Source organism: Eleutherodactylus coqui, chromosome 3 (assembly GCF_035609145.1).
Source record: "Eleutherodactylus coqui strain aEleCoq1 chromosome 3, aEleCoq1.hap1, whole genome shotgun sequence".
Classification (NCBI taxonomy): Eukaryota; Metazoa; Chordata; class Amphibia; order Anura; family Eleutherodactylidae; genus Eleutherodactylus; species Eleutherodactylus coqui.
The window spans coordinates 81,691,980-81,836,158 of NC_089839.1; the positions used below are offsets into that span (position 1 = coordinate 81,691,980).

A 144,179-nucleotide genomic window follows, 5' to 3' on the forward strand; every position below is an offset into this window, starting at 1 on the left:
TTTTTTTTCTTGGAGACGGTGACTAAAAAAGTGCATTTCTGTCATTCTTTTTTTTTTTTTCTGACGACATTCACCATGCTGGGTAAATAATGGGTTACTTTGATAGATCGGACTTTTATGGACGCAATATATATATAGATTCTGTTCACTGCGTATTGCGCACGCAGACATTTAATGCTTATTGCGTATCTGCACTCCTGTGAATGAGTCCCAACACTTTTATCTGCAGGTCATTTTTTGGGTCTTTGTTTTTTTTATCCTTGCGTTCCAAGATCTAATTTTTATTTACTTTTTTCCTTTGACATAACCATATGTTTCACAGTGGGGATGTGTATGGAAACACTGCCCATCCGCAGTGTATTACGTACGGACTGCATATCATACACAGCCCATACAAATGTATAGGACTCGCACTGCGTGGTACACAGAGAAATAGAGCATGCTTCAATTTATTTCTTTTGCATATCGATACGCAGTGTCTACACACCGTTGTGCAAGGAAGGATGAAAGTCCCGTGACTTGCATTGCCTCCACTCCCTGCGTATCATGGGTGCGTGCAATGCTCAAGTGATACGCAGTGGAAACACGGCCGTGGACATGAGCCCTACAAGGAGTTATCCAGGCAGCGCTTGCTGGGTAATACTAGGATCAGACCAGAAACGCTACTCTCACCACTATATAGTGTCCGGCACTTGTAATTGCAGGCGCAGCTCTCATTGATTTTTGTTTATTTGTGTGGCGAACTATAGTTTTTATTGGTACCATTTTTGGGGACATATAATGTATTGTAAAATTTATATGTATTTTTTTTGGAGGGCAGGGAGAGAAAACACACCAATTCTGCCATTGTTTTTTTTTTACAGCGTTAGGCCTCCAGCAGACAGCCAGGTCGGATTGCGCTGCAAGAATTCTCACAGCGGGATCCGAGCCGTGCCTCTGCAGTAAGCATTGTGGCTCACCTCCTCCCGGCGTCTTCCCGCTCTGCTATGTGCCGGCTGCCGCAGTGATCAGGGGCAGAGCATGTAACTCACTGACTTGGGATGACTTACACACAGAGGGAAGGTAGAGTCTCCTCAGTATATACACACAGTGGCAAGGTAGATTCTCCTCAGTATATACACACAGGGGTTAGGTAGATTCTCCTCAGTATATACACACAGAGGCTAGGTAGATTCTCCTCAGTATGTACACACACACAGAGGTAAGGTAGATTCTCTTCAGTATATACACACAGAGGGCAAGGTAGATTCTCCTCAGTATATACACACAGAGGTAAGGTAGATTCTCCTCAGTATATACACACAGAGGGCAAGGTAGATTCTCCTCAGTATATACACACTGAGGTAAGGTAGATTCTCTTCAGTATATACACACTGAGGTAAGGTAGATTCTTCTCAGTATATACACATAGAGGTGAGGTAGATTCTCCTCAGTATATACACATAGAGGTGAGGTAGATTCTCCTCAGTATATACACATAGAGGTGAGGTAGATTCTCCTCAGTATATACACATAGAGGTGAGGTAGATTCTCCTCAGTATATACACATAGAGGTGAGGTAGATTCTCCTCAGTATATACACATATATATGCACGTAGAGGTGAGGTAGATTCTCCTCAGTATATACACACAGAGGCAAGGAAGATTCTCCTCAGTATATACACATATATATATACACATAGAGGTGAGGTAGATTCTCCTCAGTATATACACATAGAGGCAAGGTAGATTCTCCTCAGTATCTACACATATATATGCACGTAGAGGTGAGGTAGATTCTCCTCAGTATATACACATATATATATACACATAGAGGTGAGGTAGATTCTCCTCACTATATACACATAGAGGTGAGGTAGATTCTCTTCAGTATATACACATAGAGGTGAGGTAAATTCTCCTCGGTATATACACATAGAGGTGAGGTAGATTCATTTCAGTATATACACATAGAGGTGAGGTAGATTCTCCTTAGTATATACATATAGAGGTGAGGTAGATTCTCCTCAGTATATACACATAGAGGTGAGGTAGATTCTCCTTAGTGTATACACATAGAGGTGAGGTAGATTCTCCTTAGTATATACACATAGAGGTGAGGTAGATTCTCCTCAGTATATACACATAGAGGTGAGGTAGATTCATTTCAGTATATACACACAGAGGTGAGGTGGATAATCAAGTTGCAACTCCTTTACTTTTCCTATATGCATACCGAATTTTCAAGATTCACGTTTTGATCGTGAATTATCACAGTTGGACAATGATTTCCTCAAAAAGGACTGCTTGGTGCGCCTTCCCGACCTGAAGGCAGTGTGTGTACAGAAAATACCTTCCCTAGACTTTATGGTTTCTGAGAAAAGAACTATCTCGTGTATCACATTTTTTGCATGTTTCTGCACTTAGAAGTGAATAATCAAGTTGCGCCCCCTTTATTTTTCCTATTTAGGTTATAGGAATGGTCGTGCCAAATTTTAATTCTATATGACTCCAGCAAGTTAGAGAATTAGTGACGAGTCAGACGATGCGTGAGTGAGTGAGGGGTTTTGCATTTATGTATACAGATGGGGAAACTTAAAAATTTTCAAGTGGAGTGTAATGAAAAAAAAAAAGCAAATGCACCCTTTTTCAGGGAGGGGGGTGGGGGTTGCTTCTGCAGCATCAATGGTTTGATTAAAATCACAATGTAAATTAAAGGGGTATTCCTTGCTGCATACGCTGTCAGTGCTGGGCTACTTGGATCGGAGAGGAAGCTTTTGCTACATTCTCTGTGTAGTCGCCGGCTGCTCGTATTTGCAGGCATAGCTCTCATTGAAATCAATGGGACCCCAGCCTGCAATTACAAGTGAATCTTCCATTGATTTCAATAAAAGCTGCACCTGCAATTACAAGCTCCGGCCACAAACAGGATCGGAGCAGCAGCCTCCATCCCCAGTGTAGCCTGGCACTGCCTGGAAAACACCTCTAATTCTATGAATCAGTACCATTATGATAATACTATGTTTATAGATTTTTTTTTATTGTTTTGCTACTTTAAAAAAAAATAAAAACCCTTTGATTAAAAATACAAATGTTTTTTGTAGTCATTCTTTCTCCGCTGATGGGGGTGTGTGAGGACTTGTATTTTTCGGGGTGAGCTGTAGTTTTTAGGTGCCCACAACTCTTTAATCACTTTTTATTCATTTTTTGAGCGACAGGATGACAAAAAACCTACAATTCTGGCGTTATGCCATTCAAGTATAAGATGGATGGGTTAAAGGAATAGTTGTTCATTTTGAGATAGTCGAGTCAAAAAGAGTTATTTGCACCCCTCAACTTCGGCACACGAGAGCAGAAGAACCAATGATGTTACATACCTCCCCTGCGCATATATGTATATTAAACCCCAGCTTGGCACTATCCGGCAATTCCAGCAACCTCATTGGTTGTGATTCAGAATTCCAGCAATCTCATTGGTTGTTTGGCTTGTGTGATTCAACCTCATTGGTTGTTTGGGTTCCCTGATTCACTCTGAGTGGTTGTTAGTGCCTAACTGAGGTTTAATATAGATATATGCCTCCCCTGCTGATATTGCGCAGCTTGTCAACTCTATCTTATAGCCTTTACGGGCAGGTATATTGGTATAGCACAAGTCCCTCATTAACAAAAAAACTTATCCAACAATAATGATAGTTACACAGCGAGCCATAGGCAGTATAGATCCGGACCAGAAGATCCAGTGTTTCAAAACCAAATAATCACTTTCTTTTGACTCGCCAGAATTGGGGTAAGAATAAGTTATACAATGTAGAAAAAATGACCCAACCATTATAACATGGTTTAATGGAATGCAGCTGACAGACGAGCTAGGGGGAGCTCTATGTAATAAAAGTTTGCTTTCTCGGAACAGCACCACCCCTGTCCACAGGCTATGTCCAGCACCACAGCTCAGCCTCAATTCTGCAATACCAGACACAGCCCATGAACAAGAGGGGCACTGCTTCTATTCCCAGACAACTCTTCATAAGAGTTTAACTGCTTTCTTACAGACACCCCATTCTAGGTTCCTTCTGCAGGTATGTGTAAATACTAGAGGACTTTTAATCAAAACAGCACAGATGTCTATTGATTTAAATAGGTGCCACCTTGTACTTTGTTATAGAAGCTGGAAACACACGATCCAACACAGAGTTTTCATCAGAAAGAGAGTGATGAAGCTCCCAGCTTCTTATAGTCAATGCAGTATAGGGTCAGTACAGTTCACACTGCATATTGGTGGTATTTTGAAGTAAATACTGTAAATTGATAGAAGAAAAGGCTCCACTGCAGCTTTAGACATAAGAACCATCTGTGCACCAAAGAATGTAATGGGTGAAATGGGCTTCATATTTTTAAAGGGGTTTTCAGAGATACATATATATTTTTTTTTACAAACGGGCCCCCATGGCACAACATAACAAACAGGGTGGACTGTTCCAACAAATTTGTCACATTCTGGAGTATCATCCAGGAAGATTTTTCTTTCCTTGTTAAGCATTCATTGAATCTCTTGCTACATTTCAGTTCTATGATCTGTGGACCTTAAAAGAACTCCCTCTTCTCTTTCCTTCTGAAAGATGGTTGAATTTGGTCTTGAGATAGGCAAATTCTCTGCTATTTTTATCTATTGCCTTGCTGAATTATTTCATCAGACCCAATATGTAATGGAGGAAGCAGGATTTTGTTACATCCGTGCAGGCAATGGGGAAAAGGCCTACAGGGATGCAACCCAAACAAGGACTGGAAGGAAAGGATTGGGTCAGGAGAATGTGCATACATGCTGAACACCATAACAAACTGAACTGCAAGCGGTACTTGCGATCAGACATGCAACAACAACAAACAAACACTTACATAGAATACCAACATGCATAAGCAGATGGAATAGCTAAAGTATGTAAGAGATAATGGTTTGTATTTTGGCCAAAATACTTGATCTCAAGAGCCCACAACAAGGGTCCTCGTCTCGTGAGCCCATACTTTAAGACGACAACTTAACCCCAGAAGTCCAGCCTACGAGCGGGGCGATCGTTCCACACTGGAACCTAGGGGCCTGGCTCACTCTAGATGGTGTACAACATATACACTGAACAGGACACAGTTCACACACACAAACAGACAAGGAACATACACCTTGAAAACAGAGCTTATCACAGCAAGTATCTGTTCACCTACATACTAAGGGGAGGGGGGTGCTATGTGGCCAGAAGGAGTGGCTTAGTGACTAGGTGAAAGAAGATCTAAGGAATGGATGGGGCCAAGTAATGTGAAAGCAGAATAATGAGGTAATGCCTCATGTCCACGGGGAAAATCAGGCCCGCCATGGATTCTTCATGTAGAATCCGTAGCAGGTCCCTCCTGCCCCGCGGACATGAGGCCTAAAAAGAAGAATAAACTCACCGTCTCGGACGATGCAGTTGTTCCATTCTTCGTGGCCGGATCTTCTTTCTTCGGCCCGGCACATCCGCTGGGCGGAAGAAAGAAGATCCGTCCACGAAGAAGGGAAGAACCGCATCGTCTGGAGCAGGTGAGTTTTAATTCTGGTACGGGTCTCCCACGGATCCGGACGGCTTCTTTTTGGAAAGTTGGACCAACATAAATCAAAGAAAGTAGCTGTGTAACCTTATATTAGCATGCGTTTATGAGGCGTAACTCCTGTCAATCCAATTTGATCAGCTTCTTTGAGGAGGTAAGTTCTAGATTTGACCAGGGAGAGTGATTGGATCTTGTGTATCTGGGCTTTTCCAAAGCGTTTGAAGCTATGATGCATAAAAGGTTGGTATATAAAATGAGAATTCTTGGTCTGGGTGAGAATGTGTTTAAGTGGGTAAGGAACTGGTCAGTGATAGAAAGCAGAGGAGGATTATTAATGGTATATACCATGATTGGGTCCCCGTTACTAGTGGGGTACCACAAGGGGCAGTATTGGGCCCTATGCTTTTCAATATATTTATGAATGACCTGGTAGAAGGATTGTACAGTAAAATATCAATATTTGCAGATGATGCTAAACTATTTAAAGTCATTAACACAAGAGAGAAGAGAATGTGGTTGCAAGATGATATTGATAAGTTGGGGGTTTGGGCAGAAAAGTGGAAATGAGATTTAACACTGATAAATGTAAGGTTATGCACATGGGCAGAGGAAATACATGTCACAATTACACACTAAATGGGAAACCACTGGGTAATACGGACATGGAAAAGGAGATTTTAGTTAACTATAAGCTTAACTGGAGCAACTAATGTCAGGCAGCTGCTGCCAAAGTAAATAGGATCATGGGGTGCATCAAAAGAGGTCTGGGGCACATGACGAGAATATTGTTCTTCCTCTTTACAAGTCACTGGTCAGACCACAGATGGAATATTGTGGACAGCTTTGGGCATAGGTACTCAAGAAGGACATATCAGAGCTTGAGATGCTCAAAGACAGTGAAGTAAATTAATTAATGGAATAGGTGGACTACAATACCCAGAGAAGTTATCAAAATTGGGATTATTCCTTTTAGAAAAATGACGGCTGAGGGGCTACCCAATAACTATGTATAAATATATCAGGGGCCAAAACAGAAATCTCTCACACAATCTAGACAGTAACAAACGGGCGTCCTCTATGTCTACAGGAAAGAAGGTTTCCACACCTCGGGATAATAGTCTCGGGAGGTGGAAACTAGAAAAGTGGAGAAGACTGTTCTTATCAATAAGGTTCCAGTGTAGATAAAAGTTAACTGCTCATTGATTACCTCTACCGAAACATCCAAAAAGATGGCTCTAAAAGGATCAGCTGATGGATGGATATGTGGAGTTCAGTGAATGATGAGAGGATTTCATACTAGACGTTGCCCTGCCAAATGAGAATACCATCATCAATGTAACTCAAATAGAGGCATCATTGGTTAACTAATAACGAAGATGGGTATACAAAGTTGTCCTCAAAAGTGTTCATAAATTGCATAAGTAGGTGCAATATTACTGTCCATTGTGGTCCCAGACACCTGGAAATAAAAATATCTTGGAATAGAAAGTAATTCCTGGTGAGAATAAAAATTAGCAAGTCAATGATAAACGTATTCTGAGGTGGTGAATATTCCTGGGGGCAGAGTGAAACAGATCTTACCGCCGTAATCCCTCCATCATGTGGGATACTAGTGTAGAGACTTCGAATGTCCATCATGACTAATAAGCAATCACTCAAATTATCTGTCAAAGGTTTGAAATCTATTGATAAAGTCCATTGTACAAGTATGAATGACCTTTACCTGCAAATACAATGCAACAAAGTGGAAAGGAACCCAGTGCTTCTTTGTAATATGGATAATACAATCTAGATCTATTGATGGAGATGATTTCCTTCATAGAGGACCCCCATACTCACACAGGAGTCCTCTAAATCCAGGTACGCCCTTAGTGATCCAGACAATGTCCTGGAAGGTATCAGTTTAAACTGGTTTATTAAGAAACAAATAAGTAGACATAGATGAGGTAGAGCCAATGGGGTGCAACGTGTTTCAGAGCAACAAGCTCCTTTTGAAAGCTAAGGTCTGGTGGTAGTAGTGCAACGCGTTTCGGGGCAAGAAGCTCCTTTTTCATGCACACATCTGGTGGTAGTGGCTGGTGGCCATAATAGGTTATCTGGAAGATATCCAGAGGGTTGGAATAGAGAATCTTTGTCAGAGACAATAGTTCAACCCAGAGGAGATCTTAATGTGATTCATGTATTTTGGGTAAGGTATCTAATACTAGGATGTGAGGGGAGCTTGGAAGTAGATACTCCGCAACCATAAATAATGTTACGGTCATAGGCCTGTTGTATAATGACTGAGAGCTCCTTATAAAATATGGAAGTAGAATTCCCTGGCAGGACTCAGTATGTGGCAGTGTCAATGAATTGTGATAGAACCTCCTTAATATAGGCATCCTTGTTCAGGATGACAATGCCAGATCCTTTGTCTGCAGATTTAATTATTATAGAGCCATGACTGCGCAAGGAGTCCATGGCACTATGTTTGTCCTTAGAAAAGTTGTAATAACAATAGGAAAAACTCAAGGACAGGGAGCTAAATAATAATAATTTTTTTACAGGCCAATGATTTGTATGTCTCCACTAGACTGTTCATGGCTGGCGGGTGGAAAGTGTTGGGGGGGGGGACACACTACTTAATTTTATTACTGAAAGAAGAAGGTTCAATAGTTTCGGGATCTGACCATATAAGCTTATCTAAGTCATTGTGTGCTTTAAGGCACAGATGCCCATAGAACTTCTCTATGCCCTTATCCAAGGAACATAAATCAGTTCTAGGTATGAGGTAAAATGATAATCCATTATTCAAAAGGCTTACCCTATTGGTATATAGATCAAGAGAAGATAGATTAATGGTTAAACCCAGCACCTCTGCGATCTCATTACCATACAATCCCAGAAGGGTGGTGAGAGACCACCTCTGGTGCCTTCTCCTATATTGTTGGCCCCGGCTTTTCATCTTTCTCTGTGCCTAAAAAAGATCCTGAGGATGAATCGCTAGTAGAGCCTGAAGGTTCTTGTGGTTTGAAGTGATAAACTCCTGAAGATAGTCTCCTATAATGCCACCTGACCTATGGCAATCTGTAAATTTGACCTGTCTCATAGTTGTTGGCATCTCTACTAAATTCGGTTCTTTTCTTCCATGCTAGTTTGAAAATTGCTGAGTCGTGTAAAGTCGTTGATTGTAGTGTCCCTGGTCACAGTTGGGAAACTACTGATCACTTGTAGTTCCAATGTCTCTGTTTCGGATTTCAATTACAGCAATTCATTCTGGGCTCTCACAATGGTAAGAATAGTTAAATTGACGGATGCCTTATTTAGTATGCTCTTGAACTGGGTGCAGAATTCAGCGTCTTCACTAAATAAGATTGGTTGTACATGGGATCAAAGACCCTGTGTGATTCTATTATTCTGGAAGTATTCGGTAGGCATAATGTAATGTAATTCCAAGGCTATTCTTTATTTAAGTCTCTCAGGTAAGGGTAAATCAACCTGGCGACGATTTATGGATAAAGCGCTGTGGAATAAGTTGGCGTCACTTGCGATTGCGTTTTTTGTTAACGTGATTGTCAATGGGACTTTCTATTGTAAAAAAAACGCAATGCACGCAACTGCGTTTTTGGTTGCGTTGCGCATTGACAATCGCGTTTACAAAAAACGCAATCGTAAGTGTGTGGGAGCCCTCATACAAATAAAGATTATTATTATAAATAAAATCTGTGGAACCGCTAACTCCGATAGTAATCCTGTGGGCGTCTTCTTCAGAAAAAGAGAACACTCCAATTAGATGGTCAGAGGAAGCATCTGTGGGTAGCCAAATCTTGAAATAGACACTGGGGGTGTACAGCAGACAACAAAACAATCCAAAAATATAATAAATGGTAGCACTGCCCCAGGAATAATACGTGTGTAGTGCTCAGCCAAAGCCACATTGTCAATGGCTTTATGTCAGACCATGCAATAGAAAAAGTGAAATGTGATTGTTCTCAGCAAGAGAAACGACGTAATCTTGTAGATATGATACCTTTTAATGGCTAACAAAAATACATGATGTAATAATAGCGAGCTTTCGTACCAACGCAGGGTACTTCTTCCGGCTTAAATGGATTGGATCTGAAGAGGCATGCATATTTATACACACTTATAACATACATACTTATGACAAGGCACAGATATGGATGTGATTGGTTCGCACTTAAAAGGAATTCTGCAAACCAGAAAACAAACTTTTTTTGTCTAGGCACTGATAGCGGAGTGAAAGTTTTATGGTCCCTAAATTACTGTTGGAGGGGGGGGGAAAGGTCAACAGGCTCGAATTGTTATAAGAGATACACAAACATTTTTAGCTAAATACTGATAAGGGAGTGAAAGTTTATGGGACATTCACATGTTCCTCGTCCAATGTGGTGTACCTAATCATGTGCAGTAAATGTCCTGTTGGGGGTCTTTATGTTGGAGAAACAGGACAGAAACTCAAAGCCAGGATGAGATCTCATCGCCACACGATTGAACACAGAAGAAGAGAATTACCTGTGGCCGAACACTTCTCTAACCATGGACATGACATAGGAGATATGAGAGTTTTGATATTGAAGGGTGGTTTCAAGTCACAAAACCACAGAAGAATTTGGGAATATAAATTGATAACAACCTTTGACACGCTGAATACTGGGTTAAATTATTCCCCAGGATTTATGCGTGAATGGGAAGTGTGAGACTTGATTGCACAGATAAGACCCCCATCAACAGTAATTCAGGGACCATAAACTTTCACTCCCTTATCAGTATTTAGCTAAAAATGTTTGTGTATCTCTTATAACAATTCGAGCCTGTTGACCTTTCCCCCCCCCTCCAACAGTAATTTAGGGACCATAAAACTTTCACTCCGCTATCAGTGCCTAGACAAAAAAAGTTTGTTTTCTGGTTTGCAGAATTCCTTTTAAGTGCGAACCAATCACATCCATATCTGTGCCTTGTCATAAGTATGTATGTTATAAGTGTGTATAAATATGCATGCCTCTTCAGATCCAATCCATTTAAGCCGGAAGAAGTACCCTGCGTTGGTACGAAAGCTCGCTATTATTACATCATGTATTTTTGTTAGCCATTAAAAGGTATCATATCTACAAGATTACGTCGTTTCTCTTGCTGAGAACAATCACATTTTGCTCTACTGGCTAACACGGTACCAGATCTTTGTTTTCATTATAGAAAAAGTGAGCACACACAAGCAATAGGATGCCAAAAAAAGTGAGGTACAACTGCAGAAAATAGTATCAAAGCATTAGTAGCACAGAAATGCTTATAAGCATAATAAGGCCTCCATTTTTGGCATCTTATTTTTTGTGCACTTGCTTCTTTTGTTGGTTGGTCTAACAATATCTGAAGTGTATTCGTATATAACAAAAAAGAAAAGAAATGCCTGCGCTCTTTTTGGACCTAAAAACCAGGGACGGGCTGCAGGCACCACTTGCTTCAAACTTTTATTCTTAGTATCCTCTGTGCTATCCTCTGTGCAACGCGTTTCGTCGTCCTTACACAACGACTTTCTCAAGCACAATAATGACAGCTTAACATATGCACTATATATATATAGTAAACTCACTTTTGGATGGCAGCGTCCCATTTGTTACACGTGTACCAGATGTCGGCGTCCTCAGCGTCTGTCAGATGCAGGGTGCCATGTCAGGAAGTAGTAACGGCACGATACTTCCGGGTTAGATGACGTGTACCTGATAGAACTATGTGCCCGGGGCGTTCCATCTACGTGCTAATTGGTCCCTGAAGATGTCAATCAACCTGTTAATGGTGTATGCGTAATGTGCGTTAGCTACGTTAGAATAGTGTGTAAGTACCGCATGTCTCTCCTGCCGCTGGCCGTATTATTGTATATATGCGTCTCCTAGGCGACCGGAGAGCATGTCTCCGGCCGTTTATTTTAAAGCGGCTATTAGATTTGGAGCGTTATTGCGGTCTGGTTACACCTAGATGGCCCAAGTGGAGCAAAATAATCCGGAGGGGAGGGAATATGTGTATTTTGAAACGGGGTGCTGCCATTTACAAAAAGTGAATAAGTACATCATACATATAACAGGTGAAAATAATAAAATAATCAATACATTTTTAAATGAATACATGTCACATCTTACATAAAATTATGGAACTAAAATAGCTAACTAAATTGTAATCTTGAAGAATATATAATATATATATGGTAAAAACAATAACCATGAGCAATAAATAAATAAATAACTAATGATATTAAACAGTATTATCCTAAATTTATAACACCCATATGTATATATATATATATATATATATATATATATATATGACTATGCATATACATTAGACATTATGTATGGATATGTGTAGAAGTAATTACTAATAAAAATCATTATAGAAACTTTATACGCTTAAAATATAAAATATAACATATGCTAATTTGAAATATTTGATTTACTAATGTATATATGTATATGACTTGTATGGAAGATATATAAAAAAGATATTTGTTATATATAATATAATATAATATAGATATATTTATATAAAAATATGTATATAAAAAAGTTTTTTGGATTATATTTTTTAATTTTTTAAAATTTTTTAAAAATTTAAAAAAAAAATTTTTACATTTTTTTATTTTTTGAATTTGTTGATATTTTGGCAACAACAACAATAATAAAAGTATTGGATACAAAAATAATAATAATAAAAGTATTGAATACAATGTGGTGTCTCGGATTTGTTTCAAATTTTTTCAAGTACCTCGTTTAAGCCATTTGGTGTGAGTGTATTGAGTCTAAAAATCCAGTACATTTCTTTTTGCCTGAGTTCTTGTACTGATTTAGAATTTATATGTTCTAGTGGAGTGATTCTCAAAGCGGTATAATCTCTATTGTGTTCATTTAGAAAGTGTCTCGAGACGCTGTGTTTCAGGAAACCGTTTTTGATGTTACTGCGATGTTTGCTCATACGGTCTCTTAGTATATTAATCGTTCTCCCTATGTATCTAAGATGACAGGGACATTCCAGCATGTACACTACTGCTTCTGTTTTACACGTTAGTCGTTGATTAATCTCTATGGATCCTCCTTCTCTAACTTCAACCTCTGTTCTTCCATCAGAAATATTATCACAGCATTTAAATTTTTTGTCACCGCACTTGTGGACTCCTTTCGGTCCCCTCTGTATTTTCTCCTGCTTCTGTCTCTTTTTCCTTTCCTTTTTTGGACATGAGGGTGCTAGTATATTTTTGAGGGTTTTATTCCTCCTGAAGGTACATAGTGGCCTTTCTGGTATTATCTTTTGTAAGAACGGATCTTCTTGTAATAATGACCAGTTGTTTCTCATGATTTTCTTTATATTACCAAATTGATTACTGTATTTTGTTGTGAAAGTTATTCCAAATCTATTCCTGGATTCGTCTTCTCTTTTTGTACCCCTCTTTGATTTTTCCATGTTCTGTTCGTGGTTAATCTTATGTTCTTCAGTCACCTTCTTATAGGCCGAATCAATTACGGTGACCGGGTATCCTTTATCACGGAATCTATTTTTAATTAATTTCGCTTGATCTTCAAAATCATCTTGGTTGGTACAGTTTCTTCTAACCCTTTTCAATTGTCCATATGGGACGTTAATTTTCCATTGTTTGTAGTGACAGCTATGGAAATCCAGATAGCTATTGGTATCCACAGCCTTGAAGTAAGTGCGGGTGACGATATGCTGTTCTTTTGCTAATAACTCCAGATCTAAATATACAATTTTTTCAGAATCTATAGTGTATGTAAAGCTGAAACCAAACTCGTTTTCCATTAAATTTTTGATAAATATTTTGAGCTCTTGTTCTTCACCGTCCCAGATTATTAGCAGGTCATCTATGTATCTTTTGTAAAGAATGATCCTGTTATCCAAGAAGCGACTTTTTTCGAAGACTCCCATGACACAATTTGCGTAACTTGGGGCACAAATCGTGCCCATTGCAGTCCCCCTTATCTGCCTATAAAAACTCCCGTTATACGTAAAAAAATTATTATTTAGTATAAATGAAATAGCTTGTAATAGAAATTCTCTCTGGTTTTCTGGCATTAGAGGATCACCTTTCAGTGTTTCATTTATGGCTGTACTTACACACTATTCTAACGTAGCTAACGCACATTACGCATACACCCTTAACAGGTTGATTGACATCTTCAGGGACCAATTAGCACGTAGATGGAACGCCCCGGGCACATAGTTCTATCAGGTACACGTCATCTAACCCGGAAGTATCGTGCCGTTACTACTTCCTGACATGGCACCCTGCATCTGACAGACGCTGAGGACGCCGACATCTGGTACACGTGTAACAAATGGGACGCTGCCATCCAAAAGTGAGTTTACTATATATATATAGTGCATATGTTAAGCTGTCATTATTGTGCTTGAGAAAGTCGTTGTGTAAGGACGACGAAACGCGTTGCACAGAGGATAGCACAGAGGATACTAAGAATAAAAGTTTGAAGCAAGTGGTGCCTGCAGCCCGTCCCTGGTTTTTAGGTCCAAAAAGAGCGCGGGCATTTCTTTTCTTTTTTGTTATATACGAATACACTTCGAGTGGGTCCTGCCTGCCAGCAGGACACAGAAGCCCAGCAGCCAAACGGACACACCAGAGGATTTATAAGCCAACGAGGATGTGGAGGTGCTGGTGAGACCTCTTTCTAGGGGTGCTCGCCAGACACCGGGTGAGTTCTATTTTGATTTATTTCTCACGTATTCTAACTCATTTTTAGAGTTAGCATACAGATAGCTTAAAGCTCCAAGCCAGCACAGTTAGCGCCTCCCTGACGTATCTTTTCTAACAATATCTGAAGGACATGGATCATAGAAAATTGCCATATAAAGTGGCCCCCCAATTTACAACGTTTCAAGCATTCACATAATGCACTGGTAATATACTTAGATATATTTTAGAATCATTTTTAGGTAGATATGACACTTTGTTTCTATGTAGACCACATGCACAAATACCAACCCCCCCCCCCCCATAGCAACAGCGAAAGTGTCTCCATTAACAGGGCTATCAGAGTAACCCCACTCGTAATGTAGTTTTCCCTGTTATCCCTGTACTCTGCTTGCATTTACAACACTTCCACATAAAATAGTCCCGACACAGTGCTTTCTTTCCCACAGCTACATAGTGGTGCTAATATGGTACATATATGCCTGGTTATTATCACAGTGTGTCAGCTTGTACTCCTGGTTATTCTGGTGTTATGCACTGACAGGAGCACAACTCTGCAGGTGTAAATTGCCTTAGCTGGCTGTGGGGTGGATTAGCCCAGTCAGCCAATCACTATGGGTCTGTGCACATTGTGGGGATTAGCGTTTAGGGTCAGTAGCAGCGCGGGCATCCGCGGCCAGAGACAGTGACACCGGGCAACAAAAGGTCCTTTAGTCCAGGCTTCGCCTGGGTTTATTGCAGCATACAACACAAATAAAACAGGCCTTGACTTCAGGCCAACAGAGCGCTTACTACACAGAGTCCGGCCCTGACTACTCACTTCAAAACGTCACATAGCCAGTCCGTTCCTCAGACCTGTGGAGGTCTCACCACACCCTCCTGGGTGTTGAGGTTAGGGGCGTCACCTTTGGGCGTCACCTTTGGCTCTCTCAGCCCACATGCTGGGCTAGCCGGGCTCCTTGCCCCACAGAGCCCTCTCTCTGGCTCTCAGCCAGACGCTCTCTCTCTCTCTCTCTCTCTCTCTCTCTAACCTGCAGGCCCCGGCTTTATAAGACCTGGTACCAGCCTCACCTGGTACGTGGGAGGGGCCATCCCACCCTTCGCTTTGACCACTCCAGGAAAAGCCGGCCCGGACTATGCGGCTTGGAGCCATTTACAAAACTACGTGTCAGTAACATAGCGTTACTGACACAGAAATGCTGGCTTCATCCACCGAGCCCAGGCCGCTCGGTGGCACGTATCCACCCTCCAGCACTTTGTCAGTCACTGTCTCACATACCCTCCCCCTCTGTTCGAGCCCGTGGGTTCGGACACTTAGCTGATCTGAAATGTGTCCTTGACGAGGCCTGGGTGTTAGGCTTCGGTCCCATGCTCAAAGTCTCTCTGTCTACAGTGGGCTCCACGATAAACTTTTGCAAAGTCAGAAAGAGGAAGAGCTCCATGCGAGCCAGGCCTTCTCCCATACACACACGTTTGCCTTTTCTTCTTGGCCCTCCAGGGTCAAAGCTCCAAGCTCGGGGGTCTCTTTCTAGTTTAGGTACAGTCTTTTCACCACCCTCCTTGGAGCTAACACAGTCCTCCATTTCAGTGCGGGACGGCCTGTGGAGACTTTCTAACTGGGCCTCCAATTTGAAGGTCTCTTCTAGCGCAGGAACCTTGTCTCTGTATTCTTCCAGTTCCTCTTGTAGCTCATGCTCCAGCATGGCCTTGCTATGGATTACAGTCTCCACTTCATTTTGCAGTTCACTGATGAGTTGGTCCTTGGAGCCAGCATCCCTGCGATAGGCTTCTATCACTTGGACAAACTGTTTCTACACTCTCGAGGTTTGCTTTTTTACGTCATTATTCTTTTGCTGCAGTTCTTCCAAGACTTCTGCGTCCACTTATGAGACCTTCGGAGCCTCAGTAGTCTCCTTTTGTAAACATAAGTTGGTATTCTTTGCTACTTGTAACTCTTTTAGATTCTTTAACAAGATCACCTTTTTCTGTTTCTGTCTGAACGAGGTCTTAGACATCTCAGGTCTCTGAACCCTTCTTTCAGCCGCTTGGCTATCTGATTTGGGTGTTGAGGTTAGAGGTGTCACCCTGTCAAACTCACCATTGGCTCTCTCAGCCCACACGCTGGGCTAGCCGGGCTCCTTGCTCCACAGAGCCCTCTCTCTGGCTCTCAGCCAGATGCTCTCTCTCTCTGACCTGCAGGCCCAGGCTTTATAAGGCCTGGTACCAGCCTCACCTGGTACGTGGGAGTGGCCATCCCACCCTTCGCTTTGACCACTCCAGGAAAAGCTGGCCCGGACTATGCAGCTTGGAGCCACTTACAAAACTACAATGTGTCAGTAACATAACGTTACTGACACAGAAATGCTGGCTTCCTCCGCCGAGCCCAGTCCGCTCGGTGGCACGTATCCACCCTCCAGCACTTTGTCAGTCACTGTCTCACAACATATATTCTGGCCCCTCCTTCCAGAGGGCACTGGTCATTCTTCTTATATAATTCTGGTTTTAGCATGCATGGCAGATCTCTGTCTTTTATCTTTAGATTTGAGTCATGTCTGTTGAATATCTGCTTTGTGCTGTGTCTGAACGTGAGATGCTTTACTGCTTGAGTCTGTATCCAATTAGATGGGTGATATCTGTCTGTTTGTGTCTGAGTCTAATGTCTGAATTCAGTCAGATGGGTGTTGTCTGCGTCCAGTCTCTAAGTCCAGTCATAGGAGTGATGCCTGTCTGCTATGCCTGTATCCAGTCAGGTGGGTGATATCTAAAAGCTTGTGTTTAAACCATGTCCTGTCTGTTCCCTCCATCTGATGAGTTGTCAGACGCCTGAACCCTGTCCTGTCGGAAGGCTGCACATTGAGTTGTCGGATACCTGAACTCTATTGTTTGTTAGCTCCATCCTATGAATTGTTGGACACCTGAATCTTGCCTATCTGCTATCTGACTTCTTGTCTAAACTCTGGTGTATTGCGCTATGTAGACTCTTAGGCCTAATGCCCATGGACAGATTATCACTGCAGACTTCACGGCCAGATGCCCGCCACGAATTCCGCAGCAATGTCCGTCCATAGACATGCAATGTTAAAAGATTCTCCCCTGCCCACGAGTGGAAATCAACTGCGATTTTCTGCTTGCGGGGAAGAATCGCAGCATGTTCTATTCTGTGCGGAAAATCACACGAACGGCTTCCATCACAGTCAATGGAAGCTGTCCATCCTACGACGAGTCGCCGCGAATCCACATCACCACGGCCACAACTGCAGCGTCATGCCCTGCACTGCACATGCGCACCGACGCGCTGGCCAAGACACTTTCTGCAGATCCAGACAGGTGAGTATAGGGTCTTTGGCTGGCACCAGGTCTGATTCTGCTGCGAGATTTCGGAGTCGGAATCCAACCCAGCCATGGGCATGAGGCCTTACCTTATGGTGTTAGAGGTATTGTTAGCTTCACCTGTTCTGTCCTGATTATTTGCCTATGTAAGTTTGTTTGTAAACTACTATAAGCTGGAATATTCTAACTAGTTCCCTGTACTTTGTGGTTTTAAAATGTATAACATCTGTGGCACTGCCACCTAGGGAGAGACAGGGTTGCCCTAGGTTTCTGCTGTGGGGTTGTTCCTATCAGGGAGGTTACTCCATTTGTAGGCAGCTGTCTCCTTTTCTGTTAGATCAGGGTCAGATACCTTGTTATTGTTCACATTATGCTATGTTCCATTATCCTTGTTTATAGTAATAAAATGTTAATGTGCTGGCATACCTGTGTTAGTTATGTTTCCATGTTTGGTTATTTACTGCCCTCATTAAGATGAGCGCCCATGCAGGCCGGGTATAATTAACCCCTGCATGGTTGTAATAATTGGTCTTTTTAGGACATTTTGTTTTGCTATAGTAGGCATGCACTAATAAGCGCTGCACGCATATAACAATTATATTCTCTTTGGCTTTCGAGCACACAATGTTGATGTTTTCCCACAGGTCCTCTCTTAGAAAGAATGACTGGAGGGTCTGTCTATGTGCCACAAATTATACCACTTCGTGTTCCTATTCCTGGTAGAGGGAAGTATGAAGTAGACACAAATACTCTGATTGAAATCAAATCAGTTATTCTAAAAAAAATAACTGGTATTTTGCTATTTCATGTTTTCCTTCTATTATTTTAGTTGTACTTAATTACCTATTAAATAGCAGCATTAGATTTAAGCAAAAAATGTTGTTTTTTTTTTTAAAAAAAAGCGTTTTCATGCATTGCTGTTTGTCCGGTGATCAGTGCTTGACATAACAGACCTGACGCCGGTAGCCCATCTTTTTATATCCCTTTTTCAGTTTTGTTCTAGGGGCATTGTACATCAATGTCCACATATACCCAAACAACTGTGACTGTTCACACCGGTTAGTATATTAGTATATGAAGAGTGATCTGGACTATGTGGGCATTTAATTTGGACCCACATAGTGTCCCCGTTATAAAACAAAAATTTGCCAAACTCAGCACTAGAGATGAGCGAGCACGCTCGGTAAGGTCAATTACTCAAGCATCTCCCTGCTCTCTCCTGCCGCCCCCCCCCCCCCCCCCCGAGCACACTCGGAGGCGAAGGCAGTTCCTTGAGATGAGCGAGGCTCGCTCGAGTAACTGATCTTACCGAGCGTGCTCGCTCATCTCTACTCGGCACATGAAATAATGCTAAAAGTACAAAAAGGTTGATTTACTGCAGGTTCTGAGGCTATAACATCATGGAATCATAACATGAGCAATGAACGAGTATTTTACATTACTGTTCTGGTAGTTCTCCATTAAGGTTGTCTAGGCAGACTTCCTGTTCTATTAGTGATCCTGTTTTTAATGTATTGGCCAGGTTACCATATACAGTTGTGGTCAACATTATTGGCGCCCTTGATTGATTATTATAAAAAGCTAACATCTTCATAAATAAGTAGACACATACTAATTTAAAAAAAGAAACAAAGAATTGATAAAATATTACATGACACATACAGGATTAAAGGTGCTTTCCTCATCGCTTGGTTGCACAGCCTTCAGCAACAATGATGTCTCCAAATGTCTTTGCAGCTCTCTGTGAGCCTCTTGCACCCGTCTGCTGGCTGTTTCTTCTACAGCAATTCTCTCCAGCTCTTGAGTGTTTCCAGGTTCTTTTTCCCAATAGCAGATTTCAGCCCTCTAAGTTTTTCAATTGGACGGAGATCAGGACTCATTTCTGGCAAGATTAAAACAGTGCATTTTTCCTTCTTAACCCTGGGGTCGGAGCCAGAAGTGTAATAGGAGGCTTCGGTCCTATTGTAATCAATGGGAGCTATACCTTCTATTGCATTTCCAGCTCTGACGCCAATGTGGAAGGAGCTGTCAACATCTGGCCTGTTGCAGTGAGTGCGAGGGCTGAGATCAGCTGATCGCAATGGGTCCCCAAGCGGCAGGCCTCTGCTGATAAACTATTGATGACCTAGGAGTTAAGTACCGGAAAACCTCTTTAAACTTTATTTTAATGCTGTTTTAGTAAATGATGAGCTGTAGGATAAGGCACAGCCCATTGTAGTGTGATGAATAAATCCCCCTATGTAATATATTCAGAATTGTTGCTGGGACCCGCACCTATTCCTCTTCTGGCCTTCCATTGCTGCGCTGGACAGAGGTGAGCAAGGAAATAGTAAGCTATAGTGAGCTATGCTATGCTGTTTCGGTAACTCCCAGTCACTTCAATAGGAGTTAGGCCGTATTTACATGGGTGAATTTCCTCACACAAGTTCCGTCTGATTGCAGTATCGATGGATCTTGAAAGAGAAAATAACCTATTCTTTTCTAGTTGTTTATACACATGGGTGATTGTTCTCTCAGACCAGCTGTGGCCTCGTTGACGTTATCGCTGCCTATATTTTTTCGCACTTGCCTCTGTTTGCTCTTCTTAGGCCCCCGGTCCACGGGCGTCGCGGTATCCCGCAGTAAATCTCAGCCTCGGGAGCCGCTGCCCAAGAGCAGGAGGCGGCAGACTATTCTCTGCAGGTCAGCCTATCTGACAGATAGGCTGACCGTGGAGAATCGGGGCAATTCGCTGCATGCTACGAATTGCCGGCTGTGAGCAGAGAATCGCAATGATTCTCTGCTCGTGGACACGGGGCTGGCACTTTCCATAGCAACGCTATGGATAACTTCAGCCGGCGGGATTCGTCGGCGATTAACTGCCGGCGAAATCACTGCCGTGGACAGGGGACCTTAGTCTAGTTTTCTGCATTGTATACCTGTCAAGTGGGTGGTCCCAACTGCTTATTGTCATTGAGTGGCATCAAACCTGATTAATGTCATGCTATCCCACTGGACTTCTTACACATACCTGCTACAGGTTCACTCCACCTTTCTCTTTTGAACATTACTCAGGGAACCTCTCAACCCGCTGATCCTTACATACCTGATGAAGGGTTTTCAACCCGAAACATTGCATGAAAAGTCTGTGCGCTAGCATTTTTATTTGGATATAATGTAATTATTTGAAGCATATCTTATATACCAAATGACTATACAAAATACAAGCTGTCCTCTGAACACTGGTGCCCGGGGCTGATCCTTTTCTACACAGAGAATGATTCTATATTATACATTTTCTATGAGTTCTTGGTTCTGTTCTCTCATTTTCAATAGCAGATTGTAGATTGTGGGTGATAAAAAATTGCAAATCTCTGATGGAAAAGGCCCAGGAATATCAGAAGGAAGTGTATATATGCTTTATTGATTACAGCAATGCCTTTGATTGCATTGAACATGACAAGCTGTGGCAATTCCTAAGACAAAGGGGAATCCTAAGACATCTGGGGCAATTTATATAGTCGTTATATGCGAACCAAGAGGCTACAGTCAGGATCTCCAACGATAACACGGAATGGTTCAAAGACAACAAAATGCCGGATAGGCAACACAATCATCTTCCCAATCACAGTTTACAGCTGCGAAAGTTGGACACTGAAGAAAACGGACTGGAGGAAGATTGATGCCTTCGAACTTTGGTGCTTGTAGAAACTTTTACAAATTCCTTGAATTATTGTTAAGATCATGAACAAAACAGTCCTAGACCGCATCAAACCAAAGTTTTTATTGGTGGCCAAAATTCCAAAACAGAGACTTTCTTGCTTCGGCCACTTAATGCGCGCTAATTTATTAGAACCATTAAAAATGCTTGGAGTGGTCAGTATCAAAAGAAGACCTGACTGCAAAAGAACGTACTGGCATCATACTATCAAAGCTGACACCAGCATGCAAGTGATGGAACTGAAAGAAGCTGCACAAAACCAAACCACTTGGAGAGGGCCGATCCATAAAGTGTCTGAGAGTTGGCCCCGACTAAATGGATAAGGATAGACATATATTAAAGTTACCTTCCTGACCAGTTACTGGTCCATTGCTGTATTAGAATATGGTAGAGTGAAACAATTCAGCTCTTACATAATATAATAATTAAATAGTGGACGTTTTTGGACACACTAATTATAGTATACATGAAGTAGATGTTAAGTAGAGACGTTTTTAGGAATATACACCAGATGGCGCACATGTACTATTCTACAATAACAATAAATGGGTCACATACGTGCAGAGTCTAGAGCTGGAGCTGGAGGAAAGGTGTAGTGCATTGTAAGGGTTTATTCACATGTTGTGGTCATGTCACATTTTGTGCCTAGGTTTTCTGAAATTGCAACAAAACGTTTAGTTTTCAGTGAATTTGGAAAATTTCAGCAAAAACAACAGCCTATGTATTAAACCTAATGCTGGTGTCACACGGGCATAAGCACACTGGGCGTTACATATTAGCACATGCATGTGCATGTTTTACTGTGCTCTTTGCATACACAATTTGTGTGCATTTACACGTGCAACCATGCTCCCATTCATTGAAATGGGCAATTAAGTTAATTAATATGTGCTATTTTCCTGGGCAGGAAAATAGTGCAAGCTGTGTATTTCTCTTGTGCAAATGAAATGCTTATGTGAATGAACCCATTGGGTTCTATTCACTCTGTATTGACGATCATAATTTGGTCCTTTACAAAGTCACTCTAATATCAACTTCAAGACTAAGGCCCGTCCACGGGCGGATCGGATTCCTCATGTGGAAGCCCGCAGCGGAATCCGACCCTGCCGGCCGCTGATGACACTGCGGGACTTCTACTTACCCATCCGAGTCTTCTGCGGGTCTTCTCTTTTCTTCACTGTGGATGTGTGCGGAAGCGTCAGCCGGCGTGCCAGCACAAATGCGCAGTGGAGTTTTTTTCTTTTAAACTACTGCTTTGACGCTGAATCCGCAGCCTGTCGCATGCTGCAATTTTTTCCAGAGCAAATGGCCCACAAATCAAATCTGCATGCTTTATCTCACTTGCGGACGCCCATATATCTCTATGGGCTGCTTGATTCGCGGTCACCTGTGTGGGTTCCGCAAATCAGATCCGCCTGTGGACATTGGGCCTTATTTTTCACTTTCTGCCTAATACAGGGGGGTCAAATGAATGGAGTCAGTGAAAGTATATACATTGTGTGCAGTACATGCATGACAAAGAGCGCAACATGTTCTATCGCACCGCGTATTACACGCATACGGCCCTATTGTTCACTATGGGTTGTGTATTCAATGCTGTCCATACGCAATACACAACGCTGCTATAAGACAGGGTGGGTAATTTTTAAAAAGACATTTCACAGCGCATGACAGCATGTATGCAGCAATTGTCGACTCACCGCCGGCTCCCACAGCGGTAAAACACTGCATGATCCTTGTAGCGTTTTACACATACAGCCATGGGAATGAGCCCTTATGGTTGCCTTCAAAGGACTGTTTGTAATTGTGAGACTGTATTTTAAAAGATAAAAAGATAACTGTTAGGGATCGATAATTTCCCATTGGAATGCAGAACAATTATCTGCCATATACTACACGCAACCCGTCTTACAATCGCACGCAACTGGAAAGGCTCTGAAGTTCCTACCATAAAAGAAATTGAATCTATAGTCTCGTCCAACTGCACCAATGAAAAAATGCTAGCATCTATGTCACGGTAGCTGTATTCTAAAGCAACAAATATGTCAACTTTCTGAATTATTGAAAAGAAAAGATATATTAAAAAAGGATGAAGGGGGACAGAAGGGCCAAAGCAAGGTTCCAGTCCAGAAAAATTGGGGCACAAGTCCTTCAACACAAATGCTTAGCTCTAAAGTGCCAGGTAGTCTGACAAAAAGAAAAATTATGGGAGTTACCCAAACCTAGTGAAACGTTTACCCAAAATCCCTAAAAGCAGAGTCGTTACTCACTGGGTTAAGCAGCAGCATAACACAACCTCCTCTCTGAGGACCAGCCAGGATTTACAAGCCGCCTCATGGTTTGAGCACCAGCAAGCAGCACTGCTCATGTCCACAGGCGGGTCGGATTCCGAACTCCTGCTTTCCTGCAGAATCTGCGACCCTTCCGCAATGTCAATTGGACAGCTTCCATTGACTTCAATGGAAGCCGTGCATGTGGAAACCGCAGCAAAATGGAGCATGCTGCGATTTCTTATCCACGATGGAAACCGCAATTGGTTTCCACTCATGAACATGAAGGAGCTTTTTACCATAGCATGCTATGGAGGCCTGTTGCTGTGGAATCCGGAGCAGAACACTTAAATGGACATTGGGCCTAAGGCAGGATAAACCTAGCAGGAGAAGTAGACAGGGGAGTGAACACCAAAGTCTCGAGAAGGGGCAGGGGGTTTGCAGTAACAGCCATGACCCATCACTATGCACCCGACATCATAGTGTAGGACCAAGATGGCCCTATGATCCCGATACCCAGTGGCAGGCCACAGACGAGTCCACATTGCACCAGAAAATATTCCTTGCACAGCTCAGGACTAGAGATGAGCGAGTATACTCGCTAAGGCACATTACTCGAGCGAGTAGTGCCTTAGCCAAGTATCTCCCCGCTCGTCTCTAAAGATTCGGGGGCTGGCGCGGGTGACAGGTGAGTTGCGGCAGGGAGCGGGGAGGAGAGAGGGAGAGAGAGATCTCCCCTCCGTTCCTCCCCGCTCTCCCCCGCCGCTCCCCGACCCCCGCTCTCCCCCGCCGCATAAAATGACGTGGCGGGCCTTGAATTTGCCGCATGTCGCCTAATATATCCCATCGCTTGACGAGAGCCATTGTCACTAGATTAACCCTTTCCAATCCACTGTCTGACGTCTAAAGACATTCTGATTGAAGGCTGTACAGCTCCGATCTCGGAAGATGTCCGGCAGGGTATTCTTACTGTACATTACTGGCTGCTCTGTTGTCGGGGGCCTTTCCAGCATGTCCCATAGCTCAGTACTGGCTCTAGCCAGCAGATGGTGTCATTGTATAATGGCAGAAAGAGAAAACTCCCTAGGAAACCCTGAATTCAAAATCGGATTGCAAAGGGTTAACAATGCTATTTACTTCACCTCTCAGTGGTTTTAATGTTACGGCTGATCGATATACAATATAAGTGCAGTAACATCCAAATACAGGGTGTGTTTGCTTCACATAAATTGCATGGAACTGTATTTTATTTCCCTTTTGCTATCGTCACACTATGTTTGGTGTATATTTCCAGTGTATGTGTTGAGGAGTTCTCCCAGATATGTTCATATGGACCAGTAGTGACCTGTATAGTCATTTACTGCATAGGAAATCCATGTCTTTTACAGCAAATTGCCTCAGTTTTGCAAAGCATTTCATTAAGACTAAAAATCTGTTTCTTGCATTTGAATGTGGTGGTTTTGTTGGCGAATACATAGAAATCTGATGAATTGGACAGTTGAAAAAGATTCTGCAACAAAACTGTGAATATACCCTTCAGCATCAGACATTTAGTTTGGTTTGTTCTTCTGCTGAATTGGATGGTATCACTATTAGAGATGAGCGAGTATACTCGCTAAGGCACATTACTCGAGCGAGTAGTGCCTTAGCCGAGTATCTCCCCGCTCATCTCTAAAGATTCGGGGGCTGGCACGGGTGACAGGTGAGTCGCGGCAGCGAGCGGGGAGGAGAGAGGGAGAGAGAGATCTCCCCTCCGTTCCTCCCCGCTCTCCCCCGCCGCTCCCCGCCCCCCACCGGCCCCCGAATCTTTAGAGACGAGCGGAGAGATACTCGGCTAAGGCACTACTCGCTTAGCCTTAGTGAGTATACTCGCTCATCTCTAACCACTATGCCTAGATAAAAGAGTTCCAGTAACAATATCTGGAAGACTATTTAAAAAGTTTCCCAAACTATCCTTAGATGCCAAAAAAGGCTTATGATTGAATATCCTGGTCTTTCCTATCACTAACTTGTGCTTTTGGGTCAACAGAGGTGAACGTTCTTCAGACCAGGCATGAAGATCTTTAGCATCTAGTATGCATCTTACTGTGCAAGCACCTACTGCTACCAAACTTTGCTGCAGGTTTTTTGCAATCACTCAAGGGTTTTTGACCACGTGCCCCCTCAGGAATGTGGTAGCAGCAGGTGATAGCTTCCTCTTTCTGACATGTCCAAGTAGTGTAATAGTGTTTCTTTAACCCTTTCCAATCCACTGTCTGACCTCTGAAGACATTATGATTTAAGGCTGTACAGCTCCGATGTTGGAAGACATCTGTTGGGGTTCTCTTACTGTAGATTGCCAGCCTCTCTGCTGTCGAAGTCTTTCCAATGTACCACCTCATGCAGTACTGGCTTTAGCCAGCAGATAGCGCCGTTGTATAATGGCAGAAAAAGATTAAGCCCCCTAGGAAAACCAGGATACAAATTGGATTGGAAAGGGTTAACTTTGAACTTGTGAACTATGATTCTAACTGTATCTCTAAGAACATTTAGTGCCATTGCTACCTTATTGTATCCTTTTCCTTCTTTCTGCAAGGCAATAATCTTTTCACCTAATTTTTTGAACCACTCTCCTGACCTAGCCATACTTCTATGCAATCAAACGACAGTCAGCAAAGCCTTAGCCAGTCCAGGTATTTGATGTGCTTTATCTCAAGCCACCTGATGTAACTAATCAAGGCTTTGTTGTGCTTGAGACACGACCTGATTTGTAAATCTGTGCTCTTATGAGAGATTATATTCAAGGGGTTGAATATTTCTGACACTGTAGTAGTCACTAAGACTGGGTTCACATGGGGGCGGATTCCCGGCGGGATTCTTGCGGTTTGGTCGCATCGAAAAACCGCAAGAATTCTGCAAGGGAGATGCAGCTTCAAAACCTGTGGCATTTCTCTTCCCATAAAGAGGAGTGGGGCCGCAATGGAATAAAAAAAGAATTGATATGCTGCGGCTGTCAATTCCGCACTGCAGCGCCGGATCCGCCTGGCTTTGTCGCGACAGATTAACCGCCCCGCGTGGACTAGATTTTTTACAAATCTCGTCCACATGGCTGGCTAATAGCGGGATTAGTGGATGCAGGTGGATTTGCCACGGCAAAATTCTGCATGGAAATTCCACGGCAAATCCACCCCGTGTGAACCCAGCCTTAGGGCTTATTCAAACATGCTTATATCGGCTGGGTTTTCATGCCCGGACAATATACACTGTCCCTCCCACTCACCGGCTCTCTGCTTCTCCCCTCTGAACGGTTTGCAATGGGTGTGGTCGGGATGGGGCGGAGCTAAGCTCTCGCCCTACCCCTTGTCAATAGCCAGCAATGGGAGTGGGCAGGACAGAACGGAGCTTAGCTCCACCCCTCCCATTGCAAACGCAGGAGTGGAGGAGAGAAGCAGAGAGCCGGTGAGGGGGAGGGAAGGGGGGGACTGATATACACTCATGGGAATAAGCCCTTAAAGTGACCTGTTGTGTTGAATTTAGAGAAACCACTTTATATAATAATAATAATAATAATAATCTTTATTTGTATAGGGCCAATTTATTTTGCAGCTATATGTATTACTATTCTCCCTCCCAGAGCTAACCCTCTGATATTGCAGAGCATTCATTTAGTCTGCTGCAAGATTATATATATATACACACACACACGCACACATAAACACATATATTTCAAATACATGCTCAGAAGGTTAGCTCTGAGAAGTGCAATATATATATTACACTTGCATCCAAAACACAGTAAAGCAGGAATATCTATTCTGTGAAACAATCCTTGGATGACAGCTTCTCTCCATTCCTTGCATGCTTATTCATACTTTCCATCTAACATCCCACCAGCTCTCTGGCTCCGGGCTCCGAGGCATTCAGTCTATTAATAGGGGCACAGAACTTTCTAAATAAGCATTTCAAGACTTGAAAATCTAATAATTTTTCCTTGAGTTTATGCTTTTATAAAGCTTGAAGTCGACAAAGGTGTGGTATACGTCAAAGCCTATGGATCTCATAACTACATAACATCCATTACATAAGGAAGGGTTTATAACTAAAGGGATTTTAGGTAAATAAAACTTATAAAGCTTTCTAGTAAACTTTTTGTGTCAATTTCCTAACATTTTAAAATCTCTGTTGTCAATGAATGAGAACATCTTACACCCAGAAGCAGAAGCTCAAAACCACTCAGACCCAAATAGTTTTCACGGCTGACAGTTTGCTACAATTGTATGTGCATGTCACTCCATAATAAAAAACAATTAAAATGATCCTCCAGGGAAAATTCTGTCCCAAAACCAGAGGGGAAGGAGGGTGTATTAACTGCAGTTGTTCTACTCTTCCATCCCTCCGCGCTGATGGTTCCGGTTCCTGTATTCAGTCATCCAAGATGGCCAATGCAATCTTCAGACTACCTAATTCCAACAGTGTTAGAACTACCAATGGACTATACCTGCTCTCTGATTGGCTAGAGCTGCTCATGTAATCAGTGCTGGCCAATCAGAGTGTACAGTGTGTACAGAATGTAGTGTACAGAGAAAATTGTTGCAGCCATCTTAGACAGCTAAAATAAGGGCCCGAAACCAGCAAATTAAAGGGGCAGCAAAAAAGAACAACTGCAGGTAATATACCCCCTGCCCCTCCTATCTTGGGACATAGTTTTGTCCTGCAACTGGAGAGTCACTTTAATGCTATTGTGTGATAATACATTGAATACTTTTAGTCTGACTTCACTCAGAGGCATGCATTCACAGTAATTAGTCTAATAAAGGCTGTAAATGGTTTTTATGATTAATGCTATTTATGATTTCCACAGATTAGGGAGAGAAAACAGTTAAGACGTCGATGCACCTTCAAAGGCTATTGGCCAAATGCTTGTTTGGCTAACAACTGTTCCTCCTGGCTTCCCCTCATGCACGTGCATGCTTGGCTGAGCATGCATGTGTAAGACCCCATTTACTCTGAAAGATGATCGCTCAAAAATTTTGAGCGATCATCTTTGCATAGTCTTTAGTAGCTAATTAGCTACTAAAGGGTTATGCAGGCAGAGCGGAACATAAGCAAACAGCTGCATTGTTCTCCATGCTTACAGCTCACGTCCCACTGTGAACTACCAGCGTGACACAAGTTTAAAGAATGTTATCAGCGCTGACAACTGTGATAACAGCCTGCACCGCTGATAAGAGTTCATTGCTCAATTCTAGTTTTCTAGAATTGAGCGAGGAACGAATCGTGCACAAAAACTGCACGATGTCTATGCAGTTAGACGTAATGGTTATCGCTCAAAAGACGGCCTTGGGCAAATTTTGAGTGAGAATTGTGTCTAAATGGGCCTTTATGAATGGAGAGAGGGGGTTAAGTTGCTGCTAGACACCTCTGGCAGTGGCTTATCTCCCCTGAGAACAAAAGCATCAAGCATTGAAATTTTATATGCCCAATCCTTTACCCTGACATCTGCTATCTGTATCAGGGGAGAGTCATGAGGACCCCATACACATAAGGGGTCAAAACTAGTGCAAGGAATGAGTGGAGGAATCAAAACTAGTGGCTCATTCCTTGCACATAATATTTTTCCAAAGAAGCTCAATATGATTTTTTAACTTCTTTATTTTCCTTTTCAAAGAAGAAACAAAAAAGTACAGGAAAAACAATGCATCAAGTAAAGAAATACGAATTTTGGATTTCACAGTACCCAATTTAAAGAAATATTTTTCGGTTGGAGAAAGACAGGGTAGGAGAGACAAGAGATGAGAGCAAACATACAAAGACATAATAAAAGAAGAATTCTGTAAAACAGAGTCATCATTTCAATCAACTTTTCTCTAGGTCTGAAAAAACATAAAAGCGATTGAAAACTTTAAAACATTTAAAAATGGATAATGGATGCATTGTATAGAGAAGGGAGAAGTCACAGGCCATATAATCCACACATCAGCAGAACATATTCTTTATACAGGCCAAAAAACTTTTGCTTAAGCAAAACAGCCTTGCCATTAGGACTGTATCATCTCACATTGTGGAATCTTGTCCTCTAAGATGGCTATGTTTTCATCAAAATATTTTAGGCGTACAGTACCTAACTTTTTGAAATAAGCAGCAGTGTGTACACAGGTCTAATACGATATATGGCTTTTATATGACTTATATCCTGCATTTAGCACCATTTTTCCTCTATGCAGACTGCATATCTGATTTTCAGTTCTCTCTAAACTGGTTGGCAAGCTGCTTTGCTGTCTTCTATACATTGCATATGGACAACACAGCAGAATCTGCTCTCAAACTCTGTGTAACACACAGAAATAGAATCTACATGATCTGCATGCAGGACACCAGAGACGTACTGAGCAGTGTAGATGTGAATAATTAATAGTAAATGACCCACCATTGACTCTATCAGCTCATCTGTATGAGACTCTGCTTTTCTCGTACTGCTTCCTCCCCTTCCCCTCTCTATAGACTTCTATAGGCAGCTCCTTCACTGCCTGTTCTCTGTATTGTTATCTCTGTTAGAGACTGGCATCTTTTGACAACAGGCAGTGGACAGCAAATTAATAGGAAGGAAGACTCCTAATGGCTAGCACTTTAGAGGGATGTTTCAGCAAAAATATGTCATTTTAGGTAATTAAAGGTAATTACAGTTTTGCTAGTTAGCATACTGGCTATCATATTAGCACAAGTTGCATGAAACCCCAGACTAAGTGAGTCTTAAAAGGACTTTTCAAAATGAAATTGAACGAGATTTCCAACTAATTGTAATAATTCATGTCGTGGAGAAAAGAAAATGTGCTGATAATTTATGTTGATTTTTTAAAGATGTCCAGGATAGAAACATTGAGGAATGCTGGCCATAAAGATAGGTTGATGCAAAGGTTTGTCTTGGCCTGAATCAACCTTTTGACTCATTTCTAGTGTGTTTTTAGCAACTGAGCATGTCCATAAAATATACAAATGTACCCACTTCTCCTCCTCCCTCAACATGGTTTTATTACCTTTCATCACTTCCTAAAAGTATGAAGATAGCTTAAAATCAAAAACATAGAAAATAGAGATGAGCGAGCATACTCGCTAAGGGTAATTGCTCGAGCGAGTACCTGCCTGCTCGAGAGAAAAGGTTCGGCTGCCGGCGCGGGGGAGCGTTGAGTTGCGGCAGTCAGCAGGGGGGAGCGGGGAGGGGGAGAGAGGGAGAGAGAGATCTCCCCTCCGTTCTTCCCCACTCTCCCCCACAGCTCCCTGCCCGCCGCCGGCACCCGAACCTTTTCTCTCGAGCGGGCAGGTACGCACTAAGGGCAATGCTCGCTCGAACAATTGCCCATAGCGAGTATGCTCGCTCATCACTAATAGGAAACGTTAAATACAGGTTATTAGAGATGAGCTAGCATACTCGGTAAGGCGATATACTCGAGAGAGCATCGCCTTTTTCGAGTACCTGCTGGCTCGTCCCTGAAGATTCGGGGGGGGGGGGGGGAGTGGGGGTAAGCAGGGGGTTGCAGAGGGGATCGGGAGGAAGAGAGAGAGGGATCTCTCTCACTCTCCTCCCCGCTGCCCCGCGCTGCCCCCGACCCCCGTGGCCCCCCTGAATCTTCAGGAATGAGCCAGCAGGTACTCGAAAAAGGCGATGCTCTCTCGGTATATCGCCTTACCGAGTATGCTCGCTCATCTCTACAGGTTAGCGAAACATTTATTTTAACTTAACTTTTTGACCTGTTTAACCGATATAAACCCACAATTGTGCTAAAGCAGCAAAAACATATTTTTAACATTCAAATAAAAATACTAAAACTTATCATTTCTCTTTTAAAACCTGATGTAAAATGAGATGCACTTCTCTAATACAACATTAGATATATTCGCCTCTATGACTTGGACCCTTCTACACAACCACATCTCATCTTCATCCAACAAATGAGTTTAGTCTCATTGAATCTCATCTTTTACCTTAAAAGTGTTGCAGTTTGTACCTTGTATTTGCAATTCGGCAAGAATAAATTCAAGATTGTGTTTTCACATTGAAATTCTTGTAAAGTGCATCTTCTTTTAGGGTATACATTGCTGCTATTATGAACTGGCATTAAAGAAATTTTCATCCGAAATGTAAAATTACCCATATTCATCAAATCAGAAGTTACAGCATTAGACACTGTTCGGTAGATATTTTTGCAAAAGAAACAGGAAGTGCGGCCATATTGGTTGTCACTTTTCATTTAAAGGGATTTTCCAGCACTAAACTATTGGTGTCCTTTCATTAGAATAGGTCATCGATAGCTGATCCACAGGGTCTTCTGCTCGGGTTCCCCGATGATCAGCTGCCTGGTTTGGTAGTAGTGCTCACTTCAGTCCATATCCAGCTCAATGCCGTGTATTGTATAGTGGCTGTGCCTGATATTGCAGCTCAATCCGATTCACTTGAATGGGACTGAGCTGCTGATCAACTACTGATAACGTATCCTCGGGATAGGTCAGCAATAGTTTAGTCACCTTTAGTTTCTCAAAAACTGATAGGAAAAAATAGTGTGCAGATTAACAACTAATATGACAGAATATCTTGTTGTCACTTAGCTGCTGCAACAAAATAGAAAAACTTTGGATCGTTCTGCAAGCTCCAATGTCCACAGGTGGGTTTGATTTGCGGAATGCCCCGCACAGAAGATCCACAAATAAAGCCGCCCATAGGGAAACATGGGTGTCCACAAATTAAATAGAGCATGTGGATTTGATTGGCGGACCTTGTGGTCCAGTAGAAAAAAATCGTAGCATGCTCCACTTCCAATGCAAATTCCACATGGACGACTTCTATTGTAGTCAATGGAAGCCATTCAATTCGTGGCCCCTCCGCAATTCCATGGATTCTGCGGGAAAGCTGGAGTTTAAAAAAAACCCTCCACATTGGCCGGCGCTTCTGCACACATCCGCAGTGAAGAAGATAGAAGAGCCGAATGGGTAAGTAGAAGACCCGCAGTGTCCTTGGCCGCGAGCAGGGTCGCATTCCGCTGCGGGCTCCCCCATGCAGAATCCTATCTGCCCGTAGACACGAGGCCTAAGTGATCAAACTTTAAAAAATTACTCTAAATCCTGAATTTCTATTATATCTTATACTTTGGCTTTAAATCCCCATTGAGAGTTACCAGGAAAATGGTAGCAAAAGACACCCCTAATTATAGAGAGAGAATTACCAACAATTTACAGACTACTTTCAACATGAGATTCACATGTACCTTGTGAAACAATGAAATCTTACGAGATTTCATGCACTTCACATTTTAAGCATAGATGATGTATTCTTTAAATATTATACAACCTTTCCATGGATCTTTGATTTATGTACTCTTTCCCAAATTCAGTGAAGACAATTAAGTAACATGTTTTCCATTTAAGGCCAAATTGGTAGATGCATGTGTCTAATGGGAGTCCTATGGACAGTAACACCTGGTGCCAGGGGCTTTGCTATAGTCCACATAGTAGTTTTTGGTGCAGTAGTTTGTTACTGTGATGTAGCTCTATATTCATAGTAGAATGCATAGTTGTTCTGCACTTGGCTATCTCTGATAAAAGTTTGAATATCTAGACTACTAGCCAGGGGTAGACATTAAAAAAAAAGCTGTAACAATAGCAAAATAAGGCCCCTTTATGCTGTTGGTTGACGTCTTCAAGCCACCAATGTAGTCAGCTGTTTATTGACGTGTCTATTCATCTCTTGCAGAACAAAAGGAAGCACTGCACACGTTGACACTACCCATTGAGCAGAAGGATGGGACTATATGATATGGGCCTTCTTCTGTCATGGCCTTCACTGGTTGCCATTTTCTCTCTCTCTCTATGGTATGTATGTACACCATTACTACCAGACCTCTCTGGCTTAGTGTCTTACCAGAGATCATTTTATGCCTATAGGCTCCTGTGATGGAAACTCTGTACAGCCTGCAATATGGTAAGTAGGACAGTGCCAGCTTAATGAATCTCAAATGTAGCTGGTGATAACTATACATTGGATTAAATGATGCATTTGATATTGCCAATTAGGCATATTATAACGTTAACCTTTTTTTGTTTCTATGTATAGAGACATCAATTTGGCACATCACATTTTTCTAAATAAATGAAAACTCTGTAAGTGGTCCTATCGGTAATGATCTATTTCACAGATGAAAAGTCTGTGTTAACAGAAGGGCTATTTCTGATGTATGATCTATTTGTTCTCTGGAAGGAGATTTAATCTATGTCCCTATTGTTTACGCTATATCGAATGTTAACAGTTATCAAGTCATTGATTGGCTGCCTCTTCAGTCTTGTACTTCTTATATGCCTCCAGTATTTCTGTAATGGTGCCTGGGTCCTCCAGTGTGGTTATATCGCCAAGATCTTCTGTATGGCCTGATGCAATTTTCCTAAGCACGCGCCTCATTATTTTTCCCGAACGTGTTTTTGGAAGTCGTTTCACCATCTGACAAAGAAAGAATGCAAAGTTACATATAATTACTAGTCTATGATTCTTCATGCAAAGATAAAAATGACCTTTCTTGACTATGGAAATATTCAGTATTTTTTTTTCTTAGAAAATATAAATGTATAAAAATGGTCATATATTACGTTGTTACACTTCCCATGCAATGACATCAGAGGCGTAGTTATAGCGGGAGCAGAGGTGCAGGATCAGTTGCATCTGTACCCAAGTGAATGAGGTGATATATATATATAAGAAGACACCAGTATCATAAATAGCATGTGTTTGGAGGTGAGCCCTGTTACAGATTTTACATTAGAGTTAGGCTGCATTGGAACCTCCAGTTGGGGATTCCATTGCAGAGGCGGCGCAAAATACAAGAATAAATAGTGCTCCTTCTGGTAAAATGCTAGTCAGATGTGCGGAAACCGAATAGACCCCCTTATAGGGTCAATAGTCAATAGGGTCCATTCAGTGCTGTTCGGTTCCGTCATAAGATGGACTCATTTGGTCAGGGAATACCTCTTTCCTGCTCCCCGAATGAAGCAGAAAATTGGAGCCCCCATCACAGATGTGAAGTTAGCCTTAGGCGAGTTTCACATGGCCAAAGGAGATTTCGGGCTGAAAACCACGGCCCAATATTGCACTTTCCACAATGTGAAAGCCCCGTGGATGCGAGGCGTTTTCATATGAAAACAGCCTCGCGTCACTACAGGGAATTTCTTTATCCGCCAGGCATAAAAAGGATTCCCCCGGCTGCTGCAGTTACAGCCACGGCAAAGGATCGCAGACTTCTCCCATTGCTTTCAATGGGGCCGGCACTGCTACCCCTGGCCCCATTGAAGACAATGGGTGATATAGCAAGAAGATAGAACATGCTGCGATAGGTTTCCCGCATAGCATCTCATCGTAGTGCTAGGCAGAAAACCGTTCGCTCATGTGTTCATACTTGTGCGAGATTTTCTCAGCCGTGTGAAACCCCTTACACCTACATGAAAACTGTTCATAACAAAGGTCTTTTCAGAGGAGGAAATGTAAAACCAGACCAGGAAAAAAAGTGTAGTTTGAGCTTTACGGGAAGAAGTTGAACAAGACATTAGGAACTAAAGTGTGGCGATTTTGTATAGTATTTATGTTATTGTAGTTACGTTGAAGGGGTTGAAGGAATTATAAAAAATATGTCTTTCTCCCTTTAATAGTGCCATACCGCTATATGAGTTGTGTGTTTAATTGAATAGGGCTAAACTGCCGTGCCACAAACACCATACAACGGAGACCATATTTATCTAATCTCATGAGGTTCATAAAGATTACAATGTAACCTCCTTTGTTGAATATGACTTACCAGGATATGATCAGGTACGGCGTACTTTGCTATTTTTGTGGCTACTATGGTTTTCAGATCTTCTTTTATAGCTTTTTCAGTGTTTGCAATACCATCTTTTAATACAACGAATGCAAATGCAGCTGGAAGAAGAAAAGACAAAAGGCAATGTAGTGATTTATTATGGCAAAAATGTACATGATTGGGAATACATGGTATTATCTACAATTAGGTTTATAGCATTTCCTTCTGCAATACAGTGATAAAGTTCTATTACTGTTCTACATTTTTTTTAAGAAACTTTGTACACGGCATTCCAGAATACCACCCAGTGCTCCAAAAAGTTTGTGTTGGTGGTCTATTCCAAGCAAAGGTCCTTTTACACAGGCTAGTGATCGTGAGCAAACGAATGTCTGAATGTTCATTCACCAGATCAAGCAAACCCTTGTTTATTGGTTGTTCAGATCACATCAATGTAGGCAGAGCATCTTCCCGTGTAGACAAGGGATGTGCTGCTGACAAAGATGAAAATGCATAGTAGATGAACAATTATATGAAATGTCGTTCATCCTCCATAAAGTCTGAATCAACCAATGTGAAGGACATTAAAATTCAAGCCTATCTCATCGATTTGTGCTTGTCATCTGGCTTAGATTGAGCAATTAAAGGGGTTGTCCCGCGCCGAAACGGGGTTTTTTTTTTTCAACCCCCCCCCCCCCCCCCCGTTCGCCGCGAGACAACCCCGATGCAGGGGTTAAAAAAGAACACCGCACAGCGCTTACCTGAATCCCCGCGCTCCGGTGACTTCTTACTTACCGGTTGAAGATGGCCACCGGGATCTTCTACCTCCGTGGACCGCAGCTCTTCTGTGCGGTCCATTGCCGATTCCAGCCTCCTGATTGGCTGGAATCGGCACGTGACGGGGCGGAGCTACACGGAGCTACACCGAGCCCCATTGAGAAGAGAAGAAGACCCGGACTGCGCAAGCGCGTCTAATTTGGCCGTTAGACGGCGAAAATTAGACGGCAACCATGGAGACGAGGACGCCAGCAACGGAACAGGTAAGTGAAAAACTTTTGATAACTTCTGTATGGCTCATAATTAATGCACAATGTACATTACAAAGTGCATTAATATGGCCATACAGAAGTGTATAGACCCACTTGCTGCCGCGGGACAACCCCTTTAAAGGGCCATGTACACAGGACGACTGCCAAGCAAACGATGCCCGACACTCGTCCCTGTGTTTCCTCGCTCCCGTGCTCCTACGTGGGAGCCAGCAGAGCTGGCTGGTTCACGGAGTGGCCAGCAGGGGGGCGGGGCAGTGCAGGAGATTTCTCTCCTCTCGCTCCTCCGCCCCCCTCCATTGAGATAACACAGCAGCCGTTCACTACTGAACGGCCGCTATTTAAACTGAGCGATGAGCTCAATAGTTTTCAATGGTAGAAACTGCACTCACATGCAGAGCAATTTTTTTTAAAGATCTTCATATGTTTCAGATCTCAGGATAGGTTATTGATAGCTGTTCTATGGGAGTCCACCACCTGGGACCCTGGCAACTAAGCTGTTTTTGGTTTGCCGTCAGGGTGTAAATGGCAGGAGCAGATAGCTCTGTACATTGTTTATTAGTATGGCGTGGGATCCCCCTCACTTCAACCCATTGAAGTGAATGGAAGCTGTTCCTGCAATACCATGCTGGGCCACTGCACAATGTACAGAGCTGTCTGCTTCCTGCTGTGTACATCATGACAGTGGCCCACAAACAAATGACCGGCCAGGGTCCCGGGACGTAGGACTCAGCTATTCATGACCAATCCTAAGGATAGGTCATCAATCTTTAAGAGTTGGAAAATCCCTTTAATGTATTATGGCATACGAAATGTCAGAATTCCTGTAAAGCTGGGGCTATAAGGAAACATTATGTATCAAACTTCTGTAACTATTCAGGATAATACTTTGAGCTCATGCATGCGACTCTAACTTATTTCCACAGATGAACATGGAGTCTCTACTGCACCTCCATATGTCTCCAATTTCACAAGCAGCCTTAGCAAGGTTTTTTTTCTATCAGATTCTGTAGGAATGTGACAAAAAAAAGAGTGGCTTCATTCATTGGCTGCCGTATGTACAGAGGTATTTTCTTCCACCATGCATATATTTGCACATATGACACACAGAGGCTGTACGGCTCTATGCTAGGGAGCTTTACAGTCTGCTTGCCCCTATGCCGTTACATGCAATGTGGAGCAGTGGAGTGCAATTGTCACTCAATAGTTAAAATGATAAAGTTGTACTACAAAAAGTCTCGCTGAGCACCAGCCTAAGTGTCTTGTATGATCACAATTTTATTGCTACAGTCGCTTTGGGTAGATTTTCTAATCACACAATTAAAAGGCGATTGTGAGGCACTGCCTGCCAAGTTCAACGGACTCTCTGCAATTCTGATTACTACATGGCCGCTCTCCAAGAGACAGATTAAGATAGGCTAAGAAAACGTAATCAAACTGAAGTTGGAAGGGGATCAAACTGATAACCATTTTATTGAAAATGTGCTGTCATTCTCTTTGGAAATGAATAACCTGTACAAGACTTTGGCCGGAGACGACACTTCTCCGCTGCTCTAACTACATCATTTATTTAGCGCAGGAAGTTATAAATTCCAGCATTCAGAAGAACTGGGCACATTTATTAATATACAAACTTTCTAGGTCATGGACAACTGGGAATACTGCCAATCATCCACGCCTTGGCTTCCATTATATCACTCTCTCAAAGATTAACCACTTGTAGACTGCCCGTAGACTTCAAACAACCATGCAGTCTGCAACTAAGGCTCATTCACATGAGTGCAGCGAGTTTACGCCGGCAACATCGCAGCTGAAAATCACATCACTGAAGAATGACCACGATCGAGTCCCGTGATTAAGTAGCGTTTTTTGCATCTATACAGATGGGCTTATTGCAGGAAAAAAAAAACGCTGCAGCACAGAATTCCGTTGGTCGGCAGAAATCCTTGTAATGACTTCTAGAGCCAGCTGTCTTCTTTCCTGAGTGCAGGACGCAAGTTAACTGCCTCCCCTCCCTTTTTTTCAGCTCCCATAGGAGCCCCCGGCGTGCAAAATCGGTGACTGAAAACGGTTGCCAATTTGACGTTTTGCCGATGGGCACAAAAATTACAATAGTACACACAAATGCATGTGCAAATATGCAACACCTATTGTGCACGTAAATGCGCCTATGCCCGTGTGACACCGGCCTACGGTCTATGGTTGTCAGAAAGAATAAAAGCTCTAGTGACGTGGTTGGTTGTGAAAACTATTTATGGCAGTCATTCTGTGGAAGAGAGTTGGATTACATTACATAGGTACTTTTATGATAGTTACTCATTAGCTTAGATAGTCTTTAATGAAGAGCCTCCGTGTAGATCATTAGTACCCGAGTGATTCTATATATGAGCGGCAAAAAACCCATAGGACTAATGACGAATATTTGCGATGAATATTTATCCAACGCGATTCATTCCACATACAAAAAACTTATATCCAAGGTGTAATTGATGTCAGCAGATTAACGCAACCACCGCAGTATCGACACATGGATGTTTGTACTGTAGTAACTTTCATGAAGTGCAGCCACTAGAGATGAGCGAGCGTACTCGGCCACACCCCTTTTTTGCCCGAGCACCGCAATTTTCGAGTACCTCCGTACTCGGGCGAAAAGATTCGGGGGGCTCTGTGGGTGAGTGGGGGGTTGCAGCGGGGAGAGGGGGGGAGAGGGAGAGAGAGAGGGCTCCCCACTGTTCCCCGCTGCTACCCCCCTCGCCGCCACGCCGCCCCCCGATGCCCCCCGAATCTTTGCACCCGAGTACTGAAGTACTCGAAAATCGCGGTGCTCGATCGAGTAAATACTCGAAACAAGTAGATTCGCTCATCTCTAGCAGCCACCTGTCTGATCCTTATCAGGCAACACCTTGATGTTGAGGTATTTGCATTCACTTTGATATCAATTCTATGATGCGTTAGCACAGCATTACATGAGCAGCTAGAGACTGTATGCTGCAGGGAAAACAGTGTCATTACATTCTGTATTCACATAAATAAGCTACAGACAAGTCAGGAGAATGATCTCCTCTATTATAACTGTGTTACAGGAGCTGTATGGTCAACAGTAACTGTGATAGGAGTATCTGTGTGTCCCTCTCTGAGCAGTTTTTATATGGTACACTCCATGTTACAGCATCACAGACTGAGAAACTGACTAGAAATTGAACACATAACCCCAAGTAAATCTCAGCTGGTTAAAATTGACATCACATGATCATTGGAGGAGAAGGAGTTTCAGATAGAAAGAAATAACTGACCAAAGTAACACTAGCCAACTTATATAAACTGGGGGACTATCTACATAAACAATGAAAAATAAATTTCACTGGAGTGGCCCTTTAAGCTAACTAAGATATTGAAGATTTCATATTTATCGTCAACTGCAGATTTTTCTTGTACATTTTCTTACAAATACTTAGCTGGACTTTTGGTAAAAAACAATAAGACATTGGTGCAAAAGTTTTGAATTCTACTTATTACTGTAATTTATTGTACCAGCTCCCTCCGCTTATAGGAAGAGCTCTATCAATCACAAGAAGCAGGGTTGAGGATAACGGAAGGGAGCCACCCATCGGAAATACATCACCCTGAGCCTGGTACATAACGTTGGCCACCAACTATTGGATAACATAACATTTCTCTTGATGGTGGCCACATTGATAAAACCTAGCTGCCTGTGCTAATGATAGGGCAGCAAAAAGAGAATCAAAATGCTGGGGCATTTATTGTGGTATCTCAGGATAAGAAAGTTATGCTGACAACTTAGGCAGAAGAACTTATGAATGAATCCTTGACTTAGGTCCTTAAAAGGAGCATTTGTGGCTTACAAAAACTGCTGTAGGGAAAGTAGTGATTGGCACATGCTTTTAAGGGTTTATCTAGTTGAGTAATTAGTGATGGCTGGTCAGGTATGTGCCCCTGGTTCTGGGTGCCAGGAAAGCACAAACAAGCCACTCTCTGCCTTGGTCAAGATATTTGTATACAGGGCTACGGGATTAATTTGAATCTTGTGCTCTGGGTGAAAGAAAGCCTATCTATGGCTCAAGGTGAATCCATAACCTATAATTGGAACTCAATGTTATAGGACATGACTGGCTCATAGGCGGAATACGCTGTTATGTGGCATCTGTGGCTTACTTTTAGGCATTTTGGGACAAGTAAAAGGGAGTCATCTGAAAATATTGTCGTTCATCTGTTATTTTTCTTAAAGTGGTTTTCCAGGGAGAATACTACTGATGACCTATCCTCAGGATAGGTCATCAATAGTTGATCCGCTGGGGTCCGTCGCTCGGGACCGTGACTGATCAGCTGAGTGGGCACATGCTGTCAGTGCTGCATATACACAGAGGTCGAAGCGGAAGCAGCAGAAGTCTCTGCGCCGACCTCTTTGCGGTGGCCGGCCCTTGTAACTGCAGGCATGGCTCTCATTGAAATCGACGCGAGCTGCAATGTGTTTAATGACCAATTAACAATTTATTTATATATTTCCAGGAGATATAACGGAGGAATGGCACACAATGCAGAGTTCCAGGAAAAGATGATCTGGAATGGTTGCTTTCTGGGGAGTACAAGTATTTACTAAAACAGACATGTCTGGAGAGCCGAGTATTCTTTAATATTCAACCCATGATGACATCAAGCACAATCAAGCCTAGTAAAAAGTCATTTGGCACTTAGACTAAAGTTGGTCTTGTGCTCCTGCACAAAAAGACAGAGTCTTTCTTCTAAGTTACCTATTAAACTATATTAACATTTATAATTAACTAAGTCTGGACTTTCCAAGAACAAAACCAAATTAACTCTGCTTACTGCATTTACACACTCTCGTTCATTTAAATTTTATTACACTTCTTCTTGTGAATTATTGACCCATTAGATTAGACTTAATGGGGCATATTTAATTAGACCGGCATTTCAAGATGTGGTCTAAGTCAAGTGTGCGCCTGGATAAGAGCAAAAATGTATGAAGAGGTACAAGCCTCTTAAAGGGGTTGTCTAGTTGTAAACTATTTATTACCTATCCTTAGGACAGTCCATCGATTGTAGATCAGCAAGGGCCTTCTACCATGAACCCCCTCTGATCAGCTGTGCACCACGTTTGTTCACCTGCTGAGCTCATTTCTTCTGGACGCAGACAGCTTCATTTTCAGACTTGGTATTACAGGCAAAGTTCCCATTTGCTCCAGTGGAAACTTTGTAATATGAAGCCTGGCCACTGCACTGGGAATGGAGCTGCCTGCTTTATGCAAAAGTCAGCTCAGTGTGCAAGCCCACTTGCCTGCTGAACAGCTGATGAGCGGAGTTCTTAAGCAACAGACCCCTTCTGGTCTACTATTGATGGACTGTCCTGCAGATAAGCCATCAACAGTTTACAACTGGACAACCCCTTTAATATATGTGTTGCATCTGGGGGCACCACTGTGCAACAGATAGAAACCCACACCGGCTACTAGTTGGAGTAGATTTCTGCTATAATGTGAACTAGTTTCTGGCATACATTATAGTAAATGTGATACAGCGTGTGTTTCTGCAGCCCTAAGACTTGGCCCTGCCCACTTTTTGAAAAAGTGTGAGGCCCAGTGTAAGTCTAAAAAAGTCACACAAATTTAGAAAACTTTTGTATGCTAAAATAAAAAGCTGCAAAATACTAATAAAAATTATTATATAAGTGCCTCAATTCTGTACCTCAATTTACAGTGTAATAATAAAGAATAATGAGGAACAACCATATTACATATTACACAGCAACTTATTATCTTTTTATTGACCCTAAAAAGTGAATAATCGGCTAATTTTACCTTCTCCTTTGATGTCATGGGGGAAGCCAATGACAGCAGTTTCTGGAACATCTGGATGTTCATCCTAAAAAGTGGAATAAATAAAACCCCATCAGTGATGCTTATGTCATATTGGGGTAAGTACATGGATATTTCCTATATGGTTTATTTCATGTCTTTTGTATTGAATTGTCAGCAGGTTATCTAATTTTAGCACTATCCCATTATAGAAACATCATTGTCATGCTGAAGACATACAGAAGTTCTTGGATGCAACTGCCAAGGTAGCAGGCATAGCAGCTGCTATGGTGGACAGCAACTAAAAGGCTCACCTCCCCATTCAGAGATGTGAAGTAGTTAAAGGGGTTGTTCAAAAATTCAAAGAATTGCTCATTGTCCATTCAGCCAGTGAGTAAAGCATCCTACCAGGGATTGACTGCATCTCTAGTATGGAGGGGAAAGCAGTGGGGCCACAGAAGATGAGCGGATCCTAACGCCACACTGTTTGGCCCTATTTGGCAGGAACAAACAGTATGGTGTTAACTTCCCCCCAACATGCCTCTTTCCTCCTCTGGTGTACAGATACTTTCAGCCCGTCTTAGAACAGGCTGCATTCCCCAAAACCTTTTTAATAAAGACAATGGATGATGGAGGTCAAAAATTAGGAGATAATTAGGAGACCAAAAAAATTCTAAGCTTTTCATGTCCTAAACATGCTGGCTGCTGATGGGGATTGTGGTGAACTGGGGCCAAATAATGCAAAAGGCACAAAGGGTGAAAAACAAGTGGACTTCAGAGTACGATTTGTCAATATAGTTCTCATAAGAACTGTATTCTGCTCTGTCGCTATAAAATGTCTCATGGCATGATTACTCAATAGGAGTGTATATTATCCTGGACTAGCTTTATAGATATAATAATATGTTGTTCATTATGTAACATATTCATTGTTCTATCAATCAAGCCACAGGTGTCATGTCCTGTGGAATGCTTTGCATAGCAGGAAAATGAATCATAGAATGATAGAGTTGGAAGAGACCACCAGGTCATCAGGTCCAACCCCCTGCTCAGTGCAGAATTCACTAAATCCTCCCAGACAGATATTTGTCCAGCCTTTGTTTGAACACTTCCATTGAAGGAGAACTCACCACTTCCCGTGGCAACCTGTTCCACTCATTGATGACACTCGCTGTCTAATATCTAATATGTGTCTCCTCCCTTTCAGTTTCATCCCATTGCTTTTAGTCTTTCCTTATACAAAAAAGGATAGAGCTGATCCCTCTGCACTGTGACAGCCCTTCAGATATTTGTAGGGAGCTACTAATTCTCCCCTCAGCCTTCTGTTTTGCAAGCTAAACATTTCCAGATCCTTTAACCGTTCCTCATAGGACATGATTTGCAGACAGCTCAACATCATGGTGGCTTTTCTTTGAACTTGCTCCAGTTTGTCAATGTGTTTTTAAAGTTGTGGTAACTGCCCAGAAGCAGGCACAGTATTCCAGATGAGCTCTGACCAAGGAAGAGTAGAGAGGAATAATTACTTCACATGATCTTCACATTATCAGAGTCCTGTGTGGCACAGAGTGCTAAGGCAGCAGAAATGCAGTCCTAAACTCTCACTCATGACCTGAAGGTTGTGAGTTCAATCGTCCTATGGTTCAGGTAGCCGACTCAAAGTTGGTTCTGAGGTTGGTAAAATCAGTACTCAGCTTGATGTGGGGTAATAAATAAATTACCTGCAAGTTCTGCAGAATTAGTTGGCGCTATAAAAACAAGATATTTTTATTATATTATTTGATCTAGACTATATGCTTCTAATAATTGTGTTTGCCTTTTTTCACTGCTGCATCACACTGTTGACTCATGTTCACTCTTTTTCACAAGTACTGCTTAGCCCAATGCCTCCCATTCTGTATGTGCTTTTTTTTCATTTTTCTTGCCTAGATGTAGGACTTTGCATTTCTCGCTGCTGAATACCATTTTCTGACTTTAATATGAATTGCATTTTTCCAAATGTTCTCATTTCCAATTTACCTAACGATACACTACTCTTTTACTGTATGTGCATCTTTGGTAACCTAGTAAAAAAAAATTTTTAGAAAAAGTTTTCTCATTAGGAAAATATACTTACCAATGCATCTTCAATCTCTGCAGTTCCAAGTCTGTGTCCACTAATGTTTATGACGTCATCCATTCGACCTGTTATCTGGTAGTGGCCTTCATGTGACCTACAAGCTCCATCACCAGTAAAATAATAGCCTGGAACAGGTGGAAAAAATGTTATGTAAAGTGCATGAAGATAATGAATTGTTTCCTTTTTGCATATGGACTGTGTCACGACTTTTTATCAGGCCTAAATTTGAGGTTAAGTGCCTAGTTATTTCTGATGGTGTATAAATAAGTAATGAAATAAGCAGATGATGTTCCTCAAATTTTTAACTCATCTTTCTGGTAATTTAGACCCTGAGAGTAAGTGCATAGAGCTGCAAGTATGTCCACCCTTCCCATGGAAATACTAGATGCACCCTGGTATAATCTCTAAAGCCACAGTCCCCGAAATCTATTTTTAAAGGACCAAAAAACAGCAGAAGATTCAGGGGCTCATTTTGATGATTTTTGGTAATATGAAATAACAGACCAGGAAGCCCCAAAGTCTTAGCCATGGAATACAATGTATTTGAATGCCTACATGACTACATTGACTCCGGAGGCATTATGGTTGGCATTGGTAAAGGAGCAGTAACGGTGGTCTCAGACGCCGTTTTTCCCTTAAAAAGCTGCAGTTTTATATGCAGTTTTTTAAAACTGAAGCCAGAAGTGATCAAGAAAGGAAAAGTATACATCCATCCTTTATATTTCCCCTATCTTTTAAATCCATTTCTGGCTTAGGCTCAAAAAACATACATCAAAAGTGCACCAAAAAAAAACGTGTGAGAAACTTTCTTGAGACTGATACTTAGGACACTGTGATTAGCATTGTTACAAGCACATTGTGGGAAGAAGTCCCCAATTACATTTCCCTCCGTGGCCTTAGAGATGCATATATCTACATTTTATTATACTTACACATTTGCATTTTGAAGACTGCAATATTACAATAGCAAGAAATGAGGATCTAATATACAGTTTATGCCTTAGCATATACTGGGTCGGTTTGTAATTTGAATACTGGATGACCACATGACACCCTAAGGCATTCATATATGTAGACTAATAAAGGGGGCATTTGACTGTAATTGTTTACACTGTAGAGGGCATTGTGGCCCGCACTCACCAGCTGGGGGGTGGAGGCTGAGGGAGAACAACACTGCGACACCCAGTCACCAGTGTAGCGGAGAGCGGCTCCTAATACACTTACAGTTAGCGCCCATACCGAAGTGCTGTACAGGGAGGTTGAAGGTAGGAAGCCATGTTATCCAAACTCACTACCCTGTGCTCAGTAGTGTAGCGGAGAGCGGCTTCCAATACACTAACCTGCACATTTGGCTCAGCTACTTCGGCTTCACCAACTTGTTGCTGGCCACAAGTGTACAGTGTAATGTGGGCAGTACCAAGCCAGGGGGCAGTGCTCGCTAGCTTCTATGCCTAGTGGTTTCTGCTGCATTTAGCGCCCACATCAAAGCATTGTTCATGCAGTTATATCCATGCTTAGTGGCTCTTGTGCCAAGAGGTTCCTGCTACCCAAGAACGGTGCAACATGCAAAGCGACCTCCACATTGGTTTGTCCTGGATATTATGTGTATTCAAAATAGCTGATGCCTTTGCATTACAACTATTATCTCTAATTCCACTACGTCGTTTTCATGGATATTTATATATATAGATTGCAGTTATTGCCCTGGGACAAGAACTCCATTCTTAAGTGGAAACATTTTCTATTACAGTGACCATTCTGGGACAGGCTGTATACTGGTATGTTAATCATTAGAGATGAGCGAGCACCAAAATGCTTGATTGCTCGTTACTCGAGTCGAACTTTCAGTGATGCTCGAGAGTTCGTTTCGAGTAACGAACCCCATTGAAGTCAATGGGCGACTCGAGCATTTTTGTATATGACTGGTGCTCTGCTAAGGTTTTCATTTGTGAAAATCTTAGCAAATCACCAAAGTCATGTAAAAAACACAGAAATGGATAGGGCAGGCGAGGAGCAACATGCAGGGCTGCATTTCGGGCTCCGAGGTCTCACTAATAAGCCACAATAGTGGCAAGAGTGAGACCCCCCCCCCCCCCCGCACTGTCAGCATAAAGATCGTTCTCCTCTGCCACAGCTGTAGAGCAGAACGATGTTAGCCCATTGAATTCAATGGAGCCAGCAATACAGCCGGCTCCCTTGAAAGCAATGGGCTGCCGGCGAGCGCGGGATAAATTTTCGGGAAGGGCTTAAAAATATAAGCCCTTCCCTGAAATTCATCCAGAAATGCGTAAGAACAAAAAAAAAATATATACTCACCCGATCCCGGCAGACAGAGTTCAGTCGCGGCCGACGGCAGTTCTCCTGAACTGCTCTGAGTAGTATTCAGCAGCCGGGGATTTAAAATCCCCGCCTGCTGAATGAGCTGCCTCTGATTGGTCACAGCCTGAGCCAATCAGAGGCAGCACTCACTCACCCATTCATGAATTCATGAATGGGTGTGAGTGAGAGCTGCCTCTGATTGGTATTGCCGGCTCCATTGAATTCAATGGTCAGTGCTTGTTTAATCGAGACGAGTACCGCGTGGTGCTCGTCTCGAGTAACGAGCATCTCGAGCATCCTAATACTCAAACGAGCATCAAGCTCAGACGAGTATGCTTGCTCATCTCTATTAATCATCTAACACGCAAAATTATGGTGCAGATGGTTGGGCCCCCTAACTACTTGGCATGTGGGTGAAGGAGATTGTAAACTGGCAGGATCTACTTGTTTGTTATTAGCCACACAACAGTACCAGCCTTTAGATATGACTAGAGATGAGCGAACGTGCTCATTTAGGACAATTACTTGATCGAGCATCGCTTTTTTCGAGTAACTGCCTACTCGGGTGAAAAGATTCGGGAGGCGACGGGGTGGAGCGGGGGGGGGGGGGGGGTATCAGGGGGGAACAGGGGGGAGCTCTCTCTTTCCCCCCACTCCCCACCACAACCCCCCACTCACCCCCGGCGCACCCCGAATCTTTTCGCCCGATTAGGCAGTTACTTGAAAAAAGCGATGCTCGATCAAGTAATTGTCCTAAACTAGCACGTTCGCTCATCTCTAGATGTGACCCCCAAGTGTGTGTATCAAAGTGCTGCAACTGGTATTAACAGTATGCATGTACAGGGCTGGTGTTATATGCACAATTATTTGTGAAAGTAGCTAAGATAGTAATGGTTTATAGACACAAACATTGTATCGTTTTAAAGACACAAACATGGAGGCGTTATTATTTGAATGGCTCTCTGTTAGTGATTTGTGACTTACATTCTTAACAATCATGACTGTGCTATTCTTATAAATAGCAGGGCAACTAATAATGTAAAGTTTGATACAGATTCAGCATATTGATCCTTACAGCGTGCCTAACTTTTCAGACAACTTATGATCATTTAGTAGTCTGTGTGCTGTGGCTGAAGCAGCATCATTCTTATTGGATTGAACTTTATCAGCTGCCTTGTAGGTCTTGTTTGTTTAAATGGTGTGAGGTACTGAGGGGCGTAGTGGTGGACGGTCGCTACGTCGCCCCTAGGTTCCAGTACTATGCATAAGGGGACTGGAGGAAGGTCATGTCCCGCTCTCGGAGACGTAAGAAACCAGGAGCGTAATGTGGTCTCCAGCAAGCAGTTGCTGGAGATCTGTTCTTTAAAAATATCTGGGCCTGGTTTTTTTGGAATGGATGGCAGGTTGGTAGTGGGGCTATCCATTCCACCTCCTCCACTCCAGGTTGTGGGCGAGCTCAATCAGCCCAGGTGCTGAGGCTGAGCCAGATCAAGGGTGCACATAAATTATAGGTGCACGGACACAGGGTAGCTAAGATGCCTGCTGGACCCTGGCAGCCTGTGTGACCAGCTGGAGATACAAGCCCTGCTGTGCGCTGCACCTGCTAAGTGCAACCTGATCAGGCCGGGACGGCCTGATAGTTGTATTGTGGACTATTATTTTGTTTGCCGGAAGCTAAGGTTGGACTTTTATGTTGCTGTTATAAAAATAAACGCAGGTCACGCCTGCTTTTGGACTGCATCCGCTGGTGTTCCGTCTCTGAATATCGCAAAAGCCGCACGCTACCGAGCTATCCTCCCACAATGGTCACAGTATATATAGAGTAGACGTAGAAATCTCTATATATGATGTGTCGATGCAAACACAAAAGATGTAATAAAGTAGCTAATAAAGATGAATCCAATAAGAATTATGTTTCTTTGCCCACAGTAAACTGGAGACATATAATGCCTACAACATAAATATAAGTAAACATATCAGGAGAGCTAAAGATTGTGTACACACTAACTGCAGATCTGAGAGCTGTATGAGTGCAGGGAAGATGAGCCTGTGAAGACTGCCCCTCCCGAATAGCTAATAAATGACCTAATGTCCCAGTTGCTAAAGAAGCTGAGTGCCTAAGAACAAGCAGTGAATTGCAGGGGGGCTGTGCCATGTCCGTTCAGGGTAAAACCATGATGCTTTTATGGGCATCCCCAAACAAGGCAAAGGCAAACTAAACAAACACAGAACTGGAAAATCTTTCTCCAACCGAAATGTGACTTGATAGGCCCCTGCCTCAAAGCAGGGCAATTGTTCTTGACAAGGACAGCCTCAGGTCCCATACTTATAGGGCCTAGTCTATCCCTAGATGACAGATGGGACAACTAGAGACACAGGTAGAAATCAGACAGGGAACACTGCCACACCAAACACACTAAACAGAACATAAGACAGGTATCTGCACACCTACAAACAGATGGAATTCAGGTATCCAAAAGCAATACATATGGAAGAGAGACAGGACAAAGCCCTGGCATCCACTTACAAACAGGCAGAGGGGAACAAACAGAATAAGGCTTCGTAGCCCGTCCACCAACAGACGGGTAGGACAAACAGAACAAGAATCAAGCATCTGACAACCATTAAGACAGGTTGATCAGGTATTGATGAACAAATGAACTGGAGAGCAGACAGATGAACTTACACATAGACTGACTAAGCAACAAGTCTCAGTATAGTATGCATGCGACAACAATATAACAAACAGAACAGGTTCCAAACAGACAGAGCTCTGGACACAATGGACTGAACAGGAACCAGACAAAACTTTGAAAGACATGTACACATACAGTAGAATGACCAGCGCCCATGACTGGGTGTGGCTGGATTATGTAGCATCATGGTATTGGCCGACCAAAGGAACCGCCTCCCTGACAACCAATCAGAACACGCACTACGGCGGATGATGCAGCATGGAAGAGAAGAGGAAAACCTTCTCCATCAGCCAACACAAGGAACGTTTGCAGTGACATGACTTCTGAGGTATTCCCAACGGTAGGAACCTCTAAGGTGACAGGACATGGATTCTGATTTTAGCCAACATGCTACAACACTTCTTATCTTCTTCATCCTCAATATTCACTGGTACTCAGATTGAATGGCAATTGGCTGGCAGGACTAAAACCAAACATAGACAAAACAGACAGACAGAAAGTCCAGACTACCAGCCAAGTGACACAGTGACTGTCTGCAATTCTGCCCCTTGATTTACAGTGGTAAAACAGCATTTTTTTTTTTTTATGAAAGCATATTACATTGATTGATTGAATGATTAAATGAGCATAAATTGTCTGAAAAGTTAGGTACGCTTTAACCAGCACAGTAATCTAATGTTACATATGTTCAATGATACATACATATGTATCAATGGTATATTATATGGACACATATAATACGTACTGTATATGCTAAATGTCTACTTTGTTTTGCAATAGCTTCCTTTTCACACCAAATAAAGTCCATCAAGACTTAGGAATTACAACATATACATAATATATTTTATAATGCAACACCTATTACCTGGATATGTCTTGAAATACGCATCAATAAATCTCTGATGGTCTCCATAAATGGTTCTGGCCATACCAGGCCAAGGTTGGGCAATACAGAGTGCACCAGAAACATCGCCACCTTCAATAACCTTGCCCTGGTAACAGAAATACAATGTTATATCTGGAGCACCTTGTTATGAATGGTTTCACAACTTTTCAACCTCTGTGGTTGCATCTCCTCTACCTAAAATGTCCAACTATGATCAAAGTTTATTGTAATGTTAAAGTACCAAAATAAATGAATAACATACAGTACAGAAATCTATGTCTGGACAAGCATTTATTTTCATCCTGATACTAACATGATGCTCAAAAATGTAACTTGGGTGATATGGCCCAGTCTACAATGCAATGCACCATGTATGTGAGCATGACTCACTATGGCATGATGGAGACTGGTAGTCCATAGCATCTGCTTGAAGGCCAGTCTGAAATATTAAGGACTAGGAACACAGTTGGAGGAAGTGGGGTGGGGGACACATAATAAAACAACCCAAAAAAGCTAGACAGTATTTGTCACAGTCTTGAAGCCCATCACTTACACTTTCATTCAGGAGTGTAGGTCTTATCCCAAAGAAAGGTCTCATGGCCATCGCTGGAATGATCTCAGCATTATGCTCTGAAGGACGAGGTGAAATGCAGATTCCACCAGTTTCTGTAAAACATTATGACCCATTAGGTATCCATTCTTAATACAGGACAGCAGAGATCCAAAGAGCAATATCATAGCAGAATACACCTGAATGTTGACATCCAAACAGTAGCAGAATACACCAACATCAAATTAAATCTTGATTTCTGAGATATCTTCAGAAATACTTCTTATACTGTATACTCTAAGCCAAATGTGTCAAACTCAAGTCCCGCAGGCCAAATCCAGAAGAAACTTCATCAGTCACATCATGCTGCTGCCTGCCCAACTCCTCTCCGTTTCCTGCTTTCTCTGGCACTTTAGAGCTGCATAAAGAAGTGGAGCGTGTGGGCTGGAGTAGCCCAAGGGCTCCTTTACTTGATGGCAGTACAGAGGGTACTACATTACTTGCTGGGTGCACTGCGTGGACTACATTACTTGCTGGGTGCACTGGGTGGACTACATTACTTGGTGGGGACATAGAGTGAACTAAATTACATGGTAAGGGGCCACAAAGGGGGCACTATCACTTTGTGGGAGTACCGAGGGGGCACTATAAAACTTTGTGATGACTCAGTGGGCATTATTACTTTGGAGGCACAATTGAAGTATTATTACTGAGTGCACTAAGTGGACTTCATTATTTAGTGGGGATACAGAGTGAGCCCCATTACATGGTATAAAATCACAGAGGTGAGAGAAAAAAAACAAGGACATTATTTACTAAAAATGTGGTATGGGCCACTATAAAACTTTATGAGGACACAGTGAGGCATAATTACTTTGGAGGCACAAAGAGGGTATTATTACTGGGTGCAATGAGTGGACTCCATTATTTGGTGGGGACACACAGTGAGCTCCATTACATTATAGGGAGCACAGAAGGGGTACTATCAGTGGTGGTGTACCAAGGGGGTATTATAAAACTTTGTAAGGACACAGTGGGGCATGATTACTTTGGTGATGCAAAGGGGCTATTATTACTTTTCTAAAACATGAAGTGTGCATTGGAAGAGTAAAAAAAAATTGCACAGATTACCATCTATGGCTAGCTCATATGTATGACGCCTTGGAAATAAAATGTGTTTTTCTAAATGGTGTATTTCTGCTCTGGAGAAAGAGACATTAATGTCATTTAGTATAAAGTGATATTACGGAATGGGCGTTATAGTATCAATCTATATTAAATCTATAAAAATAACCTACACTACCGTTCAAAAGTTTGGGGTCACATTGAAATGTCCTTATTTTTGAAGGAAAAGCACTGTACTTTTCAATGAAGATAACTTTAAACTAGTCCTAACTTTAAACAAATGCACTCTATACATTGCTAATGTGGTAAATGACTATTCTAGCTGCAAATGCCTGGTTTTTTGTGCAAAATCTACAAAGGTGAATAGAGGCCCATTTCCAGCAACTATCACTCCAGTGTTCAAATGGTACAATGTGTTTGCTCATTGGCTCAGAAGGCTAATTGATGATTAGAAAACCCTTGTGCAATCATGTTCACACATCAGAAAACAGTCTAGCTCGTTACAGAAGCTACAAAACTGACCTTCCTGTGAGCAGATTGAGTTTCTGGAGCATCACATTTGTGGGGTCAATTAAACGCTCAAAATGGCCAGAAAAAGAGAACTTTCATCTGAAACTCGACAGTCTATTCTTGTTCTTAGAAATGAAGGCTATTCCATGCGAGAAATTGCTAAGAAATTGAAGATTTCCTACAACGGTGTGTACTACTCCCTTCAGAGGACAGCACAAACAGGCTCTAACCAGAGTAGAAAAAGAAGTGGGAGGCCGCGTTGCACAACTAAGCAAGAAGATAAGCACATTAGAGTCTCTAGTTTGAGAAACAGACGCCTCACAGGTACCCAACTGGCATCTTCATTAAGTAGTACCCGCAAAACACCAGTGTCAACATCTACAGTGAAGAGGCGGCTGCGGGATTTTGGGCTTCAGGGCAGAGTGGCAAAGAAAAAGCCATATCTGAGACTGGCCAATAAAAGAAAAAGATTAAGATGGGCAAAAGAACACAGACATTGGACAGAGGAAGACTGGAAAAAAGTGTTGTGGATGGATGAATCCAAGTTTGAGGTGTTTGGATCACAAAGAAGAACGTTTGTGAGACGCAGAACAAATGAAAAGATGCTGGAAGAATGCCTAACGCCATCTGTTAAGCATGGTGGAGGTAATGTGATGGTCTGGGGTTGCTTTGGTGCTGGTAAGGTGGGAGATTTGTACAGGGTAAAAGGGATTCTGAATAAGGAAGGCTATCACTCCATTTTGCAATGCCATGCCATACCCAGTGGACAGCGCTTGATTGGAACCAATTTCATCCTACAACAGGACAATGACCCTAAACACACCTCCAAATTGTGCAAGAACTATTTACAGCAGAAGCAGGCAGCTGGTATTCTATCGGTAATGGAGTGGCCAGCACAGTCACCAGATCTGAACCCCATTTAGCTGTTGTGGGAGCAGCTTGACCGTATGGTACGCCAGAAGTGCCCATCCAACCAATCCAACTTGTGGGAGATGCTTCTAGAAGCGTGGGGTGCTATTTCACAAGCTTACCTCAACAAATTAACAGCTAGAATGTCAAAGGTGTGCAATGCTGTAATTGCTGCAAAAGGAGGATTCTTTGACGAAAGCAAAGTTTGATGTAAAAACAATGTTATTTCAAATGCAAATCATTATTTCTAACCTTGTCAATGTCTTGACTCTATTTTCTATTCATTTCACAACGCATGGTGGTGAATAAGTGTGACTTTTCATGGAAAACACAAAATTGTTTGGGTGACCCCAAACTTTTGAACGGTAGTGTATATGTAATTATTACTAACTGGTTGATATTCTTCTGTAGTATATTCTGTGTTGCGGGGCTTTAAGTGATACATTCAGGGCTTTGTCTTAGTAACAAATGAAACCACAAATCTCTGAGCCCTTTCATTAAGACAAAAGTAAAAGAAAATTGCACTGTTACATGGTAAGCAGCCATTTTTAACAATTAACTAAGCCTCGGCAAAGTGAACTCATTTATCCAGAGAAAGAATTATCCTCTGCCTTATCATATAAGAAGTAAAGTGAATATATAAAGAGCTTTAGGGCACCAAATTACTTTTATTACTCAGTATTAGGCTATGCTGCCCATTATCTGCGTCCTGAGATTATACTGCTGTACCACCACAAATCTTAATCATTCTCATTCTGGGTAGATCCGAATTAGAAACATTCAGAGATTTCCTTCTGCCGGATCTAACTTAATTGGACCCTTAAAAATTTACGTTTGGCCAAGTAGCCAATAGGACTATGCGAAATATAAAATAACGTAAGAGGTTATAGGCAGGAAATGTAATGTTTACAAACAAAAATTCATCTGGGATCCCCGAGGACCACTTAACAAATTAAAAAGATATTACCCAAATCTCTACAAATTAATTTGACTAAGTACATGCAAATGAGACCCCACTAATTACCGTAACTTAATCGCTTCAAATCTCCTTAAATGAAGCTCAACTGTAATTGGTACAGTAGGTCCCTTGGAAGGCAGCGATGCTTAATACACATGATGCTTATCCCTCTGCAATGACAATTAACCCCTTCTGGACAAATGGGGGTGACATTGCATTAAGGGAGCTAAAAGATATTATCATTCGTAAAATCTGTGTCCTATAGTGATTTCACTAGCAGTATAATATTGCTGAGAGAATTGGTATAGGTTACTTTGTTGATTTATTTTTCTCCGGAATTTTTTTTAACCCCATTAGTGGCATGGCCTATTTTGGCCATAAGGATTTTTTTTACAGCATTGCATTCAAAGTCACTTAACTTTTTTACTTTTTCATGGACGGATCTCTGTGGGGGCTTGTTTTTTGCATGACGAGCTGTAGTTTTTTGTGGTACATGCAGCTTTTTGGATCCTTTTTGGGTTTTTTGGGAAGCAAAATAAACACATTGCCTTCATTTTTTAGGGGTTGTTTCTACAGTGCTTGTCATGCAGGCTAAATACTGTGCTCAATCTATTGTACAGGTCGCTACGGATACGATGATATGTGGATTTTTAAAAATTCACTATTATTTTAATACAAACAGCGGAAAATGTGCAAAATCGGGGGGGGGGGGGGTATTTTTAAACACTATGGGTTTTTTTTACATTTTTTCACGTCCCTGTAGGGAGCTTAAACCATAAAGGCTCTGATCGCTATGATGATGCACTGCACTACTTCTAAAGTACTTGTAATGCTTTATCACTCACAATAGCAATCATAGGCCATGGTAGGCCCGGACATCGGTGTCTGGTGTCCGGTTGCAATAACAACCCATCAGCCCGCTGCACACCCTCTGTGAATCCTTTATATGCTGCAATGTACATTAATCGCAGTATGTAAGGAGTTAAGAGCAGGGATCGATATTCTCCCTGATCCCCGCTGTTGCAGCAGGAGGTCAGCTCTCAGTCACAGGACGTAAATTTATGTCCTGTTGTGTTAAGTGAACCCCCAGCCAGGAAGCACATTTACTCCCTGTAGCGTTAGGGGTTTAGACCTGCTTGGGAACTCGATTTAGATGAAGCTAAAAGTAAAACACGCATCTGAATGCTGGGGTTTTTGAATTTTCTGCTGTATACTTTATGTAAAATCTTAATAGAGCTTTATGTCTTCCTAATGTACAGTATCATAAAAGATATTGCATTATATTAACTATATGGAATTAACACTCTATAGTGGAAATTGCCACTACTGGATGAGGCATGCGAATGTTACAGACCGGCAATAAAGTATTCTCTATTAGGCTTGCGCATATTATCTACATAGCGGTACTATACTATTAAATCAAGGGGGGACATGTACAGCACAGAGCCTCTGTGTAACAAAAGTACAAGGGCCCTTTGTTGTCTTACAGCTAATTTTCCGAGACCGAAGTTGAACTCTTCTCTAGCAAACACTTCACCAATGTGACGATTTCTCTCGAGGATTGTAACCCTAGATAAGCCTGATCTGTGGGAATCAATCCCTTGTATGCAGTCTAGTAGATAGTGAAACAAGTCGGATGCAGAGTTGTTTTTCTACCTAGTGGTGGCCACTTGACTACAATGCCCTACCTTATAGGCCCTGCACATATGATATGTCCGTTTATGAATTAAGATAAATTGCACACAGTATATATGGAGGATTTACTGTAACAACCTATTTTTTTCTTGGATGAACTACTCGAATACAAACTTAAGCTATTTCAACTTAAGACAATTATGGGGAAGGAGGGTCAAAGTTGACGGCTGTAGTTGAGGAGCTGGTGTCTGGTGGAGCAGTCATTTTTCTCATGCAACACAATTTTATGTTTTTTAGGCCTGCTAATTGATACTGCATCTATTCTTTCAGGAGAAACAACTCACAAAGAAATGTGAATGCTTCCAAGACCAACTACAAGTGCCAAATATATGCCCAGAAATTACCTAGCTATTAGCCAAATGCTCATTTTGGGGAATGCTCAGCTCCAAAGAAAACAAAAGGATCAGTGTTGAAATTCAATGCACCTGACCACTCATTACCAAGAATTATCTATTGGGCAGAAAGTCAGGAGGCTGCCATACACATTTGACACTTGGCCGGTCCTGTCAAAATTGGCAGGTTTGGAGAAATGTTATCTAATGTGTATTGAGGCAAATGTCCCATTAATAGGACTCTGTTAGAGAAGTATTACATAGGTATTCCATATGCGTTCACAGTCTTCATGTAAGTGCGGTAGATAGCATTACTTATCAGAATCATTTACCTGTTTGCCACCATGTGTCCACAAGATCGCACCGTCCTTCCCCGACCACATTGTAAAACCATTCCCAAGCTTCATGGTTTATTGGTTCACCCACTAAAATAGAAGAACAAGATCAATGAAGCCGCGGCTACTTATCACACGGTTGGGATTATTGGCACTGACCTAACAGAGCTGTGCAAGGAGAAACAAGGGCAACTTTTTCCAAAGCATGTGACAAAATCACAAGACTCAACTGGGGCCACAGTCATGTGTTTGTTGTTCTTTGCTGTTTTGATAATGACAGAAGGAATTTTTATTCCTTGTTAAGTGTGATATATAATGCTACAGACCGCTAGACTCGTTTAACCTGTATGTGAATTCCTGATGTTCTGCTGTCTCGTGAAGGTGGCAATATTTAACCAGCTGTTTATTTTCTGTCAAGAAAAAAATCCATTGCTCTTTACAACCTTCAGAATTAAAACTAAGAGACATATATTACACTTTACTGTCACTCATAAAGAATAATACTTGTTATTACACCCTTGGCCCATGTTCTTTCATCAATGCTACAGAAACCAAAGGATCTTATTGAGATAAACCGTCATAGGACAACAATTCTCTTTAGTCTGTCTTTCCATGTCATGGGGAAAGGGGCATAAGTTTTGGTTCTGAGGTGTACATAGACTCATGTGCCCTGAAAGAGCAGCCAATGACACTACCAAAAGGACTCCAAACACTATTTCCAACCAGCATCAATGATAGAAACTAATGTTTCTATATCATGGGAGATCAGGAGCTGAACCTGTGTGGTCCACAACTTTGTTGACTAGTTAGAACACTAGAAAGATTCAGAAGGCACATATATATGCCCAAGGTTGGATAAAGTTGGATAGAGGCTCTCGGGCAAAAATAACAAGAAGCTCCCCTTTTCTGTAAGTGTCATATAATTCATTAATGATTTAAGCATGACTTACATGTTAGCAGATCCCACTGATATCAACGGAATCTGCCAGCAATCTAATATCTTGAGCATGTTTGCTTTATTTTCTGAGAAAAAGCAGCAGTAGAGGTGTCTGGCAGCTGCCTATGCTCCTTTCTGTATGGCAATAAAAAATGCAAAGTCAGCCATTTGATCCAAGACAGATGGATCATCGGAACTTTGATCAAAGAGAATGGAGTTCCAACCCAAATTGAGGTGAAGACCCCTGGATGGTGGAGGTAGAGTTTCCTAGGTAATTTCTCTATTTGCCCTTCTGATAGTCTGGCCCTGTATTTAGTGTTCAAAAGAAGCTGGATAATTCAGAAAATGTGGTACATAGACTAATATAATTGAAGAGTTTGAAGGGAGCTCCAGAATTATCTGGTCTAGCCAAATTCTGCATTGAGCAGGGGGTTGGACCAGATGATCCTGGAGGTCCCTTCCAACTCCAGCATTCTATGATTTATTTTTATTATTTTTATTAATTTCAAACATTGTGAAATTTTTGAGCAAATATTCATTCAATAAAAATGAACGGTTAAGCCCAGTCACGTTTAGACATCCCTGGTGAAAAAATCCAACGTGGATTTCAATGATAATCCACACCAGAAATCTGTGCTGTTGCCACATATTTGTGATGTGGATTCTCATTGCAACTTGATGCAGATACCCATGTGGATTAGCCCAGTTCAATGGTGGTAATCCATGCATGGATTCTCTGAGGCAGATTCAGAGCATTTTCCATGTGGAATTTGCATCAAGAATGAAAATGTCAATAGTTTTTTTTTTCCATGATGTAGATTTCAAATCTGTGCCTACAAACACATGCACCATATGAACTATGGTGTGGATTTCCATCAAACTCAATGTAAGAGTAACAAGACATGGATTTTGACATGGAATCCATGGCCAAAAATCTCTCTGTAAATGGGGCCTTTCAGTATATGTTGCTAACATTTAATTGTAAATGAATTTCAGTTTTCAAATATTTTTACTCTACAAGAAGATAAGGGCCTTCACATTTGCAGTGGGGATTCCGTTTTCCTGCTCCTTTTACGGAGCAGGATAGAGCAAACCCCTGGCCAAACAGGTCTGTCTTATGACAGCACCGAAGGAACCCCATTGAATATAATTCACTTGAAGGTGTTGCCATCATGAAAAAAATCACCATTTTCATGCACCACTTTCCGTATGTAAGGTAGGATCAAACTTGTCTTCTTAGTGCCTGTCTATCGTTGGTACCAGTTTATGGGCTTCACTAGTGCAGACAGACTTCCAGTAAGTTCTGGATTACCACAAATGCAGGTATTATACTGGTTCTCTTCACTTACCTGAGCCCAACATTTTCAAAGATGACCTATCATATTTCTTTACCCACTCATCTCCATATTTGAGCAGCAGGCGTACTGCAGTTGGTGCACCATAAAACTGATTAATCTTCAACCTTTCCACTGTTTCCCAATAGCGACCTAAGCAACAACATCAACAACATTCTTTATAGAAAATGTCGTTAAAAATGTTCACACATTTCAATTGATGCCAAAACATTTTACTTGTAAATGTGATTCTTGCATCTAAAAGCATAATATAGTCATAAAAGTCACATGTGGTTTGGTTGGAATGTCACCTCCGTATTTACCAGACATACGGTACATTCTGTAGCAAATAACCAATTGGAATCCCAAGAATTTTACTTTAAAAATGTAGTTATTGAACTCCATCGTTAAACTAGCAATTATAAAATTGCCTGAAATTAAACATTTTTGCCCATGGTAACCAATCATAGGGTAACTTTCATTTCATATTCTGCTTTTGAAAACTATAAGTTGTGCTGTGATTGGTTGCTTTGAGCAAGAAAGGCAGTTTTATTTTTAGACAATTTTCATAAATCTACCCTTATAGTTAGAAAAATGGTTTGCTGAGCTCTGTGTGTACAGAGAGCTCCAACCTCAGACCCGCTGAACACCTTTGGGATGAACGGGGATACTGACTGAGAGCCATCGGTCCCTTGTCATCCAACATCAGTATCTGATTTCATTCAAGCTCTTGTAACTGAATGGACACCAATAATGAGATCAATTGTGACTCTACTTGGGTTAAGTGCTTTTCAAAATCATAGGCTGTGTAAGATCTCGCTGTTAAAGGCGTTGTCTAAGTATAAAATATTTTTTATTAAATGGCCAGGCATGCTCTAAAATAACAAAACAATAGATACTTACCTCTTTCCTCCCCCTTGGAAGCAATGGAGCAGCTCTGCTTATTGTCCCACTGTCAGTGCTGGCCGGAAATCAGGTCACCGCTGTAGCCAATCAACAGCTACAACAACCTGTCCTGAATTCCTGGCATCATGGTACCTAGGATATGAGCACTGATGCCAGCACGGGAGGTGATGCTATGACTGGCTGCAGTGGCCACCTGATTTCTGGCCAGTGCTGATAGCAGGAGATTCAACGAAGCCAATCTGCTGTTTCCAGGGAGGAGAAGAGAGGCAAGTTTCTATTCTTTGGTTATTGTAGAGCATGCCCAGCCATTAGGGAGTCGGGAAGGAATTTTTTCCCCAAAAGGGCTAATTGGCTTCTGCTCTTGGGGTTTTTTGCCTTCCTCTGGATCAACAAAACAGGAGGCTAAACAGGCTGGACTAGATGGACATTGTCTTCATTCAGCCTTACGAACTATGTTACTATGTTACTATATTTAAAAACCACAAAAATTATACGTGGACAATCCCCTTAAATTACTGTTTCATGTAAGTAAAGGTTCTTTTACACCGGATAAGTTCTCGGTGGAATCTAATAAGCACCAATCGAAAAGTATGTCAATCTGCGCTCATTTCATTTTCCTTCACAAAGACCAAAAATTGGCTCATGTGCACGAACGATCATAATTAGAATCATTATCCCCATATGCTGGCTTTGTATCTCCCCTTTCAGATGAGGAGATGTGCATCCCGTCAGTAAGCATTTTGATGCTTGCTGAAAATGAATGATTAGATGAATGATTAGCCGATGAATAAGCATTAGGGGAAATTCCCTGTGTAAAAAGTTTAAAAGGCCCTTAAAGGGTTGTAACAAGATTAACTTTTAACAAGATAGATAATAAAAGTTTGATCGGTGCATGTCTCACCACTGAGACCCAAACCGATCCTGAGAACGGGGACCCTGTTTTCCCTGTCCTCCTCAATACGGGGTTGCAGCTCCTCCTCCCACCTTGCAGTGAAGAGGACCTTGAATGGAGCGATCGCCATATATGCACGGTGCCACTCCATTCATTTTCAATGGGACTACCGAAGAGAGTTGAGTGCAAGCGGTCAACTATTTCCATCAGCACCACTGAAATGAATGGAGGTGTGGTCACACAAACACAGCTCCATTGTATCAACCCCAAAGCAAGTCCTGCATTCCTATTACAAATGACCTAACAGTAAATTCATAGAATTCCATATCAGGTCATTGGGATAGGTCTGTGTTCTTCAAAATATGGCGACAATCTAACATCTTTGTTACATCCACACTGTGCTGGTTCTATTAAACCAAACTGAGCCCACCATGAAATTCCTAGCAACAGTACCACAAAACATCCCGACATCAAGATTACCTAAATTCTGCATCATCTGACAACCTTAACGCCGTCCATGATTTTTCGAGCTTGTCTATCACAGGAACAAAGGATCGTTCGTGTTAAAATGTAACATGCCTGATATTTGTTGAGGTACCCCAATGCATAGTTAAGACAGTTGTCTGTAGATACCATGGATTTTGGTAGGATCCTCCGACAATTATCAGTCTGCTTAATTTAGCTAGTACATATTTAGTATATTGAAGCTAATAGACAAAAGAGCAGATGGTGCATAGCTTGAAGAATGAGTAAGTAAATTGGGAAGGCATTTTTTTAGAACGTTAAAGAGTGGCTGCACTTTCAACTAACTTTTGACATATCTAGAACGCACTGTACATTTCTGAGACTCGGAAGGAGTGAAAAAGCAGTGAAAACGGCCAAAGGTGGACAGCGCTCAGGTGAGTGCTGCAGGACACTCATTCTAGTGATCAGCAGGGGTGTCAGCAGCGGGGCCCCCGCTGATCAATACTTTTGACATGTCTCTATGACATATCAAAAGTTAGTTGAAAGTGCAGTTACTATTTAACTAATCTCTATGTTTACCATACTATTAACAACATTGAATGGCCATCTTGAAAAAACATGGACAAGCCTGCCAGAAAGGGAGGCTGGTAGTCCCAAGCAGGGGACACCACTCTATGATATTCATATACTGAGGGTGTGTTCTTGGTACAACCCCTTTTAATTAAAAATTTTACAATTGTAATTGATGTCTGTGAAGTGAGATTTATTTAAAAATATATCCATACAAAGGACTTAGAGGGGTATTCCCATTTAATATGACAAGAGTATGCCATAACATTCAGATGGGTGTTTTTTTGAAGAGACAGATGTCCCTTTGGCAGTCCCCCCGGAGAGCAATGTTCCCAGTCACCCACTGCAACTGAACTCCATTGAAATGAATGAATCTTTGTTGTAACTGGAAGTGTCACTGTTCAGGGAAAAATCAATGAACACGAAGCCATAGCCCTCAACTAGAGCTTTCATTCTGAGGACTGTGGAGTCCCAGCAGGACATCCACTAATTAGGAAGTAATGGCATATCCTAGCAGTACGCCATGTCTTCTTATAATAGAAAAATGCCTGAATCACTATAAAAAGAAAACTTGGTAACGGTTAGAATCATTTGTAAGCATGAACTAAATGTCTGTAGCACATCTGGAAAAGATCTGGCCTCTCTAAAAGTTATATGATTCATAGAATCATAGAATGGTAGAGTTGGAAGGGACCTCCATGGTCATTGGGTCCACCCCCCTGCTCAGTGCAGGATTCACTAAATCATCCCAGACAGATGTCTGTCCAGCCTTTGTTTGAACACTTCTATTGAAAGAGAACTCACCACCTCCCATGGTAACCTGTTCCACTACCTGTTCCACTCATTGATCACCCTCACTATCTAATATCTAATTTGTGTCTCCTTCCTTGCAGTTTCATCCCATTACTTCTAGCCTTTCCTTGTGCAAATGAGAATAGGGCTGATCCCTCTACACTGTGACAGCCCTTCAGATATTTGTAGACCGCTATTAAGTCTCCTCTCAGCCTTCTTTTTTGCAAGCTAAACATTGCTAGATCCTTTAACCGTTCCTCATAGGACATGATTTGCACACTGCTCACTATCCTGGTAGCTCTTCTCTGAACTTGCTCCAGTTTGTCTATGTCTTTGTTAAATTGGGATGCCCAGAACTGGACACGATATTCCAGATGAGGTCTGACTAAGGAAGAGTAGAGGGGTAAAATTACCTCACATGATCTAGACTCTATGCTTCTACGAGTATTAATACAGCCCAGAATTGTGTTTGTCTTTTTTGCTGCTGCATCACATTGCTGACTCATGTTCAGTCTGTGATCTATTAGTATACCCAAGTTTTTTTCAAATGTGCTGCTGCTTAAGCCCAGTTCCTCCCATTCTGTATGTGCTTTTTAGATTTTTCTTGCCCAGATTGAATACATTATATTGTACTGCTGGGACCACATTAACTTACATTGGTAGTGGGGGCACCAGTCACTACAAATAACAGGTTTACCTACAGTAATGAAAACTTAATTGAATAACAGTAGGAAATACGGTATAGTAAAGCCATTCTCTTCACCTGGATCTGGATATGTTGGTGTACTCTCAAACAGGACAGTAGTGGCTCCATTGCAGAGTGGTCCATAGACGACATAGCTATGTCCAGTGATCCAGCCAATGTCAGCAACACATCCAAACACATCTCCTTGTTTGTAGTCAAATACGTACTGACAGGAAAATAGACATTAGTGATAGTGATATTAAAGCATATATAATATTATAGTATAAAACCAAGTAGAAAAGAGTGTCATCAATTGGACACATCCCTAACTTACCTTGTGCGTGAGGGCAGCATACAGCAAATACCCAGCCTGTGTGTGCACAATTCCCTTTGGCTGTCCAGTGCTGCCGGAGGTATACAGCATGAACAACATGTCCTCACTGTCCATAGTTTCTGGAGGGCACACTCGTTCTGCTTTGGCCATTTCCTGCAGAAACATATAGAAAGTGAGCTTGTGATCACAAAAAAAGTTGCAATTTAGTTTTTTCAGTATAAAAATCCTAAGTAAGGTTGGATTCACACGGTCATATTTGCGCAGCGTATTGCACACATAATTGATTTCAGTTGGTTCATTCACATGTTGGTATGTTGCGCGCACATTTCATGGCTACCACTTGACCCTTGCAGACAATCAAAGGCCACGGCAGTCAGATGTCCAGACGCTGTGAACCTGACTGCTGTGGTCCCTGATTGGCTGCAAAGGTCAGGTGGTAGCCATTCCAAAACAAAGACCAAGAGGACCCTGGGGCTGCAGCGCTGGATCGGCGGGGCTGCAGCGCTAGATCAGCGGGGCTGCAGCGCTGGATCGGCTGGGCTGAGGATGGTAACCAATATGCAGTATTGTACCCACCACTGTATTAGTATTAGAAGGTCACTATGGATTCGATAAGCAGGAGGCCGCAGGTCCACTCCAGGTACAGTTCTAATATTGAGCTGTTTTTTGTATTTTGAAAAGTAAGGGGAGACGACCGTCCAGCATTGACTGTTTGATATGAAATGTCCTCATGCTTTCTATATTGAAGGCCTCTAACGGCATCATTTGTATATGCTACTGTAGCTAGGCACAAACATGTATAATGCACACTGCAGCTGCTGAAGAACCTCTTGCTAGTGAAAGTCAGTCATCAGTGGTTTTAGGCTGCTTTCATACCTGCATTAGAATCAGAGAGAAAAAAAATCACAGAAAGCGGCCATATGCTTACTGATACCAGAGTGCTGTATGGAGGAGCAGATAGCACGTGTGCAAGGTACTGATGAACAACCACTCATGCACCTTCCTTATGGCTTATTCCAACATGCGTATATCGCCCGGGTTTTCACACCCAGCCGATATACGCTGTTTCTCTCTGCAGAGGGAGGAGACAGGCCAGGAGCAGTGCACTGAGCTCCCGCCCCCTCTCCACCCCTCATTACTGTTTGCAATGGGAGGAGAGGGGAAGGAGTGGAGCTAAGTCTCACCCCTCCTCCTCCCATTGCAAAAAGTGGAGAGGGGCGGGAGCTCAGTGCACTGCTCCTGGCCTGTCTCCTCCCTCTGCAGAGAGAAACAGCGTATATCGGCTGGGTGTGAAAACCCGGCCGATATACGCACGTTGGAATAAGCCCTTATACTGAGAGTGGGGGCGTTATGCTGCATAAACGATGGACGATGAGCAGATCGCTGATTGCTCAGTGTAAATAGAAGCCGTTCAGTACTGAACGGCCACTATGTTATGGCAATGGAGAGGAGCAGGGGAGAGCGAGGAGAAAAATCTCCACCTGCCGTCCTGCTGTGAGCCAGCGATACTAGATCCTCTGCAGGTGCACAGGAGTCAGTATGTGCGGGGACGAGTGTTGGGCATCATTGCCCGACACTCGTCCCATCTAAATGGGCCTTTAGGCTGGACTCACATAAGCGTCGGAATGTTCAGTCAGAGGTTCTGGGTCAGATCTGGCACAAAATATGCTTTTTCTTCTGGTAAAATGCCAGGCAGCTGAGCCAAACTGACCCTATTATAGTCTATGGGGTCTGTTCTGCACTATTCGGTTCTATCACAAGATGGGCCGCTTCAGTCATGGAATTCCCCTTTCTTGCTCCAACAATGGAAAAAACTGAACCTCCGACGCAGATGTAAAACCAGCCTAACTTGTAGAAACGTACTACTTTTGGTCAAATTGTAATGTATTATGTTTATTGTAAACTTTGGTTGTTTATACTACATAAAGAGATATATTGGTTTTGTAGGAGTATTTCACTCCAAACAGGTTGTCACTATATCACTAAATCTAGTATCAAGATGTCAGAAATTACTCATTGAATTATACATTCCCCTACTGCAAAGCAGATTGGTAACCAAACCATTTTAGCATAATATAGTGATATATTACAACTAGAGATGAGCGAGCACCCAAATGCTCGGGTCCGCGTTATTCGAGTCGAGCTTTTCGTAAAATTCGAGAGCTCTACTAGAGTAACGACTACAATGTAGTTGACTACAATGGGAGACTCGAGCAATTTTGTGTGTGGGACGCAGGGTCCCGAGTTTTTTTTTTCTTCCCTCTCCCTCTCCCTTTCCCCCTCCCCCTCCCACTCCCCCTTGCCCTTCCCCTTCCTGCCAGACCAAAAATTTTAGAATGACGCGCGCTGCGTCGCGGCGGGGCCAAAACAGGCACATCACAGCGGGGAGGAGCCAAAACCTGGGGTGGGGTCGAACACGATTTGATGCTTGTTCGAGTAACGAGCACCATCGAGTACGCTAATACTCGAACGGGCATCAAGCTCGACAGAGTACGTTCGCTCAACTCTAATTACAACCAATAACATCATGCCTCATATAAAAGTCCACAGCTTATACAAGACCAGTATAAACTACAAAAGCTTGGCGCAATAAATATACTGCCTGGCCTAAACTGGTTAAAAGTCATATAGACTTTGAGCTGCAAAGTCAGACGCTTGTCCTTTTTTGCATATAGGGCCATCTTCACATGGCGGAAATACTGCAGAATTTTCATTGCCGGAAAGTTGTGGAAATTGCGCAGCATTTACAGTATAAGTCACGTGGAGGACATTTCTAAAACATCCTTCACATTGTGGGGAAACTTTCCAAAATTAATCCGCAGCGTGTCTGTTTAAAGGGGTTGTCCCGCGAAAGCAAGTGGGGTTCAGCACTTCTGTATGGCCATATTAATGCACTTTGTAATGTACATCGTGCATTAATTATGAGCCATACAGAAGTTATTCACTTACCTGTTCCGTTGCTAGCGTCCCCGTCGCTATGGTGCCGTCTAATTTCAGCGTCTAATCGCCCGATTAGACGCGCTTGCGCAGTCCGGTCTTCTCCCTGGTGAATGGGGCCGCTCGTGCCGGAGAGCTGGTCCTCCTAGGTCCGCCCCGTCACGTGTGCCGATTCCAGCCAATCAGGAGGCTGGAATCGGCAATGGACCGCACAGAGCCCACGGTGCACCATGGGAGAAGACCCGCGGTGCATCGTGGGTGAAGATCCCGGCGGCCATCTTGCTAAGGTAAGAAAGAAGTCGCCACAGAGCAGGGATTCGGGTAAGTACTAAACTGTTTTTTTTTTTTAACCCATCCCTTGTGTTTGTCTCGCGCCGAACGGGGGGCCTATTGAAAAAAAAAACAACCCGTTTCGGCGCGGGACAACCCCTTTAAGCTGTGGATTCATGCTGCTGAATTCAACGCTTGAATAAAAACATTAAATCCCACAGCACGTCCGCTACAAAAACCACAACGATTTAGGTGTGGATTTGGCTACTCCAGTCTTGTAGCCTAATTGTTGCGGGTTTTTAGAAGTATGCTCACAGTGATTACACTTAGTGTGAAGGTATCCTTATTCTCGCTATGTATAGCCAATATTAACCCTATAATGCATTTAATATAATACCAATTCTTCGATTCAGAACATTTGTTATATGAACCATGGTACATAGTACAGGACATAGGTATAAGACGTACTTCTTCCAGAGGTATGTCAAGATTACCCATGTGGACTTTGTTGTCCGTCCTCTGAGCAACAAAGACATGTTTTATTGATGGACAGCTCTTGACAGCTTCATCCACGGTCTTCTTGAGCTCGGTCACTCGGCCACCCCTTAGTCCTTGGTTGAAAGTGATGACAACTTTGCAGTTAGCTATTGAAATAAAGTGAAGATAAATCAGGTTTAAACTTAATTATATGGAAGCACACAACAAACAAGTGATCCCAAAGTATTATGAGATTAACATTATCTCACTTGTGATAATCTTCTACAGTTTAAAAAGGTTGTGCCAAGTTATAGAGTTATCCCCTATTCATTGATCCCAAGAACAGGAGTGTGGTCAGTCCCAGAGTGAATGGAGTGAAATTTGCACAGTTGTACCAGCAATCCATTCATTTCAATAACAGCACTCGAAATTGCCAATTCAAGCACTTCGAGAATCTTCAGCACTATCATTGAAACGAATGCAGCATGTCTGTGTGACCTCCACTCCATTCACTCGAAGACTCAGCAGACCCACCTTCTTGGGATTTGTGGGGATCCCAGCAGTTGGACTTCTACCAATCCTATACTATGGATAGGAGATAACCATAAAACTTGGTACAACTCCTTTAAACTTGATTGTACAGTTTTGGCTATGTAATGTTAGGCCATTCCATTTTTCTATCCTATCATGGGTGCAGGAAAATGGAATGTCAGATCCCTTCTACGATGGAAATGAACAGCGCCAGACAGACTCCATGACTATATTGGTATTCATCCAACCTGCCCTCCGACACTTTACTGGATAAGATAGTGTAGCATGCTGCATTCTCTTCTCCGGCATCTTAAGCTGGATCTACACCCTAGGCTTTGAACAGAATCTCCAATGTTCTTGTGAACATAGCCCTATACAGGTTTGTTTATTTTTTATTAGAATGAAGTACAGCAGCTTCTTATGCCATTACACAGCAGTGTAGAGCACTGCTGAATTTTTGCACAAAATGGACACCCCCTTTAAATATGTGTTAGAAGCTTTTTTTTAAGGAGACCTATATCACATAACTATTGTCTTTGACCAATATAGAACCTACCTGGTCACAATTATCTCTTCTCCATCCTGTCCTCATTTAGCTCTCCTTGTTGCATCACTCTGCACTTTATATGCGTCATTCCGACACAAGGGGCTGGTCCCCTGGACAAAAATAACATTATGAACCTATTGTGTCATTTCTTCCATTCCATTTAGATTGTAAGCTCATGTAGCAGGGAACTCTTTCCTCTTGGTTCATTGTTTGCTCAATAGGTGTCACTTCCCCTATTGTAAAGCACCATGAAAAATGTTGGCGCTATATAAATGCAGATTTTTATTATTATTAAAGATAAAAATTACAATGAAGCAACTAGGAAAATGTATGAAAACATCCTGCCCCAAAATATCAGTTTTGGAGATTACCTTTCCAATTACCTTTACATTTGGGGATGGGGTTGTGTTCAGAATTAGCCAATCACATTTAATCTCATGATAACTAGTAGTCAGCACTCTGCTGCCATTATTTACAGGGATTCCGATTTCCCTATATAAAGTTCAGCTCTTCTAGGAGAATTTCCTGACATTTTCTTAGTTGGTCTACAAAGATCTTACAACACATCAAAGGGATCTGATTGTTGGAAGGTATCAGTCAGGAGAAGGGGACTAAAACATTCCCAAGACATTACATATACCATGGGACACAGTGAAGATGGTCATCAAGAAGTAGATTAAATTTGGCACAACAGTGACATTACCAAAAACTGGATGTCCCTCAAAATCTGATGAAAAGAACAAAGACAATTGTTCCAAGAGACTGCCAAGAGTCCAGTAGCAACATTAAGGAGCTGCAGAAGTATCTGGTAAGTACTGGTTGTGTTGTGCATGTGACAACCATCTTACGTATTCTTCATATGTCTGGACTGTGGGGTAGGGTGACAAGACGGAAGCCTTTTCTAACAAAGAAAACATCCAAGCCTGACTATGTTTTGCTGAAACATACATCAAGTATGCCAGAAGTATGCTGGAGAACGTCTTATGGTCTGATTAGACCGAGGTTGAACTTTTTGGCCATAATTCTAAAAGGTATGTTTGGTGTAAAGCCAACACCACGCATCACCAGAAGACCACCAGGGAAGATAGTGGAGGCACCATTATGCTTTGGGGCTGTTTTTCTGCTGCTGGAATTGGGGCTTTAGTCAAGGTGGAGGGAATTATGAACAGTCCCAAATATCAGGATATTTTGGTACAAAACTTCCAGGTCTCTGCTAAAAAGCTGAAGAGGAATTTCAGCCTTCAGCACAACAACGACCCAAAGTATACCTCCAAATCAACAAAAGAATGGCTTCACCAGAAGAAGATTTTCGGAATGGCCCAGCCAGAACCCAGACCTGAATCCCACTTAAATTCTGTGGGTTAACCTAAAGAGGGCACTACACACGAGATACTCTCACAGTGTGACAGATTTGGAGCGCTTTTCCAAGTAAGACTGTGCAAAAGATTGCCAAGTCAAGATGTGCCATGCTGATAGTCTAGACACATAGCCAAAAAGGCTAAATACTGTCATGAAGTCAAATGAAACGTCAAGAAAGTATTAGTTTTAGGGTGTGTATATCTATGCAACGACATTATTATTTCTTTTTCATGTTGCTTTTTTCATTTCACAGCATGCCTTAGAATATTTCGAGCTATGGTATGATTGTGTGCACTATCAGTTATATAAGAGGCCCAGGAAGAACAACAAGTGTAAGTGGCACAGTAGTTCTAACTTCTCTCATTGAGATGAATGATATGATGACAGAACAAATTCATGAACCTAAATAGAACTATGACTAATCGACCATGAACTTGAGAAACCAAAGCTGATAGCACAGGCGAGCGTTACACACTCCCAGGACAGAACCTATAAATCATATTCATTCGCATTTCCCATAGAAACGCTGCAGCCCAAAGCTTCATTTGATATTCATCTCATGCATTTTCATCCAAACGTATTACAGGCCTCTCAAGACTTCTAAGAAAACCTGAGCACAGACTTAACGAAGACAACAACCCACCTATGTCTTACTACAATCTCCACAGAGTAATCTTCAACATTACCTTGAACTCGAATTGAATGCCCTACCACAAGCATGATCAGCAATTTGCAACATTCGTTAAGTTTTAAGCTGGCCATGAGCATAAAATAATTGTCAGCCAAATGATGATTTAGGAAAACAATTACATATTCCCCATTAACGAGCAAGTTAATTCTATGGAGCAGGGGGAGATGAGCAGCTGCTAGAAACATCTGGTGCTGGTTATCAGAAAGACAATAGAACTGGATGGCAAAAATTTATTTTTTATGAACTATCCACAGAAAGAATTTAGCTGGTTTTGCCCGGTTCTACTGATCCAGTTGTTACAATCACAACGATAGCAAAGCTGGATGCTTCTATTGGCACAGTATATTATTCCTTCAGGCTTTACACTGTGCTATTTATCTGGGCATTGTTCAAAACCAAAGGCGTAACTTTGCATTGGGGCCCAGGCGAAACTGCTGGGCCCCAATGCAAAACCTCTAACAGAGCCCCCAACTATAAAGCTTTACTCATAGTACTGGGCTCCCTATACGGAGAAGAGGGGCCTTATGGGCCCCCCAAGGCTCCTGGGCCGCGTGCAACTGCATCCCCTATAGTTATGCCAGTGTTCAAAACTTTTTGATAAGGCAATGTGGTCATACTAAATATGAACAGTTCTAGTTTTGGTCATGTGACTTTGTGTGGAGTTTAGGAGCATTGTAGACCAAATTTATGGGATATTAATTTTACGGATGAAAATAATTTGAGGTCCCCATCAGTAAATCTTATATTTGACAAAAGCAATAATATTGAGTATAGCGTAAAAAAAATATTCATACAATTTAGATTTTCTTTAACCTCTTAAGGACCATGGTGTTTGGTCCAAAAGGAGCAGACACTTTTTAGGGATTTTACTGCCCTATTTCTCTTTCTTCAGCTATCAAAATTATTTTTGCAACATTTTTTTTCCCTAACATTTCTCCTCATTTTGTTTTTCTGGATGTTTATATATATACACACACACACATTTTTTTTTTTTATTCTGTAATTTTTTTTACTTATTTTTGTAACTATTTTTTTACATCAACGTCCTTCTTTGGGGATCATTCATGTGTTCTTTTTTTCTTTTTCTTTTCCACTATAACTGGGGCATCCATAGGAGCCCCAGTTACAGGCAAAAACTTCCCCCTGTAGTTATAGTAGTAACTAACAGAGCTGATCTGGTTTTGCTAGGAATCTGCAGCTCTGCTGTGGCACGGGGCACCTGGCAATCACATGATCACCAGGTCGAATATCAGAAGTGACACGAATGGAGGGTGAAAGGGAGAAACGTATCAAGAGGAAAACACGTCAAGCCAATCCTTGATGGGACCGTCTTCCACTTGGAAACCAATGTCCCCACAGTGAAAAAAACTGTGGATCAAGAATACGTCTTTTTAGCCACCTAAGGACCCACTGCAAAGACTCAAAGGGCAATCATGCTTGGCCACGAGGGATAGCCTATGATGATGATGACGCTTCTGCTTTCTCTCTTCACTACGTAGCACTCATTGAGCACTATGTAGCCTGCAAAAGAGAGGGAGGAAGCAGTTAAAAACACCTCTGCCTTCTCCTTTTGGTCCTCAGCTGTGACTAACAGACGAGGACCCAACCTGCTCCTGCAACCATGCAGAAGCTTTAATACGGAACCATATTTTTCCTATCGTCCGGAATTGAAGCCCAGGACCAAGCGCCGTAAATTTACAGCTCTTGGTCCTTAATGGGTTAATATACTGTAACAGACATTATTTACCATGGCAGGTTTAGCATGCTACGTTTATACCTTGGAAACCAATTCTGAGATTTATTCGCTCAACAGAGTTGTGGCAACTAGATTTAGTGGATCTCAGTGACACAATTCTAATGTCTTATGGGTAACCCTACATGTTTGTAAAATATTGTGGGATTATGTGGTGCAGCATTAAAGTAAATGACTTGCTACTTACCATCATTAATTCGGCCCGCCAAGGAATCGGCACTAAAACCAGCAAAAACAACAGTGTGAACTGCTCCAATCCTTGCACAAGCCAACATGGATGCCACAGCCAATGGTGAAACAGGCATGTAGATGGCCACTCTGTCACCTTTTTTCACTCCATACTTCTTCAGTGTGTTGGCGATTCGGCATGTGGTGTCAAGAAGCTCCCTGCAGAGAAATAAAGAAAGGTTACATTAACCCTAAAAATCCATATAATTGAAAAACTATTTTTCAGGAGCAGTGAAAAACATTGAACAGTTCTACGTGAAGAGAACTGAAAACTGCATTACTTATGCTATATTAGGGTCTATGAATGAAATAGAGGTCTTTTACTTGTGACTTCCAGTACTGATCATTACTTACTACGTAAGAGATCAGTCATCTACATAAGAGATGGACAGGACAGATAAATGTCCGTTTGCTGCTTTCCCTACTACTTTGTCAGGATACCGAATACATAAATTGGTCATCCTCTTTATGTTAATTCATAGAAGAAGAGGATTCCATTATCCGGACCGTTCAAAATATTTGTGAGGAAGACTTCTGCAAACCATTCCCCAAATTCATTGATTGGATTATTGGTTCATTTTGTTACATACTACTTTTGCCCAACCAATTCTCAATTCTCCAAACACATACTTCACCATGTTATACTGTACCATACCATAGGAAATTATACCATACTCTACTATATCTTACTAAATTGGTGTACCACAGTGAATTGGCAGGCAATGTTCCTGTAGTGATATGTGGTATTAAATAGATCACATGCTCAGCAAGTTGTAAGAATCATGATATTAACCACTATAACCAAACTTCCAACCTTATACCAGATTGCAATAGTTAAAGGGTAGTGATGAGCGAGCATACTCGCTAAGGGCAATTGCTCGAGCGAGCATTGCCCTTAGCGAGTACCTGCCCGCTCGAGAGAAAAGGTTCGGCTGCCGGCGGCGGGCAGGGAGCGGCGTGGGAGAGCGGGGAGGAACGGAGGGGAGATCTCTCCCTCTCTCCCCCCTCCCCTGCTCACTGTCGCAACTCACCTGTCACCTGCGCCGGCAGCCGAACCTTTTCTCTTGAGCGGGCAGGTACCCACTAAGGGCAATGCTCGCTCGAGGAATTGCCCTTAGCGAGTATGCTCGCTCATCTCTATTAAAGGGATTGTACAGGATTAGAAAAAATATGGCTGATTTCTTCCAATAACAGCGCAGGCATGGAGACTCTAGTACCTGTAGCCGCCTGTAACTTGGATACAAGATGTGATATGGGTGGGCGTGGAGGCTCTAGTGCCCAGTTGGGCAGCGTCTAGCTTGGATACAAGATGTGATACAGGGGCATTGGGCATACAGGTTTCATATGATATCCTGTGGCGTATTGCTCCACATTTGCTGTGACTGAGCCTCTAGACTGCAAACTCATAGGCTATCTAAATTGGCATCCCAGATGGCCCCATACATGTTCTATTTGTGTTAAATCTGGTGACTGGTCGGGCCATGAAAGTGTGATAATATTTTGGAGACATTCCTGTGACACCCCTGCTGTGTGCAACAAAGTATTATCCTGCTGGAAGATGCCTCTTGCAAGCCCTGTCATGAGAGAAACACATGTGGCTGCAGGATGTCCTGAATATATTGTCATTGTCTCTCATACGATTACTAGGGGTGACCGACTGTTGTATGCGATGGCCCCCAAGACATCACACCAGCAGTGGGGGCAAAATTGAGGTGCTCACCCCCAGGTCTCCAGACATGAACAAGGTCATTGTCAATGCCCAAACTAAACCTTGATTGGTTGCTGAAGACAAGCTAATTCCACCCCATAGTCCTCCAGTTTTGATATTCACGAGACCACTGCAAACAAAGGTGATGGTTAGTGGGTGTCAAAGACAGTACTCGTAATGGGCTCCATGAGACCAAACATTCTTCAGCCAAGTGCTTTGAAATGGCTCTAAAAGACACAGGGGCCTATAACGATGGTGCCACCTGTCTTTCAATGGCGGGCAATGAAACAGCTGGAGTTGCTTGTGCTTTTTAGACAATCAGACGGTCCTCTCTACTGGTGGTCTGTTGCATGAAGGCATGTTGAGCACAATCGTCTTGTGTGTGTGCCCTCACGCATCCATTGGTCTGAACACCTCCTAACAGTCTGGTCAGAACAGCCCATACAGCTTCTTGCATTCCAATAATGTGCCCCCTCTTAAACCCAAGTGGGCAAAATCTCTTTGATTGTGTCATAGAGGCATCTCTAGTGGTCAACAAGCTCTATACAAGTTGAAAAAGAGTTCCATTATACATAAGTAGACTCTGAGAGCCTTTGTGTAGGCCAAGGGTAGAACCACTTTTAGGGCCTCACATGGCAAGACCATTCATCTAATCACACTACAACTCTAATAATTTGCATATCTGCCTGAGATATAACTAATTGCCAAGTTTTGCAGCAAAACAACAACTCCTATGTGTTACCTGTGCTGCTGAGATCTGTATTACTATTGTCTCTAGCAGCACAGCTCCACGGGTGGTTGAGGGTTAATTGAGCTAGCTGGGTGTGGTGATCTCCTGCTAGCCAATCCCCTGGGTCTGAGCTCACATATAAACCCAACTCCTGTCATTGTCTATCTGGGTTCCAGAGGGAGCAGTCATCTATCCTTGTCTGTTGCATCTTGTGATGTGATCTGTGTCTTGCTGGTTCATGTCCGTTTGTACGTTTATTTTCTGTCAGTTTTGTGTCACCTTGCTGTATGACCTGTGTCTGGTTCTGTTGGACTCCTGGTTAGTGTAGTGACTAGCAGTATAACCAGGAGCCGTGAAGTGGCCTGCTAGCTTCCATGTTTTATACAAAATATCAACTAATACCAGGTATTTATATTCAGCTTATCCTCTGTTACTAGTGGTTGCATTTTGGCTGCTGTACGCTGTGTTCTCTGCTCTGTATCCTGTTGTTCTGTCCCTGTTATGTGGCATTAGTATCTCTCCTGTTCTGTGGTGTGATTCCTAGGATCAGCTAGGGCCCAGATCCGAAGACCGCTGGGCCGCCCTTATTGGGCGATGTTCCCCGCTTAGGTAAGGCTAAGTCATTCTCCCCGGTAGCACAGGGCAAGTTTCTCTGAAACAGTTGTGCATCCTTCTTTCTCATTTTGTCACGATCGTGTGGGCCCAGTTCTTAGTTTGCCCACACGATCGTAACACTATGTGCTTGATTTTTTTTTTACAAAGTGTATTTTGCAGCAGCGCGTAGACAATGCACTAGTATTAGTCTTGTTCCCTAGTGCACCTCAAAAAGTATTATGTATTCACACATATTGTGATCTGTTAGCAAAAGGAAGTTGTATCATGAAAAGAAGTTATCCCCTATCCACAGGATGATGGATAAATATCTGATCAGCATGCAGCTGACTGCTGCGACCCCCACTATCATGAGAATGGGGACCCCAAAGAACAGTAGTTATGCACACACATAGAATACTAGAAATCATAGAATGGTAGAGTTAGAAGAGACCTCCAGGATCATCTCGTTCAACCCCCTGCTAAATACAGGATTCACTAAATCATCCCAGACAGATATCTGTCCAGCCTATGTTTGAAGACTTTCACTGAAGGAGAACTCACCACCTCCCATGGCAACCTGTTCCACTCATTGATCAGCCTAACTGTCAACGTTTTTTAAATAAATCTAATCTGTCTCCTCCCTTTCAATTTCATCCCATTGCTTCTAGTCTTTCCTTGTGAAAATGAGAATAGGGCTGATCCCTCTGCACTGTGACAGCCCTTCAGATATTTGTAGACAGCTATTAAGTGTGCTACCAGCCTTCTTTTTTGAAAGCTAAACATTCTCAGATTCTTTAACTATTCCTCATAAGACATGGTTTGCAGACCACTCACTATCCTAGTAGCTCTTCTATAAACTTGCTCCAGTTTGTTGATGTCTTTTTTTACATTGAGGTGCCCAGAACTGGACACAGTATTTTAGATGAGGTCTGAGTAAGGAAGAGTAGAGGGGGATAATGACCTCACATGATCTAGACTCTTTGCTTCTCTTAATACATCCCAGAATTGTTTGCCTTTTTGGCTGCTGTATCACACTGTTGACTGATCTATCAGTCTGTGATCTATTAGTATACCCAAGTCTTTTTCATAAGACACTTACTTCAATTCCTGGCATTCTGTATGTGCCTTTTTGATTTTTCTTGTACTTTGCATTTCCCCCTGTTAAAGGAGATGTCCCGAGGCAGCAAGTGGGGTTATACACTTCTGTATGGCCATAATAATGCACTTTGTAATATACATTGTGCATTAATTATGAGCCATACAGAAGTTATAAAAAGTTTTATACTTACCTGCTCCGTTGCTAGCGTCCTCGTCTCCATGGTGCCGACTAATTTTCGGCCTCCGATGGCCAAATTAGCCGCGCTTGCGCAGTCCGGGTCTTCTGTAGTCTTCTATGGAGCCGCTCGTGCCAGAGAGCGGCTCCGTGTAGCTCCGCCCCGTCACGTGCCGATTCCAGCCAATCAGGAGGCTGGAATCGGCAGTGGACCGCACAGAAGAGCTGCGGTCCACGAAGGCAGAGGATCCCGGCGGCCATCTTCAGCAGGTGAGTATGAAGACGCCGGACCGCCGGGATTCAGGTAAGCGCTGTGCGGGTGGGTTTTTTAACCCCTGCATCGGGGTTGTCTCGCGCCGAACGGGGGGGGGGGGTTTAAAAAAAAAAAAACCCGTTTCGGCGCGGGACATCTCCTTTAAATACAATTCTGTAAGTCGGCACCCACTGTTCAAGCTTGTCTAGATTTTTTTGAATCCTCTCTTTTCTAGTGTTAGCTTTGTGTTGTCGGCAAATTTGACCAGTTTCCCCTCAATTCCCTCCTCTAGATCATTTATAAAAATGTTGAACAACACTGGGCCTAGGACAGAGCCTTGTGATACCCCACTTGATACATTCTTCTACTTGGATGTGCAGCTATTTATGACCACTCTTTGGGTATGATGACTCAGCCAGTTGTGAATCCACCTAACAGTTGGCTTGCCAATCCCATATTTGGTCATTTTTACAATAAGGAAGATATGAGAAACTTTGTCAAATGCTTTACTGAAGTTCAGATATGCTATATCTACTGCATTCTCTTGATCACCCCAGTCGTGATTCTGTCATAGAGTGAAATTAGATTAGTCTGGCATGACCTGTTTGTTACAAACCCATGCTGGCTCTGGTTAATTACTTCATTCTCATTTACGTACTTGCATACATGCTGTCTTTAAAAGTCCCACTAAAATCAATTAAATCATGGTGCATGTGTGTCCTTCAGAACCCCTGTTCTTGTGATCGGGCGAGTCCTAGCAGTTGGATACCCTCCTATCAGATAGTTATTTTCTCTCCTCTGGACAGGGTATATCTTATTTTTATGGGACAACTCCTTTAAGTATTTTTTAAAATGTAAAAGAAAACCAGAACACCTGGGAGTAACCCCTTGTAAGCTGTATTAAATTATTACTACATATGAGGGCACTGTACAACTGTAGGGTGGATATACTATAGTGACTGCATTATAATGCTATTACTAGTTTGTAGAGCATCCTGTACCCAGGTGCACATTGCTCATTAACTATGTGACTACAAATGACACATATACTGTCCAAACCTTACAGTGACAAGGAGGCTTATTAATGACATTAATAATAAGAAGGCTCTATATAATGACTTTAGCAATGTCTACAAAGTAAAAAAAAATGGTGCAAATAACAGGAAAACCTTTATTTCAGTGCAAAAATACAAACAAAATCTGGTTATCCTTGAAATTAAGAATATTAAATTCCAAACTTATCAAGAAGAACTGTGTACAAGGCCAACACTCTGCTTCCTAACATTATAGCTGGAAGAATTGTAGTTTTTCCAGTACAGCTCATCTCACATGGTTTACTTTTTCCTTATTTATCTACATGTGTACTTTAAGACTCCCACCATAATGCTTAAATGAGAACAGAGGATCACAGTATAGTAAACTATTTGAAATGTCACACCATATGCCTGACCGACCAAAGTTGAGAAGAAATGCCTGTAGCATGGTAAACAATAACTAATCTAAAAAGTCTGCCTCCATTATATTTCTACATTAGGACACTTTTCAAAGTATTGGTGGTTAGTCAATTTATTTTTGAGTCATTTGCCTACCACTATGGTCAGCTATCTGCACTTGCTGGCTATAATGATTACAAGTCTTTTCTCAGTATGGTATAGAAATGAGGCTGTCTCTTTAAGACAACCTTTGACCATATTCCTATTAGGGCACATGGGTATCACAAAGTGGGTACTATCCTCTTTGAGCCAGAATGGAGAACTGCTGAACAGGAGTGACTCACTCAGGTGGACAATCCCATTCATGTCCTCCGAGCTCCGGCCAAGCACAAACAGAAGATGTTCTAAGAGATTGACGGCTGTTCTTGATCGGAGGACAGAACGGCACTGAATTGAGTTATTAACAGCTGTATTTTCTTGTGCATCTGCTCACCATAGATCCCATAGAAGACAACAGGGGGTGCAAATGCACATACAATGCGCAAGAAAATGCGTGAAACACTGTGTAATTCTGCTGCAATAAGAACACATTTGGAGCTTATTAAGATTAATTAGCCATTTCAATCGGAGCATCTTTGTTTGCCACATGCAAATAAACATGTCTTGTGGGTGTAAAAAGTACAGTAAAACACGACAATGTGCGTGCAAAAAAGCGTAATTCATTCTGCAAAAATGCAGCACTAGGGCGCGCTTAAATACGCGTACGCTCGTGTGAAGGAGCTCTTAGACTAGCAGTCTTTACTGTGTTACTAGAAGTGGTTTCATAACCGCGAATGTCCCTGTCGTGTTGATGTTACCGATGACATATAACATTATCTTGACTTTGACATCCACAAGGAAACAAAAAGAAATGAATATTGAAATCTAGCAATTTGCGTAAAGTACTTGGCGGCCTCCCAGTAACAACCGGGCTCAGATATCTAGCACCATTGATAACCGTCCATTCATTTCAGTGTTATCAGGTAATATTTGACTACAACCCGAGTACAAACATGAGTTCTGTTACCCCTCCATATGCTTCACGTTCATCACAAAGCAGCCGACGGATGCGATCGCTGCCATAGTTATATCACCGTACATTTTAAAGGGTTTTTCAGGTGCATAAAATTGAAAGCGAGCAGCGGAAAATTCGGATAACCATTTCTATGGAAGCCTCTTCCTTCCCTAGTCGTCTTATCACTGATTCACGTACATTGCAGTATTGGGGATCGCTGGTGTGCAGAGCTCTTATAATGCCAGCCAGACTATTGTGAGCCCATATTGTACTTCCATATTCTTTCAATTTCATACTGAGGCAACCTAAGGGCCTTTAACACAGAACAATTATCGTTCAAAAAATTGTTCAAAAGAACGAAAACGAAAACCTGAAATCACTGGGTTCTATTTTCTGCGTATTGAATGTGCAAATTTTTTGCGCTCAAATATGCATGCAAATACGCTCGTGTGAATCTAGCCTAAGGCTGGCTACACACAAGTGTAAGCGCAATTGTGCATGCCTTAGCAAGCCTTTTTTACACTATGTACGAAGCTTTTTTGCTCATGTTGGCGCATCCTGACACACTTTTTTTGCCCGCAGGGCATGTTTGTTGCAGGTGAGACACAAACACGCACCAATTGAAATGGCTAATTTGTCTAATGAGTTCCAAATGTGTTCTTTTTTCAGCGAAATAACGCAGTGTTTCTTGCATTTTCTTGCATATTGTGTGTGCATTTGCGCATCCCCATTGACTTCTAGGGAGACCTTTGGTGCGCAAATTCGCAGAAAGATAGAACAATCCCGAAAGTGAAAATGAAACCATTGAAATCAATGGTTTTGATTCATCCCGTTATGCGGCTGTGATTATCAGGGCCACATAAAGGGACTATGACACACCCATTTGTTTAAGCCCTAAATGTTGGCTTATTTTATTATTTTTCATCTATTCTTATTTTACAAAGAGCCACTAGCAGTGGGATTTGCTGTGGATCCACAAGTACCTGCAGTAAAATCTGCCACAATTTGGATTTTTTGCGGATTTTGACTTCCTTATTGAACTCAATAGGGAAAAATCGCAACAAATCATCATCTAATCAGCACAAATCTGCAACAAATCCATACTGCAAGTCTATTTACACTGTAGATATATAAATCTCATAAACTAGGCCTGCATATTTTCTGCACACTAACCTCGCTGCATATCTGCTCCATATGGAAATACGCTTAAACTGGCCACAAGATAGTGACTTTTGATAAAATCTATAGTAATAACAATATGTGTGTCTTTGGCATTAAAAATATTGTATCCAATCAATTGTTGATGTAGTTTTTCAGACGGATTCCGTGTGGAAAATTCAGTTGCGAAAACCGCCATGTGACCATATCCTTAGGAATCTGTATTACATAGTAACATAGTATGTAAGGCCAAAAAAAGACATATGTAATCCAGTTCAGTCTACTACCCCCCCCCCCCCCAATGATCCAGAGGAATGCAAAAAAAACAATGAGGTAAAAGCAAATGTTCCCTATTTAAGGAGAAAAAATTCCTTCCTGACTGAAATCTGGCAATCAGAATAATCACTGGCCCACTGACCCTTCTGAAATAATCAATTATTATAATGCCCAAGAAAGACATCCAGGCCCCTCTTTAACTTTTATTGAATTTGCCATTACCACATCCTCAGGCAGAGAGTTCCATAGTCTCACTGCTCTTAAAGTAAAGAACCTCTGTCAAGACTCAAACTCAGGAGCTCCTGGACTCCAGGCAGTGGCTCTACCTGCTGAGCTATCCAGCCATTTGGATAGCTCCCCTGAATGAACCTGTCCTTGTTCCTGATCCAGTTCCTGTTTTGTCTCCACCCCCTTTTCTTGACTGGACATAGTATAAAAGCCTGGCCCTTCCTTCAGTTTCTTGCTTGACTATTGGCTCCCAACCTGTAGTTAATTTTTTCTACCTGCCCGTTCCTCCTTCTACAAGTGCTGCTTCTGTGTATCAACCCTTGCCTTCACCCTGACTACGCTACCCGCCTACTCCTTCGTACCGCAACCGATACTACCCATATACCTCTTGCTTCATCCTAACTCTGCTGCCTGTCTGCTCCTTTGTACCGTAACTGATACTACCTGTGTACTAAACTCTAGCTTCCTCCTGATTCCGCTACCTGCCTGCTCCTTTGTACCGCAACCAATACTACCTATGTACCGACCTCTGGCTTCACCCTGACTACGCTACCTGCCTGCTCTTTTGTACCGCAACCGATACTACCCATGTACCAACCTCTGGCTTCCCCTGACCAGGCTTCTGGCCCGCACTTGTCGCAAAAGGAGGCTCCGAACCTGCACCTGATCATTACAACTGCCTTCTATTATATGCAACAACAAAATTATTACTGATCATTGCTCGTAATTGTGAAATCATGCAATGTATCTGAAAAACAAATCATGACAGATCTGCATTGTACTTGCCAGTTGTGGATTTGGAGTTATGAAAATGTTGCTATGTAGGTTACGTATTGTTTATACAGCACATATATGTGGCAATCATAAAACATGACCTTGCTACATTTAAACACACAGCAACTTTTGTCCTGCAAGTGATGGAAGTTGCAAGCTATCCAGTGGATATAAAAGTTTACACAGCCCTGTTAATCTTTTCCAATCCAATTTCCCTGCCAGCGGCAGACCATGCACAAGCCCTATAGGCAGAGATCAGGGATGCGGAGGAGCGGAGTGCAGCATATGACAGGTGGTGGCAGCCGACCGCAACCCCACCAGCAGGCGTGACATGCTGTGACAGTTGTATATTCCTACCATTCATACTTTCTTCTCTGCGAACTGATAAAATGTGGGAGGTTTGAACAGAACACATACATTACAGCAGAATAAAACAGTCTCCACTACTTTACGTAATATTTCATATGTTGCTTTTATCTTCTTGAGTCTTAAAGATTTGTCAAACACACTTGTGTCTAAAACATTATATTCATCTGCATTCAAGTGGCGGCATTCTTTCCTATAAAGCTCTTGTTGCTAAGAGGGGCGCACGCTGCTGGCACTGGAAACTTGGCATCAACTTCTGCTTTTCAAAATAGTTTCACATCTTTGTTCTCAGTCTCAGCGGGCAAATCTGAAGCAGTCATTGAACATAGCAGGAACAAAAGGTGGATGGCTCCTGCGGCATAACATGTAACACTCTATGGAAGACTCGTATAAAGGGGAAATGTGCAAAGAGTTCAAAACTGCTTACATGTTTCTGCTCAGGTGACTTTTTCCTTCTAGACTAGAAATTAACATTCAGGCAGAGGTGGGCAAGTCAGATGCCAGTCAGATAGATGCAAGGTCAATCAGGATTCCTGCAGGAGTCACAGAATAAGGGCTTATTCACACAAAAGCATTTACGATCACGTGTGCGTTTTTTGCAAATGCATTTCGGATGCGCAAAAACAAACGCAGCGAGTCCTATTTTCATGCGTATTGCGCGTGAAGAATAGCACATTTTAAACTAATTAAACTCCATTGCACATTGAAATCAATAGGAGCATGCTTGCATGATTTGTCGTCATGCAAATGCGCAGGACGTGTGCACGCAAAAAATATTGTAAAATACACACACACACATGCAAAAACACAACGCCCATTGTGCAAATGTCCATATAAATATACATACGCCCATGTGAAGCCAGCCTAAAAAAGGTGTCTATAGATTCATAGTTATTACTAAAGTAAAACTCTAGAAAATAAGCTTAAACGGGTTCTGAAATCAGAAAAAAAATCAATACTTATTACCTATTCCTCCCCCATCAGTCTTCTTACTGCATCTTCTCCTCACTTATCTTCTCCTGTCTCCTGCAGTCCCCCGGTCACCTCACCTCTAGCCAGCCGGACCCTCTTCTTCCTGTTATGTAACGTACATTGCCAGCATTCTGCTTCCTGCAGGTCAGTGTACCCAGTCACTAGTGAAGTAGCATTCACTGCCTAACAGGAAATGCCGAATCCTATGCCGTGCTATTGCCGGGACTGTGCATGCGCGGTGTCTCGCGTCAATAGTATATGAACACCCACGGTGAGACAGCGTGCATGCGCAGTCTTGGCAATAGCTGACCTACAGAAAGCAGAATGCCGGCAATGTACGTTACATAACAGGAAGAAAAGGGTCTGGGCGGCTAGAGGTGACATGACTCTCGGGACTGGAGGAGCCAGGAGAAGATCGGTGGGGAGAAGATGCAATAAGAAGACTGCCAGTAGAGGAATAGGTAAGTATTGATTTTTTTTTCTTCTAATGATAGAACCCCATTAAGGCTAACTTTACACAAGCGAGTGTGATATCAGGCCGTGAATCATGACCCAATATAATGCTCGCCAATATGTGATATCCCCGCATTTTTATATCAAAAACGCCTCACATCACTCTGGCGAAGCAGCAATCCTCTGTCGTGACTGTCACAACTGTGGCAGAGGATCGCAGAGTTCTCCCATTGTTTTCAGTGAGGCAACATCTCATCACACCGCACTACGTGCACCTACCATGTGGTGCGATGCTGCCGCCGACCCCATTGACAAACAGTTGGCGATGTGAGGACATGCCCAAAGATAGGACACGCCGCGATTTGTTTCCCGCATAGCTCAAGTGTATGACCCCATTCTAAAGAATAGGGGTTATAACCTGTCTATGCCATGTGTGAAGACTTTATTTTGTCACTTTCTGTTTCACTTTTAAATTACCCATAATTACTTTTGTAAATTACCCATAATTTCTATAATAAAAAGAGAGACTTTCCGCTGAATGGATGTGTGGATCATCTTGTGAAGCGTAATACATCATCTCGATACTTTCTAGTGCAAAGTAGGCTTGGACTATGAACAAAGAGACGTCTGCAGTGCAAGAGGAAAACAGACCCTAGAGACTTAGGCTTCCGGTTCTCCGGTGTAGGTCGCCAGCTACATTGACTTCAATGGAAGCCGTCCGTGCGAAATCCGCACAGAAATAGAGCAGGCTGCAATTTCTCCTCTGCAAGCAGAAAATCGCAATTGATTTACGCTTGTGGAGAGGAAGATGCGTTTTGCCATAGCACGCTATGGGGGGGGGGGGGTATTTGCTGGGGAATCTGGAGGCGGACACCCACTCCAGATTCCACAATGCAAATCTGCCCGTGTGCAGGCGGCCTCAGTGAAAGAAAAAAGTGGTTGTAGATGCAATCTCCTTTCTTAAAGAGGTACAAGAGGAATAGAACTTAATATCATGTCTTGTGTCTCTTTAATAAAAGGGGTTGCGCCTACAACAGTATTTGACATTTGATCACAAAAGAAATTGCGTATGATCGCGTATGTGTTTGGATATATTGTCCGCACGGAATAACAAATGCAAGCAGGGAATGACATCAGGAAGTAGCCCAACCCCCTGGAAACACTCTTCTATTGCTCAGGTGACCGCCCAGGCAACATTCTCTTGTGCTGTCATGGGGAGAGCTGTTCTGAGAGCCTTCAGGAAGGGATACTGCTCTCTTGGCTTGGCTGGTTCATACAACTTAGTTGGAAGCAGTATAAACCACTTTAAAAAAAACCTTATTCTTATGGAGGAAGAGCCCAGAAGAACAAGCGGAGGTTGCAGACAGAAGTCTGGATGGATGTGTTGCTCCCCAAGCTCTGTCCTGCATTGTCTGCCCAAAAATTCCTGCTTTCTTTATTCCATTTGTAGCTGGTCTCCTAGAAACTTGCGTACGAATTCGCATCCATACGCATTGTAATTGCATATGCACTGTAGATCGAATGCATCCATAGAGATCAATGGAGCTCATATGCATGGAACCTGGGGTAAAGTAGAGCAAGCTACCATTTTTCTTCTGCTCGCAGAATCTGCAATTCCTACCTGCAAGTATGATCGAGCCGGCGAAAGTCAATGCATTTCAATGCCTGCATATTACCATGTATCATACATGCAGACTGCGATCGTGGAATCCACGATTGATATCCATCCGTGTGAAACCGGACAAAATGTTCCAAAGTGGTCAGAATAGTTGGTGAACAAGTGATGAGAGAGCAAGACAGCGTTACTATTATTGCAATCGCACAGCATCTCTTCTGACAAGCAGAGAAGATACTAGAGCTTCAGAAGCCGCCGGCCACCACAGCAGGAATCCCTCCACATAGTCAGTCTTGCTTCTCTATCTGCTCTGCTGGGTATGTGTGACCACCTCAGAACATTTTCTGAGGTGGACATGGAACAGGTACAGCAGATGGCGCTATTCTAACATTAGTCCTGGAATATCTGGGGATGGAAACAATTTTTTTTAATATAACAGTGAATACAAAAATGTTTACAATTTTGGGGTGGATTTAACTATTAACAATATTTTGCACGAGACAACCCCAGCGGTGATGCTTACATGGCCGCTGAAGCCTGTGAGTGGCACATAACCACCCGTCACTTCTTCCAGATTCCGGGCAGCCGGTGCCGGAGCTGCAGCACCAGACAGGGAACGCCAAGGAGAGGCGTGTATTTCATTTCTATTTATTTTTACCCTGTATAAGTTTTTTTATGTCCCAGAAAACTGCTTAAATGTACTTCAGTGTTTTTGTTGAAGGATCGGGTACAGCACTAGATTTTGATTAAGTGCTGGAAGAGAATGCAACATTCTTGACCTACTTTCAGATCACGTCATGTCAAAACCATGTAAAGTAAGTAGAGAAATCAGGCTGTAGGCCCACAATCTGATAGTTCTCCTCTAACAAGATCAAATGTATAAATGATCCCTAAAGGATTCCACCATGCAATAGTCATGTTACCTATAGACAGTTCTTCATTATAGGGGTTTTCCGATGCTCAGCCTTTCCTAATGACTTTCAGAATGGTCTTTAGAACTCTTGTGGTTTTTCATACACTTTAAGGGGTTGTAGAATTTCTGTACAACCAGCTCCCCATGCTCTAACATAACAAATCAGCTCTGGATCTTCCCTCGTAAGTCATGTTTACAGGCTGCCCCAACTCTTTCTAGGACGTCACAAGCACTGCAACCAATGACAGAGCCATTAAAAAAATACTAGTGTGAATGGATCAATGAAAATCAATGTACCTTCATTGACTCCATTCACCATGTATTACACGCACTTACATTGTGCACATAATATGCAATAAAGTTACGCTCACATAAGCCTGCCCTAAGTGTATGCAAAGCCACAAGCATTCTAAAGACCATTCTGAAAGTCATTAGGAAAGGCTGAGATTCACATAGTATGAAGAATACAGAAGGACATTCACTTCTACCTGCCGTGCTCATTTATTGACATTTCTAACACATGGTAGTTGCCAAACCAGTTTATGAAAAGGAGGGTGTTGTGCCCAGAAAGTTGTGGTTCAATATGCCCTGCACTGAATGAAAGAGGCTAAAAGTACGTTTAGGGCTTAAACTGATGGGTGTGTTTTAGTCCTGTTATGCGGCCATGAAAATCACAGCTGGATAACAGGACGAAACAAAACCACTATCGGTATTCTCGTGGGTAATATTAACCATTAAAGGAGATGTCCCGCGCCGAAACGGGTTTTTTTTTTTTTAAACCCCCCCCCCCCCGTTCGGCGCGAGACAACCCCGATGCAGGGGTTAAAAAAACCACCCGCACAGCGCTTACCTGAATCCCGGCGGTCCGGCGTCTTCATACTCACCTGCTGAAGATGGCCGCCGGGATCCTCTGTCTTCATGGACCGCAGGGCTTCTGTGCGGTCCATTGCCGATTCCAGCCTCCTGATTGGCTGGAATCGGCACGTGACGGGGCGGAGCTACACGGAGCCCCATAGAGAAGAGGAGAAGACCCGGACTGCGCAAGCGCGGCTAATTTGGCCATCGGAGGGCGAAAATTAGTCGGCACCATGGAGACGAGGACGCCAGCAACGGAGCAGGTAAGTATAAAACTTTTTATAACTTCTGTATGGCTCATAATTAATGCACAATGTATATTACAAAGTGCATTAATATGGCCATACAGAAGTGTATAGACCCACTTGCTGCCTCGGGACATCTCCTTTAAACAAGATAGGGATTATCACTTTTTTTTTTTAAACTTGCGTGCACTAGCATGTAGTTTGAATAACCAATGAAATTCATGCAGCAGGATCTGTACCCCTCCTAACTCTGTATTCCTACTATAATGCACAACCAAATTGCCAAATAGCGATCCCCTACTTTTCAACCCTCCCCCTTCACCCTCGCTGACCAATCACATTCATACAAGTTTTACTCTCCTCCCACCCATTTATTCCCGACAAATGACATTTCAAATTACCTAAGTTCTACTTGCCTTCCACCCGTTCATTCCCACCGAATGGCATGTCAAACTACCTCTATCTCACGTCAGCAATTTAACTACCTACTGCCATTTTTTATCCCGTTTCTTCTTCACTGAGTTTGCTTCACCTTTTTTCTTCCATTTCTCTACACCAAAATACCAGAGGATCTTCCAGGTTCTGATACAATAATGAGTCTCAAATGTCTAGCAGATGACAACCCCTACTGAAGCTAATAAGAGCCCCCTTACTGCGGGGGTCAGTTTTGTCAAATTGATTCACAAAGAAATAATGAAAATGTATAATTATATTATTAATAATGTGATGTGTGGACAATGATAACATAATTTAAGATGTAATTAACATGGAGATGGATAGGTTTTGTAAACATACCTCAAGTTGTGGATATCTAGGTGACAAAACATTTGAAGGGAAGAACATGAGAAGGGGCCGATGACAATATGAGGTGGTTACCTGTATGTGATCTTGACGTGAGTCCCCGGCTCATCCCTTTCCCAGATTAACGCAACTCTTTCTGGACACTGGTGGACATGCTTATCTAGGCAGTTGACTAGACGGGAAGAGAGGGTTTACCATTAGAATTACATATTCAAGGTTTTCTATGGTGCATCAGCAAGGAAGATTAACTTTAACACAAGTGTTTGCAATGCAAGTGTGTATAGTCCTACTGTCGATTATCTTAACATGATATACAATTTGCAATGAATCGGTGCATATATACAAGGAACATAATGAGTAGTCATAAGCAGGCGAGTATTATATGGTCCAGTTGAGTGTACTTAAAGGAGGTGTACCAAAACTGACTTTTAGAAGATAGCTGATAAAAGTCTGATTGGTGGGGTCTCACTACCAAGACTCCTACCGATCTTGAGAAAGAGGGTCCTGTGTTCCCCCTATTCTCCTCATATGCTGTGCTGGTCCATTTATGTACCGTAAGGTATGCAAGCACGCGCACAAGCAAGCATCATTCACTACGCAAATATGTTGTGCAAAGATGAGCGTATTGCACATACACTCATCCATAGCTGCCCCGAGCCTGACAGGCTGCATTAAAATTAATGGAGTTGATTTCTGCCCATTTGGATGAATCGGAAACTAGAACTATACCAGCGGCATGGCTCAGTTATAGCTAATCAGTATATATATATATATATATATATATATATATATATATATATATATATATATATATATATATATACATACACACACTGAATGATCACTGCACTAGGAAAAGCTGGCATGTGACATCTTGTGACCAGTAATGCGGTAACACGCGATGGCTATATCACGATTTGTTCTCATATAATGGGCTCTTAGCGCAGCAGTAGGCAACATTTAGCAGTCATGGGTTAACGTGGTGAGTTGGGTGACTTTGACCAATGGCAGATAGTTGGTGCCCAGAGGTATGGTGCATGTGTTTCTGAAACAGTCACACTTGTTGGCTTTTCCCAAACCGTGGTATCAAGAGTGTACCAAGATTGGTTGAGCCATGAGCAGACATTCAACAGAAGATCACACAATGAAAGATCATGTGTGGTTGATCCTAGAAACAAGCGTAGGGTGGCAGGTCTGGAATCTCAGCAACAATATGCCACAGTGGACTAACTGACCCAACAGCACAGTCTGACTAATTACCCCAATTACCATGCGGCGTACTTTACATTGACTGGGGTTCAACAGATGAAGACTGACAAGAGTACTCATGATAACCTTGTGTCATCACCAAGAATGCGTTGCATGGGCCCAGAAAAGACATGGCATGGACCATGGAGACATGGCAGAAGGTCTTCTGGAGCGTCTAGTCACGTTTCCTGCTGAACCATATGGATGGCCGTGTCTGCATCTGGCATAAACAGCATGAAGCTGTATCCAATGGGTGCACTGCTGGGATTCAACAGGCTGGTGGTAGCAATTTCATGGTCCAGGTAGCATTTTCCTAGCATCACCTAGAGCCATTAGGCCATCATAGTACAATCCATGAATGGTTAACACTACAGGGACCTTTCAGCTGACCTTCAGTAACCATATGTTCAGGAAGTCTTCCTCAACCACAGTGCCATCTTTCAACAGGACACGTTGTGTCATTGAGCTCAGATCACGAAGGAGTAATTAGAAGAATACGACAACAACTTTTGCAAACTACCTTAGCCCTGAAACTCACCGGACTGTAACCCCATTAAATATGTTTGGGATATGCTGGAAAGGGCTGTGATATTGGCTCCCACTTATCCACTAAACGTGCACAAACTGACTGAGCTGATGCAGCAGGCACGGATTGCATTGAGTATGGAAGATGTGTAACACCTGGTGGAATCTGTTCCTCGATGTCTGAATGCCATGATCGCCCAAAAAGGTAAACCGACCCATTATTGAGTGGGTATTTCTAGTGCAGTTATCCTTCAATGTATATATCCAAGTACACAGAAAAAAACAATGTTGTTCAAGTCTTTTAACATAGTTTTGAAGTGAACATGCATTTTAGTATGCAGACCTCATTAGCAATTGTTTAGAGCTTCTACAGATTATGACATCAAAAAAATGGCATGAACTGAAATAACAATGTAAATGAAAAACAGTGCAGAAAGAGGCCTAGAAGGTCCATGATATGCCTGAGCTATAGTTTTTGTATTGCAATATATAAGGTTTCGCTTTATAGGAGATATGCATGGATTAGAAGTACAGGATCAATTTATGCATATTTTTGGAAGTCTGCTCTGGGTTCTAATAGGATTGGCAGGTCCCCTCTAGCTCACTCCTGGTTGCTTTCATAAGCTGCTTGTTGTTGGTACATTACGTTCCACAGTGCCCGCTGGGGTCTCTAACAGGTCATGATCTTGTTTTGGCAGGCGGCCTGTTGAATAATGACAGTCTAACCATCTGCCAATCATGCAAGATGCAGGAAAGCAGTCACGGCAATGTTCTGCATTGGTAGAATCCATACAATCTGGGAAACCATAAAGTTTAGGAAATTGACTTTGGAAAAAGGAAAGCTTCATATTATCCAGGCCAAATAATTCTTCAGTGGAACTTCCTTTACAACAGGAAAGACTAATGATTTATACAGGGTTCCTTTACCAGGCAAATCCAATAACCTTTACAGATGTAGCGAAGTTTAACTCAATGCTGTTAACTTGCTGCATCAAAAGCCATTGAAAAAACTACTGAAAGTGCAAGAAAAAGTTCAGTTCCACTGTTTATTTAACACGTTGATGGGGTATTCCCACCTCGACCTTTCATAGCTGAGATGGCAAATCACTGCTATGGTTACCAGCCAGAGCCTATGGAAAGAGCTGAGAGCTGTTTTCGTAGATCTCATTGAAGTGAATGGGAGCTAAGGAAATAGTATAGTATTATAGTATAATATCCAGAGTTGTGGAAATGACATAGTACACTGTGCTATACTATTTGCGTAGCTCCCATTCAATTCAATAAGAGTTACAGAAAGAGCACTTGGCTCTTTTTGACAGGTCATCAACACAAAGCGAGAGGGTTTTCCCAACTCAGCCATGAAAAGACGAAACGGGAAACGGCTTTAAATGTGAAATTAAACTTCACTACATCTGCATCCAGAAGAAAACTCTACAAAAATCAGTCATTTCAGTAATAATCAAGAAGATCAGAAGTGATTATTTCTAAGAATTAGTCCATGTATTAACAATCAGGAAAATGTCTCTAAGAGGTATTGCCATCTTGACGTTTAAGGCATTATTTTGCCAACTGGCAAACAACAAGTTTGGATATGGCTTTAAAGAAGGACAAGTGGGTTGATACAACACAATTTATGAATACAAATGAGTAAATGATAATAATAATACAAAGGTACGTAAAAATAGGTGACATTGCGTAAATCTTTACAATGATTCTCTACAGGTAAAATACATACAGCAAATGATAACACATAAACATACTTTACAATACAAAAGACTAAGGCCGCCTGCAGACGGCCGGGTCGGATCCTGCAGAGAGCAGCGCATCACTCACCTCTCCCGCGGCCCCGGCTCTTTCATGTGCCGGCTGCCAGCAGCCGGTGAGTGATATTTCTGTGCAGGGTTCTGCAAGCCCCGCACAGAAATAAAGCATGCCGCGATTTGTTTGCCGCACGAGATTTCACGCGGGCAAATCGCGGCTGTCTGCCTAGGATTGCATTTGTTAACGCAATCCTATGGCAGCTTCCACGGGCGGAAATCCCACCACGGAATTTCCGTACCGTCTGCAGGCGGCCTTACAGAGACATACTTACAACCTTAAACACTTCTGCCTGGAGTTCATCTTTTCACTGGAGAAGCCACAGTGAAAAGCAGACAAGTTTCATGGACCAACCCTGTAAGAGATCGTCTTCACCTTACAGGTACAAGATGCTCCTGATCTTTAATTTGTGTCTTTTTTATACACTATAACTTACTTAATCATATGCCATATGCTCCAAGCTTTGCAACCAAGATGTTATCAATCTGAGATCCCCCACCATCTGAAGTAGCCAGCTTCATTGATGGAAGGGTCAGAATCAACAAAACTCAATTCCCTAGACAATGATGATGGTATCACAGGATTAACAAGACTCAACATGGCCATACAATGTATATGGACAGAGTTCAAACAAACCTATGCAAACAGAATTGTAGTTAATGCAAATAGCATTGTTCTGGTAATTGTAGTTGATTTAATTACCACTATTTTGGATAACTAACCCCACATCAAACAGGTTTAAAGTCCACAGGAGTGCTCATAGCATTTCACATTTAAGATACAAAATGGAGGATAAAGGAACATAAATAGCCATTTTATATAGGCTTGCATTACAATATACAAAATGGAGGGCTACAAATAGCCAATTATATTTGCACCACAGTCTGATAGTTGAATGGATCTGTACTATAAATGAGCGAGTATATTCGCTAAAGGCAATTACTCGAGCGAGCATTGCCTTTAGCGAGTATCTCCCCCGCTCGAGACTGAAGGTTCGGGTTCCGGCAGCAGGCACGGAGCAGCGGGGGAGAGCGGGGTGGAACGGAGGGGAGATCTCTCTCTCCCTCTCTCCCCCCCGCTCCCTCCTGCTGACAGCCGCTACTCACCGCTCCCCCGCGCGGGCACCCGAACCTGCAGTCTCGAGCGGGGAGATACTCGCTAAAGGCAATGCTCGCTCGAGCAATTGCCTTTAGCGAGTATACTCGCTCATCTCTAATCTGTACCTATCTCAAGTTGCCCCCAGCCTGTCTGTATATGGTGGTCAGGAAGTACAGAAACCCCTGAGCATGCTGCACTGCTTCTGTAACTTTCATATAAGTGAATGGGAGTTATGGAAATAGCATAATACAGCAAGCTATGTTGTTTCTGCAGCTCCCAAGTTATGGAAACAGTGTAGATTGCTGTGCCACTCTGTTTCTGTAACTCTTATTCACTGCTATGGAACCTGCAGAAACAGCATAGCCCAGCTGTGCTCTGCTGTTTCCGAGCCTGCTCGTATAGAGCGGTGTTCCCATCATGGCAATGTGTGGCCAAGATAGGACGACCCCTTATACCCAAATCCCCTTTGACTGTGTTATGTGATACCAGCTGCTTGGGTCCGGAGGATAAAAGAGTTGTTCAGTTGTAAACTAATGATGGGCTGTGCTTTGGATAGGCCATCAATTAGTAGATCAGTGAGGGTCTTCCACCCAGGATCCCCACTGATAAGCTGTTCTCCAGGCCAGTGCACTCATGCACTGATCTGATTTCTGCAGGAAGTAACAGCTCCGTTCTCACTGCAGAGGCCAAGCTTGGTATTACAGGCAAAGTTCACATTGAAATGAACAGGAACTTTGGCTGTAATACCAAGCCTGGCAACTGAAGTGGGAATGGAGCTGTCTGCTTCCTGTAGAAATCAGCTTAGGGCACCAACCCAGAGAACTGCTGTTCAGCAGGGATCCTGCGTGGCTCCGAACTACTAATAATGGCCTATCCTAATGATAGGCTGTAAATACTTTACAGTTGGACAACCACTTTAAGGGTGCCCGTCTCCAGTGTTAAAGGAGTCACAGAAGTAAGGTGAAGGCCCCATGACACCCAGAGGGAACTCCGCAATCTTGACACAATAGGGCCATTCGGGACATCTAAAATCTACTGCATTAAAAGAGTTAACAGCCATGATCACAGTTATCTCTGATCATGTTTGCTGTTGGCTGATGTTAGCTGTCAAAGATGGCTGATGCTTGCCATGTATGGAACGGCTTGGCTCCTAAGCCTGCTCTGTACATGTACAGCGCACGTCGGAAAGAGCTTAAAGAAGTTTTGCCCATCTTCTAAAGTGATGACATATCGCTAGGCCCCAGCCTAGTGTATTTGATATCCACTTAATTTCCAGGAGATCCCAAATACTGGACTCCTAATGATCGTAAAGTCATTGTAGCAATATGCCATCACTTAAAAAAAAGGAATACCCATTTAATTATTAGTGCAGATTATAGAGCAAGAGAGGAGAACCAATTTTATCGAATTTTGGTAAAACCTCAAGAGACAAAAGAAGAAGGTGCACAAAGGGCAGAAAAGATCATGATTAGAATGTTATCAGAAACTTTATCTTCAGCTTTTCGATGCTGCAAAACTGAAAAATTGTTGCATGTCTTATTTTTAGGTTATTCCTCATAAGGAATCACCCATTATTCCCTATGGGAACTTTAAAAAAAATCACATCGCACTCGCAAGCCAAGCAAGTGTGATGCAATTATTACCATTGAAATCTATTGGAATCACATGTGATCTTGTCATGTACGTGAAAATTGCCAGTACATAGATGCGAGGCAATGCAATTTTTAAACAAATGCTCACATCCAGAATCACAAGTTTAAAAGCACAATTTCAGCCCGAGTTTCTGGGACCAATATTGCACTCGCGCGCCTAATGCCAAGAGACCATAATAAACTCTTTCATAGAATAAATGTATAATGAAAACCACAAAGATCTGCACAATGGAGAGGTGATTATTTACAAAGCAGTAGTAGCAACATCAGTAACAATGTGTCTAGAGACAATGGGGAGCAAGTAGATAAGAATAAAATAATCCTGAGACTGCTGATCAACAGATGTAGCAATCGTTACCATGATTGGCACATTGTGAGAGCTCAATTTGCAACATTGTTGTACATTGTAGTTGTTATAATGCATTGAATGTCAAGTTAATGCCCCTCTAGATGTATAGGGTCTAGTCTGGGATCTGTATTTAGGGTTTTTTTGACTCTGTAGTTAGGGGTTCTGGTTTACGATATGTATTAGTTTAGGGGGTCTCGTCTGGAGTCTGCATTAGTTTAAGGGTATGTTTACATGTAGCGGAAATCCTATAGATTTTCAGTAATGGAAAATTTTGCTGCAAAATCTGAAGCATTTCAGCAAAAGATGCACTTATCAGAGGCCATCAGGTGCCTGATGTAAGAAGAGCCAAGAGCACAAAGACTTCGGGGGTAAGGGGGAGTGGGTATCTTCTGAAATCAGCTGCAGAGTCCAATGGTGCTGATTTTGCCTTTGGTTTGGAATGCGGAAATTCCGCACCATTTCTGCTACTTGTAAAGGTACCCTAAAAGTTTTGTCTGGGGTCTTCTTAATCTGCCACTGGATGCAATCTGTTATTTAGGAACTCTGCTGATACGGCAGATGACCAACCTGAAGCACTTACAAATTACTGATAAATGTGCATCACCTGCTATCTTTAAACTGACACAGCCATCGCGTGGTGCATGCAGGGACATTTTAACCAATTTTACTCCGCTTGGTCCTGGGTTTTAATCCTGGCCAATAGTAAATATGTGGAGTGTGATTAAAGCTCCTGCTCCTGCAATCTAGCAGGAGCAGGTCGGGTCCTCAGCTGTCAGACACAGCAGAGGACCCAAAGGAGAATACAGAAGTGGTTTTAAAGGCTTTATGAAGGAAGCGGCACTGCTGTTTCCTGCATGGGCCCCGGAAATCACTTAATCACTGGCAACCCCTGGCATGTCAGAGCTGTTAGTGATCAACTCTGTTAGTGACTACTGTCACACTAGGGGGGTGTTTTCCCTGTAACTGGGGCTCTTATGGATGCTCCTATGGATGCTCCAGTTACAGTGTCATTTTCAACTGTACATATGACCTTTAAATACTAATTCAACTCAAAGCTTGAAGAAATGAGGAGTACAAAAGGAAGTCTGACTGCACTTGTTAATTCTACTTCAATGATTTCTTTCCCCTCAGTTAATACTTCATTAGTGACCTGCTCTCACACACATAACCATGCCAGGCAGTATGCACCTTCTGTCCTGCTCCCCTGTCTCCAGCACCTCCAGTTGGATGAACCAGAGAGTAGGAGACGGGGAGCTGGATGGAAGATGCATACTGCTGGTCATATTGAAGTATTAACTACAGAAAATAAACTCATTGAAGAAAAATTAACAAGTGCAGTCAGGATGAGTTATTACTGTGGGGGCACAGAGCAGAGCTTATTACAGTGGGTGCACAAAGGAGGCTTATTACGGTTGAGGAAAAGAGTGTGGGCTCATTACTGTGTGTTACAGGAAGTGTGGACCCACTGTGCCAACCTACTAGTTTGACTTTGGGATAATCCTAGGGGCGTTATCCTGACAGTCCCCTGGTATTCGCCCTTTTACCCCTCTACAGAGATCTGGACTTTGCCATGGAAAACAGAGCAGGCCGCTACCACTTGGAGTAATCCCAGTGTGCTTGGCAGCTGATCCATGGGGTTCCGAGAAACTGGTGCAAAGCACTGTGAAACAGGCCTGACTGTAAACAGAAACTGATGCAAAGTAGGAGCAGGCAGAGAACAAATCTCCAAGTAAAAACTCAGGGATCAGAGTAGGCACAGACATCCGAGACAGGAGACCTATGCTGGGAAACACACAACAAAACTCAGGCAAAGGAGGAAGTTCCCTAGCTCACTTAAATAGGAGGGCAATAGCCCATTACCCTGCAGCTGGGCTGTTAGCACTTGAGGAGGATTAACTCCTGCAGTGCTGATGGAAATTAGAAGCTGAGAGTCCATTCATACAGAAGCAGCAAAGCGACCCCAGTGTCTACCCGCAATAGCAAGAGGGCAGAAGACACGTGTAGCCAGCTTAACACTGTAGGAGCACGAAGGAGGCTTATTAATGTAGGGGCACAAAGGGAGCTTATTACTGTGGAGGTAATTGGAGATTATTGTAGGGGGCACAGAGGGGATTATTTACTATAGGGGGACAGTGGAGACTTTACTGTAGAGCCACTGATGTGGATTATTACTATAGGAGCACATATGGAGGTTATTAGACATACAGGGCTTATTACTGAGGTGTCACAGTGAGGCATATTTCAGTGGGGGAACAGTTGGGGCATATTACCATGGAAAAACAGTGAGGTCTTATTATCATGAGCGTAGAAGAAGCTTATTACTGTGGGAGGCAAATGGGGGTCTTAATATTGTGGGGGCAATAGGAGAAATTATTTTGTGTGGGGTACAGTGGGGCAGTTATTACTGTATGAAGGCCCTATAGCAGAATAATAGGGTGAGTGTGCCAAGATAAATTCAAGCTGGAAGACGTCTTGCATGGCGGTCAGAGCCAGATAGCGAGTTGGCTTGCTGGGGTAAAGAGCTGGCTTACAGTGGAGCAGGTAGGCAGGTAGACATGTAGAGCTTTGACGAGTAGAGCAGCTATATTGAAGAAAGACCGTAGCTGCAACCAGAGAGAGGGAGCATCAGTGTTGGGTCACACAACAACAGGTGAGCACTATGATGTGCGGGGTTAGGTAATTATAACTTTTTATTGTTTTTTTTTTAGCAAGAAAAATATTCAGGGGAGGGCACTGGGCCCAGCAAAGTGTTAACATATCCCTGGAAACATGTACATAAAAACTGCCCGCTAGCATTCCTCATCCGTAGTCCCACTCCCCACCGGCATAGTCTGTCCTGCAATGTATATATATGGATTAGTTTCTGTTCACATCTCCATCCCGATTTTCATTTAGAACAGAAACTACTGTATAGTATGTGATATTTAAAATCATATATGTAATGCTTGGAAGAACACTGCAGCCTATTTGTTTTATCGCTCTGTTGCTTTTCCGCACATGAACATTGAATTCACACATGGATGCAATGATGCAATTTAAATGATGCAATTCAAACACCTCCTAGCCTTCAGTTCCCTCTAGGGAAGGAAAGGATAATGGTTCTCACCTCTAGCTTAAAGGGGTTCTGACATGAAAAAAAAAAAATTGTACTCACCTTGCCTGGCCTGGCCCGATCGCCAGGCATGTCCCCTCCAGCCGGAATCTTCTTCTGTGCCTTTAAAGCAGAGCAGGAGCGGTCAAAAAGACCGCTTCCTGCTCTGGTCCGTCCGTCAGGCACTTCCGAGGTCAACGGACGGACCGCCACAGCAAGCACGTCACAAGCAGTGCTTGCTGTGGGCGGCCCGTCCGTCCGGCTGAACTCCGGAGTGCTGAGCATGCGCAGTGGAGACGCGGCCCGTCCTGACTCCTGTCAGAGGGCACCTCTCCACTGCGCATGCGCGCGATCCCGGAGCGGCGCGGCTGCTGGAGAAAGAAGACTGCCTGCCGGGAGGCATACTAGCACTTTCTGCTTAGGTTAAGCAGCGCTGCTGATTAGAGCCACCTGATTGGCTCTTCGGCACCACGTGACTGCACAGCGTGCACCAATCAGGTGGCTCTAGTCAGGCTGCTTAACCTAAGCAGAAAGTGCTAATATGCTGCCGGGAGATGACCCCCCGATGTCAACAACAACAGAAGACAAGGTAAGTATTATCTTTTTATGCTTTAGCAGCCATTAACCCATGGGTTCCCTGGGTCCATTAGGCACACCAGGGAACAATGGCTGCTAAAGCATAAAAACATTATTCATGTCAGAACCCCTTTAAGGTAATAGCCTGGGTTGCATGTAAGAAACTGCAAAAATGCATTGTGTACACTGGCATAACTATAGGGGTTGCAGGGGTCCCAATTGTGACCCAGCCTCTAAGCCAGAGGGGCCCAGAGGCCTGATTGCAATGTTTAATGCTACACATAGTTCCTCTACGTGGCACACCAGACGCAAGCACTGCACAGCTTCTTCTGCACGGTGATTGATAGTCAGAACTTCCTCCCTGGCCTCGGCTCAATCTCTTCCCTTCTGATGTTGTTCCCTCCACTCACGCTGCTGGAGGGAAAGGGACTGAGCCAGGGCCAGGGAAGAAGTTCTGACTATCAATCACTGTGCAGAAGAAGCTGTCTAGTACCTGCACCACATGGAGGAGCGATAAACAGTGCAGTCAGATAGGCAAGAAGCATCATGTGTGACGAAGGGGGAGGAATTTAAGGAGCATTTTGTTTGATGGGGGACAAAAGCAACATTCTGTGTAACAAGGGAATATGGAGAACCATGAAGGGGCATCCTGTGTGATGAGGGAGGAAGGGGAGAACCATAAGGGGCATTTTGTGTGACAAGGAAGGTGGACAGAACCATGAAAGAGCATCCTGTGTGATGATGGGGCAGGGAAGAGAATGAGAAGCTGTTTGCGAGGAGGGGAACTACAAGGGCATTCTGTGTGATGGGGAGCGGCAGAACCATAAGGCCCGCTGTCCAAGGCCGAGGCAGAATATAGCCAGTGATATTCCGCCATGTGGGACGAGGGGGGAGCGCTGACAGGTCTCAGTGGTGAGCCTATCTAACAGATAGGCTGACTGCGGCGAATCGCGAGAAATCGCGGCATGCCGTGTTTTAAATCCCACGAGTGGAGAATCGCTATGATTCTCCACTCACGGACACCAGCAATGCGCTTTCCATAGCAACCCTATAGAAAGGTTCACGCAGCGTGATCTGACGGGGATCTATCACCAGTGGATCATCGCGCATGGACTGGCAGCCTATGGGGTTTCAGCAGTCTGTGTAAAGAAAAAAAAAATCATGGGGAGCATTTTGTGTGAGTAGAGAGAAGTCTGTGTGAAATTACTTATTAGAAGTTAAAGCTGCTTGGCATTATTAAAGGGGTTGTCCCGCGAAAGCAAGTGGGGTTATACACTTCTGTATGGCCATATTAATGCACTTTGTAATGTACATTGTGCATTAATTATGAGCCATACAGAAGTTATTCACTTACCTGTTCCGTTGCTAGCGTCCTCGTCTCCATGGTGCCGTCTAATCTTCAGCGTCTAATCGCCGGATTAGACGCGCTTGCGCAGTCCTGTCTTCTGTCTTCTGAATGGGGCCGCTCGTGCCAGAGAGCGGCTCCTCGTAGCTCCGCCCCGTCACGTGTGCCGATTCCAGCCAATCAGGAGGCTGGAATCGGCAATGGACCGCACAGAAGACCTGCGGTCCACCGAGGGTGAAGATCCCGGCGGCCATCTTCACAAGGTAAGTAAGAAGTCACCGGAGCGCGGGGATTCGGGTAAGTACTACCCGTTTTTTTTTTTTATCCCTGCATCGGGTTTGTCTCGCGCCGAACGGGGGGGCTATTGAAAAAAAAAAAAAACGTTTTGGCGCGGGACAACCCCTTTAATCAAATTTGACGTCACCCATGATCACTGAAGGTAACTGCACAGTAATCGCTATCACTGTGTAGAACTAGTATCTGACCATTTTATATGCTAAGTTCACTATTAAAAGTCCACTAGGGCCAAGCTGCTTCATCTTAGCCTAAGGCCTAATGCACACGGCTGTGACAGGCTCCGCAAGCGGAAAACCACAGCGGAGTCCAACACTGCCCCCCCCCCCCAAAGACCCCATACTTACCTCCTGATCCGCTGTGCTACAGCGGAAGTGTAGCATGATGGTCGGCTTCCATTGACTACAATGGAAGCCATCCGTGCGTAGTCCCGCGGCAAATAGAACATGCCGCGGGTAATTTCACGCTGCAGAATTCCATGGTGGAATTCCACAATGTGAGCATTAAGCTATCAGGTTCAATAGAACCTAATAGCTGCGGGGCAATGCCGTGGATTTCTGCCACGTAGAACGCGGTGGAAACGCGGCCTTGTGCATTAGGCCTAACATGTTACGAAAGTTATCTGATGTTGTTTTCAATGTTTAGATACAGTATATTTTTTGCAAAACATGTCTCGAGGCTTGTGCTGCATCGATGAATCACTTAAGGGCTAATGCCCATGGACGAATTTCGCAGCTATTAGGTTCTATTGAAATAAATAGCACAATGTGCACAGTACGGAATTCCACCGCGGAATTCCGCAGCGTGAAATAACCTGCAGCATGTCCTATTTGCCGCTGGAATACGCGCGGCTGGCTTCCATTGTAGTCAATGGAAGCCGGCCATCACGCTATACTTCCTCTGTAGCACCGCCGGCCGCTTCATCCGACGCTGCCGGAGCGTCATGTGCTGTACTGCACATGCGCGCCGATCCTCCATGCGGGACGCAGACGGAAGATCCGGAGTGGTAAGTATGGAGGTTGGGGGGGGGGTGCGCCGTGGCCCAGGTCGGATCTTGCCCGCGAAATATCACAGTGGAATCATGAGCAGCACATGACGCACCAGCGCTAGGCTGTGATGTGGTTTTTCAGAGTACTTCTGCTTTGCTCACTGTGGAATTATGGCAGGACGGGCAGCTTCCATTGATTGCAATGGAAGCCATTCACGCGATTTTCCACAAAGAATAGAAAAACCTGCGATTCTCCCCTGCAGTTGATTTCCGCTCGTGGGCAGGAGAGAATAATTTACCACAGCGTGTCTATGGACGGACATTGCTGTGGAATTTGCGGCGGGTGTCTGACCGCGAATTCCGCAGCGATAATCCGTCCGTGGGCATTCGGCCTAAAAGGCTAAAAATGATGGGAAAGACACATGAGCTGAAGTAGCAGGGGACTGAAGGGGGGGGGGGCAGCTAAGATGAACTTTTGCACACTGGTCTTTATGCATACTATTAAAATATACAAGCCTCTAAAATAACTTCATAAGACTATAAAACGCACACCGCATATCAATGGCCTCTCATCACTGAACTGCAGTAGATCATAGTAAACATGGTATTGTGTAGTATAAATGCAGGAGCACTGGATGTCCCTGGGAATAAGACAACAGAGTGGCACGGGAGCACCAGATCTATGTACATTGGCACAAGCTGGGTTATGGACTGCAGGCTGGATCACATTCTGAGACTTCATGCATGTGCACCACTTTAACAAAGCAGCACTCAGCTAAAAAGGGCGCAGCAGGCACAGCATGTTCGCCACACCCTTCCATGCCCCCTAGCATGATGCACAAAAACAGATAATAGTGTTGCATAATAGACAGTAAATTACAGACACTCCATTCCAGCACTCCGTAACCAGCCATTGTTCACATCATTAACACTTTGATACTTGTGACCCAATCTGATCCACACGTTCATAATAGGAAGTGAATATAGGACAAGTTTCATGATGGAAAAGTAAAGTAGTTATTATTTGTCCTTGGCTCGAGTTCCTAAAAACACTTGTTTCTAGCTGCATGACGTTCAGCCAGTATTGCTGCGGGCAGGCATGACACATACATCATACTCTACACGTGACACAAGCAGAACTTTCCCAGGAATTACGTTTTTCGCTGAAGCAGACGCACCCACTTATATGGCCGTAACCAATCGGCTGCATGATCTGAGCCCATCCTTCTTCTCTGAGGCAGCACAAGCAGAGTCCCTGTTATACAGGCCAAGACATACTCAAGACACTTGTAACCCTTTCAGCTCCTACACACATAATAAGATAGCCATCCCCGAGTAACCGAAAGCGTCCAGCCTATTGCTATTTATCCACATAGAAATGGATATATGGAGATACTCCAATAATGCTGCAGCTGTGATAATGAAGAATATACCAGGAAGCATCCCTTCATCATAGGGTTAAGGCATAACTTGTAGAATATGGAACAAAGCTGCAGAAAAGTGAAACTTTGTCTTCGTCAGCAAAGTTTTAGACAGCTGCAGACACAACAGTGAAGCAGAAGTATTGCTTCATGTAGTTACACTGTTAATATATTCCATATGGGAGGACTTTCTGAGCTCATGCAAAGCATTATTAGCTTTAAAGGGTATGGAAATATATGCTAAGGTTAATATAACATATTCTGCTAAGATTGAACCTTATAAAAGTTAAATAATATTTGCAAACCCCCCACCCCCCCACCCCCATTATATTATTTTCTTTCCTATCCCATTTTAGAGGGAACACTGTTACTGTTGCATTCTGAAAGTTTATTATGATACTTTTTAGACATTGTATTGCCCAGGCTTGATATTATATATTACATTATTACCATTTACGCCCAAAATCTGGGTAGAACACTCACCGGATACATTCAGCTGCCCACCAAGGAACCATTTTACCCGGCCTTGGCTGAAGTCACACTCTTTAACTTTCTGATGCGGTTTTACCCAGGTCAGCCTTTCTCTGGCAAGAACACCCCAAAAGGTCTCAGGGTCTTCATGTGAGAATCGCAGGAGATCCTGAAAGGTCTGTACGTTGGGTAAGGAAGTTGATTCTGGCATATATGAATGGACATCCCACTGGGATCCTGGAGCTGTGTGGGATGGTTGTACCTTCTGTTTCTGGTATGAGGCACAGTATCTCACCCCATGTCTTCTCCAGGGACAGATTCTTGCAGGTCCCTGATGCTTGGTGAGTAGTTGATGCAAAAGTAGTCTGCTTGTTAGATTTGCTGCCATGTTGATTAGAAAAATGAAAAAGGAGGTATTATAAGAGCACCGCAATACTAGAAAAGGGACGATTAAAAAGTTGCAACAGGTTCCCAGATGGAAGAGTTGCTGTGCTGATGATAACTGCAACTGCAAAACCATCTGCTGTAGCTACGCTGATAGAGTTACACGAGCCGAGAGCTCCTCCTTATTTCACATCCAGGAAATGTAAATGAAACTTTTTCTGCTCCTCTTCTGCAGTTCATTGCCCTTTGTATAAGCCATGTGCATTTGTTGAGAATCTTCAGAGTTTTTCTGGCAGGCTGGGCTCCTGATTCCTGCCATGGGTCTTCCTCTTTATAGACAGATGCCTCAGTAGTAGTATTCTTTATCACAGCTTCTTGCTTACAAATAAAAATCTGCCTACGACACACGGATACAATGTAGTTTTCTGAAGAAAAAAGCATTTACATGGATTTATAATCCACCTACATGAACAATGTAATCTATTGTTTATCATCTGAAAATGGATTGTCGGGCTTGGACAATTTTTTTTGATGTTATGGATTTCCCAAAATGAAGCTGATTTTAGGGTATCTCTCCTGTACCTCTTTATGTATCTGATCTGACGCAGAGGTGTTTTCTGCTGAATTCATATAAAATCAGACAACACAAAATTACAGTATATTTGCATATAAATGACCCTTCGGACATATTCCAGATGCAATGCGCAATAAACATTGAAAGAACTTTTTAAGTATCATATATACACTGAATAGTCACTTTATTGGAGACCACCTTTGCCCTCCAGTACTGCAGTAATTAGAAGTTTTACTTCTTTCTTTGTCATCCACATGTGTTGTTGAATATGTGTTGTGCAACATTTTTGCCCTATGCATGAGGCTTTTTTTGCATGCATTGGCATATTGCGCTGTAGTTTTTCTGCCCGCAGGGCATGTTTATTTGCGACCGGAAAGCATACACACTGATTGAAATGACTATATTTTCTTTTTCCAATGGAGATGCGCAGTGTTTCATGCATGTCCTTACGTATTCCACATGCATCTGTGTCCCCCATTGACTTTTGTTGGGGCCTTTGATGCGCGAATGCATAGATAGAGCATGTTCTATCTTATTTTGCGCGGCTAAAAATACACAAAATATGCTTTTGTGAATTAATCCATTTAAATCATTATTGCGCAAATACATCCACATGAAGGAGCCCTTAGGGTCGGATTAGGGCTCCCAATAATACAGAGCAGTTCAATTATGATGCGCCCCCCACCCCCCCTTCCCCCATCACGACAATGCTTATACATATTTGAAAGGTACAACCTACTATAAATTATGCTCCAAAAAAGACTCTTCTTGCAGCTTTTTTCCCAGGCCTACTTTGCCAAGCATTCTTTATAGCAAAAGAAGCCGCAGTCAAATTATACCTCCCAACTGTTGAACAATGAAAAGAGAGGAAACGTTTGTGGTGCACATAGCATGCTGCAGCAGTTTTCTTTTAGGTAACACCCTTTACACTAATCCATGCTCTTTGTATCCCTTCACCATATCAGTGCCCTTCATTGACCCCTTCACAATACTTGAACACCTTTAAATTAAGCTTAGATACCAGCTCTACACAGTGCCAATCATTACAGTCAAGTTACCTCCAGATGATGTTTTCTTTGACATTCTCTTTCCTTTTACTCCTCAATATGGGTCCAAATCGCCATGATGACTTCTCCCAGCCATAACCTGTTTCTGCAGAATTTGACACATAGACATCTTTGGCTCCTTGCTTTTCCAGCATCCATGTAACAGGTGTAAAATATGACACAGTTTATAGAAAGACTTCAAACAGGTTTAGAACAAAGACAAAAAAATTAAAATTCCTTGTACTGATACAATTATATACAATATGAACAGTTTTCTAACACTGAAATAACTATACATGTACTATATATATATTTCAAACAGTCCCTTTGAGAACAGGTACCTGAAATGATAGGTGTGCACACTCAAGTGATCAGTTATTATAACGTCCACCCTCCGCTGGTAGCTCAGAGGAAACCAGAACCTACCCCTGATGCATGTATGCCTTCCGAGTCTCCCCAATTTGGGGTTGACCTGGCTCCCCAAATTCTTGGGGCTTACTCCTCTCCGCCAAAACCTCCCGAAGCCCCTATGATCCCTGTTGTTCCACCAAATGTCTCAAGGACTGTGTTCCCTGAATACGTCCAGGAGGATGCCCAGGCCTGAGCTGTCTCCCTTATTATAGTGAACATTGTAGTAAGCCCAACCATTGACCTAGTTGTGCACCTTCTTGTGTAAAGGAGACGCTCCCCATACAGGAAGAGATTCCGTGTGGGCACTGAAAATCTGCATAGGAAGTACGATGCTGGAGCTAGAGGAGGAAATAAATTACTCTAACCTACGTGAGATAGAGACTCAACCATATAAACATGTAAATCTTTTAAAAAGTCCCATTAATGTTGGGGTGCAATTAAAATGTATTTGTTTTGTTGCGCTCATTGTGCTCCTCCTTGTTGAGAAAGCAAGGGTTAGCCCAATAGTACATTAAAGGTACCCAGACTTAGGGCTCTCTCATGCAAGATTTTTTTACTACATATTACAAATGTGGGTTTTGCACGCATAATATGCGTTAACTAACTTTACAGTTTTGAATGGGCCACATAGCTTATGTGAGAACATGGTTCCATCCTGGCTCACCACCCTTCTGCAACTTTCACGTTGCTTTGTTGAAGTCTCCACCCCGCAGCTGGAAACTGTGATTTTGCTATAGTTGCCTACTGGCACAATTGTGTATGTTCGGACATATGCACCATGGGAAATTAAAGTTTATGACCTGCCTTTACCTTAATCATACACTAAAGACGTCTCATTAAAATAGGGGAGAATTGTAGTGACCCACACTTGTCACTAGTAAGTCTTAAAGGGGTTGTCTCGCGCCAAAACGGGTTTTTTTTTTTGCATAGGCCCCTAGTTCGGTGCAGGACAAACCCAAGGGATGTGTTAAAAAAAAATATATATATATTACTTACCCGAATCCCCACTCTGCGACTTCTTTCTTCTTCCTACTTCTTCCTTCTCCAAGATGGCCGCCGGGATCTTCACCCACGATGCACCGCGGGTCTTCTCCCATGGTGCACCATGGGCTCTGTGCGGTCCATTGCCGATTCCAGCCTCCTGATTGGCTGGAATCGGCACACGTGATGGGGCGGAGCTATGCGATGATGCGTAGAAGGGGGCGGAGCCAGAACACCGCTCGTGCCCGGACCGAGCAGAAGGGGAGAAGACCCTTCTGTGCAAGCACGTCTAAAAAAGCAAGAAGACAGCGAAATTAGACGGAGCCATGGAGACGGGGACGCCAGCAACGGAGCAGGTAAGTGAATAACTTCTGTATGGCTCATATTTAATGCACGATGTATATTACAAAGTGCATTAATATGGCCATACAGAAGTGCTTAACCCCACTTGCTGCCGGGAGACAACCCCTTTAATGCAACTCTGAGAAATTAGTGTAATAGAATTGCTTATTAGTGTGATGATTCAGTGTTGTTTTTTCTGTTAAATGGGCTGAATAAATATTAATAGTGGAGTTGGTTATTGGTAGATCATAGTGATCAAATCCGGGGAGTAGAGAAGCTTCTATAATGCAGTATTACTTAATGTATTTGTATATCCTCTCAATAGAGATGAGTGAGCATACTCGCTAAAGGCAATTACTCAAGCGAGTATTGTCCTTAGTGAGTACCTGCCCGCTTGGAAGAAAAGATTCAGGTGCCGGTGCTGGTGAGCGGTGAGTTGCAGGAGTGAGCAGGGGGGAGCGGGGGGAAGAGAGGGAAAGAGAGATCTCCCCTCCGTTCCCCCCCGCTCTCCGCCGCCACTCCCCGCCCCCCGCCAGCCCCCGAACTTTTCTTCCTAGAGGGCAGGTACTCGCTACGGACAATGCTCGCTCGAGTAATTGCCCTTAGCGAGTATGCTCGCTCATCTCTACCTCTCAACAAATGAGGTATAGTAAGAAGTGCAGAAAGCTAGTTAGGGAAAATTAACATCAATCCTCATACAGCCTAATTCCTGAGCCTGAGGAAAGAGCAAGGTGCAGCATTCTGTAGGGTGACCCTGGACACACGGCATACGCTGAGAAGCTGGGAGAGCAAGATGTTGTCTTGTCACGGCGACACTTACCGCGCTCCCTCCCGGAGAGATGCACGCGGCCAAGTCCAGGGCAGCACTGGCCCTATTCCGGACACCCCTAGGATAGGTATGCCCAATAGATAGTAGAACAGGGAAAGTGTTTGGCACAGGTGATGCCACCATTCCGGTACACACCAGAATGAACTCTGGCAGTGTATAAAATGAGCTGCAGACAGATATGAAGTACCTCAGGTCCCTGGGAATGGTCAGGGCCTGGAATAAACTTTATTTGGAAACCTTCAACAATACAAAGCACAATTTAGATAAATGACAGTGCAGGAAATTAATAGACTTGAACAGTAGTACCTCCACATGGTGATCCAGACTTCAGAACACCCGTGCGTGGACAATAGACTTAGGAGTACCTCCACCCAGTGATCCAAACTTCAGAACACCCAGGTGTGAAAGACAAAAATTGGTGTACCTCTACGTGGTCATCCACTAGCCCCAGAGGGCTGTATAGGAAATTATTACATAGACAGTACCTCTGCACTGGGCCTTGACAAGCACCCACTCACGGTTGCTCCTGCTCTCGCTCTGCTTAGGTGGAGCTCAGTCCTTCCTCCTCACATACACATCCAAGCTGGAAAAACGTCTCCTCCTCTTCCATGCTTCACTACATGAGGGCTAAAGGTACCCCCATGTACCTTTAGCCAAGGTACCCCCATGGACCTCCTGACTATGACTCCAGAAGACATGGACTCTCTCTTTCCGCTCTCAAACACTCACTTTTATAACCTCTCTCATACCACGTGACAGGACATAAATTGATATATTTATAGACAGTCTCCAGGCTTTGCAAACACTTAACCTCTCACTTGCTGCAGCTGTGCAATACACATAACTGAATGACAAGACAGTTTTGCACAGAGCATCTACATAAGACATAAGATATAAAAGCTTTGTGTGGTATGAAGTCTATAAAGTGGTTCATGGAGCAAACAGGATATATAGAAATGTCTGTGAATATGATAACAGGTGGAAATTTAACTTCATATTACATTATATTTCTGTGTAAGGGACCTTTCACATGGCATGAAATTAGGCCGTCTCACATGGGCGCATTGTCATTGCAAGTCGCGTGCGCTTCATATATTGCCAGTAGCCCATTGATTTGTATTTGGCCAGTAATACCTGAGATTTTTTTGTATGTGTGTGCACGTATTTCTCACAAAAGCAAATTGCAGTATATTCTATTTTGGCATGTATTATGCGCACATACACGTCAAGATACTCTATGGGGATTGGCTACACACAGCAAGTACGCATGCTTCATTGTATACTTGCTGCGTGCTAAGCGCAATAGATACACACATGGCGTATGAGTCTGCCTTTGTCCAAAAGAACATTTCCTCATCACAATGCTATCCCTATGGGGCTTGAATTCCACACCTGTTAAAATCTGCGCATCTTTACTTAAAAATTAAATTCCACAGCAGAAAAGCAGGAATTAAGAACATCTTGTGGAATTGTTGCAGATTTCTAAGATACAGGAGATGTGATTCCACAATTAAAGTCTGTGTAAAAAAAAAAAGGCAAGATGTTCCGCAGAACGCAATCTGCACAACACAACCAAATATGCACAAGTTGACAAAATCTGCATGTGTATTGCATCTTGCAGATAATTCCATCCTGTATGAAAGGTTCCTAGGGGAGTGCTTCAACCAGGACTGTCAGACTACTGATCCACCCCCCTTCCCACAAAATCAATGCTTGGATTGTGGTACACCAATGATGTTACCTGATGACCAATTCTATTTGCTGTAGTGCCATGCTATGTTATGCTGTGGCATGGCATATGTGTTGTTTAATATGCATTTTATTGCAGGCGCTGAACCATTTAAGGAAATCTGTCACCTACTTTTAGCTCTGTATAAGCAAAGTTTTGGGGCTGAAAGTAGGTGATCAACTGAGTCTGGGATGTAAGTTTTATACTTATGTAGTGGCCCAGTACAACGGGGCCCCTCCATAACTGTATGCATGCATTTGTCTTGTCAGTGACTTCTATGTTGCAAGAATGGTGTGCATTGCCTAGCTGCAGCACTGACAGAGTTAACTGTCTGGTATGTGAGATAACTGTCTAAGTTTTGTATCTTTTTGTCTGGCACATGACCTTGTAAGATATATGTGCTTGCAAGGCGTGTACAAGAGAGAGTTCTGGGTCGAAAGCTTTCTGTTCTGGACCTGCAGCAGAGAGCGTTAAAATGGTAGAAATTAGGACAGAGAAGAAAGTGTGGTACCGGGCCAGGACCTACAGATAACTGTGGCTGTGCTTTCTCCTGACGTCCCGTGAGTTCTCCCTGTCACACCGCCTGTCCAGGAAACTGCTGAACTGTTGCCAAAGTAAAACGACCGGTCACCCGTCTGTTTCCGGAGGACGTGTCTTAAAAAGTACCCGTGTGTGTGTGGATATACTCCGACAACCAAGAATTCCCCCACGGAAGCAGCGCGAGAGAGGATTTACTCCACCATCTAGGAATTCTCCGCTGCAGAAGAAATGGTTGCATTACCCCTGACAAAAGAGACTAAGGCAATCCAATATTGGGTTTCCCCTTTATTAACCTGCTCTCAGCCCTTGGATGTGTCACTGGTTACCCTCCGGGTGGGAGACTGTAGAGCCACCGTGACAAGGCACAAACTCTACCCCGCTGTCTCCTAGGACATGGCCCAATCCTCGGACGCTGCCCTTACCTCACCCATCCCCCTTACCCCGGTGTCAGCTCTGAAAGCTGCTGCTGAATGTATTGAGTGGTAATGTTAAGTAGTCTGCCCTTTCTAATTTTATAGTGGGAGGACTACTTAGCAGCACCGCTCAATGCATTGAGCGGGAACTTCCAGCGCTGAAACCTGGGGAACAACCAGGAAGGTAAGTATAAGACTTACATACCCGGCCTCAGTGGGTCACCTACTTTCAGCCCATAAGCTTAGGTCATAGGGCTAAAAGTAACTGATAGATTCCCTTTAAGCTGTGTTGTAAAGCAATTTGCCAGCTCATAGATTCCAAGGTATCCTTGGCCACCCCATGCCTGGGTCCATTCCAAAGTGCAAGGGATAAACAGCAGACAGACTTGCATGCTATGCCAAAATATGTAGCTGTCTTGTTTGTCCCTAATGGATGTTGCATGCGCAATTTAAATTTTTGCTAAATAAACCAGAAGTTTATGGATGCTGGATTGTTTTCACAATTGAAGTTTGTCATTAAGCTATGTTGTAGTGTTAGCGGTGGGCAGTAAGTTGGCTCAGTGGTTATATGTGCAGACGCTGTATTATGCACACCTCCATGCTAGGTGGGGCCAGGTTATATAAGGAGGCACCTTGAGTAAAAACCCTTTTAAACGGCACAGTTATCGTCCAAACTGCTCATTAAATCGAGCAATTTGCATGATAATTTTTAGGTGTAAACTCATGTAATGAAAGAATGATCACCGATAAATCACTAACCAGATCTTTCAGGCAAACCTAAAAATTAGCATTGGTATAAACAGGCTGTTGTTCATTGGCTGTTTACAGTGAACAAAGGCAGGAACAATCCTCGGCTCGCTTCCCCTCCATTCACTGAGTGATCCTCACTCCTCTGTGAAAGAGCAGGAGCGCTCATTGGCTGTTGGGTGTTGTAGGGCCCCACAGGCCTTAGATGAGACACGGAGCCCCATACTAGATTGTATCATAAAGACAATAATCACCCTATAAACTCCATATAAAATGGTGCCATTTACAGTATAGTACACTGTAGACATACGCAAAACGGGGCAGTTATGTAGTTAAAACTGCACACTTTTAAGCTCTGCTTACTTTTTTTTTTAGTTTGAGTGAAAACAATCAGCTTGGAAACCAGTGAAACCAATCTGAGTTTGACAGTACAGCAGCTCCACTCAGCTCCAGACCATGCGGGGTCTCCAGTAGGCCTCCTTCTCCGGTCTTCAGAATCAAAGTAGCATCGGGACCAGAGTTGGAGTGTGAGCAGCAGCAAAGCACTTTCCATTACTGACTCTGCTGCGCCTGTCCACCACCAGGTATCTATAAACTCAATCATTAGCATTATCAAGACGCAAGTGACTAGTGTGCTCATGCAGTTCGCTGTCCTACACTGCACTAGGATTATCAACAGCACTTTGATTGGACAGCGTGGACTCAACAAAAACTAGGGTTGCCACCTTTGTCACCAAAAACTACAGGCCAAGGTAAAAAGGGGCATAGTTTAGGAGAGCGCTTGACGTATCATGATGCATAATTTTACCTCCGTTTTCCACCTGGAAGTGTATAAATGAAGTAAAACTGACTGTTACCGTTATTGTGACATTCTATGGTCTCTTATACTAAGGTGCCAGTACATTGACACAGATATTGATATCTCACAAAAACCAGCCTGCCTGTGTTGTTTTGTGAACTGAAAAAACCAAAACAGAGAAGGTCTAAAAGATAAACTCTCTGCTTCTGATATCACTAATTTTGCCGAGTTGTGATTCTGGCCTATTAGATTGTTATGTACTGTTAGGCATGCTATCCAGGGCAGCCACCCACTTGCTATTCCAGGCATACATTGCCATCACTCTGCTCCTCCTGTATGAATAGCCTTTAGTTTCCATCAGCACTGTAGGAGTAAATCCTCCCAAATGCTGTGTACTTTCTGTCAGCACTGCTGGAGTTAATCCTTCCCAGTGTTCTCAGCCCAGCTGCAGGGTAATTGGCTTTTACCCTCCTATATAGCTGTGCTGTGGAGCTTCCTCCTTGCAAGAGTATTGGTATGAGTTTGTTTGTCACCCAGCTAAGGCCTCCAGCTCCTGACTTCAGTATCTGCCCTGATTCCCAGTCTCTCACCTGGTTCCTGTTTGCGCTCTGCCTGTCCAGACACCAAGCCAGATTCTGTTCATAGCTCAGAATGTTCACAGTGCTTTACAGCGGTGTTTCTGACCCTGGGTCAGCTGCCATCCACACCAGGACTACTCCAGGAGGTAGCAGCCTGCTCGGTTCCCCACGGTGAAATCCGATCCCTGTACAGGAGTAAAAAGGTGAATACCGGGGAACTATCAGGACAATGCCCTTAGGTTTCGCCTAAAGCCAAACCAGTTGGTTGGCACAGTGCTCCACATTCGCCATCCGTAACACGTTTATTACATATTTCTCTGTGGGTTCCTGTAAACTAAATATTAAACAAAAAAAAGTGAGGAAAGCAAGTGGACAATCATAGAGGTGGTAGTAGAAGACGGGCCAAGTTGTCACCTCAAGCAGCTCCCACTGAAACAATGGTTCCACATTCTGCACAAGGTGAGACAAGTCTACTGCCATTCCTTAGAAGTGGTTTTGCCCAAGAAATAAATTTGCAGCATGCAGAACAGATTGTAGAGTGGATGAATGACACAGCATGTGTCCATTACCACCACCTCCTCTTCTTCCTCCCAGTACTTGGCACAAAGCACTCAGTCTGTACCAGTCAGCCCTGAACATTCCCCTTCGACTTCACCCCGTACCAAATCCCCATCACACTCCGAAGCAGTGCACGTGGATCAGTCAGTTTCACGAATGCCAACCAGAAGGAGAAAACCAAGACGACGTATGCATTGATGTCCAACCAAATAGCAGCACCAGCTGGATTGCTGATATCCTCTTAAGTAGCGCACACTACTATGGCCCCCCTGCTCTGTAGTCTCTGTCCTGCTTGTAGCCTTTGAGCTTCCTGTGTAGCACACAGTTCCTGTTCTGCATGTCTTTCACTGCACACTAAACCCAAGCATGAATATGTAGTCCAGCAAGCAGAGACATTCATATCCTAAGCACACTACATCAATGTCCTGGAGGTGCGGCATGTAGCCAAAATGTGGAATATTTAAGCCAAGACCTGTGGAATATTCAGTCTGCAGGGACATAACATGTCTGGCATGAAGCGCTTTTTCTTCTTGTTTTTCTTTTTTTTGCTGGATCTGTGACGGAACCTCCGTCCGGAGGTCCAACGTAGAAGTAAAACAGGGCCTTATTGGTATTGGTAAAATTATGATGTAAATCTCATTTCAGAATAATTTTAGAAGATTATTGTGCAGTTATTGGGTTTGATGACCTATGGGTGTTTCTTGGCTATTATTAGATGTTCTGGGTAATTATTTTGTTTAAATCTGTTTAAAATAATGTAATTTTGGACATAGAAATCTCAGAAATTTCCACAATTTTGCCCAATGTGCTTAAATTTTGCTTAAAATGTGCTTAAAATATGAATTTTCCATTTTCAAAAGTGAGAGCTTATAAAGTCTAGATATCTAATGCTATCTGTGTGTTGAAAATAGGTGTTTGTGAAAATTCTACTGTTCTCGTGTCCTAAAACCCTCCACACAAACCAGCCTAGGAGAGAAGTGTGTCTCCATTTAAGTGGATGTTGGTATATATATATATATATATATATATATATATATATATATATATTGTGGTAATGTATAGAGGGAAAGTCACTCTTAGACTCCATGTTAAGTCTAACACTTGAACAAATGCATGTTACCAAAGAAGGGGCATCTAATTTTATTATTGAGACTAGTCGTGTGAGAAAATAGTCCAGGATTGCCGTAGTGTGTGTGTGTGTGTGTGTATATATATATATATAAATATATAAATTGTATTTATAAATAAATACAACTCAGTATTTTTGAATTCTCCACATACTCCAAGAACCTATATATATATATATATATATATATATATATATATATATATATATATATATATATAGGTTCTTGGAGTATGTGGAGAATTCAAAAATACTGAGTTGTATTTATTTTGAATATCATTGAATTAAGATACCAAAATGAGATAATTGTGTACTTGAGACACCTGATAAGTACTTTAGTCAAATTAATAAAAATGTTCTATTTCAGAGTGTATCTCATTTTCAATGAACAACAGTACTTTACATGAAGATTCTTACATTTGAAAGACAAGTACATTTTTGATGCCAGAAATTGAGTATATCCCAAATGGTATTAGGGTTACTAGTCCCTTAATAAACCAGTAGTTAACCATCATTGGTGCAGTTGTTATGGTTGCAGATTGTAATAACAAATTTCCCTCTTCTGTTTGTAGTACGTTTTCGTGCAAGTACCAGAAATAGTGTGGGGCCCCTTAACGTCAGGCTCCCTCAAGGGGTCATAAAATACTGCATAGAGCACAAACTAAACATCTTTCAGCTTCCAGACTAACTAAGTGTGAGACTGCCCTGCTAGCACCCTCACATATCGCAATCAAGACGGGTATAGTTCCAAATACTGTTTCATATCTTTTACTGAATTCGTAAGGTTGAGAGGAAGGGGCGGCAGGCGCAGACCATGACATTAAATAGCAAGCACATGAGTGTATGATTGTCGGAAGATTAATGGAAAGAGAAACTAGGGGTCCTAATAATAATGTTGAAACTGCCACGGTTAATGTAAATTTTGAGTTTTTCCCATAGATGGTTCCAAATATCGTGGGAATGGACAAGCAAAACAGGCTATGCAGTGGTAACCAACAGAAAGAGGTAATTGTACAAAAAGCACTCTTTTCCTGCTGAGAGACTCACTTACTGAGGAAATAGAGGTGATGGCGCTCACTGAAATATGTAAGCTGGCTGCAGGTAAGACTGTTAATGTGTGCACCTACTCAAGGTACACATTTGGAATTGTACACAATTTCACATCTTTTGTGGCACAGTGGAAGTGATCCTTGAGTAAGCCAATCCAGAATGCAGAAGCAGTGTTTTTGTTCTACCAGGTTTTAGCTCTTTCTGCACAGGTGACTTATCATCAAAGTCCAGGCTTATGCCAAAGAGACAACTACTGAGGCTGGAAGGAACCAGAGAGCAGGCACTGCAGCAGCCTGACTTCCCTTGAATGAGGTAACGGCTGGTAACCTGGTTGCACCTGAAACAGGTGTAGATATTTGCTTGAATTGCAGGAACAGGCCTCAAAAGGGAGAAAAAGGAGGAGAGGAAAAAGTGAATAGAACGCTAACGGGGTCTGGCAAAAAGGTAAATGCCTGTGCCTTCCCTGCACGCTATACTACATGATGTCACACCTGATCTATGAGCTAACCCATTCATCCAAGGAGGTAATGTGTGGTATAGTGTCTTCTGCTTAGCTTACCCCAGGGTTCAACACTGTATGGTTTGTACATTGCGCCCATTACAATCTAGGCCAATTGGTCAAGGTATCTTCTCGGTGCATAGACCTCTTTTCATGTTAGTTGGAGGCGTGGCTTGAGAAATAAAAAAAAATTAAAACGCCAAGAATATGACTAAAGAAATTGTTTTATGAAAGTAATTTTGAATATATGGTACACTAGAAGTCATAGTAAATAAAAGAGGTAAAACATTTTATTAGTCATCTACTCGGTTAGAACCACACCTAATTGTAAGACTAAGTTGAGTCCCTATGAAGGTTTGTTTGGTAGAGCTCCTGTAATAGGCCTATGCTTATTCCAGGCCAAAAAGGAGGGCCTCATCTCCCACGTGAGTGCCTTACATCAGGAGTTATATCAACTGTCACTCATAAATGTGTATTTTCTTTGTTTCCAGATCAAGAGTCGCATAGTTTGCTTTCAGGTGGTTGGGTTGTCCTAAAAAGATGCAAGGAAGAGCTTGGAATCAAGATACAAAGAACCCTTTCAAGTGCTGTTAACCCCTACAGCCTCAGTGAAACTTGAAGAAAAGTTAATTTGGGTTCATGTCAGACATTGAATAAAGATAAACAAGAAAGGAGACAAATGTGGCCCATATCATTTGTAATGGAAGACATGCATCCTGAGAAGAGGGTTATTACTGTTTCATATGTGATGTTTCAGAGATCGGAAAATGTCAGCAGATACAATAAGGTAGCAGTAAGTCTACCAATGATTCAACGATATTGTGTAATCAGACAAATGTTAATATGTAACAAATAATATAACCTGAAATCGTACCATGATAAGCCAGTCACAATAGACATGTTATGTTATCTAAGCTATGAACAAGGTGGGTTATGCAGAAAAAGATAAATCTTTTAGGAGCCATCTACCTAGAATACCATTGGGAAAATGTAACGTGTTGTGAGGTATTTTCCTTATCCTGGATATGATCCAGCAGTAGGGAGGGATAATTTAGGAGACAGGGAAAGGCTGGAGGCATGAGCAGATTTCTTTACAAAGATAAATCTTATGGCTGAGGTGATACTTAGGGTCCCCTGTAGAAGTTAGGGAAAGCCTCCCCAGAATGTTATATAGGCAGGAAAAGACTATCCAGGGGAATGAAAATACCCACAACAAAGGAGGGAATTGTAGGAGATGGCTGAGAGTTTCGCCATCTTGTCTGTATTTTCTGTATTTTTATCAGCTGTGAAGATGCTATATTGTGTCTCTAATCAAAACCTCCGGGGGAAGGGAACATCGCCCCCCACCTCCACAAGAATTGAAAAAGCAGTGCTTTGTGTCCAAAAAGCAGGTCAAACCGGTTTTAACCAGTGGAAAACTTATCCAGGAATGTCTTTGTGTAAAAGGACAGGAAATGGCTGGCTGGAGAGAAACAGGAAGTATTTCTTTCGGACAACAAGTCAAGAATGAATAGAGCATGCTCAAGGGAAGCTTCTCCCGGGTGAATGATCTCACAGCTACCTCACAAATACAGTTAGGGCCAGAAATATTTGGACAGTAACACATTTTTCGCGAGTTGGGCTCTGCATGCCACCGCATTGGATTTGAAATGAAGCCTCTACAACAGAATTCAAGTGCAGATTGTAACGTTTAATTTAAAAGGTTGAAAAAAAATATCTGATAGAAAATGTAGGAATTGTACACATTTCTTTACAAACACTCCACATTTTAGGAGCTCAAAAGTAATTGGACAAATAAACATAACCCAAACAAAATATTTGTTTTTCAATATTTTGTTGCGAATCCTTTGGAGGCAATCACTGCCTTAAGTCTGGAACCCATGGACATCACCAAATGCTGGGTTTCCTCCTTCTTAATGCTTTGCCAGGCCTTTACAGCCGCAGCCTTCAGGTCTTGCTTGTTTGTGGGTCTTTCCGTCTGAAGTCTGGATTTGAGCAAGTGAAATGCATGCTCAATTGGGTTAAGATCTGGTGATTGACTTGGCCATTGCAGAATGTTCCACTTTTTTGTACTTATGAACTCCTGGGTAGCTTTGGCTGTATGCTTGGGGTCATTGTCCATCTGTACTGTGAAGCGCCGTCCGATCAACTTTGCAGGATTTGGCTGAATCTGGGCTGAAAGTATATCCCGGTACACTTCAGAATTCATCCGGCTACTCTTGTCTCCTGTTATGTCATCAATAAACACAAGTGACCCAGTGCCATTGAAAGCCATGCATGCCCATGCCATCACATTGCCTCCACCATGTTTTACAGAGGATGTGGTGTGCCTTGGATCATGTGCCGTTCCCTTTCTTCTCCAAACTTTTTTCTTCCCATCATTCTGGTACAGGTTGATCTTTGTCTCATCTGTCCATAGAATACTTTTCCAGAACTGGGCTGGCTTCTTGAGGTGTTTTTCGGCAAATTTAACTCTGGCCTGTCTATTTTTGGAATTGATGAATGGTTTGCATCTAGATGTGAACCCTTTGTATTTACTTTCATGGAGTCTTCTCTTTACTGTTGACTTAGAGACAGATACACCTACTTCCCTGAGAGTGTTCTGGACTTCAGTTGATGTTGTGAACGGGTTCTTCTTCACCAAAGAAAGTATGCGGCGATCATCCACCACCGTTGTCTTCCGTGGACGCCCAGGCCTTTTTGAGTTCCCAAGCTCACCAGTGAATTCCTTTTTTCTCAGAATGTACCCGACTGTTGATTTTGCTACTCCAAGCATGTTTGCTATCTCTCTGATGGATTTTTTTCTTTTTTTTCAGCCTCAGGATGTTCTGCTTCACCTCAATTGAGAGTTCCTTTGACCGCATGTTGTCTAGTCACAGCAACAGCTTCCAAATCCAAAACCACACACCTGGAAACAACCCCAGACCTTTTAACTACTTAATTGATTACAGGTTAACGAGGGAGACGCCTTCTGAGTTTATTGCAGCCCTTAGAGTCCATTGTCCAATTACTTTTGGTCCCTTGAAAAAGAGGAGGCTATGCATTACAGAGCTATGATTCCTAAACCCTTTCTCCGATTTGGATGTGGAAACTCTCATATTGCAGCTGGGAGTGTGCACTTTCAGCCCATATTATATATATAATTGTATTTCTGAACATGTTTTTGTAAACAGCTAAAATAACAAAACTTGTGTCACTGTCCAAATATTTCTGGCCCTAACTGTACCTCCCTATGAGAATGGCCTATCAGCACACAACCTGAATTGCCTAACTTCCTGTGTATGAAAAGCTTATATAAACTTTTACCCACCTAAATAAAGTTAGAACCTTTCTGGTGCACATGATGTAAACATTTGATCCTTTAAAGGGTCTCCGGGCCTGTATATTATTCCTATCTAATATGGCACCCACAGTATATCGAATAGCGAAAATTGCGCTAACAGTATGATGACTCTGTAGGATTATATTTCACCTTACTAAGCATTTCTGATGACAGGATCATTGTTCTCCAATAAAGATTTTAATGCCTCATTTTCTTTTCCAGTTTATTTGTACTTGGGTTTACATACTTCATTGATATTTCTAAAATCTGTTAAAACAAGTGAGCAAAAAGTTTCTATATGATTATCTCAATGATATATAGGATAGAAAGAAGATTTAGGTTTAAGACCTGTGTGAAATGGCAAGGGGAGACACGTTAGATAGAAAATTTCTTTTTAGATAACTAATGTCTAAATCTATGTCGATGGAGCAGCTATCTCGCATGGCAAAGTGCCTAGTCAGGGTTACTTTCCGAATGAACGTGTTTAGATCTATAAACAGGTCAAATTCATTAAATTTACTACTGTGAAAAAGGATAGCTGCTTGCTAAGAAGATCAATTTCACTATTGGAATGTATGTAGTTAGATAACTTGAAGATCTTTCCTGTGTCTTTCGGTTTCTTTTTGTGCTGAAAAAGCCCCCCTCGGCTTATACTCGAGTCAGGGAAGGGTTAAAAAAACTCTCCATACTCACCTCCCAGCCAGCGTCTGTGTCGGCAGTGGTGCAGCAAGCTGCTGTAGAATTCTCCCCGCTGTCATCGCCCTGCTCGGTTTTTAAATCCCCCGCCGTCAGTGCTGTGGAAGTAAGCGCTATGGCTGTGAATAGCCAGTGCTCGATCGAATCACAGCCAATCACAACCTGATGGCAGGGGATGACAGAGCCGAGCAGAGAGGACGGCGGGGAATGACAGCAGAGAGGATTCCAGCAGCTTTCCGCACCGCCGCCAGGAACACAGACGCCGGCTGGGAGGTGAGTATGCAGGGTTTTTTTACCCAGTGTATACTCGAGTATTGCTAGGCTTATACTCAAGTCAATAAGTTTTACTAGTTTTTTGTGGTAAAACTTATTGATTCAGCTTATACTCAGGTCTGCTAATACTCGAGTATATACGGTACATAGAATTTCTTCCCCGTCTTTTTTGAAGAGTTAGTTGTTGAAAGTAGGGCCTTAATTTCAATCCCCTTGAAATGATATCCTCATCTAAATAAGTATTAAAGAATTATGCCCCTATCTACTCCCCCATCAATAGTTTTCCATGAAAATACTATTGATAACCTTACCTATCCAAAAGTTGATCAGCCTTTTTTTTCCGTTTACTACTTACTCTTAGGCCTCGGTCACACGGGCGTTTTTTAGCGCGATTTGCGGATCGCATGACGGATGCGCATCTGCAAATCGCGTGACCAGGGCCGACGATTTGCCGAAGAATCTGCAGCTAGCAGCGTTTTCGGCGAAACGGCCCAGGGCTGCCCGCTATCCTTTGCCACAGCTGTGGCAGAGGAGAACGATGTTCGCCCATTGAATTCAATGGAGCCGGCAATACAGCCAACTCCATTGAAAGTGATGGGCTGCCGGCGAGCACGGGATGAATTTTCGAGAAGGGCTTAAAAATATAAGCCCTTCCCTGAAAACCATCCTAAAATGTGTAAAAAAAAAAAAAAAAAGGGATACTCACCTTTTTCCTGCAGCCGGAGTTCAGCCCTCACCAATCAGAGGCTGCTCTAACACACCCATTCATGAATGGGTAAGTGAGTGCTGCCTCTGATTGGCTGAGCGCAGGGACCAATTAGAGGCAGCTCTCAGCTATTGAATGACAGCTGAGAGCTGCCTCTGATTGGTCCCTGCGCTCAGCCAATCAGAGGCAGCACTCACTCACCCATCCATGAATTCATGAATGGGTGAGTGAGAGCTGCCTCTGATTGGTGAGGGCTGTGACCAATCAGAGGCAGCCCATTCAGCAGGCGGGGATTTTAAATTCCAGCCTGCTGAATACTACACAGAGCAGTTCAGAAGAACTGCTGGTGGGACGCGGCTGAACTCCGTCTGCAGGGTAAAGGTGAGTATACTTTTTTTTTTTTTTACACATTTTAGGATGGTTTTCAGGGAAGGGCTTATATCTTTAAGCCCTTCCCGAAAATTCATCCCGCGCTGGCCGGCAGCCCATTGCTTTCAATGGAGCCAGCTGTATTGCTCTTGGACATTTATTATTAAGGTTAGTTATTTTTACTTTGGATCTATGAAATGGTTATGCATTTGCACTTTATAACGAATTTTGGACATTATTTATTTATATATTATGAGCATTATTTATTACTAAGATTTATTCTGAGATTCCTACAATTTAACTTCCGCAGTTTATTTCATGGATTGTCATATACTTATAAAACTTGCTTTTATTCCATATCCATTTTATTGCACCTTTATTTTGGCATTCAATTGTTATTAAGGTTCTTTTTTTTTTTTACTAATCCTATTGATTCTGTATTTTAATAAAGAAATTTATTGTTTAATCTCTACTGAACTACAGTCATCTCCGCACGATGTGATTTCCATCCCATCTTTTTATGTTTCTTGACATGTATATTTTTAAAATGTTTTCACATTTTACCCCCCACAATAATAAGTGGAGTATCTGACTATATTTATTTTCAGTTGTGTCCACTTAGTTCAATTTAATTTCTCAATTACAATAGATGTATTCCATTGTTTTTTTAAATTTCATATTCTATATTGTAGGTGTAAAGGTACTCCTGGGTACTCATTTTACCAACCTCAGAAGGATGAGTGCCCTTGTGCCAGCTTCCTGAACCAGGTATTGAACCTGAAATGTAGTCTCACAACCTTCTGGTTGTGAGACTACATTTCTGCTGCCTTAACACTGCGCCACATGCATTTCACATGCTATAGTGTACATTCCATTATTGTCAATTAGTCAGTGTGCCCCAGCTAAGCTGAGGAAGGAATCTACTCACTTCAAAATGCTTTCTTTTTGCTGGATATTAATTAACAGAAGAGAAGTTTGACTTTCAATATTGGCTTACAATTTTATTAATTGGAAGTTTGTGCCACTACCAGGTCTTTTACCTATTTACTCAAACCTTTACGCCCTCGTTTTGGTGTTTGGCATAGTCTCTGTATTGGCAGTACTTCCATGACTGTTCTTGGCTATATTTTGTCAAGGCTTTAGGCTCTACATATTCTACCTATGGGTAGCTCCTCCTTCTTTTCCTTCATATCTAGCATCCTTATATGGACACTTTAGGAGTGTACTACACTATTATGCAGGCACTGTAGATTTACACTCATAGAGTCCATTCAGACAGTCGTATATTTGGGCTGTGTGCTGTCTGTGTACTCCATCCTATTATAGTCCATTACGCTATTCACATGCACATACTTTCACATGGAGCAATGGTCCATGTGAAAGAAATTGCTGCTTGTTCTCTTCTTGTGTGTTTTCATGGACAAGAATATGGCACATGCAATCTGCATGGTTCATGAATATGGGCTTACAATTCATTTAAGGGTGGTAGCCATAGTGCTTTTAAGTGTTAGCTACATTAAAATATAGTGTCAATGCCATAATTTTCCCAACAAAATACCAATAGCTGGTGTGGCAGTTATGGGGGCATGTTCCTTGTGTGCCAGGTGCCATAGAGGGTGTCAACTCAACACTTTGCCTTGGTCAGGGTATGTAGATACAGGACTAGTGCAGTGAACTGAACCTTTCTCCAGTCATTTCTCCCATCACCTCCCTCACGTTTTCCTGGTCCCTGGATGCACAGTACAGCCTTACAAAAATTAAAGACTCTTTTCACTTCAGCACCACTACTGATCCACCCAAGACCAGAATTGTCTTTTATGGTTGAGGTAGACACCTCTGACTCTGCAGTGGGAGCTATCCTGTTGTTAGGCATCACCCTACTCTCTGTATAATGTGGCTTTTTTCCTTCTGCAAAGTGGCAGACTGATACTGTCAAGCAGCTCCTCCTTTCCAGGTTGGAGAAAAGGTGTGGTTTTCCACCAAAATAATGAAGACCCACGTGCCCTCTCCCAAGCTGGTGCAGAGGTTTATCGGACCCTTCCCGATATGAGCAAGGGTCAGTCAGGTGGATTTCTGCTTGAAGCTCCCAAGCAGTCTGAGGATCTATCCAGTCTTCCATATGTCCAAAGATTCTGGGAAAATACCCTCACTGGAAGACAACAACCACCTTCCCCTCCTATGAAGGTTTAGGGGCAAGACAAGTTCATCGTCAAGAAAATCTTGGGCTCCTGAAGGCACTGAGAAAGACTCCAGTTACTGGTGTCGTGGCAGGGATTGGGGCTGTTGGAGAACTATTGGGAGCCAGATGAAAATGTACATACTCCAAGGCTCACAGGGGAGTTCTACAAGAGGTACCCTGATAAACCATGCCCTGGGATGTCCCAAGGCCATCTTCAAAGGAGGGGCCTCATGTCAGAGATCAATTCTGTGGCTCTCCCTATTGAGCCATCCAGCCTTGGACAGTTTCCCTGTATGACTCTAGCCTTGTTCTGTGTTTCCTGTTACTCTACTTCCTAACTCTCTGTTTTGGCCCTGATCTGCTACTAATTACGACTTCCTATAAAAGCTTGGCCATGACACTGCTCCAGTGCATGATTATTGTGCTTCAAGCTTTGATCAGCTCGACTTCAGCCTGCTCCTCTGTGATTCTAATGAGACCTTCTGATATTGATCTCTGGCCTCCCTTCTGACTATGCTACCATCTCCTAATCCATTAGGTGCCTGAAATCACTACAGTACCATATCTATAGTAACATGTACAAGGAGCGCACATTGTACCATATCTATAGTAACATGTACAAGGAGAGCACATTGTACCATATCTACAGGAACATGTAAAAGGAGAGCACATTGTACCATATCTATAGGAACACGTACAAGGAGCACATTGTACCATATCTACAGCAACATATACAAGGAGAACACATTGTACTGTATGTATAGGAACATGTACAAGGAGTGCACATTGTACAATATATATAAGAACATGTGCAAGGAGAACACATTGTACCATATCTATAGGAACATGTACAAGGAGCACATTGCACCATATCTATAGGAAAATGTACAAGAAGAACAGATTGCACTGTATGTATAGGAACATGTACAAGGAGTGCACATTGTACAATATATATAAGAACATGTGCAAGGAGCACACATTGTACCATATCTATAAGAACATGTACAAGGAGAACACATTGTACCATATCTATAGGAACATGTACAAGGAGCACATTGCACCATATCTATAGGAAAATGTACAGGGAGAACACATTGCACCCTATCTATAGGAACATGTACAAGGAGGTCATACAGTACCCTATCTATGGGAACTTGTGCAAGGAGAGCACATTGTTGCACAAGAGGTACCCCGATAAGCCATGTCCAGGGATGTCCAGAGGCCATCTTCAAAGAAGGGGCCTAATGTAAGGGATCAAACTTAGGGCTCTCCCTATTGAGCTATTCAGCTTTGGACAGTTCCCCTGCATGACTCTAGCCTTGCTCTGTGTTTCCTGTTACTCTACTTCCTAACTCCGTGTCCTGGCCCTGATCTGCCACTAATTGGGACTTCCTATAAAAGCTTTGCCATGACACTCCTCCAGTGCATGATTATTGTGATTCAAGCCTTGATCAGCTCCACTTCAGCCTGCTCCTCTGTGATTCTACTGAGACCTTCTGATATTGACCCCTGGCCTCCCTTCTGACTATGCTACCACCTCATCCATCTGTACTGCAAACTGAAACCTCCTGTTGCTCTCCCCTGGCTTCCTTTCTGACTACGCTATCTGCCACTTCCATCTGTACTGCGAATTAAGACCTCCCATTGCTGACTCCTGGCTCTTTCCTGACTACTCTCCAGACCTGTGGCTACTATACCTGCAGGTCCACCCTAGTGCCTGAAACCACTACAGTACCATATCTATAGGAACATGTACAGGGAGGGCACATTGTACCATATTTATAGGAACATGTACAAGGAGCAGATTGTACCATATTTATAGGAACATATACAAGAAGGGCACATTGTACTGTATTTATAGGAACATGTGCAAGGAGAGCACATTGTACCATATCTATAGGAACATGTACAAGGAGCACATTGTACCATATCTACAGCAACATATACAAGGAGAACACATTGTACTGTATGTATAGGAACATGTACAAGGAGTGCACATTGTACCATATCTAAGGGAACATGTACAAGGAGAACACATTGTACCATATCTATAGGAACATGTACAAGGAGCAGATTGTACCATATTTACAGGAACATATACAAGGAGGGCACATTGTACTGTATTTATAGGAACATGTGCAAGGAGTGCACATTGTGCAATATATATATAGAAACATGAACAAGGAGCACATTGTACCATAACTATAGGAACATGTACAAGGAGAGCATGCTGTACCATATCTATAGGAATATATATAAGGAGCGCACATTGCTCCACAAGAGGTACCCCAATAAATCATGCCCTGGGATGTCCGGAGGCCATCTTCAAAGGAGGGGCCTTATGTCAAGGATCAAACCTGGGACTCTCCCTATTGACCCATCCAGCCTTGGACAGTTCCCCTGCATGACTCTAGCCTTGTTCTGTGTTTCCTGTTACTCTATTTCCTGACTCTGTGTCCTGACCCTGATCTGCCAATAATTGGGACTTCCTATAAAAGCTTCACCATGATACTCCTCCAGTGCATGATTATTGTGATTCAAGCCTTGATCAGCTCCACTTCAGCCTGCTCCTCTGTGATTCTACTGAGACCTTCTGATATTGACCCCTGGCCTCCCTTCTGACTATGCTACCACCTCATCCATCTGTACTGCAAACTGAAACCTCCTGTTGCTGACCCCTGGCTTCCTTTCTGACTACGCTATCTGCCTCTTCCATCTGTACTGTAAATTAAGACCTCCCATTGCTGACTCCTGACTCTTCCCTGATGCTTCCAAACCTGTGGCTACTATACCTGCAGCTCCACCCTAGTGCCAGAAACCACTACAGTACCAAATCTATAGAAACATGTACAAGGAGCACACAATGTGCCATATCTATAGGAACATGTACAAGGAGAGCACATTGTACCATATCTATAGGAACATGTACAAGGAGAGCACATTGTACCATATCTACAGGAACATATACAGGGAGGGCACATTGTACTGTATCTATAGGAACATGTGCAAAGAGTGCACATTGTACAATATATATAGGAACATGAACAAGCAAAATATTGTACGATATCTATAGGAACATGTACAAGGAGGGCACATTGTACCATATCTACAAGATCATGTACAAGGAACACATTGTACCATATCTATAAGAACATGTACAAGGAGCACACACTGACCTTATCTGTAGGTTTTCCCAACATGACAAATCACTCATCCCTATTACAGTAAACATAGTCCTGTCCCAAACCACAATGGATGGTTTTCAGCAATTAACTGTGATATACTCTTACATCTTACACTACAACGGCACCAAAAATTCCCCTTGTGGTAACAGGAGTATACGTACCCACTTTTATTGTTCCGCATAGTTTTTCCGCTAGAGACCTATGAACACATTTAGTTTAGTTATGAGCACCCCGTAGTTTAAATTGTAGTTTAGAATATACAATACAGAGTTTGCACTTATCCTCTTGCAATAATAACATATATTAATACTGTCAAAATGTACAAGTCACTGCGACCTTATTGTGTCACTTGCACTGCAGAGTATAGTGACTCATAGACGTGGCTTCAGGGTAGAACTGAGCTTTCATGTGATCATATGTTTCCTAAGTCTTGTTTGCTGACTAATAGTTTTAGACATAATAAAATGCAATATTTTTTCTGTATTAGTTCAAGATTTTTTCAGCCCTTCTCTGCTCTCTGAGAACAGCATAAAGTAGTGACAGGCTGATTTCAGTGGTATATTTGTATTGCAGAACTCCCTATATATATTTTTAGCAGCACCATTCTACTCCTTCCCCTTGGTGTTTTTCCTGTTTTGTTCCATTAAAACTTTAACTTAAAAGGTATTATTCATTTATGGACTTGATAGAATTGTTACAGTGAAATACATTATTTAACCCTTTCATGACCAAGGGTCATAAGATGGTAGTGGTAAAGCATGTACATAACTCACCAAATTGCACACTTCCTGTAAAGTGACAGATGCCCTGCCCGCTTAGCATATCTCATCAACCTGCCTCCTTTAGTAGTCACAGGAGGCCCCGCCCTTAAGTACAGCTGATGAACACGCCCACATCCTTAGAGTAGTGATAACACCATGCCATGATTCTCCTGATACAGGAGTAATTCATTTCCCAGGATGAAGCCCTCTCTATTCTCTCCACCAGCCCCCATTCCTACTATAGTCGCTGCATTATAAGAATTCACACACCACGCTATTGCAAAGTTTAAAGGTTTTATTGAGCAATCAGAAGTATACAACAGGACTATAAAAGCCTGTTAAACTACGCACGGTAAGACGTGTTTCCTTTTGAGCGATACAGCGGCTAGAATTTATAGGCAAACAACATATAGCATTCCTATATTTATAGTATAATTTGTATTTACAAATAATCCTTCTAGATGGACTAAAAATGGATTGAACACAGCTTCTGGAGCTATCACCTCTCAGCGCAGAATCCATCCTGTTCCTTCTACACCTCCAGGAATAACACAAGGATATTTGCTGCCTAACAAAGAACTCTATTCCGGCTTTATACTGTGTGGGTAACCTTGTATATAGAAATTATACTATAAATGTAGGAATGCTGTATGATGTTTGCCTATAAATTCTAGCTGCTGTATCGCTCAAGAGAAAACACATCTTATCAAGCATAGTTTCTTTTATACACCTGCTTTATACCTGAAATTGCTCAATAAGTACTTTAAACTTCGCATTATAGTGTGGTGTGTGAATTTTTATACTGTGACTACTATAATAGGAATTGGGGGTGTGGGAAGCAATGGGGATGGCTCTAGCGTGGGAAATAAATAACTCCTGTGTCAGTAAAATGACAAATCATGGGGGGAGCCATCACTACTCCAAGGATGGTGCCGGCTGATAATAATAATCTTTATTTATATAGCGCCAAACATATTCCGCTGCACTTACAAAAACGGGGATATAGAAAGACAAAAGTACAAAAATACAAAAACCACTGTTATATAGTAATCAGTTGATGGAAACAGTGGAGGTGAGGGTCTTGCTCCAACGAGCTTATATACTACAAATTATGGGGGAATGCAGAAGGTAAAGGGGCTGGAGATGTGCACGGTATGCTGAGGTGAAGAGTGTGGGATGCTATACACATTGACAATAGTCAGACATTAAGCTGTGTGGTGGCTGAATCGGTGTGACTGCAGGGGGCGGTTGATGGCAGCTAGCGGGGTTGCAGTCACTAGGACAGGGAGCACGTTATCAGGCGGAGTACAGAGGGGTTTGGTTAAGGGGATATGGTACACCTCCTTAAAGTAATGCGTTTTTAGAGCACGCCTGAAGTTTTGTGAATCAGGGATTGCGCAGATAGTTTTGAGTAGCGCATTTCAGAGGACTGGTGCTGAGAGTCTTGGAGGCGGGAATAAGAGGTTCGGTTAGCAGAGTGGAGAGCCCGGGCTGGGTGGTGGATTGAGATGAGGGAGGCAATGTAGGGCGGCACGGTGCTATGGATGAAGGTAGTGAGTTTAAATTGAATTTTGCATTTGACGGGCAGCCAGGGCAGTGACTGGCACAGGGCAGAGGCATCTAAGTAGCGACTAGACAGGAAGATGAGCCTCGCTGCAGGATGGATTAGAGGGGGTAGAGTCTGGAGCAGGGGAGGACGATCAGCAGCGAGTTGCAATAATTGAGGCGAGAGTGGATGAGGGCAACAGTGAGTGTTTTTAGCGTGTCCACGGTGAGGAAAGGACGGATTCTTGCAATGTTCTTGAGGTGCAGCTGACATGTTCGGGCCGCAGATTGGATGTGGGGGTAAAGGAGAGATCAGAGTCGAATATGACCCCAAGGCAGCGGGCGTGCTGTCTGGGAGTTATGGTGGTGCCACACACTGAGAGGGAGATGTCAGGATGAGGTCGGTTAGTAGATGGCAGAAACACTAGTAGGTCAGTTTTTAAGAGGTTCAGTTTTAGGTAGAGGGAGGACATAGTGTTAGAGACAGCGGACAGACAGTCAATGATGTTTTGGAGGAAAAGTGCATAGATGTCACGGGAGGAGGTGTATAACTGGGTATTGTCAGCGTAGAGATGGTATTGGAGGCCAAATCTCCTGATGGTTTGTCCAATAAGGGCTGTGTAGATGGAGAAAAGGAGGGGGCTAAGGACCGAGTCCTGAGAGACCCCAACAGAAAGGGCAAGAGGGGGACGGGGAAGAAACAGCAAAGGAGACACTGAATGAGCGGTCGGATAGGTAGGAGGAGAACCAGGAGAGAGCAGTGTCCTTTTAGGGCGATGGAGCGAAGCATATTTAGGAGGTGTTTGTGGTCAACAGTGTCAAATGCTGCGGAGAGGTCGAGAAGGATCAGTAGGGAGTAGTCACCCCTCAATTTGGCTGTCAGGAGGTTGTTTGACACCTTTGTAAGGGCGGTTTCTGTTGAGTGTTGGGGGCGGAAGTTGGAGTGTACAGGGTTGAGAAGAGAGTTTTCTGATAGAAAGGTTATAAGGTGAGAGTAAACCAGGCGTTCTAGTAGTTTGGAGAAGAAGGGGAGGTTGTAGATGGGTTAGAAGTTGGCAGCATCAGTCAAGTCCAGAGTCTGTTTCTTTTGCAGTGGGGATATTATGGCATGTTTGAAAGAGGAGGGACAATATCAGATGTCAGAGAGAGGTTGAATATAGTGGTGAAATAGGAGATAACCACCAGGGAGAGGGATCGGAGGAGGTGTGAGGGGAGAGGGTCGTTAGCACAGGTGGTGGGGTGAGCAGAGGAAAGCAATGTGGAGACTTCTTCCTCTGTCGTTGGTCTGAGTACAAATAGTGAACAGGGGCTCTTACTGACAAGGCTAGGGTTAGGGTTAGTCTGAGATTGGGACGTTACCCTGTTTCCCCGAAAATAAGACGCGTCTTATATTAATTTTTGCTCCCAAATATGCGCTATGTCTTATTTTCAGGGGGTGTCTTATTTTTCAATGAAGAAGAATTCCCATTTATTGTTTAACAAAAAAAAAATGAACATTTATTACCGTATATACTGCACAGAACCGTAGTTGTCACCACAAACCAATATAGCTAGACAAACTGTGAAAACAAAGCAAAAATTACTCAATGACAGTCATGTCATCATCTTCTGGCACAGAAAATTTGCCTGACTCACATACAGGGCCACAAAAAATAAAAGCTGTAAAGTACCTGGCTCCCACACACTGTCTGGAGACTGTAATGCTCACCCCCTAAGGCTGGAAATACACTCTGTGAGAAACCAGCCTTAAGAATCACACATATGGTTGCCTGACTCACACAGAGCCATAAAAAAAAATAAGAGCTGCAATTTAAGTAACGTACCTGTCTGCAGACAGAAGTTCCTCTTGTAAGCAGGGATGGCATTGCAGCTTCCGGCCACCAGGGGGAGCTCATCACAGCAGACGTGTACAGCAGGAACAGAACGACAGTATGGAGTTTTCCAGCCAGTAAGTGGAGCTCACAACAGCACACTCGTACAGCACAGGAGGAGGTAGGAGACAACGGGGATGGCAGCAGGGGACAGGCCTCTCGACTTGCCTGCACACTTTAGTATGCCTTATTATCGGGGTGTGCCTTATATTAGCGATTTCTGCAAATTTCTTAATGTGTCTTACTTTCGGGGGTGCCTTATTTTCGGGGAAACACGGTATTTCCTGCCGGATGTCGTCAATTTTCTTTTTGAAGTAAGCAGCAGGCTCCTCGGCACTGAGATCTGTCACTGGGGGCTGCAGTTTAGGGCTAAGAAGGGAGTGAAAGGTGTATGGGGTGTACGTAAGGGTGGGACTGCCTGTCACTACTTCAGGGAGGGGACAGGTTGACTAGAAATGCTAAGGGTCGGGGCACCCGTCACTTTGACAAAAGATGAATTATGTACATGCTTTACTATTGATGCTTCTGTGTCCATGTCCCACTCTGTAATTCTGGTATTCCCACTTTCAAAAAATCAGAACTTTTTTATTTTTCAGGTGATTTACTTATATAAGGGTTTACTTTTTTTGTAGGGAAAATTGTAGTTTTCAATTACACAATGTAACGTACCATGTAATGTATTGCAAGACTTTTTAAAATTTCTAGGTGGGGCAGAACGGGAAAAAAAACACAATTGCACCATTTGGGGTTGGGGGTGTTAATGTGTTCATGGTGCTGTAAAAATGACATGTTGTCTTCTGTTGGTCAGTAGGATTACAGCGATTCCAAATTTCTATAGATTTTTTTATATACTAATTAGAGATGAGCGAACGTGTTCGGCCCCGCCCCTTTTCGCCCGAACACCGAACTTTGCGAGGACTTCCGTGCTCGGGCGAAAAAAGTTCGGGGGTCGCCGTGGCAGCGCGGGGGGGTGTGGCGGGGAGTGGGGGGGAGAGGGAGAGAGAGAGGGCTCCCCCCTGTTCCCCGCTGCTGCCGCCCGCGCCGCCGCGCCTCTCCCCGCCCCCCGGCGCCCCCCGAATCTTTACGCGCGAACACTGAAGTCCTCGGAAAAGCCGGTGTTCGGGTGCGTAAGTACTCATTAAGAACACGTTCGCTCATCTCTAATACTAATGCTTTAAAAAAATAAATCTTTAAAAAAACAAAGAATTGCTTTCAGTCACCATATTTCAGCCCCCATAAGTTTATTTTTCTATTGATTGGGCTAGTTAAAAGTTATTTTTTGTCCAGGGCAACCTGTAGTTTGTTTTTGTGCCATTTTGAAGAACATAGAACTTTCTGATCACTTTTATTCAATTTTTTCTTCGAGACTGAGTGACCAAAAAAAGCGCAATTCCGCCATTGTGTACTTTTGTTTCTGACAGGGTTAATCATGTGGAATTAATAATGTGATGTTTTAATAAACTGGACCTTAGGGTTGCTTTCACACAAGTGACAAAATTGCACGATTTTCTCTCGATGCGACAGCGCATGTATGTGAAGCCCATGCTTTCCAATGGTTTCCTTCACATTAGCGATGTTTTGTAGGCTGCTACATTGTGAGTAAAAAAATCGCGGCATGCTGAGTATTGCCACAATTTGCAATGTTTTGTAGGCCATGTTTCCCTCTGGAGTTTTCCTCTGTGTTGCATCACATCACACGAAAAAGCGGTTTTCGTGCAGTGCGATTCAACTTTAACAGTTGGAAATCCTACTGTTTCCCATAAAATAAGCACTAGCTATGTTTAAAAAAAGAAGAAAATACAATACATCACCTAAAAGTCACTGTCCGGCTCCACCGCATGTCTCCTCTGCAGCTCCAGTACACTTGCTTGTAGTTTTCATCCAGCGCTTTCTGGTCAGGGGTTCAAAAACCATGCCTCCAAGAAGCACTGGCTCTGATTGGTTCTCGAGTGCCGCGACTCAGTCAATCACTGCAGCAGTTGATGAACAGCCATTCAATGCCATTCAAGTCGTTACACGTAACTTTGTGGCGACACAAAATCACAATATCACCGTGAGAAAACACAACAATACTGCGCAAAACACAGATGTGATATTGCTGTCATCCGTGTGTAAGAGACATTAAGAATGCAGCCATACCAGTTTTTAATTTTTTTTTTCTCAATATACTTAATAAATGAGAAGTTGAATAATACATCCTATCATCCCACCATCTTTTCTGAAGAGTTGCGCCTATCCACCAATCTTTTTTTTGTGTAGCTCTTCACATCTGCCATGCGGCAGATGTGTTCTTCATCCCCGCGGGGACATGACAGCGGCGTACAGGTAAGTTTTTTATTTATTTATTTATTTTTTTACACTAAAATTATTGTTTTTCAGGGAAGGGCTTATGTTTGAAGCCCTTCCCTGAAAACCAATGACGGGGTGCCGGCAGCAGGGTCCTCTACCGCAGCTGTCATGTGTGACAGCTGCGGTAGGGAATTGAAGAATTCCTCTGCTGCATCTGTCACAGATGTGGCAGGTGCAGCAGCAGGGAATTCTTTTTACCAGCGGGGATGAAGGAAACATCTGCCGTATGCGGCACGTGTTCATCATCCCCGCGGGGGACACGGCAGTGGCGGAGAGGTAAGTTTATTTATTTTTTTACACTAAAATTATTATTTTTCAGGGAAGGGCTCATATGTAAAGCTCTTCCCGGAAAAACAATTCAGTGGTGCCGGCAGACAATTCTTTTCAATGGAGCCACCAGCAGCAGCTGCGACTCCATTGACAACAATGTAGACCATGGGTCACCTTGAAAAATGCTCGAGTCTCCCATTGACTTCAGTGGGGTTCGTTACTCAAAGCAAGCTCTCGAGCATTACAAAAAGCTCAGCTTGAGTAACGAGCACCTGAGCATTTTGGTGCTCGCTCATCTCTAGTATTGTCGTAATCGTACCAGCCTGCGGGAAAAAAATGTATCATGTCATTTATACTACATGATTAAAGCTGTTGAGAAAAAAAATGGCTAAATTAATGTGTTTTCTCTCCATACCCTCCAAAAAAAAGTATAAAAGTTTTCCAATACATTATACGTACCCAAAAATGGTACCAATAAAAACTACAGATTGCCATGAACGTTTCTCAAAGTGTCAGGTTTGCCATGCAAAAAACAAGCCCTTGTGTGGACATGTCAATGGGAAAATAAAGTTAGGGCTTTAAAAGTGGAGAAGAAAATCCCCCAAAAATCATTACTTCCTCATTTTCTTATTATAAATTCTCTGTAGATAAACTTTTCTGTTAAGACTGAAATAGTTCTCGATACAATACCTAACAAACACAATGACTGCCATTTATATATGAAGAGTGCATACCATGAAGTTTAGTGCCAGGTAAACTACATCTTTTTATTTATTGCTTGTTGCTTATGTAACATCAGGATATACAGCAACATAGTCATAACTCACTTTCCCATTGGGGAAATTCTTTATGTTAAACACAGATTAGGGTCAATTTCAACAGATGCCAATTAACTTTATTATAACTTACACAAACACAAAGAGAAAATACAAACTCCTTTCAGATGTTGACTTCACTTGGATTCAAACTTAGGACTCCAGTGTGGTAAGGTAGCAGCACTAACAACTCATCCACACTGCTGCCCACCCATATTCTACTTTGTAATGGAAAAGTTTGGTTATTTGCGTTCTAAGATAGAAAAAATACCCAATGCAGAAGCACCTTACATAATATATGAATATGCAGAAAAAAGGTAACACAATGACTGCTACAGTAATGCATGCACGCAAAGGTGTAAATAACAGGATAGCAAGTGTAACAGCTTTTAGGGACCATTTACAATGGACAGAATATCCCGCAACTGTTTTGCGAAATATGCTGTCTCTGAATTCCACACCAAAATCTGCACACTAGCAGTTCGGATTTTGGGGCTGAATATTTTGCAGGGTGGCATATTCTACAACGCTGTTGCAGAATATTCTATCTTGTGTAAAAGGTGGGCATGTGTCCACTTTTAAAGACACCTCAAAAGCATTGGATTGTTAGGAATGACCTGAGATGATAGAGAGAGGTAGAGAAATGATGGATACCTACATAGAAGAACCATTGAAAGTGTTAATTATTCATTTTCTAAACCTGTTTGCAAATGATTATGATCCCCACTCCAAGCTGAACCCACTCTGCTATTCCCCTCTCCTTAAACCAATCCATGCTGTTTGCACTGTGACTCGTATATTTTGAATTTTTCCTGTCTGAATTGGTACGTTTTACTGGCTAAATGAAATGTTACTTTTAGTCATTTCTGCCTTCCACCTCCCCCAAATAGCATCTTTCACCCATCCTTGTTGAGATGCTTGCCTTATCTAAGGAGAGCAATAAAGCCTCCCCCCCCCCTCCTTTTTGGTCAGTTGGTTTGCAATGCTAAACTCAGCTGCCTAGTCAATTGGAACTTGATTAGCCACTCCTATCTGTTTTCTAGTTGTATCTTTACCTTCATTATAAAATTAGTGTAAGCATGATAGCCACGCGAGTGGCGGCATTGACAATATGAGCTATATGAAGTGTGTGAGCTATATCAACTATGTTATGCAGTTTGACCATGGCAGTTAGACAAGGTAGGAGACAGGCCACAAACTGCCTAAATGCCATGCACTTCAAAGCTATCACTAATGCTGTCACCTCTGATCTCATCCTTGCTGTCAGTTTTAGAACCTCTTGCCAACGCCCACCTGTGGGGCATTCTATTCACATCAGCCCCTCTCTCCTATCCTCACCTATGCACAGCTCGCATGCACTCTGTACTTTTTTACTTAGCCTCAAACCCCCTAATGCCACTAACAAACATAACAGTCGCCCTCATAAATCTCCTAACCATCTGCTAACCATCGCTATCTTGCTGCTACTAGCAGCTGGGGATATCTCTCCCAATCCTGGCCCACCCTCCACTGCTCCTAACTATTACCTCCTACCTGACTCACTAAGACAACCCTCAAGCCCAACTGCTAGCCCATACCCATCCCTGACTTCTTTAAATGTGCACTCAGGAACTGCCAGTCAGCATGTAATAAACTCCCCACCATCCATGACTTTTTTACTACTAAATCTCTAAATCTGCTAGCTCTCACAGAAACTTGAATACAGCAGTCTGACATGGCCTCCCCTGCTGCACTGTAGTTCTCCAATACCCTGAGACCAGATGACAGGCGTGGTGGAGGAGTAGGTGCTCTTATCTCCCCGAAATGTACCTACCAGGTCATCCCCCTGGTACCCTCACTCCCCTTCCCGTCGTTTGAGGTACATACGCTATGGCTTTTCTGCCCACTTTCCAAGCGAGTAGCAGTTATCTACTGCCCCCCAGGTGCTCCTCGCCTGTTTCTGGACCACTTTGCTGCTTGTCTCCCCCACTTCCTATCCTGTGAAATTCCAATCCTCATCCTAGGTGATTTTAACATCCCCACTAATGACCCCATCTCCTTATCTGCCTTTCAGCTTCTATTGCTCACTTCCACCTTTGCTCTATCACAACACACAGCCTTTCCCACTCACAAGGATGGCAATGCTCTGGATCTGGTTTTCCTCTGTCTCTGCTCTTCTTCCCACTTCACTAACTCCCCTTTTCCGCTCTCAGACCATAAGCTCCTCTCTTTCTCTGTCAAGCTCCCTAACATCTCTCCAGACCCTCCTACCTACCTTACTTACAGGAACTGTCAGGCCATTCACACCCAGGACTTTGCTGAGTCCCTACAGTCTTCTTTGTCACTTATCTCTCTCCTCTCCTGCCCCAACCTGGCTGACGCACACTACAACACTGCTCTCAAACATGCCCTTGATGAAGCAGCACCTCCCCGTGACCCAAACCATCCGATGCAGACCATGGCAACCCTGGCTCACTCATCAAACGCGTTTTATCCAGCGGTGCTCAAAAAGTGCTGAATGGCTGTGGAGAAAGTCGCAAACGTCCGCGGATTTTCTCCACTACAAATTCATGCTCAGAACTTACAACTTCATCCTCCCCCATGCCAAACAAGTTTATTTCACCTCTCTCATCTCCTCACTATCGCACAACCCTCTTTAATACTTTTCACTCCCTTCTCAGCCCTAAACTTCAGCCCCTGGTGACGGATCTCAGTGCTGTAGAGCTGGCTGCTTACTTCAAAAAGAAAATTGATGACATCCATCAGAAAATAACTACCCAATCTCAGACTAGCCCCGACCCTAGTCTCATTAATACCTCATCTAGCTCCTGCTCACTGTCTGTACTCAGACCAACAACAGAGGAAGAAGTCTCCAAATTGCTTTCCTCTGCTCGCACCACCACCTGCGCTAGCGACCCTCTCCCCTCACACCTCCTCCAGTCCCTCTCCCTAGTGGTTATCTTCTATCTCACCACTATATTCAACCTCTCTCTGACCTCTGGCATCTTTCAAACCCACCATCATATCCCCACTGCTAAAGAAGCTGACTCTTGATGCGACCACTGCTGCCAACTATCGACCCATCTCTAATCTCCCCTTCATCTCCAAACTATTGGAACGCCTGGTTTACTCCCGCCTTGTAAGCTACTTATCAGAGAACTCTCTTCTTGACCCCTACAGTCTGGCTTCTGACCCCTACACTCCACAGAAACTGCCCTTACAAGGGTGTCAAGTGACCTCCTAACAGCCAAATTGAGGAGCAACTACTCCCTACTGATCCTCCTCGACCTCTCCGCAGCATTTAACACTGTTGACCACAAACTCCTCCTCAGTATGCTTTTGCTCAATTGGCCTAAAGAACACTGCTCTTTCCCAGTTCTCCTCCTACCTATCTGACCGCTCATTCAGCGTCTCCTTTGCTGGCTCTACCATCCCTCCTCTTCCCCTTCCTGTTGGGGTCTCCCAGGGCTCGGTCCTCGGCCCCCTCCTTTTCTCCATCTACACAGCCCCTATTGGACAAACCATCAGAAAATTTGGCCTCCAATACCACCTCTATGCTAACGACACCCAGTTATACACCTCTTTCAGGGACATCTCTGCCCTTTTCCTCCAAAACATCACCGACTGTCTGTCCACTGTCTCTAACACTATGTCCTCTCTCTACCTAAAACTAAACCTCTCTAAAACTGACCTACTGGTGTTTCCCTCTACTAACCTACCTTATCCTGACATCTCTATCTCAGCATGTAGCACCACCAAAACTCCCAGACAGCATGCCCGCTGCGTTGGGGTCATATTCAATGCTGATCTCTCCTTTACCCCCTACATCCAATCTCTGGCCGAACATGTCAGCTGCACCTCAAGAACATTGCAAGAATCCGCTCTTTTCTCACCGTGGACATACTAAAAACGCACACTGTTGCTCTCATCCACTCACGGCTCGATTATTGCAACTTGTTGCTGATTGGCCTTCCCTGCGCCAGACTCTACCCTCTCCAATCCATCCTGAATGCGGCAGCCAGGCTCATCTTCCTCTCCAGCCACTACTCGGATGCCTCTGCCCTGTGCGAATGACTGCACTGGCTGCCCGTTAAATACAGAATTCAATTTAAACTCATTACCTTCATCCATAAAGTCCTCCACAGCGCAGTGCCACCCTACATTGCCTCCCCCATCTCAATCCATCACCCAACCCGGGCTCTCCGCTCTGCTAACTAAACCAGACTGAGCGCCCCTTTAATTCAACATCTCATTCTCGCCTCCATGACTTCTCCAGAGCAGCACCAGTGATCTGGAACACAAATGTGTATAGCATCCCACACTCTCCACCTCGCCATACCGTGCACATCTCCAGCCCCTTTACCTTTTGTATCACCCCATTATTTGTAGTATGTAAGCTCGTTGGAGCAGGACCCTCACCCCTGTTGTTTCCATCAACTGATTACTACATGTAACCATGGTTCTGTAGTTTTTGTTCTTTTGTCTTTCTGTATTCCCCCTGTCTTTGTAAGTGCTGCGGAATATGTTGGCGCTATACAAATAAAGATTATTATTATTATATTATTATTATCATTTTGAAGTGAAGCCCAATCTCAAGTTTTGCTTTGGAGTCCTATGTTCCTCTGGTAGTGGCCCCATATGTACCTACAGTATTGTTTAAAACATGTAGGCAGATGTGAAAAAAATGCTACAAATTAAAAACAACGATCCCAAACATACAGCCAATGGCATTAAGAACTATCTTCAGCGTAAAGAAGAACAAGGAGTCCTGGAAGTGATAATATGGCCTCTACAGAGTCCTGGTCTCAACATCATGTGATTACATGAAGATACAGAAGAATTTGTGCAAGCCGACATCCACAGATCTGTGGTTAGTCCTCCAAGATGTGTAGAACAACTGCCCTTTTGAGTTCCTTCAAAAGCTGTGTGCAAATGTACCTAGACCAAAAATCTATTAACACTTCTATTTTTGAAAGCATTATAACTTTTTCCACACCTGCCTAAAACTTTTACACAGTACTGTACTTGTGGCATATGTAAAACCAAGATATGCATAGAATGAATTCACTCAATAGATGTGTTGGTGCACTTACCCGAGAACTGTGATAGTTGCTGGCTGCAATCGGGCAGCTTAAGTTTTCCTGATTGAATCAACACAAGAAAGCTTAATTGAAATCCCCTGGGCCGTCATTGAGTGTCTTTGTAGGATTTTGGTCAGGAACAGCTGAAAAGAACTGAAAATAGTGCAAGGCATTATTAAGATCAAGGGATATATGGAGAGATAACGTCCATTAAAGTGAACCCTTCTTCAAGTCTATCTGGGTTAAAGACTTTAGACCACTAAAAGCCTCAATGATCACAGGATTAGCTACAGGCATTTGTTTATTTTCTCACTCCAGTGATTAAAAAACTTACTTTTGCTTATCCTTCTCTTACGGATTGATTGAGAGTTCCATTAGGATATTTGGGTCTTTAGATAACTCACTGAAAACTTAAAATCCACACTTGTCAGATTGCCTTGTTTGGTTCATTGGTACAATTTTCATGTAGGCAAAACTAGAAGCTATATTCTATAGGTTAATTTATATATGTTTAATTTATACTAATTTATATAATTAGTATGATTCGTTTTAATCAACCAGAGTTCTAATATGACATAATCGTAACATGGTTCTCTTGCCGTTACATCATCATTAGAGATGAGCGAACGTACTCGTCCGAGCTTGATACTCGTTCTAGTATTAGGGTGTTCGAGATGCTCGTTACTCGTAATGAGTACCACGCGATGTTCGAGTTACTTTCACTTTCATCTCTGAGACGCTAGCGCGCTTTTCTGGCCAATTGAAAGACAGGGAAGGCATTACAACTTCCCCCTGAGACGTTCAAGCCCTATACCACCCCCCTGCAGTGAGTGGCTGGGGAGATCAGGTGTCACCCGAGTATAAAAATCGGCCCCTCCCGTGGCTCGCCTCAGATGCGTTGTGAGATAGCTGAGGGACAGTGGTATCGTGTTGGAACTGCTGTAGGGAGAGTGTTAGGAGTTAATGTAGGCTTCAAGAACCCCAACGGTCCTTCTTAGGGCCACATCTAACCGTGTGCAGTAGTGTGGAGGCTGCTTTTAGCAGTGTTGCACATTTTTTTTTTTTGGTATATCGGCCGTGCAGAGCATTGCGCCCTGCAGTAATAGTCCAGGGACAGAAGTGTGGAGGCAGGGAGAGCGTTAGGAGTTATTGTAGGCTTCAAGAACCCCAACGGTCCTTCTTAGGGCCACATCTAACCGTGTGCAGTAGTGTGGAGGCTGCTTTTAGCAGTGTTGCAGAGCATTGTGTAGGCAGGGCCAGAAGACATATATTATAGATTGAATATACGCAGTGGGCCTTTAGAAAAAAATATTTGAAAAAAATCTATTTGGCCTGCCTGTCACTCTGCTCAGTGTTCTGGGTCCGTGTCTGCTGGGGGTAGTAGTTCTCCAAATAAATACGCAGCCAGCTAAGTGTTACAGCAGGCTTGCGCCAAATTATTTCCTGGCTCTGAAATCACCGGTCTGTTGCAGTTAATAACAGTGCAACACTGCAGTTCCGTGACACACACATCAGGGACAGAATTGTGTAGGCAGGGCCAGAAGACATATTATAGATTGAATATACGCAGTGGTCCTTTAGAAAAAAATATTTGGAAAAAATCTATTTGGCCTGCCTGTCACTCTGCTCAGTGTTCTGGGTCCGTGTCTGCTGGGGGTAGTATTTCTCCAAATAAATACGCAGCCAGCTAAGTGTTACAGCAGGCTTGCGCCAAATTATTTCCTGGCTCTGAAATCACCGGTCTGTTGCAGTTAATAACAGTGCAACACTGCAGTTCCGTGACACACACATCAGGGACAGAATTGTGTAGGCAGGGCCAGAAGACATATTATAGATTGAATATATACGCAGTGGTCCTTTAGAAAAAAATATTTGGAAAAAATCTATTTGGCCTGCCTGTCACTCTGCTCAGTGTTCTGGGTCCGTGTCTGCTGGGGGTAGTATTTCTCCAAATAAATACGCAGCCAGGTAAGTGTTACAGCAGGCTTGCGCCAAATTATTTCCTGGCTCTGAAATCACCGGTCTGTTGCAGTTAATAACAGTGCAACACTGCAGTTCCGTGACACACACATCAGGGACAGAATTGTGTAGGCAGGGCCAGAAGACATATTATAGATTGAATATACGCAGTGGTCCTTTAGAAAAAAATATTTGGAAAAAATCTATTTGGCCTGCCTGTCACTCTGCTCAGTGTTCTGAGTCCGTGTCTGCTGGGGGTAGTAGTTCTCCAAATAAATACGCAGCCAGCTAAGTGTTACAGCAGGCTTGCGCCAAATTATTTCCTGGCGTTCCGTAAGCGAACTCAGTCTCCAACCACAGGCCAATAAGCGGCACATTTAATTACAGCGTTGTGTTTCTGCATTCCTGGTAATACAGCATGCTGAGGGGTAGGGGTAGGCCTAGAGGACGTGGGCGCGGCCGAGGACGCTGAGGCCCTAGTCCGGGTGTGGGCACAGGCCGAGCTCCTGATCCAGGTGTATCGCAGCCGACTGCTGCGGGATTAGGAGAGAGGCACGTTTCTGGCGTCCCCACATTCATAGCACATTTAATGGGTCCACGCGGTAGACCTTTATTAGAAAATGAGCAGTGTGAGCAGGTCCTGTCGTGGATGGCAGAAAGTGCTTCCAGCAACCTATCGTCCACCCAGAGTTCTGCGCCGTCCACTGCTGCAACTCAGAATCCTCTGGCTGCTGGTCCTCCTTCCTCCCAGCCTCCTCACTCCATGAAAATGAGACATTCTGAGGAGCGGGCAGACTCCCAGGAACTGTTCTCGGGCCCCTGCTCAGATTGGGCAGCAGTGGTTCCTCTCCCACCAGAGGAGTTTATCGTCACTGATGCCCAACCATTGGAAAGTTCCCGGGGTCCGGGGGAAGAGGTCCGGCAACTGTCTCAAGACCTTTCAGTGGGTGAGGAGGCCGATGACGATGAGACACAGTTGTCTATCAGTGAGGTAGTAGTAAGGGCATTAAGTCCGAGGGAGGAGCGCACCGAGGATTCTGAGGAAGAGCAGCAGGACAATGAGGTGACTGACCCCACCTGGTTTGCTACGCCTACTGAGGACAGGTCTTCAGAGGGGGAGGCAAGGGCAGCAGCAGGGCAGGTTGCAAGAGGCAGTGCGGTGTCCAGGGATAGAGGCAGGGCCAGACCGAATAATCCACCAACTGTTTCCCAAAGCGCCCCCTCGCGCCATGCCACCCTGCAGAGGCCAAGGTGCTCAAAGGTCTGGCAGTTTTTCACTGAGAGTGCAGACGACCGACGAACAGTGGTGTGCAACCTTTGTCGCGCCAAGATCAGCCGGGGAGCCACCACCAGCAGCCTCACCACCACCAGCATGCGCAGACATATGATGGCCAAGCACCCCACAAGGTGCGACGAAGGCCGTTCACCGCCTCCGGTTTGCACCGCTGCCTCTCCCCCTGTGCCCCAACCTGCCACTGAGATCCAACCCCGCTCTGAGGACACAGGCACTACCGTCTCCTGGCCTGCACCCACACCCTCACCTCCGCTGTCCTCGGCCCCATCCAGCAATGTCTATCAGCGCAGCGTCCAGCCATCGCTAGCGCAAGTGTTTGAGCGCAAGCGCAAGTACGCCGCCACGCACCCACACGCTCAAGCGTTAAACGTGCACGTAGCCAAATTTATCAGCCTGGAGATGCTGCTGTATAGGGTTGTGGAAACGGAGTCCTTCAAAAGTATGATGGCGGTGGCGGCCCCGCGCTACTCAGTTCCCAGTCGCCACTACTTTTCCCGATGTGCCGTCCCAGCCCTGCACGACCACGTCTCCCGCAACATTGTACGCGCCCTCACCAACGCGGTTACTGCCAAGGTCCACTTAACAACGGACACGTGGACAAGCACAGGCGGGCAGGGCCACTATATCTCCCTGACGGCACATTGGGTGAATTTAGTGGAGGCTGGGACAGAGTCAGAGCCTGGGACTGCTCACGTCCTACCCACCCCCAGAATTGCGGGCCACAGCTCGGTGGTGGTATCTGCGGCGGTGTATGCTTCCTCCACTAAACCACCCTCCTCCTCCTCCAACGCAACCTCTGTCTCGCAATCAAGATGTGTCAGCAGCAGCAGCACGTCGGCAGCAGTCGGTGTCGCGCGTCGTGGCAGCACAGCGGTGGGCAAGCGTCAGCAGGCCGTGCTGAAACTACTCAGCTTAGAAGATAGGAGGCACACGGCCCACGAACTGCTGCAGGGTCTGACAGAGCAGACCGACCGCTGGCTTGCGCCGCTGAACCTCCAACCGGGCATGGTCGTGTGTGAAAACGGCCGTAACCTGGTGGCGGCTCTGCAGCTCAGCAGCCTCACGCACGTGCCATGCCTGGCCCACGTCTTTAATTTGGTGGTTCAGCGCTTTCTGAAAAGCTACCCACGCTTGTCAGACCTGCTCGGAAAGGTGCGCCGGCTCTGCGCACATTTCCGCAAGTCCCACACGGACGCTGCCACCCTGCGCACCCTGCAACATCGGTTTAATCTGCCAGTGCACCGACTGCTGTGCGACGTGCCCACATGGTGGAACTCTACGCTCCACATGTTGGCCAGGCTCTATGAGCAGCGTAGAGCTATAGTGGAATACCAACTCCAACATGGGCGGCGCAGTGGGAGTCAGCCTCCTCAATTATTTTCAGAAGAGTGGGCCTGGTTGGCAGACATCTGCCAGGTCCTTCGAAACTTTGAGGAGTCTACCCAGATGGTGAGCGGCGATGCTGCAATCCTTGGCATCACTATTCCTCTTTTATGCCTCTTGAGAAGTTCCCTGCAAAGCATAAAGGCAGACGCTTTGCACTCGGAAACAGAGCCGGGGGAAGACAGTATGTCGCTGGATAGTCAGAGCACCCTCCTGTCTATATCTCAGCGCGGTGAGGAGGAGGAGAAGGAAGATGAGGAGGAGGGGGAAGACACAGCTTGGCCCACTGGTGAGGGTACACATGCTGCTGGCCTGTCATCCTTTCAGCGTGTATGGCCTGAGGAGGAGGATCCTGAAAGTGATCTTCCTAGTGAGGACAGCCATGTGTTGCGTACAGGTACCCTGGCACACATGGCTGACTTCATGTTAGGATGCCTTTCTCATGACCCTCGCGTTACACGCATTCTGGCCACTACGAATTACTGGGTGTACACACTGCTCGACCCACGGTATAAGGGGAACCTTTCCACTCTCATACCCGAAGAGGAAAGGGGTTCGAGAGTGTTGCTATAC

At 43.2% G+C, this 144,179-nt stretch overlaps 1 protein-coding gene across 1 annotated transcript; it reads right to left on the reverse strand.

Annotated features, from left to right (window-relative positions):
- Positions 1–31,199: 31,199 nt before the first annotated feature.
- Positions 31,200–103,492, reverse strand: ACSS1 (acyl-CoA synthetase short chain family member 1). Its single transcript, XM_066595793.1, has 14 exons — positions 102,976–103,492; positions 88,163–88,259; positions 72,346–72,545; positions 67,269–67,444; positions 63,594–63,746; positions 63,338–63,485; positions 58,965–59,102; positions 56,676–56,768; positions 50,818–50,930; positions 50,244–50,370; positions 44,361–44,488; positions 42,251–42,314; positions 35,371–35,492; positions 31,200–34,025 (listed from the first exon to the last, which is right to left on the reverse strand). Exons 1-14 carry the CDS (start codon positions 103,481–103,483, stop codon positions 33,846–33,848), a joined length of 2,247 nt encoding a protein of 748 aa, XP_066451890.1. The 5' UTR covers positions 103,484–103,492; the 3' UTR covers positions 31,200–33,845.
- Positions 103,493–144,179: the final 40,687 nt, after the last annotated feature.

Excerpts from the sequence above, each read along its gene's own strand:
- ACSS1 (XM_066595793.1), bottom strand. The coding sequence starts at position 103,483 with ATGGTTTTGCAGTTGCAGTTATCATCAGCACAGCAACTCTTCCATCTG. Across the intron at positions 88,260-102,975 it reads TGGGCAGCTGAATGTATCCG|TCAACTGCCTAGATAAGCAT; the intron begins GTGAGTGTTCTA and ends CTTCCCGTCTAG. Across the intron at positions 59,103-63,337 it reads ACCAACATATCCAGATCCAG|GTCGCTATTGGGAAACAGTG; the intron begins GTGAAGAGAATG and ends GTTGTTGCTTAG.